Raw genomic sequence first — 144,179 nt, 5'->3', positions numbered from 1 at the left:
ATTCATTCAATTATGTATTGAGTTTAACCAACACAAATCTTGTATTTGTCACGAGCTGATAGTCATGAATTGAATAAAAACTTAACCTTATTATCAAAGAAAGAAAAGAAAAAAATAAAAAAAAAACTTAATCAAATGGCATAATAATGACATTAAAATCATGAAATATTGACTCAACCCTAGAAGCATCTTGGCCAAATTTTCAGGTATTAATCCACTACTTACATGATAATCATATCGTGGGACTTGCTAACTTTATTATGAAGCGATGGAAGGTTTTGGAAAGGTGGGATGTGATACAGGGGGTGAGAAAAGAGGAGATAAGCCGGGACACTTTTGGACCAAAAAGCTAGTACGTCCACTTATCATTTTATTGGCGGAACCAAGGCTGGGTGGGGAAATGATTTAATTTTGGGGTCAAAAGGATCAGGCAAGAGCAACCATTTTTATTATTATTTTTTTTCTTTATGTGGTTGTGGTTGTGGTTGTTCACAGTTCACCTAGCTGCTAGTGCGCCAGTCGGTACGATCAGATAGGAAGTATATGCTTAAGTTCCACAGGTACGATTGTCCACAATTTCATGGCTCTCTACTATCTAGGACTTGTTTTATGCCATTGACCGGTGTCTAGAAGGGCTGGATAGTGCGTAATACGCAATTACCCACCCACCCATCCACCACCCAACTCACAATCCAGCAACCTCTCTCTCTCTCTCTCTCTCTCTCTCTCAATAGAAAGAAGTAAACAAACATCCCACGTGAGGTTAGCCCAACCAACCACTAACTCAAAGAAAGAGTATATAGATCACTTTATCCGACGTAATTAATCAATACCCACAAAACGTGGGTTACAATCCATTGAATTGAAATAAAGGAAGAAAAAGAGAGCCCCATAAGCCTATCTACAGCAAAGACTACTTGGCTAAAGGAAGCCTCCTTCGTTATTTCTAACTTCCAATATTGATATATACTTGATATTTGTTTAATTTGTAGAGCTCCCATGTGGATAGATATATAAATAAATAGCATTTTCAATTTGTTTAACTAAATTACTTGCCTAATCAGCATTACTATGTAACCGAGGGTGTTGATTTTATTTATTAATTGGTGATTATTAATTGTCAAACGTAAATGTGTAACAAACACTACCATATGACTAACTAGTTATTGTCTGAAACCAAACCAAGAATAATAATGAAAGTTTGTCATCACATGCTTCTATCTATTCTAATCTGTCTACCATTTATCTGGATTCTGGACAACCACTTATGCATTTTGATATTTTGTTAAGAATGAAGAAGGCGTTAAAATGTTGTGCAATTAATATAGCTAAATGGGGGTGAAAATGTAGTCTGTTGTAATATTAAGAAAACGACGGTCATAATAATCATTGTTAGTAGTAATAATGCGAACAAGAGTAGGGTCTTATTAATATTAGTTTTCATCAGGCCCACGCAACAAACCAACCTAGGTCGTAGCTAGAGTATGGGCAAAAGCTAGCAATGTTACGTTGTGTCTCTTGGAGCAACGAAGCAACCCATTTGTCAATGTGGCCAATGGAGACACCCAACCATTAATGACTGAAAGCTGCTTAAATTTCAGGCTCCAGAGTTGAGAGTGAGACAAAACCTTCTTCGTCCTCTTATATTACTTTTTTTTTTCATTCAGAGCTTGAGCCAAATGTCCACTTTGTTTTATTATTCTAAAGATGCTCAACAAAAGTAGATGAGGACATTTGATGAGTAGTGCCATTAGGAATAAAATTGTCTATTGGCCACGCCACCAGCTATTCGGGGAAGCCAGAAAACAAATTAGTGTGGTCATCTTCAAGCAATAAGTAGTAGTAATAACGTCTTGTGGGAAAGGGTGATCAAAGTGGAGACTTCAAAAGTAGACTGGATTTATCTGACCCCATGCAGAGTGAATTCTTCTTCGTCTTCTTCTTCTTCCCACTTAGCCAACTCGACCATTTTTTTTGATTTCCCAACTGGTTTGGTTGACTGATAGTCAAGTTTATTACACGAATATATACATTAAAATTTAAAAGGCAAACCTATTAAACCATTAATCGAGATGTCTGGAGAAGTAATAACTACGGTTGGTTGGGAATTGGAACCGATGACAACGTACGAGATGATGTGGGCGGTGCTCTGTAATTGATCATCTCTAACTTCAACGGTTTAAATAGAAATGGGAGTAGCAATATCAGACGTACAAAGCAATGCCCGATCATTTTCAAAATTTCCACATATCGAGGTAATAAGTTGAAAGGATCCATTAAGTCAAACGAGTCCAACGTGACAATGAACCAACACAAAAAGAAGGCCCCATCAGCTACAGGCTACAGCTGAGCAAACAGCTCAATCGAACAGGCCGATACAGCAATGATGGTCCCGGCCCTAATTAATCTCCCTCTTCCAACTGTTTGAAAGAGTTATGGGTTGGGTCCACCGGGTTCGATATGATGCTAAATTGCTAATTAACTCACCTACCCAGGAGGAAGAATTCATGCATGCACACAGCGAGTTGAACAAAGCTAAGGAAGACGACATCATAAATATACATTCGACCAATGTTATTGGACTAGGATGCTGCCACGTGTCTTCTAGATTTTCTTCTTGGTAAGTGCAGTGCAGTGGATGATGGCGCACTCTCGTTTTACTAGAACTTTAGTGCAAACCCATTCCAGCAGCTAGCAAATAATCAAAGTTAAGGGACGACTGGGGGACGTCTGTATCAACCAACTGGAGACAGACTGGAAGCTGAGATCTTCCACCAAGTTGGGAACTTGCAGTGATGTGATGCTGATGAAGCAGAGAGCCAGAGACGAGACCTTAGCCCCCCACTCTTGCTCTTGCGTTGGCCGTTGGACTACACCATGGCTGAAATCTGAAGACGACATTTTTACTTTTTAGGTCACGCCAATCGATATGATGATTATTAATGTTTATGTCGTGGAAAAAGGGATGGGTTAGAGACTCTAGAGTTTGGGAACATAATTCACCAATATTTGCGCTCTGGTGGCCATAATTTGCCACCTGTCGCATGTTTTCTGCATAAGGACAATACACATTGGACAAGTTAATACGTGAAAATATCTGTGTGACTCCATGAATTTCTGCCCTCGCTTGTTCTCTCTACTTAAAAAGGACTTTTGTAGAGCACTTATATTTATTTTTTCCCACAACCAACTAGAAAACTACCTAAACAAAGAGCTGCAGTATCGGGCAGATTTTTGGCCCGTAGCCAATATAATCTCCGTCAAGGGGAATTAATATAAGTAGCTAGTAAATGATAATGGGAAAGTTATTGGAGCCCTGATGGGTTACTGATCCTGTATCCCCAGACCCACCAAATATTATCAACTTAGTTTATTTAATTTTTGTTCTATATATGTGGGAGCCAATGACTGAGAAACACAGTGGCCTTACTCGACGAGTGTGTGCTCAACTGTCCATTGAATCATTTATTGTACAAAAAGAAAAGAAAACAAAACAAAAAAGCAGAATATCTTCTCTATTTTCCTTTTTGTATTTCCTTTAGATGGGGGAATGTTCCGTGGCAATTCCCAACTCGCCAAGACAATTTTCCATTGTGAATATTGTTTTGCTTTTTGTTTTCAAAGAATCATTATCACTTGACTCAATTAGCTCAAACTCTCTTTTTTTTCTTTATTCAATCTATTTATCAAAACTCTAGTTCATGAGATTCTTAGTTGGCCGGCAATGGCTACTTATTATATATGGTATGTAAGGGAAAAAAAAAAACTGTTTCAACAAAATACCAGTCATGTTCAATGGATACTTTGCCGTGTCAACTGTCAACATTCTTTCTTCTTCGGCCTTTAAAAGTAATAACGATTCCGCTGCATCTTCTTCCACTACTTATTTAATGTCTTCCCTTGTTATACAGATTCCATCAAATGCCCATTATATTCTTTTGGGTAAAATATAAAAGCTCCACCTAAAATTTCTGACAATCATAGAAACTCCAGAGGTTTATTTTAACAAATACATCATCTATATCCATATCTATACTATCTATAAAACAGCGAATACCCCTTCTTTCTGCAATTTTCATTGTACATTTTCTATCCCCTTGTCTAAGCATACAATGGGCATAAAAATGACATATATGTCATTTATTCCCACTTATAACAGTTCATAAATTGCCCATAAATTATAAATAGTTTTGCCTTAAAGATGCTGCCACATGCAAATGCACGTACACGTTTATTAGTCCCTTACTATTTTTAAAAAACTTGCAGTAACCACCCTTTTATCTAGGGGTGTACATGGATCGAATCAAGCAATATCTTAATTCGAATCAGATTAAAAAATTCGATATCCAAATTTGATTTGATATCCGATCGATATTGAAAATTAATATTCAATTAAATATTTGAATATTTGATTCGATTGAAATTCGACCAATTAATTATTTTAGGTAATTAAAAAATATATAAAATAAATATTTTGTTTATATATAGTATATAAATATTATATACTTTAATTGTTATATATAAATTATATAAAATATTTATATATTTTACATATTATATATAAGAATTAAATAATTGGTCGAATTTGGATATTTATCCAATCAAATCAGGTCATATCTGAATTCGACTAATTAGATATTCAAATTATCTGATTTCGATTCGATTACGTCAAATTTTGAATTCTAAATTGGATTTTTGAATACTGTTGGCACCCCTACATTTATCATTGTCCTGGTAACGGATGCTGGAATGTTACAAAATTGTCCTTACTGTTTGTTAGGGCATCTTCCAACATATTTCCAAATACCAAATTTGCCCTTCTAAACTTCGCACAATCCTTATGAACTTATAAAATAAAATTACATTACTCTTTGCCGACCCCAGGAATTTTTAAGTTAAAAGTCAAAAATTCTTTTAGGGGTATTTTAGAAAATCTCTATCTGTTTTGATAGATACAAGGGTAAAATGGCTATTTTCAAAATTTAATGCATTGGGCCAACATTTTCCATTTGGACAATGACAGAGGGTAGTTCTTATGGTTGTATTTGGTTATCTAATTATATTTGTTTCGTAGGTGCGGTTGGGGCCTGGGGGAAGATTCACATCTCAAGGTTTAGTGGAGGAAGGAGAAGTAATGGCTGTATATAAAGGACTCCAGAAGGAGGTGCAACAGCAATGGCATGGCCTTTTAATATTTTTGGAGTCGCAAAATGTTATACAAGCTTTATAGTCCAAATTTTCTCTCCCGTGGCAATGCTTGCATTTACTTTACTAAGTCTCTTCTTCACCGCTATCTTTTTTGTTATGTAAATACAAGCTCCAATTATCCTGCACCTCTGAAGGCCCAGTCTTAGATTATGTATCTTTTTATGTGGTTAAATATAATGTCTTTATTTTGTAAAAAAAAAAGGGGGGGGGGGGGGGGGGGGGCTCATTTTTGGGTGCCAAATTAACCGAACTTCCTTGTAATGACCCAACTAACGGATATAAGTTGGGCCAGACAAGGAAAACCCAAGCCCAGATTAACTCAATTTTGGGCCTGGCCAGAAATCGGGCTGTATAGAGCATTGCCTTGGCCAACCCAGTCCATTGGTCAATACGTTCAAACCACAAACATACTATCGTAACCATCATGTTGAAATAAGCTATAAACAGTATGTCCAGTATTTAAACAACATTGTCTCCTCCACTGAAGAGGTTTTTGTATCCCAAAGAGGAATTAGTTGGGCTCTTTGTATTCAAAAATCAGAGCGGGTAAAACAAATACAATGCTTAATTTGGGACCGAAGAGTAGTTACAACATAAGAGTCCAAGTTATCTTAGCAATGTGGAATATGACGCATGTGATATGGGACTTGGAACTCCGAACCCCTTATATAACTTCCTTCTGTAACTTCAAATTAACCCAATTTCATTCAATAATTCATTCTTTAGAAGCATAACATGGCAAATTTTGCAATAATCTCAAGGCTGAACCAGGCAGCTTCAGATTATTTTCTTTGGCTTTTGGAGGGGGACTTCATTAAGTGTTGATTTTCCTTGAAAATGTTGATTCTCCGCTATGTTGCCTTGGAAAGAAAATAACGAAAAGGATTTAACAGATTAATTTATCTTTAAAAGCAACTAAGTAAAAAGGCTAGCATAATTTAGTTTGCCTTAAACTAAAACTTAAGAAAGTGGAAAATCCAGAGGGTCCGTTACCTTATACATGGTTTTGATTGCCCATGTACGGAAAAAAGTGCTGGCATAGTCAAGATTATGCCATTGTAGTTTATAGAAAGACTATTTATTACTTTAAACGTTTATTTGTATTATCCTAATTTAAACATTTCTTGTGATTTTGTTTTTGTTTATTTGTGCACACTTTAAACATTTATTACTTTTTACCTCAGATTAACACTCATAAAAGTATGTCACATCAGCATTTCGTTTCAATAAATGTTGGGGTGTTAGGGGAAACGAAATTTTGATATTTCCCCAAATGCCCCATGCACAAAAACCAAACATTTCAGTTTCTTAGTATTTATTTGATAAATGATGAAATCAAATCGTGGTTTCATATGCAATCAACACAAATGCCCATATGGCTTTGATGTAGCAGCATTTTTTCAATAAACGCTAACGGAACCAAACATCTCTTATATTTGATGCTTCTGATTAGCCCACCTCTTTCTTACCATTTACAGCCAATTGAAGTAGCCAAAGCCCAAATAAGAATAAACATGGTTTAAGAATTAAAAATTCTCAGTTATTATTATTTTATTTTTCTAAACAAAAGCAATTGCCAGAGTAGTAAAATCATATAGAGAAATGAATGAACTGATGTTAACTGAATTCCCTAAGGCTATGTTTGGTTTGAAAGAAAAGGTTAGAAGTAAAAGGTACGATACCTATACAAGGTTTGTACAGGTTTCTAAACCTTTTCTTTCAAACCAAACACAGCCTAAATTCATAACAATTAACTTCCCAACTATATAAGGCTGCAACTTGGGCCGGGTTGGCCCGAATCCAACCCGAAAACGTTGGGTTGGGTATGCTCGGGTTAGGGTTAGGGTTGAAATTCATAAACCCGACTTTACTTCAGGTTGGGTTAGGGTTAACCTCTCGGGCAACTCGACCTAATCCGAACCCGACTCTATAATACATGTCATATATATAATATATCATACATTGATTTCTTTAGATGCATGATAGTTATATAGCCCCACCACATAGTATCATGTATTGTATTTCTTTTAAGATAATCACTTCACTTAATCCTAATCGGAAAAAATAAAACCATAATAACATATTTTATGCTTTCTTTTGAGTATTTTATTCTTCATCTCTTCTTTGTTGTTTGTCACTCATAAAAGACCTATCATAGTTATAACTCATAATAAACTATAATCATTTCAAACACTTATTGTTCTGAATGTTGTATTAAAAAAATCAATAAAAACATCAACAAACAAATACTAATGAAACATCATATTAATATATGTAATGAAAGTTGAATTAACATTAGAAATTGAGAAATGCTATTAGATTTTAAGGGATGGAAAGAAGGTTGGATTGGGTCCAACCTGAGCCCAGCCCAACCCGAAGTTGACTTCGAGTTACATTGGGTTGGGTTAAGGTTAAAAGAATTTAGTTAGGGTTAAGGTTATGATTGGGTAGGTCGAGTTGAAGATCAGGTTAAATTAATATTATGATTGGGGATTTAGAACTTAAGATTGAATTAGGGTTGGCCTCAACTCGACCTAACCCAGCCTTACTTGCAGCCCTATAACTATATGCATAACATCCTTTTTGACTGTCTAGTTTAAAAGCCGTGGTGTCATCCTCCTACATGAAATGAAAAATCTTAGGTGTTGAGATGAATTAATTGATTTTTTATCTTAGGAGTTTCTTATAAAGGGTTTCTATGTACAAAAGTTTCATGGACCCTGTAATACCTATCAGTCCTGCAGCTGAAGCCACGGTCCATGTTGCCTATACCAAGACTGAAAATCTTTATTTATTTTCCATATGTGTTTGGGTTGACAAATAATGCTATCAACTACAGCCCAAAACATTCAGTATTGCCCTGTGAATAAATATGGGGCCATTCAGAACAAAGAAGATGCCAAACCAACTGGTGGGATCGTTACTTCATGCTCCGACAGCTCCGTACCCGATTCCTAAAATGAATCGCGTTAGTTTGTTAGCCCGTGGTATGTAGGGGAGCAAGTCGGGCAGGTTGGGTCCGTTTATAGCATAACCGAGATCCAATCCCTAAGAATTGGGCTTCAGGTCCGAGCCATCAAGTCAAACTATCCAATTCAAGCAAAGCCTGTATTAAGATTTGATGCAGTTGTGTTGGATCCGGGCGTGGGCTATACTTTGATTGATCAATCAGCCTATACTAAAAATTGGTAAATATATATATATATATATATATATATATATATATATATATATATATATATATGTATATGTATATATGTATTCATATATGTATGATTTATTAAAAATAATTATATATATATATATGTATGCATATAAATGTGTCTCTATATACATATATACATATATATAATCAGATAGAGGCATAAAGCTTGAGTGAGACAAGGTCAAGCTAGATTTGGGCAATCTAAAGGCTAGGTCTGGGCCCAACCCAAAAAACTAAAAAGCCTGAACTTTTGGATCCAGGCTCAGATAAGGATAAAAAAGTAAGCCCATCCCATATTAAATTGTGAGCTGGATTGGGCTTGGGTTGAGCCCACCCAAATTACAGCCCTAGTAGCATGGGTGTGAGGCTCTCCAGAGTTGGAGAGATCCGGAAATTGTGGTTGCTTCAATTGGTCTATGATCATCACCAGGACTCCGGGTTCCTGCCCACAATAACTCTGGATCTCCGTGCAGGAAATCCGGACTTCATCACCAGACGCCAGACCTCTGTCAAAATCCGTAAAATTATTCGTTCAATTATAGATACCCCTCTTTCCTCGAGTGTAGCAAATCTGCTACAACAAAATCTGTTTTCTATTACCATTTCCCATGCCTTTTGTACAGATGAGTTTTCTTTGTGGCAAGGTTCAAAGTGTTGACACATATCAGATCGTATTGACCGATACGTATTGTTCCAGCACCCCTCCGATATGCCCCTACAGTGGGTGTATCGAGGGTTTGACTGGTCTAGGGGATGGAGGAGACCTAAACTGGCCCCCCTGAACTGGTTGCAAAAAATAAATAAATAAACATATAGAAAAAGGGTATCGATTCACTTGATACGCCCATACTGGCATATCGGGCGTATCGATATTTTGAACCTTGCTCTGTGGTAGTTAAACATAGCATTTTCTGGCTCTTTTCCTCCAAACTTGAGGATTCTTCAATCAAATATAGCAATGATGGTTATAATTATTGTGTGTTACTTTGCACCATGCATATAAGGGTGTCAATGGATCAGTTTTGGATTGAACCCTGTCCCGTTCAAAATCAATTTGGACAGATTGGATGGACTGACAAGACATTTGGATTGGACCAATTTGTTCTAAAATATTTATTAGATTGGATTGGACCTGGTCCATCCATAATAAAAATATATTGGATTGGGTTGGATTAAGCCAATATCTGGTCCATTGATATAAGATAAGAATTATAGGTGTCAATAAACTGGGTTTGGGTTAAAATCAATCTAAATCAAAATGAATTAGAACAGATTGGATGATTCAGACATTGAATTGGATCAGTCCAAAATAATCCAAAATATTCATTGGATTGGATTAGACCTAATCCATTTATAATAGACTCACATTGGACTGGATCGGATTGGGCCAAATCCAGTCCAATGAACACCCCTACATGCATACAAAGTACAAGCAGATTAATTGATTAAATATGCTAGGAATATGTGAGTGAATATAGCACATACATATTTGAGAGAGCTCCATTCCCACTCATGTTTCTCTCGTAAGAAATATAATTTGCTTCTTAAATAATAACAAGCAACTGTGTAAATGGGCTAGTCCGGGTCCATGAGCCCAATAGTAAAGCTAAAGACTAAGTGTCATAAAAGTCTGAATATATTAAGAATTTTATAATTGCCTGAATTATTAACTACTAATAAGAACTAAAATGAAGGAAAATATAAAAAAAAACAAGAATAATAAAAATATACAACAATAGATGAATTGACAAATTAAAAGAGAGGAAGGAGCTTCTGAAAGAAACCTGGACAGAAATTTTTATAATCTCCTGGGGCCCAAGTATATTGATAAGATTTTCAGATTTTGGGTCACTTTAGATAATAGATTTCCGTGGGCCAAACTCAGGCGACAATCAATAAATCGGGCTTGACTTGTAAGTGAAACATACCTGTTGGGGCCTATAGGACTGGGAGCAGGTGTGGACTATCCATATCAAGGGAAGGAATTTCTGTATCGAAGAAGGTAAATATTAAAGGGTTCAGCTATGATATAGAAAATAAACTTCTTAGGCTTGGGTAAAATAAACTTCTTAGTCCTTTCAAACAAAAAATAAAAAATAAAAAAATGAACTTACTTAGTTAATACAATTTATAAGGAGCGATGGATTGTTATGTCAAATGTGTTTTCGCTTTTTTTTTTAATTTTGTCCCTTACTCCTTTTATATTCTGACTTGGCTTCTTGTAGGAGGTTATTTGATTCTCTCCCTCTTTTTTTTTTTTTTTTTTCTATCTCTCTCCCCATGCCCGACCGAGAATTGAACGTATGCCCGACCGACAATTCATCATTCACATGAGAATCAATATAGAAGGGTCTCCCTTAACTAGCTCCATTATTAGGAACTTTTCGACCCCCAAACCAATTATTTTCTGTGCTATCTTGAATTATTAAAGATCTGAAAATTTGGATGGAATTTCAGTTTTGGAGAGTTCTAACAGCATGTGCGGTGTACATATTTATATTTGTATTCTTCCCAAACTAAGGCCATTACCTCAATTGGGGAAGTGAGAATGTGGATGGGCATATGATATCATATCAGGAGCTTCTCCATCTGGGATGGTCTAGATCAGTCTTATTCACATTATTGTATATCTTTAGAGAAGAGGCATTAGTCCAAGCACATGGCTAGAGGCAAGTTTTTTTGAATGTGGGCTGAGCCCACCATAAATTTTACTTTGGATGCCCACGGAAGCCCAAACAATTAGCTCAGATACTTTGGATTCCCGGGTTGACTTGGCCTGTGCATCTCCGTCGCATGTTTCTGCAGCAGCTGATCCAATGTTTGGAAGAACGTCGTCCAAGTTCAAAAGACATTCCAAATACACATTCAATTTTTATGTAAATTGGAGATTCCAACTATCTCGCTCTCTAGGCCTATCTCATATTTGAACAGAAAGTAGTACAGATCGACGGAACAAGGATGAAAGTTGAACCCGTGTCTGTGTCCTACAAATAGAGTAAAAACTAAAGAGAGAGAGAGAGAGAGAGAGAGGTAAGTGAAAAAAAAAAAAAACTTAAGAGGAGGGAGGAGGTTGTTTTCAAGAGTTCAATCAGTCCTCAAATTAAGGGATTTCCCATATGACCTTTCTCCCGCAAGAAGACATGAGATTAGAACACCCCACATTGACGTGTCGACGAAATGAATTGATTTAACGATGGTCGATGGAGAAAGCACGGATAGCCACCTCTGTCTTTACTAATGAGTGGTAATTTCCCCTGTGCCTCGTCCCTACGAAAATGGCCCCATTGACATGACTCCAACATTGCTGTTTACTTGCTTTTATAAAGTGGGGGGGAAAAGTATTATGACACCTGAATCGCTTGATTTTGGAAGGTTAGTGCAACTGGGAACCATTCCCATTGGATCGGAGGTTGGGCCCCTGCCAACCAAGAGTTTCATGGTGAAATCTACCTGTCTCGTCGGTGCCTTGTCTTCTGAATCATTCGGAACGTTCCGATGTCAATACAAATTTAAGTATATCTCTGTACCTCGTAGGTCCAGTTGCGTAGTATTTAGCAGGCTTGCAGCGTGAGAAGGACCTCCTCTGTGTCGGTGTTGCGGAAAGTATTGTAATAACCATTTTCATGGCTCCCTACAGCTTAGTCTGTCGTACCCTCATCATTTTTGCTGGTCTTTGTGCTGTTGCTCAATGCAAGCTTTCATCTAATCACTACTCATCGACATGCCCAGAAGCTCTTTCCATTGTCAATAATGCTGTAATTGCAGCTATTAAGAAGGAGACGCGAATCGGTGCCTCTCTACTTCGATTACATTTTCACGACTGTTTCGTAAATGTAAGCATTGTTTTGACCCCCGTCCTATCATGCATCAATTTGTGTTTATGTTTAATGATTAGGTTAACTGACTGGTAGCTAATAATCGATCGATGCACTGTTTCTGATTATAAGGGCTGCGACGGATCCATACTTCTGGATGACACGGCGAGCTTCACTGGGGAGAAAACAGCAGTTCCCAACAATAACTCTGTTCGAGGGTTCGACGTTGTCGATGACATAAAATCACGCTTGGAGAAGAAGTGCCCTGGAGTTGTGTCGTGTGCTGATATTCTCGCTCTAGCAGCTCGTGATTCGGTTGTATATGTGAGGAAACCCGACCACATGAACATTGTCGATTTTTCTATAATGGCACTACTCTCTCTCTCTCTCTCTCTAGAAATGGACAGCTGGGTCAACGTTATTAGCTGTGTCGACTTCACTATTCAGCATTGAGTCGGCACGGATGAAAACTCAGGCCCTTCAACTTTGGTCGGCTAATCTTGTTGATATTTGATTACCTCTCTCGAGTCAGCTACTTGAGACTCCGAGTTAACTCTAGAATTTGCGACACTTCAATTAATGTTGGCAACTCCTGATCTGTCTCAAACCTGTCTTGTGTTTCAAGGCAACCCACCCAGTTAAAATTAGGATCAAAATTATATTATATATGATAATCCGATATTTTCAGTTAGGGTTGAGTACTGGTTGATAACGAGGTTTTGGTCTAAGGTAAGGTAATGAAACAGTTTGTTTTGCGTTTGCGCTGATTGAAGAAGAGTTCCAAAAGTGGAGTCGCAATGAGAATGAGATAGCTACTCTGGCACACTTTTGCTGTGATTTTGTGGAGAGAAATTTAGCCGATGGTCAGCCCGAACCGTTGAGCCGGGTCCGATGGTGAACAGCTGGTCAGCTGGGTGTGGGGGACACTGACACCCTATACTCCTAGAGAGAGAGAGAGAGAGAGAGGGTTATAGTTAATTTCTGGGAGATAGCTCTGGAAATCCAATATTAATTATCACCTAAAATTTGTATTTTGATGATTTTTAGATGAATTGAAATTGACGTGGAGTCTGGTCTGTATTTTTCAGCTGGGTGGGCCTTCATGGACAGTTGAACTAGGAAGAAGAGATTCTATTACAGCCAATTTAACAGCTGCAAACTCTGATATCCCAGCACCCACCTCAAATCTTAGCGTCCTTGAAACTAGATTTGCTGCGAAGGGGCTTTCTGTGAAAGACATGGTGGCTCTTTCAGGTACGTACGTTTAGGATGAAGATGAAATGAAGGTTGGCTCTTGGCTCATGAAATGAAACTCCTAATTAATTATTAACTTATTTTAAAGATATAACGGCACTGTTGTATATCCCCAATTAATTATATTTTGAAAAGTAGGTAGTAAAATTAAGAGTTGTTTAATTCAACTGGTTCACCCTGGCTGGTTATTGCAGGTTCACACACAATTGGGCTAGCCAGGTGCACAACGTTCCGTAGTCGGATCTACAACGACTCCAACATCGATGGCACCTTGGCAATGTCGTTGCAGCGCAAGTGCCCAAGAAGTGGCAACGATAACAAACTTGCAGGCCTCGATGCACAAACCCCAACATACTTCGATAACTATTATTATAAGAACTTGTTGAAGGGAAAGGGGCTTCTTCATACTGATCAGGAGCTATTTAATGGAAGCTCCTCCACTGATTCTCTGGTTAAGAAATATGTTGGCAACCCATCCAAGTTCTTTAAGGATTTCGCCAAAGCCATGGTTAAGATGGGTAACATTAGTCCTCTCACAGGTAGTGAAGGGGAGATCAGATTCAATTGTAGAGAGCTTAATTAATTACGGTCGATGCATTGGGCCTTGGAGTGGGTCACGCCATGCACATGCTCTCTTACTCACTCCTGCAGGATTTGGCTTTGACAGATTCTTGTGGAGATCGAGGGTCCCCCGCCAAGTGCGAAGCCTCCTACATATCTTATATTTTAATTATCTGTCTACCGTATAATACAATAACACTTTCATTAATATTTGTATACATTAGTTTATAATTAGCTTGTCTTTTTAATCAAAGGAAATTTATTTTCTGTATATTTTAGCTACTTAAGATCATTAATTAATACAGAATTACAAGGAACAACCTAACCTGTTCCTGTTAACAACTTAAGATAGGGCTAAGGTACCGACAAACGATCTTAATTATCACTTGCATGGTTAGATGGGAGATTTTAGATCTCTTCAAAATCCAATAAGGCTGCGTTTGATTTAAACCAAAAAGGCAGGGATAGCCAGCAAGGGTGCACTTATACTAGTGCAATTTTATTTGCACTAATATAAATGCATGCGAGTGCAAATAAAAAATGCAAATTCTAGTTTAATTTTTTTTGGGTTTTACTTTATTCTGTTTTATATCTTAACTTTTATTGCAATTAAACAAAATAAACTAAAATTTGAAAAAAAATAGGTCAGAAATTACACTCAAACTATTTGCACTGTCATAGTTTTGCATCAATATTACAAATTTATTTGCATTACAACTAAACACTGCCAAAAGAATAGATATTCCACTAGAAGAAAATTGTTGGGAAATGGGGTCACTGAAACTTTGGAGGAGAAGCTCTGAGGCGTGTTTAGAGACACTGTCTTTAGAACGTTATTTGTCCCCACTCAATTTCACTGAGTTTGCTGTTGGGTTTTAGGTAAATCCATTCCCAGGATATAACAGAGCCTTGGGCGAGAATCTGCAACCAACAAAGTTGAAGAGTCTCTGAAGAAACCTTCTATGAGACTGTAGCAGACCAGATTGAGACAGAGAGAGAGAGAGAGAAAGTGAATTTCGAAGTTGTATGTGAAATGCCTGATTTATGCTCTTTAAATAGTTTCTGAAGAGTTATGAAGAAAAGGTAGGTACTAGTTCAGAAAAGGCACATTGAATAGTCACATTTTCAAACATTGTGACTGTTTAAAAAGTAATTAACATTAATGATTGTTAATTTTGATTCTCATTAATGGTGATCAACGATCAACATCACACCAAAACCAAAACCGCCATTTGCGAGCCACGCGGGTGCACGCAAAGTGTGCCTCTAAAGCGCCTCATTGCGCCGCACAAACACGCGCGTTGCACAGTATCAAACCTCCATACTCTCATCTACTATTTCTAAGGAGTGTAAATCAACTCCTATTAAAAAACGCAAAACAAAACTTGCAAATATCCAATGTGGGACAAGTTCAAAACTAATTTTAATAAGAGAAAAGTTGTTTCCTAAAACAAGTGTGCAAGTGCAATTTTTCATGTAATTGACCAATCAAACCCATTGAATTTAATCTCTAATGAGATTAAAATCCAACAAAAATCTTCAATACTAGTCCATTTATTGCATCAATGTGAATAAATGCAAATAGATGTTTTTTCCTACGACCAAGTACGCTAATTAAAATTACAAGAGACAATCAGACACTAGCAGAAGTCATCAATATCTGTTTATTTTTACTGAACCATAACCATTAAAATCAAAACCAAATAAGTAAGATTATTACTTGATGATACTTGTATGTAGCAAAACCACAACTGAATGGTCCAGTACTAAAAGAAAACTGAAAACAACTAACAAGAGAGTTTTAATATTGCATAACTAACTAGCATATATAATTAATAATTAATATCCAGCTTAATTTCTTTAACATACATCTTTATCGAAACTAGTATGACATCTCTCCATCCGTGGTTTCTTCACAAATGAGAGATATGAAACTCTTATATATTTCATGCTTAACAAGATACGTTGATATGACCGAGTAAAGCAGATCGACCATGGGTTGCCTACATCTGTTTTCGATTCACTTTCCTACAATTATTAACCCGAACTTGTCCTTGATTTCCGGTCAATGTTCTTATATTTCCCATTTTAATCATAGACTTGGCGAAATCTATTGAGAAAGCGCCTGGGTTTAAGCTGTATGTCTTCACTAGAGCATCGGTAAAGTCATTAAACAAAGCTTGATATGTGGGAATAAAACCATTATTCTTCACCAATTTCTTTAAATATGTTACAGTTAATGTGCTAAAAAGTTAAATATTTTATATTTTATTTTGTTTTTTTAGAATATGTAAAAGATAATTTTAGTTGGGTCTTTTCTACCTTTTTTGTAAACTTGGTTAGTTGTAAAAGTGTACAGAAGAAGCTTCTATTCGGCTTGCTTAAAAAGCTATCTTTTGGTATTACTCTTTGTAAGAAATCAGAATACATATGAAGATTTTTTTTCAGCCCTTCTCTTGCGTTGTTTTTGCTTCAATTTATTGCATGTAAGTCCTCTCTTCAGAACATATTCTCCACTTTACATGCACCCATAGTTGGTTGAAACTACAGCCAAAATCTAACAAGTAGTACCAGACCTGCAAGGTTCGTTGGAACAAGTTTGGGTGCAAGAAAAGTTGAAAAAAAAATTGATTGTGAAAAACAAACAATAACCAACACTAATGTTGTTAATTTAAGCACAATCCAAGTTCCTATTTTTTATGGAGAAGACTGATTTCTGGTATGTTAAAATGAAAACTCTATTCTTGTCTTTGGATTTATGGGATATTGTTGTCCTTAGATATGCAAAACTAGAAAACGTAGTAAATCTCACAGTAGCTCAACAAAAAGAATTAAAGGACAAGAGAAGTAAAAATGCGGAAACACTTTCAATAATTCAAAGAGGAATTAATAGATCTATTTTTCCAATAATAATGAGTAATGAAAAGGCAAAAGAAGTTTGGAATACACTTTAGTAAGAGTTTCAATGAGATAAAAAGGTATGGGCTATTAAACTCCAATATCTTAGAAGAGATTTCGAAAATATGAAAATGAAGGAAAATGAAAATTTAGATGATTATTTCATTAGATTTATGGAGTTGATAAATTAGATGAAAGCACATGGTGAAAATTTTGATGATAAGAGGATTGTTGAGAAGATTTTAATTAGTTTATCTGAAAATTTTGATCATATTGTGGCTGTTATTGAGAGATCAAAGGATCTCAATGAATTAAGTGTTCAAGAGTTGTTGGCATCACTAAAATCATATGAGAAAAGATTGGCATGCCACTTCAAAACATCAATAGAGAGTGCATTCCAATCCAAGCTCAATGTTAGATCCAAAAGTCATGATAGAACATCCTCAACCCAGTGTTGATTACTTTGAAACATTTGCTCCCATAATACGATTGAATTTTGTTAGAGCTCTCATTGCACTTTCTGCCCACAAAAATTGGTTGTTATGGCAGCTTGATATTAAATCAGCTTTTTGAATGGAGAATTAAAAGATGTGTATGTAGAACAATGACACGGCATTGTAATTCAAGGTAAAGAAGAAAATGTGTATAAGTTGAAAATGCTCTATATGGGTTAAAACAAGCACCAAGGGCATGATATAGCCAAATTGATGCCTACTTTGTTGAGAAATGATTCATGAAAAGCAAGAAAGAGCCTACTTTGTATGTGAAGAAACAAGGTATGGATGATGTTCTCATTGTTGCTCTTTATGTTGATGATTTGGTTTTTACTGGAAACAATATGAAAATGATTGAAGATTTCAAAAATGAAATGGTGAAAAAATATGAAATGAGTGACATGTACATCACTTTTTTGGTATTGAAATTTATAAAGGTGATGATGGCGTATTCATTTATCAAAGTAAATATGCTGAAAAAGCTCTCAAAAAATTCAAAATGTTTGAATGCAAACTTGTAGCTATTCCACTGGTTGTCAATGAAAAATTAATGAAAGAAGATGATGGTAAAAAGATGGATGAAATCTTGTAAAAAAGCTTGGTTGAAAACTTATTTTATCTCACTATTACAAAACTGAACATCATGTTTGCTACAAGTTTACTGTCCAGATTTATGAACAGCCCCAATCACATTCATTTTGGAGCTGCAAAAAGTGCTAAGAATGTGCAAGGCACTATGGATTATGGAATTAAATATTACAGAGGAAATGAAGTAAGATTGATTGTTTTTTTTGACATTGATTGGGGAGAATGTGCTGATAACATGAAAAACACCTATAGTTATTGTTTTTCCTTGGTACTCAAAGAAACAAAAATCAATGGCTCAATCTTCAGTAGAAGCAGAGTATGTTTCAGCTTCAATGGCAACATCTCAAACAATTTGGCTTAGGAGAATTATGAAAGATATTAATGAGAAATAATAGAATGCTACCGTGATTCACTGTGACAACAAATCTGCCATTGCTATGTCAAATAACCCATGCTATCATAGCAGAACCAATCACATTGCTCTCAAACATCACTTCATTCGAGATGCCATTTGAGATGGAGAAATTGAACAAGTGTTTTGTAGGATTCAAGAGCAATTAGTTGATATTTTCACCAAATCATTGGCAAGAGAAAAGTTTGAAGAATTAAGAAAAGCATTAGGAGTCGAACAACATCACATTAAGGGGGAGAATGTTATAGTTAATGTGCTAAAAAGTTAAATATTTTATATTTTATTTTATCTTTTACTATAGCATGTAAAAGGTAACTTTAGTTGGGTCTTTTCTACCATTTTTTGTAAACTTGGGCTAGTTGTAAAAGTTATAGAAGAAGTTTATATTTGGCTTGCTTAAAAAATCTATCTTCTGGTATTACTCTTTGCAAGAAACCAAAATATGTATGAAAATTTTTTTCAGCCCTTCTCATGCTCTATTTTTGCTGTGTTTTACTTCAATTTATTACATATAAGTCCTCTGTTCTAGAGCATTTTCTCCGCTTTGCATGCACCTAGTTGAAACTATATTCAAAACCTAACAAAATATGTTGTGTCAAAGTGCGTAGGTGTGGGGTCTAAGGGTCCCAAAGTAACGCCACCGCTACGGCATGCAAATCCGATTGTATGACCGCCAGAGAGTGCCACCAAATCTCTCTTGCTAGCGTCAGTTGTTGTTTCTTGAAGTTAGTGATGAGGCTCGATGATGGTCCAGGGAGGTGTTGGATCTCATTCGTGTAAGCATGTAAAGATTTTCAAACCCAACAATGAGCTTCAACAATTATATATAGCAATAGTCTCCGGTGGAGAGTGTTTGTTATGTTGTAAAAGGTTGTGGTTTTGATGGTGGAGAGTGTTTGTTATGTTGTAAAAGGTTGTGGTTTTGATGGTGCACATTGCATAATGCATATATACGCACCGCCACAACAGAGTCCCCAGCCGCAACTGCGAGGATGTCAGCACATGACACTACGGGCCCCTGCAAACTTGGTGCACGGCAGATTTGGAGCCCGTTTGGCATGTCTTTAGGCTGTTTACAAGTTGGGAAGATAAAAAATTGGTCTATTTTCGTTTGGCATGCGGAAGATCTAGCGGTCAAAAGATGGAATGTCAAAAAGACATAAGTTTATTTTGGGTTGATTTCGTAAAGCTTCAAATGAAGCTTCCCGCGTCTTTTGCATTTTAATCTTGTGGAGAATGACTTGAAACAATATACAGAAAGACACGTGTCTGCCAAACGGTCTTCGAACTACCCAGATCTTATTTTAAAAGTTGAATGCATTTTTTTGACTGTCAAAGCTACAAGAAAATCTTCTCAAAAATACTTGCCAAACGAACCCTTGATTTGATCTAATGATTTCTTGAGTTCGCACCTGCACCCCACAAGGGTCTGCCCCACAATTTCTCACAGCGCATCCCCGCTGTGTATTGAGAACATCTCCCAATGATATATCAGACCCGATGATGAGATGTTCCCAATACAAGGCGGGAATGCGCTGTGGGACGTTGTTATTGGGTGGAGTAGTCTTCACCGTTGGAACAAGTGGAACAAATTATAATTAACTAATCTCATGATGATGATGATGATGAATCCATCGGATCGCGGAGAGACATGTAAAGAGATGATAATGTGGAGCAAATTAATTAACTAATCTCATGATCGATCATCGAGGGCATCGGGACACACTTGATCATAAAAAACTGGGGGACAGCGAGCAAGGGTAATGTTTTGAGTTTGAGGAAGCTTTGATTGCTAAAGCAACCATGATGAAGAAGAGGTGGTAATACATGAAGCTACGTAAAAGCATGCAGCCATATCTCTCTCTTGTAAAAGCCTAAGTGCCGGTGTTAGCTACTAAATACTAATGGTGTAATGGTGTAATGGTGCATGCACGTATTCATCCTACGTACGAGGGCGTCGTTGATATTTATATATAGACCCAAAACCCGATCATTACATTGACTTTTCCAAGCCTGAACAAATACTACCTACCCAACTTGTAATGCTAACTTAAGTGCTGGATGACCAAATCATCAAATTACTTGATTAATTTGATGGCTCTTAATGTTTTCTCTTATCCACAGATGCATAGAATTAATGAACATTCATGCATCAACGATCGTACGTCATTGTTATGTTGTCTAGCTACCATGCCAGCATTCCTCCCTGCTGGTCAGTAGCCCTTAATCTACAGAGTTCGTGGGTAGGGTGTTAATTGGACTGAATTTGGTCCAATCTGATCCAGTTCAATATGAATCTATTACAAATAGACTTGGTCCAATTCAGTTTAATGGATATTTTGAATTATTTTAGATCGATTTGGAGATTGTTCAATCTGTTCAAATTCTTATTAATTTAGATTGGTTTTAACTCAAACATGATTTATTGACACCTATGTTTTTATCTTCTATCAATGGACCAGATATTGGTTCAATCCAATATAAATTTATCATGGATGGACCAGGTCTAATCCAATATATTATATTGGTCCGTCTAGTCTATCCAAATTCAATATATCTTATTGGTCCGTCCAATCTGTCAAAATAGATTTTGATTTGGACGAAATCCAATTCAAAACCGATCCATTGACACCCCTTTTCCTGGGTTTGTGAAAGTTGCATGCAAAGTATTAATTAAAGCTTTTAGGTAATTCATGTCTGTAATGGCCACCAAGCTGCTGCTATAACATGCTGCTATAACACCTTTGAATAAGACAGCCAACCATCTCTGCAACTCCGTCATAATAGATGTGGGATCTTGCTGGTCGACTGTAGAGAGGCCGCTGTGTTTATTGCTACCTCAATCATCCTTATCAACTGCACAATATTTTATAGCTATGCGTCTAAATGCTGCGAATAGTGATAAGTTTTATAAAGAAATATAAATTGTGATAAAAATCTTTTTTTTTTTGTTGTTGTTGTTGTCTGTTATTATTATATACATTATAGTAGTCATTTCTTTGCCCAACACTGCCATGTTGCTGGAGGCGGAGGCAGCAGACGGCGGTGGCAAGTGGTGGCAGGCAGCGGCGGACTGCGGCACTGGTAAATAAATGACAAGAAGAAAATGATGAATAATGTTTTTGCCCTTTATTGATATTATTTTTAAAATGTTAATTTATTTTTAATTTTTTTTTAAATATTATTTTTATTGATATTAAACTCAAAAAATTGCCTTTATATGCTATTACTCCTTTTAAAAATCTTGAATGTCCGCAATTCAGAAAGTACGAAGAGTGAATACAGTAATTGAATGGATATCCAATTGGGTTGAGTTAATTATTAAGGACCCCGGGTCCACACCCTCCAATTGGCATGTAGCTTAGTAATAAGTGATACTATATATATCCACTATCCACTATTACTATACATTCTACCCCACTGTGTATTAATTATCAAAGCTTCCACAAAGTGATCATATTAGCTTATTTTATAACTGGTGTGGGCTTCATGTATTTTTAAGGTTTTTGGTTCCGCTTACATTTATGGGTGATTGTTTATTTATGTTCTTTTTACTTTAAACATTTATTCATATTTTTTATTTTAAAAGTTTTTTAGTTTAAACGTTTTCTGTTTTAATTTGTTGTTTGGTTGAGTTCCATTTTAAATGTATTTTATTCTCTATCTTATATTATGGTTGGTTTTTTATTCTCTACCTCATATTAATACTCATTAAAGTGTGATATATCAGCATTTGGTTTCAATAAATACTGGGATATTAAGGAAATAAGAATTTAGCGTTTTTCCAATTGTCTCATGCACAAAAATTAAAATATTTCAGTTTTTTAGTGTTTATTATAGTGTTGATATGACACTTTTTCAATAAATTAACGCCAACAGAATCAAACACATACTTTTTGAATGATGAAAAATATTATCATTGCTATGCTTAACATTTATTTATTGCATTAAGATAATTCTATCTAGTTCATTTGAGAGTTTAGCCACTTAGAATTTTGATGAATAATTTTCATTGGTGAGTGCATGCCTTGATACAAGTGCGCAAGTGCAGGAGACTAACGATCGATCTACCAAATGAAATGAAATTATATATTCTTAGAATCACAACTATTTTAGCTTAGTTAAATTGGCAAACAAAATTATGGTTTTACTGAAATAAGTATCTTGTGTGATCAAATGAGTGTGATTTATCATCAACATAATGACGAACCAAACGAGGCCTAAGAGTCGTCCTATCAATATTCTAGCTGAACATGGATTTTAATTTAAACAAATCTTTAATTACCCAATTACGTGACATGAATGACATAGCAGTTTGTACAGAAGAGGGTGAATGGATCTTCCTCTTGACCTTGCTGAGTAATGTGGGAGGGTAGTCTTAAGGGGTTTTAAAAACAACATGGTTGGTTTTGTTTTTAAAAACAATTATTACGGTTTTTAAAACTGGACCGGACCGGAAAAATTGGGAACTGGTCACCTGACCAATTCCGTTTTCCCTCAAAACTGTTTTTTTCCCTAAAATCATTGATTTTGGTTAGCAAACCACTGAATCGGCCAGTTAATTGTTCGAACTGTTTGAACAGTTTTGACTGTTTTCTAATTTTTTTTTTAAATTTTTTTGCCATAACGGGCCGGCCATTCGGGTCAAACAGTTGGACCATTTGACCGAGCTGTGAGGATAAAATTCCAATTCCAAGGGTTTTTTTTATTTTTTTTATTTTGAGAGGGGGGAAAGTTGGTCAATGGGATTTTGGTTCTCATTGACCAAGAATCCCATGTTCTTTTTTCAGATTAATGTGGTGAACAGGAAAAGTTTATTTTCTTAGATATACCCATCTCCTAGGTAGGTGATAAATAACTTTCCCACTTAAGAGGAAAGATTCCAACACTTAAATGGGACATAAATGTCACATTTAATAATGGATTTTTATAGTTAAAATGGTAATTTTCTTTTTTACTTGAAAAATAAAATAACATATATAAATACACTTAATTGGATAAGTATTTTCCAAAAAAGACATACCCAGGTAACAGCATTTAGCATTTACCTGGATAAATAACTTATGGAACAGCAAACGGGCCCAAGTGTAAAACATCAACCCGTTTAGTAAGAATCTGGCTTGGACTAGTGGGTTCTGCCATGCTCACTCCTTAGTGAACAGTGATGTTGTGCAGGATTTGGCTTAGCCCCAATTACTGGAGGATTCTTACTCAACAAGGCCCTCAAATATATTTTATATATCTATCTTACATATAAAAGTGATGTAAAAGATTCATTTATACTTAGTATGTTGGGTTTAGATTTACATGGTCAAATGTCAATTGCCAAGACAAAGCTGAATGATACTCGCCTCTTTTCTTATGCTGAACTAATGGAGTGAGTTTAATTAATATTAACTCATCGGCGTGCATATGTAAAATCTTGAACTATTAATCAGAACACAGAAAAATGAATAAAATTTTTTTAAGAGAAACTCTGTTGATACGAGCAAATTCCAGTGTTCGATTTCGAGGTTGAAACTTGCATCGCATGGAAAGGACGAGAAGGGAACCAAACTTGCATCGCATGAAACTTGCATCCAAGTCATCGAATGGATGACTTGTGCCAGCAACAAGTTTTTGTTAGATCAGTCAGCGTCGTAAAGTTAATATTTTTTTGTTTAATAAAACTAAAAATTTGAGCCGGGCCAACACGAAACTTCCTGGCGCAATTTTAACCCTACACGATTCTTCCTATTTATCTACTTCTTTTATTACTATTTAAACGCGATACTCCACTTCTATCAGAAAACCAGACCACTATATCTTAAAGTGGACCACTCTTTGGTATATTTGTAAATAAATGCTATTAATCGCTTTTTTTTTCTTATGATCAACTGCATAAAACTATCGCAATTGTAGGGAAACCTCCTCAATCTGATTGTACTGCTCGTCTGTTCGTTTATGTTGTTCGATTTCTTAATTATCATCATCAAGATGGAACCAATTAACAGGACCTTTTTTGCAAATATTGCATAACCATTATATTAATCAGCTTCTCAACAGCTTTATTTATTTATTTAATTTTTTCTAATATATTATTGCATAACGATTATATAACCAACTTCTTAACAGCTATATTATGAGATCAATATCTGCATCTTTCTCTTCACAGATGAGAGATGAATCTCTTATTTCATCCTTGATGAAAATGTATATATGTACGTAGCTAGTAAAGCAGATCGACCCACAGCGCGGTTGCTCTGGTTTTAGTTGCGCTTCCCACAATTAACACGAATTTGTCCATGCGTTCCGGTCAATGGCCTTATATTTCCCATTTTAATCATAGATCTGGCGAAATCTGCTGAGAAAGCGCCTGGGTTTAAGCTGTATATCTTCACCAGAGAATCGGTAGAGCTACCATTAAACAATGCTTGATCTGAGGGAAGAAAACCTTTGTTCTTCACCAAGCTCTTAAAATAAACTGTGTCAAAGTGTGTAGGTGTGGAGTCTAGAGGTCCCAAAGTTTGGCCACCTCTGCTGCAATCTGATTGCTCCGGTCGGGCAAAAATGCACCGTGCTAATCCAATTGTATGACCACCCGAGAGTGCCACCAAGTCTCTAGCATCCAGTCCTTGTTTCTTGAAGTTAGCGAGGAGTGTGGAGAGGCTTGATGCGGGTCCAGGGAGGTCGCTGGTCTCATCCGGGTAAGCATCCGTTGAGTCTCTCCTCCCTAATGGTACCTTCCATGTCGGTCCACCCAGCTGTAAACATATTCAACCCAACAACGTAATAATGGTCAGTAATTAAAGAGTATATAGCTTCAAGCCTCCAACATGTACAATTACAGCAATAGTGATCACTCATCATTGCAAAACCAGCTAAAAAGTAAACTTTGTTATGCATCAGATGAAGATTAATGAGCTTAATTTACAAGTTTAAAACATTTCTTCAACTTATTATATTATAGGATCAGTAGGATGCAGAGAATGGATGGGTACGCACTGCAACCACAGAGTCCCGAGCCGCGACAGTGACGATGTCAGCACAGGAAACCACGGGCCCCCGACAAACTTGGTCCACCTTAGATTTGATTTGGTCTATGACTTCATATCCTCTAACAGAGTTGTTATTGGGTGCAGTAGTCTTCTCCGTTCGAATACCCGGCGCCTCATCCAGCAGAATTGAAGCGTCACAGCCCTACAATAACAATGGCATTAACATTACATGATGTGGCATGTCAAGAATATGTGTAATAAAGTGATGATAAGGAAAATATAAATATGTGGCCAGTGGAAGCAAAACCAATTAATCTCATCAACATCTTACATGGACGAAGCAATCATGGAAATGAAGACGAAGCAAGGAGGCGCCCATTCGACGCTCCTTCTGCACTGCTGCTTGAACCATTTTCTTAATGGTGGGTAAGGCCTGGGGACACACTTTGTCATAGAAGGTAGGAGAGAGAGTAGCGTGAGAGGAAGCTATGATCGCTAAAGCAACCATGTTGCAGAGGTGGAAACAAAACAACCTATTTGAATAAGTCATTTCCACTCAAGCTTATTAAGGCCTAAGGGTATTAGTTCTAGTAACGACGTATCCGCGACTGTATTCGTCTAATTGATAGCCCGGCCAATGGAATGGATGATATTTATAGGCTCAAAACAAGAGATTAGAGTGTGTGTGTGTGATGTCCATGCGCTCTCGTGTCTGTGTTGGGTTCATTAATACTTTGAATTGTCAAAAGTCTAAGAGCATGGGCGGAGCTTCTCAAGCGGAAAAGTCTTAAGCCATTTACAAATACTACCAAATGGAACACAAATTGTAAAATAAGATTTTCAGGGTGAACTCACCCTGAATATTGGCTTAATTTTGTTCTGTTAGGTGCAGATAAATGGAATGAATATTCATCTTCGATCGCCATGCATTATTATGTTGTCTACCATGAAAGCATTTCTATCTAAGTAGCCTAAAATAATCTACATAGTCAGGGAAGATTACTCTTAATAGTTAGATAATTAGTGTCTGCAGATAGGGTTCCTTTAAAAACCTTCCTTAGTTTTTATATATATATATATGATTTGCCCATTTATCGTTAGAGTATATTTATAAATAAAAATAAATAGGATAAAAAAATCTTAATTGTTGTTACTGTATTTTGGTTACTTGATTTCTTGCGCAAAATTTTGATCGATGATCATTGTGAATTTAACAATATCTTGTGTCTGGCAATTTAGAGAGTGGAGAGTAAATACAGTAAGGTGGTTTGAATTATCTAACAACTGGGTTGAGTAGTTATTAAGCAGGTCTCTGCCCCACCTTTCCACAAACTGATGAATTAGTGATCCAATATTTCAAACTTCACTGGAAAAATGGACTTGTTTTTAACATTTAGCAACGGTGGGTCCATGGAGGAAGGACAGAAGAAGATATTGAGTTTATTTTTACTCCGCTTCACAGCACATTCCAAAATGTATTGTATTTGTATGATGACAATACAGAAGATGTTTTGGATGCATGCATGTACGCTGAGATATGCACATGGAGCGCATTTGCGGAGTTCACATCTCCGCCCCACAGCATATCTCTGCCTCTGTTGTATATCCAGAACATCTCTTAATGATATGATGCCATCATCCTTGCGAAGATATTTCCAATAATACATGGCGGGGATGTGCTGTGGCGCGGAGACGTAAACTCGCATTCCTTGTATTACTGTAGCCCCACTTCTAGCTACGTTACTTCACATTACATCAAAAGGCGGCTTTGATTTCCCAGTTATAGCGTGTTTACCGGGATACATGTCCTAAAGACTCCGCCACTATACATATGGGCTATTCTATCCACATCATCATCCTCGTAGTTATCATTGCCTATTGACTAGTACATCAGCCATGAGCCAACCCCATATCTGACTAAGGGTCCGTTTGGAAGGGTTTCAGCTTTTGATTGAACTGTTTTTACAACTTCACATTACTAAAATTTTGGAAAGTTGAGTTTTATTGGCTGAATGAAAGCGTAGGAAATTTGGATTTGGTCACATTGCAGCGTTGCATTGGGAACATCTTCATCTTCCCTTGAATAATAAAATTAAGTACGAGAAAGTTTGATTTCAAGCATAAGAGGCTTTTAGGTCATAAAAGTCAAATCCAAATACCATATATATGATTATATGGTTGGTTGTACTTAGTTACACAAGGATATATTACTATTCTTACACTAATGAAACTAAATTTTAAATTTTAAAGTGGTCATATATCAACCTCAACTTGGATTAAAGAAAATAGGGGACAATTACTATTTTACTCCACATTCCCAAGAAAGTTAGGCTCCCAACAGCCAAAGTTATTCGGAATAGTGATTGTATGCTTATTCAGTCGGATCACCCAACGTGACTACAACAGCCAAAACTGATCCATTGGCACTTATATTCTTATCTTTTATCAATAAGATTAGATATTAATTCAATCTGATCCAATCCAATATTAATCCATTGTGGATGAATCTGATGAGTAGTTAGTGATGCTGTGGAAGTTAGTGATGATGCTGAGTGGTCAGTAGTCCCACTCCGGCCGGTAAGCAGCCATGGAGTCTCTCCTCCCTAATTGCACCTTCCTTATTGGTCGATCCGCCTAGCTGCGTAATGGGTTTTACAGTTAAAAATATATAACCCAACAATTAATATTATCAGTAAATTAAGAGTTTGATCAGAAGCCATATATCTGGTATGGTATTTGTGCTAACTAATAATTAAATTGGAAAACCAGTTAGGTGGTAACATTAATATAAAATGAGTAGGCAAATGCACCAAAGCCACAGAATCGCGGGCTGCAACAACCAAGATGTCTGCAGATGACACGACTGGGTCCTGGCGGATTTAGTCAACGGAAGCCTTATTTTATGCTCTAACAGAGTTGTTAGTGGGTGGAGCGGTCTTCTCGATCTCGTCGGAGCTCCGTCTAGCAGAATTGAGGCATCACAATTCACAACCCTTGGAAAAAAAAAAAAGTAACCAAGATTGCGTCAATCCATGGAATGGCAGACGCCTCCCTACTACTGATCAATTACAGCACAAAGCAAATCAATTAATGTTAAATTACAAATGTAGAGTGTTATATATCTTTCCATATATATCTCTCACATGGACGAAGCAAGGAGGCGCCCATGCGACGCTCCTTCTGCACTGCCTCTTCCACCATTGGCAATGGCCCTGGGACAGACTTGATCATATAAGGTAGGAGAAAGAGAGCAAGAGGACACTGTTGCAGCAGCCATGAACAAGATGGAAATTAAGGTGGAAATAGAAAAATTTATGTTATTCGTGAACAAGCCATTTCTCATCGAGATCGGATCCATTCCTCACAAGATCATGTTCACACAGTCCTCACAGTCACTTGGAGCTGTGCATAAAAATATCTTTCTATCAATGAATTAAAATATGCAACTATATATGAAGATATTTTGGCCCTCACAGTCACTTGGAGTTGTGCATAAAAATATCTTTCTATCAATGAATTAAAATATGCAACTATATATGAAGATATTTTGGCCCTCACAGTCACTTGGAGTTGTGCATTAAAAATATCTTTCTATCAATGAATTAAAATATGCAACTATATATGAAGATATTTTTAATACAGCCTTGCAAGTGGCTGTGAAGAAGATGGTGTGAACTGAAGACCGTGTTACGTTGTGAGGATTGAATCCGACGAGTTCATTCTTATCTTAAGAGAGTATGTATACGGATATTTATGCAAGTTACGTAGAGCTTATCGTAACAAACTTACAATATACTCATTTTCTGTAACTCTGTTTGTATAACTCTTGCGCCCACTGATCGCTCTCCTGTAATGGGCTGAGCATTTATTGTTTGAACAATTGAAATTTAAAAGCACGGACCTTCTCCAATGGAAAAGTCAAGCCTAATTAACTCATTTATGTCGTCTCGTCTGTTGAGGAACCAGTGCTTAATTATGACTCTGCATCAATTATTCTTATCCTTATCCCATTATTTTCATTGTAATTCTTCATTCTCTTATTTTGGAATTGGGTTTGACTATGATATTAGAATTGGGTTTGATAGATGATATAATCTTGACATAAGTTTCGACTACCACACCGAAAGACATCGATGAGGGCCGATTTATTCCTCCAATGACATTGTAACACATGGTACCTCAGAACAATTAGGTGATATCCGAAATCATTCGGGTAACAATTTAAAAGTTGATGGTTTCCAACCTGGCAGCCTGGGCCAGGTGTTGACCTAGCACATGTGTCGATCTAGCAACCTGCGAGATGTGTTCGCCGACAAATTCGGCATGCATACCCCACGATCCTTGGAGGTTGGCCCTCGTTCCGGAAGATGGTTAACGTGCATGGCAATTACCTCCGAGGATCTCGGACCAGTTAGACACGACCTCCTGGAGATCTCGGGGGCGATACGTGAGTAAGGCCTATATAAAGGCACCAACCCCAATGACGGGGGGCAAGTGAGAAGCAAGCAAGTAAGCAAGTTTTAGCTCTCAGACTTTGTGATTTTTAGTTCGCAGTCTACTATGAGAGTACTGACTTAAGCATCGGAGAAACCTCGACGGGATAGCCACCCCGGGTCCTTTGACATTTGGTTCCTTGCAGGTCTCTAAAGAGCAACGAAGCTCATCAATTTAGCTCGCCACCTGGTCAGCCCGGCACCTCACAGTCAGCTTGGCACTTGGTCAGCCTGGCACCTCACAGGCAGCTCGACACCTCATAAATAGCTCAACACTATAGTCAGCTCGCCATCTAGCCTACCCAACTTGGTTAGCTCGGCAGCCAAAGTTCTCCATTTCAGCCTAAGTCATCGGCCACTTGGAAGTAGACCAAATGACGAGGTATTTAGCCAAAAAATTGATACTTAAACCAAAAATTGATCCATCAGACATTATATTCTAAAATCTTTTGACCGATCAAATGGTATTATAAACATGATAGCCAATCAGATATTATTTATTAAAATTCATGAGTGAGTCTTGATTGGTCAAAATTTTTTCCATATTATTATTATTTTTTTTCTTTTGACATATTGCTATCTAGATAATGCAAAATTAATAAACAATGGATGTTACAATTAACTATCTAAATGGGTAGAGGTTGTTATAAAGGACTCCTGCCCATACCCACCAATTTAATTATGTATATTAGTATGCTTTTATTATTTTGACTTCTACTACTTCCAAGTTCTACAAATATCTTATGTTATCCTAGTCCACATGGTCATGGTTTAACTAAAGTCTAATTAGCCGGTTTGGTCCATCTTTTTAAACATTGGTAGTGTATATATATATATAGAATAAATTATATACTTTTATTTTAATTTTTAAGCTTTTATAAATAAAAAAGATAAAAATTATATTTTAAGGCGAAAAAGGGGTGTTTTGGTAAAATGGATAAGCTAAGGTGCCTTCACCCCATGGAGTGCTTGGATCATGAAAATTTACCCCATAATTAAATAAAAAATATCACCCCAATCTGACCACCAAGCACAAGGTTATAGCTGTGAAAGTTTTCATATAAGTTAATTGTAATTTGTAGCTCAGAACCCTGATTAGGTAAAACTTATCAATAGTTCAATCATTTTGGTCAATAAGTTATGACTTGCTCTCGAGTTTCAAACCGTACTTTTATAGCTTAGGGTCATTTTAGTTGTGTTGAAATTAGTAGTGTTTTCAATTCGTCATTGACATGGTCGATTGAACCGCTCAAACTGCCACCTAGTCAAGATTCTGGGTCCGGTTTGAGTAAAACCCAAAAAAGGTCAAAAAAAATGTTGACTTGGTAAAAAACCATCTAACATGGATGGTTGAATCGTTGACCTGTTCAACCCGGTGACCGAATCATAGTATGTATGCAAACTTCAGGAGGTCATGACTTTGTAGTCCAATGTTCAATTGAGGGGATTTTTTTTTTTAATTTTGGGTAACTTTTTGAAATCTATGTGTCCCAAAGCCTTGCCTTTCTATTGTTTTGCAAAAAAAAAAAACCCTTTTGACCTCAAATTGCAATTTTTAATATTTTTATAATATATTATATATCATTTACTATTTATGATATAATATTATATAAATCCAAAATTGAAAAACCAATAGGACCAGTTCATTTTGCAAAAATTGTCCAAGGTTCGGTTAACCGAACAGTGAACACCCCTAGTCAAATGGTAAAAAGTAAAAGAAAAATCAAAGAGTCAAGAGTTTAGTCGACTAAATGTTGAGTTCCTGTTGGTAGTTGTACGGGCATTATAATTCCATATTTGTCCTTGATATGGTCTCCATATTAATTATTAAATTAATACTTAATTATTAATTCATTAATAGTATTTATTTATTTATTTTTCATAACTATTACTTTATTAATGACTTGTTTGTAAAATTAAATAATTTAGCTTAATTTTTCATATTTTTCAGAGTTGTGCGCTGAATGATGAGGACGGTAGGCATATATATCTTCCATTATCGTCAATTAAAACAGCATTTTATTTTTTTTATTGTTCCTAAGAAATAAAAATGGACATTAAAAAGACCGAGTTGCATTATTTCCGCATGCAAAAGTAAATAAATTAGGGATTCAGATAGATGTTGGATGCGCATGGGCATGGGCATGGGCGCCCATGCATGCATAAACCTTCTAAAATCGGCATTATCTGGCATGGCATTAAGTAGTTGCATGTTTAGAGGATCAGAGCACACAAAAATGAATCCGAATTCCGAAACCAAACATGAGCAAGAAATTACTTTTATTACTGTTTGGGAGATTGCCAAAAGACAAAAGTAAGCGAAAGCTTTTTCACGGGGCCGGGTAATTAACAGGAGCAAAAGTGCAAAACTATCACTTTCAAAAAAAAAAATATATATATATATATATATATATATATATATATATATATTATGTTTCTATGTGCAAAGTCAGAATGATCTCACTTCAATGGTAAAGTCCCTTTATTTATTAACGGACCATATCCGCTATATATGGATCTAAGCCATTTTACAAATGTACTCTGTTGCCAAATCAAATCAAATCAAAGTAAACTTTTCATCACAGCACAAAAAGAAGAATAAACAAACAAATTAATTTTAACCCATTCCAAATATCAGGTCGGAGTTCCATTAATAAGATAAAGTAGCAGAACCTCACACATCTTATCATCAATTCCAAATTTCCAATGACCAAAAAATATCAAACTGGGGATGACAGCCAGTTGACAAAAGGTGTCTGCAACTCCAGCCTGCATGCGCACCGACACACCTCCAACCAAACATCAACACCACAGGATTAACACGGCCGGATGACAAGTTTTCAGAGAGAGATTAACACGATGTATGTTCTCCCTCCATCCATCCCTTTAATTATTCACATACAATTTACGTCATTTTCAAAAGAAAAAAATTTGGACAATTAATTTACGTAAGAACCATAATCATACACCGCCTCCTACCATATAAAAATAGTACCATTAATTATTTATTCCTTCCATAATCCGATTAACATGCGGTGCAAGTGCATGTTTACCCCGGGCCTCGTACGTACGTACTCACTACTCACGACTCACGATGGAAACCATCAAACCATTTTGTGAATAAAAATGAATCAACTATTGACCTTCCTACAGTTTACTCGAACCTGCCCCTGTTTTCCGGTTAATGGCCTTATATTTCCCATTTTAATCATAGAGTTGGCAAAATCTGATGCGAAAGCTCCGAAATTTGAGCTGTAGGTTTTCACCAGCGAATTGGTGGTAGATCCAGCAGCACCATTAAACAATTCTTGATCCGAGTGGAGCAGACCCTTTCTCTTCAACAAGTTTTTAAAGTAGACAGTGTCGAAGAGTGAGGCTGTGTGGTCTAGCGGAGCTAAATTGTTATCTCCACCAGATTGGGGGCAAATTGCTTGCCTGTTACGGGCGAAGCTAGGGTGGATGTTGATATCATTGTAAATGTGGGATCTGAAGGTGGTGCACCGTGCTAACCCAATTGTGTGTCCTCCGGACAGCGCCACTAGGTCTCTAACGTTCAGCCCATGTTTGTTGAAGTTGGTGATGAGTGCCGAGAGGTTCGATGCTGGTCCTGGGAGGTCCGTGGTTTCATTTGCGTATGCACTGCTCGAGTCTCTTCTCCCCAATTGCACTTGCCATGTCGGTCCGCCTAGCTGTGTACAGTTACAGTACAGCTTTTAATTTTCACTTTTCAGTTGAAAACATACTCACAACCCAACAACCTTCACTACATCAAATTAACCGGTTAGTTTCTGTGTACTGGGTGGGTTAATTATTGGATTTTATTAGCTACTGAACCAAAGGAAGTCTTGGGGTTGAAAACGTAGAGAGATTGATTGACTAAAGGCAGTGGAACTGAGCGCTAGCTCCAGTGGAACTCGATCGTCTCCCTTTTTAATTAGTTATATATATATAGGAGCAATAGATGTATATATAGGGGGCGGGCAGCCACCAGTGAGGTGACGCCCCCCGGGAGCCGGGAGGACTGATCCGGCCGGGGATGATTTGAGAGAGAAGTTCGAGTTGGAGTTTTTCATATCATACATGGATGATGGATGTAAATATATATATGCGCAGATAGCTAGATGCATGCATGGTTAAGCCATACGCACCGCAACCACTGAGTCGCGAGCTGCAACCGCCAAGATGTCTGCACATGACACTACTGGACCCCCGCAGACCTTGTCCACTGCAGCCTTGATTTGATCTACGACTCCGTATCCTCTAACGGAGTTGTTATTGGGTGGAGTAGTCTTCTCCGTTTGAATTCCGGTGGCATTATCCAGAAGAATTGAAGCATCACATCCCTATTTAATTAAGAAAATTGTCAGTGTTACTATATATATATTGACATGCCAAGACTTAGGAGATGGATGCATGAAGATGAAAATATACTACAAGGAATTAATAATGGAATGGGTGTAATGTATATATATCATCAGTGATATGATCTTACATGGACGAAGCAATCGTGGAAATGAAGACGAAGCAAGGAAGCCCCCATACGACTCTCCTTCTTGACAGCCGCTTCCACTGTTTTCTTAATAGTGGGTAAGGCCTGAGGGCATACTTTGTCGTAGAAGGTTGGAGAGAGATTAGCGTGAGAAGAAGCTATGAACGCTAAAGCAACCATGTTGCAGAGGAGGAAACAAAACAACCTACGTGAATAATAAGCCATTTTTACTCAAGCTAGGTAGCTAAGGGTATTGGCTTTAGTAATGGTGCATCTATTTGTCCTAATAGCCCATGGATATTTATAGACTGAAAGATGCAGATTACAGTGTGCCATTGTGTTTGTTTGTTTGTTTTGTTTCGGACATTTAATACCTGTAACTGTATTTTATAAATTAAGCTTAAAAGCATGCAACACAGCCACACTGAAAGTTAAAGCCCTTTTAGGCTTTTACAAATTAAACACATTCAACTTGTAATATAGCATTGTAAAGTAAACCCTGGAAGAAATTGAATGGTTCTTGTTGTCTTGCGCAGATAAGAACCATCATCGCCATTGTTATGTTCTTAACCGCTGCTTTCTTAGTAGCCTAATGTAGAGAGAGAGAGAGAGAGAGAGGAAGGCAATTGATTAGCTAGATCAAATAAAGTCCAGCTGGATTTGAAAGTTACATGTCAACAAAGGGCCTATTAAAGCTTATAGTTAATTCCATGTGTGGTCGTTGTTGCCTTAATTGTTCTTATCATGTTCACAATATTAATATATATTTGGTAACAAAAGCCTTCCCAGTGATGGTGGATCAGTTGATACAGAGATCTGGGATCAAATTCCGCTGCCACTAACGTTACTAGGGTTTAATTAAGGGGATGGAGTAAAAAAAACTTCGCAACATGGTAATTACTCAGAAATTAATGTAGAGAATGAATGTATGTATGGGTACGTATGTTCATGGATATTTATCATAAAACTGCCATTTATTTGTTGCAATGCTTTTTTTTTTTGCTTCAATATGGTGCAATGCTATTCAAATTAGGAGTTGGCCAATTAGTATTTGCATTCGGTGGCCCCGAAAGCCGTGGAAAATGGCGCATCAATTATTGGAGGGCCGGCCAAATAATAATTTGGTTTTATCGTCCAACCCACATGGTTTTTCTTTGATAGGCCTCTAACCCTATTTGGTTAATATTCCTTGTTGCGTGCATTACCGAATGACCTGAGCCAACCATTATGCCACTGCGCCCTCCCTCTCTCTCTCTCTCTTAACAGGAAAAATCTCAAGAACTATGGTCAAAAGAATTAAACCTCCCTGCAAGTTTCTTTTAAATGATGAAATTTCCCCTCCCTTCCTCATCAGTCAGAATAATATATGTGGGAATCATTAATTAAAAACTCTCGTCTCTCTTTTGCCCATGTTAATTTTTTTAATTTTCAAAACAGTGGAATCATATCAATCAGAAAATACAGCCATACGGATCAATTGGGCTTCAAGCCGTTGAGTTCACATCAAAAGTGCTCTTTCAATTGATTTTGGCAATCTATTGATGGATCATGATGGTACAGCATTAACATTCTGATATTTGTTATTTTTTGTTCCTCTGAAACATTATAATCCTAGATTATGCAAATTGATCTTTACAAGGTTAAAGTTTTTTTTTTTTTTTTGGTGGGGGTGGAGGGTTGGTGTTTGGCATCAATGATGTTTTTCCGTAAAATGCCATATGTTTGGTTAGCCATTTTTCTGAAAAAATGTTTTTTCATACCATGTCTTGAAAATTGGGAAAGGTATAGTCAAAGAAAACACCCTTTTTGGTTTTTCCAAGGTTTTTAAAAATGGACCAAACAAGCAACCCGCTCTGACATAAAAAATAAAAAATAAAAAAACAAAAAATAGCCAAAAATCATTGTTTGGGTCGACAGTTCAACCATCTAGGTCAGCAGTTCACTGACCAAATCAATGGTTTAGGGCCAAATAGCAGTTTTGGGGTGACACAGACCGGTTCCCAATTTTTCCAGTCCGGTGCTTGAACCAGTCTTAATCGTAGGGAGACTGCGCGCCTAACTACTTTGTCTTCATAATTAATTATATATCATACATGTTGACATGTATGTATGACCCATCATCATCATCATCATCCATTTTATATGTAAATTCTGCACATTGATTGAGTATATATCGACCGTTTGGTGCATTAAGATCAGAACAGCCTGAAGCACGTTTGGTAGATGTACATCTTTCTGTGTCTTTTGGTACGAGAAAGACATGAAAATATTTATTTTGAAGCTTTCCAAAATTAGTTCAAAATGAATTTTTCGTGTCTTTTCATACTCCAACTTTTGATGAATAGATCTTCTATGAACTAAATGGAAAGAGACCAAAAATTAATATACCCAACTTATAAACGATCAAAAGACCGCAAGGAAAAATATGCCAAACGGACCTTAAGATTAGAGTCAGACTAGGTTTGGCTCTAAGGCTTATGGCTGATGAAATCCATCAGTACGACGTGGCTTCGTTACCGAACGCCTGAGTCTAAGGAAAAAGTGCCAGTTGAAAAAGGCCTTTTTAATTTATTTTTTACATTGAGTGATTGAGTTGAGATGGGGACTCGCAGCTGAACTGGACAATCTTTGAAGCAGACAGAAACCAAATCGTTGGAGTATTAATTAATGTGTGTGAGTAACTAATAATTAAGGCCGCCGCCTCAAAACCAGTATACGCACGCTAGTCGCTAGTTGGTGGTCATCAGTATTAATTCTAAATTCTAATCATGTTGTTTTTTTAGTAAAATAAGGAGTCGATCCGTACTCCGAAGTATCCATTAACCTTCCCATATGGCGAAATTTAAATATGTTTAATTAATTAGCGCTACCCAGGCAGTCCCCACCTAACAACGTTTCCTGGTTCAGATTGGCCATCATGATATATATTGCAGAAATAGCTAGATAGGACCATCGTCTGGTGCGATTCCATGGATTTATAATTACCTACATGGTCAATTACGTACTGTAATACTTTAAAATGAAATATTGTAGTATAGTGTGTCTCAAGGAATTGAATGAAGTAATTGTTAAGTTACTGTGATTAACATTGCAATTAAAAAACCAATTGAGTTGATAATTAAAAGTGTCGGTCCCTTTCATTGTCATTAGAAAATAAGTGAAAAAGGACTGTGGTCGTCGTAAATGCCCTCTCGAACAACATATTAACGGGAAGGGAATAGAGAAAGGAGAAGGTAGCAGAAGACAAAAACAGGGAGGAAAAGAGCATGTAGTAGGAAAGTTTTCGTTATCAGGGTGACGTGATTGCATTTATATATGTATAAAGAAATTTGGCGTTGTACTTTCTTGAGCTCAAAGGAATTAATGGAGAGAACCACGTTACCCTGCCGGCCGGCCCCTCTTTGCTACAGTCGAATGGCTGTTTTGGTTTTAAAGCCTAAAGCCTCTCTCTCTCTCATTTATCCTAGACTCCCACAAACTCCCAAAGATAAGATAGAAAAGCTGGAGCTTTCAAGTCGGCTGTGGCCTGTGGGTCAACTTTGCTTAATGCACTCAACGACCTTCAACTCTTTCTTTCTCTCCATCTCTCAATGCATGTTGGTCACATAAATGAATGAATAATGAGATTGATTGATCCTGTGGAATGCTTAGACGTGACAAACTGACTATGGCCTGGTATGGAGCCATGATGATCTGACCTAATCCAGATTATATATTCTTCTCCGATTGACAACATTACTGTATATTAAGTTAAATTCAAACTATATTTACTAGCAGCAAAGTTGAGTGAAAAAACAGCTTGAGTTGAGCTTGTTAATGGAATATGACCGACCGACAATCTCATAGAAAACCATCTTACTAGCTGATTTTTTATATTATGAGTGACGACGTATCTAAACAATCAGATCCTATATATTTACACCTGTCAAAACAACACAATCAGATCTTATTGGAGGCAATTCGATTATAATTGCACGTATATCTACTATCTAGCTAGCTCCAAAACGGTGGCTGCTACCTCACAAATAGGGAATATTCGTCCAAGAAGAAAGAAAATGCCACAAAACCTGCATCCACGCGCGCGTTGGCTAGTAGCTACACTTGGAGAGTTGAGACTGACAACACGATTAGATATGTGACCCCACGAAATAAACAGGTTTAAGGTGGTAGATATATCTGGTCAGATTAGAAAGAAACGCCAAGGTATGTTAATTGCATTATGTCTTGTAACCAAGAAAAATGAGAATTGGTCCACTGCATTAATAAATTAAGCAAACCGAGAATTGGACCCAATTAAGCTCCATGCATAATTTCTCAATCAACGATTGGTTTGAAAGTTCTCTGCTTTCCCCCCTTTTCTATTATTTATTATTTTATCAATCGAGATAGCATTGCTGCATAAAGAAGAAGAAGAAGAAGAGATAGAGATGGCGCCCCCTACTATTAACATCAAGATTCAAGCAGTAGACAATATTAAATAAGGTCAGCTAAGGAACCAAGGAAAATTGGGTAGCACAACCCCATCTACTCATCCATCCTGAAAACGATTGATTGAGATGTATTCGGAGGAGGAAGGACCACCACCCCAAGCCAAGATGGCCCAAAGAAAAGTCTTGTGGCTGCCCCCATGGCCCAAAGAAAAGTCTTTCAAAATTAAATTTTAACAAATTAGCTAGGGGCTGCCCCCATGACTGTTTCACAGAAAGGGACACTGAATAGACAAAACCAACTGATGGTTATTAATAGACGCGTGGGTTCTTGTGGCTGTGTTCTGATCTCTCCATACCCTCTATTTGTGGCCAAAATTTCAGTCCACAAGCTCCCATGCATCAATTGAAATATTTCGAATTTAGTATCTTTTTAAGTTTTCTTTTTTTTTTTTCTAAATTAATTAACCTGCCAATATCTGTATTCAATGTGTAGAAACCAACCCCGCATAAAAACGAAAGGAATATTTTTAGTGTTTAATTTTTAATCTAAAATTTCTTCCATGATGAACAGAGTTACAGATGAATTTGGTATGTTCATCTGACAACTCCAAACCACTTCATTCTACCATCTTAATTGCCTGGCAAATTGAATGGAAAGCAGGGGTTAGACCCATCTACATTTCCTCTTGATCCATTTGCACAAGTAGTGTAAGCCCATCGACAATGGACAAATCGGTGGCTGAGGTTCAGGTTCTCCCAGGGATTGAGGAGAGATGATTGAAACGAAATGGGAAGGATAGGAGAGCTGGAAACCTGGTATTAGTCATGATCGTTATTACTTGCTTGAATGTGTAATATTTGGTGTTCCACAAAGCTTGCGAGGACAATTATGTATGTACTATGTAGGAATCAGGATCAGAAAATGGGCCAAGGGCCCATTAAGGCATTTAATCACACCACGATATTCAATTAATTGGCAACTCACATTATTTTAAATCAAAAGAAAAAAAGAAAGGTCAACTAATATTTATTAGAACAGAATTTGTATGCTTTATGTCTGAGAACACCCCCATACCAGGCAGCTTATTTTGGGTTTTGACTGAATCTTATTGATACTCATCTGTCACAAAGCTGTGAATTATTTTAATTACACGTTCATATCATAATGGTTACAATAAAAGTTTGCTTGTCGTTGAACAAAATCACTTTTATTTATTTATTTACAAGATGTTAACATTGCAACAAAGGTGTTACATAGAAAACCATTGGGTTATTACTGACAAGACCAAGACATTAGTGACCCTTATATTTCATAAACCAATAACATTGAATTGGTTAAAATATATTATCAAACCGATGGTGATGGGAACAGGTGAGCTAAAGTTGTGTGATCCTTCTTCTATATAAACAACCCCCCCCCCCCCCCCCCCCCTCTCCCTTTCTCTCTCGCTCTCTTTTTCTTATCATCATCTCCATCATGAACCACCGCTAACATCCATGGAACCATGGCCGACCTTGTTACTGTTGTGATCCCCTCATGTTCAGCCCTGCGGCTCCCGACTTCTCATGAGGACTTGCAGACCATCAATGAAGATTGTTGAGCAGGCTGTTGAAAATAAGCCAAGCTTTAGAGCATCATTAATTGCTTCGTCTGCACTTCCATGGCTACCTTGTCAACGTAAGTTTAGTGAATTCTTACTCAGATATTGAGGGAAAAAGTCCACCTTCATCTATACAATGATTGGGGCAGTCGATGGGCCGGGTATAGATGAAGCTATAATTAGCCTATCCCTTTTCCACTGTACCAGAATTGAAGGGGTTTTGCTAATAATATATTTCAGACCAAGCCCATTAGATTAGTATAACTTTAATCCCAGAGCCATTCAGTAGTTGAAGTTTACCAGGTCGATATTAAGCTAGCCATGACTGAGACCAGCTTTACAAATTTCATCCATGTGCAGGTACTTTCTTGGGCCTATAAGCTCAGAGCCCAACAGATCATTGAAATCCTTGGCTTCTAACTCGCTATCAAGCCCACCCAGAAGGTCTCAAGCATCTTATGAATCATGAATGTCTTATGTTTATTTTACTTGCACAAAAACATGTTGCTGTAGTTGAAGCTTCCTCTTGAGAGATTGAAGGTGAAAGCTCTATCATGACAGACATTTGCTTCTCAATTGGTCGTGGTTAGACTCTCAGGGCTGTGATGGTTCAGTTCTTTTAGACAATACCCCTGACTTTACTGGGGAGAAGACGGTAAGTGCCAACAGAAATTCCATTAGAGGCTTCAAGGTAAATAGATGATCAAGGAGAATCCGGATTTACTTCTCATGTTCTCCATGCACAGCTAAAAGCGCTGTGAGGTTGGTGTGAGGCACGCTATGTGGTAGATCGTGATTCTGTTTCTGCTGTAAGTATCCATGGACCAAAAATACTTGTATATGAGACCTAGTAATTTCAATGGTGCAGTTGTGCAAGATCCGCAGGCTCCCATTCTCGGTCCAAAAGCCCCTAACCAGGCTGGGCGTGTTGGTTTACTCTACTTTTCTTCTTTGTTAATTTCAGGAGTGGCCATTCTTGATCCAGAAAAATACAGTAGTCCAGCAAAATTGCTTACTTCCTGATCCGGCTAGAGAGCTTTGTCTTTCTCCCTTTCTTTCTTTCTTTCTTTTGTTTTTTTTTTTTTATTTTTATTTTGGGATGGGGGGGTAAATGGGGTAGGGTAGCCCAACCCCAAACCCGGGTGAAAGTGGAACTCGATCCCAGATTCCCAGGTCTCTGCTACACTCAGAGAGACTTCACCAGAAGGCTAGTTGGCACCTTCGGGTAGAGAGCTAGCTAAAACTCCCTATCTTCACCGTTGCATTCACAAAATCGGAGTGGAACGTTGCTGAGTGACTGCTGTAGGTTATTACTAGAAAGTCATTGGAACCATTGATATTTGGGCTTTAATATAGGCCAGGTCCTAAAAACTTGGGGCTTGATCTTAACATGGGTTCAGACATTGGGTAGTTTTAGCCCGAACTTAAATGCATGGACCACCTAACCCGAGCCCAATGAACCTTTAACAATGTGTGTGTAGACATACATTTGTTTACATAAATTTAATAGTATCTTTCGTTAAATTTATACAATTGACTTAGGCCAACACTCATGCACAATAGACATATTATCCACTCCATGTCTATACATTTCTTTTTCTCAATGATATTTGCATGTTTTATTTTATTCTATTACACCAACTCAAATCCAACCAAAATAGCCTGAGCCCAGTCCGAATTGAATTGGATTTAGCTTGGGGCCTTGGGCTTGATTTCTTTTGGCAAATTCGGACTTAAATATCAGATTATTGGACCAGTCCCAAATTAAACCCCTAAACCTGGTCCAAACCAAACAAGGCTTTGTTTTTTTTTTCTTTTTTTTTTTATTTGTTTTTGGCTTCGCATGGGCACAACACAACTGGAGGTAGCCCGTCCCCCTTACCCATCAACCGAGTTAGCCAAATGTCAGGACTCATATACAGGTGCTGTCGGCATCTCGGCCGGAAAGCTAGGCTGAAGAGTGGCTCTCCCAAACGGAGAAGGATGGATATGAAATTTCTCCGTGTAAATCTCATCACGATTCAGTTCAGTTCAGTAACATATCAAGAAAGAGTCTGTAGCCAAAAGAACCAAGCTAGTAAAAGCAACTTTAAAAAGAACAACAGTACAATCTTATGAACACCACTGCCCGGCCATTAATATTAATACACCAAACCCAATTTATTTTCTTTCTTAATTAAGCTAGCTAAATCTGCGCTCCAAAGAAGCCAAGAGAAACTAAAAACTTAAAAGAATGAAGGAGGTACAACTCCGACAACACACAACAGTAGTGGTGATCTCTACTAGGCTTAGTTGGTTTTCCTGCAATTGGTCCTTACTTCACCACTACTGCCGGTAAGTGGGCTAAGGTTGCCCATCTTCACCATAGCGCTTGCGAAATCCGAAAAGAAAGTTGCAGAGTTGCTGCTGTAGGAGCTAACTTGAGAGTCCGTCGAGCCAGAATTGTAGAGCTGCTGATCCGAGTGTAAGAGGCCCTTGTTGTTCACCAAATTCGTGAAATAGGCATTATCAAAAGTTGTAGCGCTTGTAGCGTCAAGAGGAGAGAGGTTGTTGTCTCCACCTGCACTTGGGCACTTTGACTTCAACGATGTCGCAAATGAAGAATTGATGTTGGTCTCGTTGTAGATACGATCACGGAAGCTTGTGCACCTAGCTTGCCCAATGGTATGAGCTCCTATATATACAAGGAAACACAGAACAACATAGCATAGCAAGAATGAGAAGCTTTGGTCGGCTTTAATGCATGGGATATCGTCATTGGCTTTAGAAACCCACTACTTGAATTCAGAAAAGAAAAAGGCAGTACGTAGCTCATTCTCGTAAATTAATGTTTGTTTTACCTGAAAGAGCGACCATCTCTTTGGCAGTGAAACCTTTGTTTGAGAAGGCAGATATAAGGCCACTAAGATCCAAGGTTGGGGCAGGGATATCGCTGTTTGCAGCACTTAGACTTGCAGTGGTCGCATCTCTTCTGCCCAACTGTACAGTCCATGTAGGCCCACCCAACTGAAAACATCAAGAACAAAAATTAAGCTTTAACTAGCTTATCTAGAAGGGTTACAAACCATAATTGGAGCTCATGAGCCTAACGATATTGACAGGTGAGGTTTGGCTTACAGCAACAACGGAGTCCCGAGCTGCAACAGCGAGAATGTCTGCACAGGAAACAACTCCCGCGCAAACACTCTCTACTTGACTTTTAATGGTGTCGATAACATCAAACCCTCGCAATGAATTCGCGTTGGGTGTTGCCGTCTTCTCCCCTGTAAAGCTCGTGGTATCGTCCAGCAGAATAGAACCATCGCATCCCTGTCCAGAAACATACACACAGTTATCATCATCGTTCTTAAAAAGTATTATCTCTCTCTCTCTCTCTCTCTCGAAAGGGTCGGTTGCATGGATCGGGTTAGGGGGAAAAAAAGCATCAGTAGCCGGTTACAAGAAATAGCTGGTTCGTGTTGACACATGGCATATGTCACAAAGAAGTATAACGCGAACCCGATATGAGTATACGTATGAGCTCGTGTCGCAAACTCGGAAGAATTTTCTAACTGCCGTGTCGCAAACTCGGGACCATAGAAAATCCCGAGTGTTTTATTTCTGTACTGGGATTCACGTATGAGAGTAATCGAAGAAAATCTCACATTGGAAAAGTAGAATAAAGGTGCAAGGAAATGGCCTACAAGGAACTAATGCTTAAGCAATGAATGAGGCAATTTGGTCCATCATCTATATGCCACAACCAATCCTAAACTATGGGAAAACTGCCCAAGACTGCAGTTATCTGTAGCTGTAGTTGTAGCATTGCAAAGAAAGTACGTGCATGGGTTAACTCCAGTGTATCGGGATTTGCTGGCTCTCTACCTATTATATATGTGATTCATTGAATGAATGAACTTTCACGCGGCAATCTGTACTTCTGTAGGTGCATTCTTATGAACCAGCGGATGTAGAGTGAACAAGTAATTCTCAGCTATTTAGCTATTTGTATTCACCAAGGTTATATATATATATATATATATATAAGGTCTAATTAAACTAAATTGAGCCTGCAGACACCAACACACACAGAGTTGGAAAATTAACGAAATTAAAGGAAGGATTAGTAACAAGCAAGGGACTTGCATTGACGAAGCAATCGTGGAAATGGAGACGGAGCAAGGAGGCGCCCATGCGACGCTCTTTAGCTACAGCAGAGGTCACCGCAGATTTGATGGTGGATAGGGCTTCGGGGCATGAGGTGGAGTAGTAAGTAGAGGATAGCTGAGCAGACGCCGTCCCTGAGATCACCAGCAACATACACAAGGACCACAAGCTTATGGAGCTGGAGGAAGAGACAGATGCCATTGGCATGGACTTCTGAGAACAATAGCTAGCTACGATGACACACTATTCCTATTGAAAACAAAACAAGTAGACAGAAAGTCACAGAAGACAAGAGCTTTGCTGTTAGCTCTGTCTTGGCTCTCTGGGTTTGAGTGTTGGTCAGGCTCTCTGCACTCTCTATTTATAATAATTAATGCATGCATATATCTGGTTTATTTTGTGGGCGGTGCACTCGCAGCTCGCAGCTCGCAGCCTCGCAGGCGGTGTTATTTCCAATTCCAAACCACCAAGGTCAAAAAATGAATGAGAATCATCGGCCTACGCCATTTTGTTTAAGTGCGCGACTGCGCGTTATCTTTTTCAGTTGTGTTTACTTTGCACGAATGAATTCCCAAATGCCTCTTTTTGTCTTTTTCCATGTTTCGGTGGACGCGGATCCTCCCTCATCCACCCACGTCCAAATAATGATCGATAGCCCAGCCCTACTCGAAGCTTCGAAACAAAATGTTGGATCATAGACCCACCCACTAGGAAAACTTGACTATCCAACAAAATCGCCATCGCCATCGCCATCAGTGAAACACCCCAGAACATCAGCATTCCGTTATGTGTGTGTGAAATCAACGAAGATGATGGAATTTTTTTTTCTTTTTCTTTTTAGTCCGGTGAAAAGGTTCGAAAGTTGTAACTTGTAGACCAGGGCTACTACACAGCAAGTGTAGCATCTAGCATGTCCCACAAATTATGTTGATCAAACAATGTAGCATGTGGGTCCATGATCCATATCCTCTCAACATGCAACAAAATGCCCAGGGCCCGGATTCCTCCCTTTTCCAACAAAATATGTTAGGTGGGGGCCCATTGGTTTTCTCATCTCGACAAATACCTGGAGGCTTCCATGGCGTACCAACAACAACAACAAGGAAGCTCGATGACGCTTGAGTTATTCTGGGTATTTTATGGAGAGTACGTGTGAACGGAACCTCGAAAAGGGAATCTCAGTTTTGAGTGATTTGGTCAATGAAATCGTTAGCTAGACATACTTAGCTTCTAAGCGATCTAATTTAATTTGGAAGCTCCACAAACTCGGGTAACTTACAAGTCAAAACCTACCTAATGGTGGAAGTGGGTTGGGTAGGACGGGTCGGGCCACGAGTTATTAATCCATTTTATTATTGCTACCACAGTACCACTTACCCATTAATTCCATCATTAAATTGCTCAAAATTTTTGAAAAGAAACGAAAAAGAAAACGAATTAGAATAGATGACCATGCATTGAAAGAAGTCTTTATTTCATGGGCTTGTGATTTTTAAAGACCCCACACGCTTCCATGATGGGCTGGTTATGGTTAACCTTGTCAGGATCCATGGTATTTTCTGCTGTGAAATGTGGATGTGAGTGAGTTACTTCCTGGCTCCTGCTGCAACCATTCCTAAGTCTTTATCTTTTTACACAGTGTTTTTTTTTTTTAATTTATCTTTTATGAAGTTGTGGAGTGATTAATTAGTCTATGGATATGATCTACTTAGTACAGTATGTATTCCATGGTGCATAGAGAGTAAGGACATGTGTGAACTGTGGACACTCAGCAGGGCAATGACAAAAAGAAGACAGTGGATTCGAATGTGGTAGCTGAACCGCGTGATAGCTGCTGATGAATTGGTTACTTCTAGGAAAGCCGAAAGTACTCAAATCGATCATATATATTGTTTAGGTTGTATGAAAAGCTAAATCTGATAAAAAAAAAATCGGTCTAATTAGGATGTTGCTTTTATATAAATGCCCACTTAATTAAGCTACATATATAAAAAAAAATAAAGCTGGATGTCATTCCCTTTGACTCATGGAATTTTTAATTTGGTTTAATCATCCTTACATATATAAAAACATTAAAGCTGGTAGGCATTTAAGATTAATCTAATCAAAGCTTGGAGGAACCACGAAGCTAAAATTCAAAAGATGCATGCATGCCCCTCTCCTCTCTGCAGATTGGTTCCAATGCAATGCAAGCTCCCCTACCTCTAACCTTTCTTATTATTATTACTAAAATATGAATATACCAACAACCATTCCACTGAACAAGGAGTACTGGTGTTTTGTTTAGGCTTAATTTGAGAGGGCTTGTATTTTTTAGTATACAAAAAAAAAATGGGGGGTTTTCCACTAAGGATTAGGACGTGAGAACACTTTTGAGATTCAGACACGCCTCTGCCCTTTTCGTCTTTCTTCTTGACTTGTGTTCACCAACAAATTCCAAGGTTAAGGTTCTTCTTTGTCAACGTCGACCTCACAAGTCAATCTTACGCGGTAATGGTAAGATACTAAGTCAGAACCATAACTCCTCAACCGTTGTCATGGACTATTTGGTCTCGCATCCCACAATCGTAACATATGCAAATAATTAAGGGCCGGCTTGGTTTGTAGTTGGAATCACAATCAAAATCTTTCAGAATGTTTATTCGTTTAGACAGAAATTGGAATCAGCTGAAATTTGGAACGGGATTTCATTCTCATGGGAGGGCGAGAAAATGATCATTCCCTCAAATGGGAAATGTCATTATTCTGATTCTGTTTAATTAAACAGTTGGCATCGGAAATTCCAGTTCCCAGCCTTTATTTCTGTGAATCAAACCGACCTTAAATATTTTTTTTGGTAACAAATGCATTTTCACTCTCAAAGTGGAAAAAGTAAAAAAAAAAGAAACTTTTATCCCCAAACACACACATCCCTTAGACCCTTGATTGTTTGTTAATATGTACATATTTCCAAAGACAATGGAACCCCAAGTATTAAACTTTTATCGGTTACAGGCATGGATATCGATGAAGATCAAAATTGACCACAAGGGTGAGGATGTAAAGTTGCTGGAGTAGGGTGTCACCTCTCTTCTTGAGGGAGACCTCTAACCATAAGAAATGTCAGAGGCCCTGGGTGAGATGAGGCAAGAACTCGTATAGAGAGCTAAAGGGCTTGTGAGGAGAACTAGTGAATTCGAAAGGAGAGCTAGAGAGCTCGTATGGATGAGCTCAAGAACTCATAAGTGGAGCTGGAGAGCTCCATGAGATGAGCTGAAGAACTCGTAGGGGGAACTGAAGGGCTCCATGTGCTGAGCTAAAGAACTCGTATGGATGAGCTGAAGAGCTCGTAAGGGGAGCTAGAGAGCTCCATGAGATGAGCTAAAGAACTCATAAGGGGAGCCAAGGTTCAAAATATCGTACATATTGGCTGATACATATCATATCGAAGCCTTCACAATATGCCCCTGTAGGGGGTGTTTTGGGTCGGTTAGTGGTTCAGGGGGTAGACTAGCCCCTCTGAACCAAATTCAAAAAAAAATTAAAAAAAAAAATAGTACTAATACAAGCCGATACCCCCTATCAGGGTATCGCCCTGTATCGATATTTTGAACCTTGGGGGGAGCTAAAGGGCTCCATGTGCTAAGCTGAAGAGCTCGTATGGATGAGATGAAGAACTCGTAGGGGGAGCTAGAGAGCTCGCAGGGGAAGCTAGAGGGATCCATGTGCCAAGGTGTCGGGCGTGCTGTCTTGTTCATAGTAGCATATTACCATGTTCAGTTGTGTCCAAACGAATAGGAGATTCACCTATTTATAGGGGAGAGGCTTCATCCATGAACTAACATGTCTCTCACATGTGGTCGAAGCTTAGTCCACTTGACACACCCTCAGTTGACATGTTGTGTGCACATGGTAGGCATTGGTCTGCATGGAGTGTGCTAGCATTGATGTTCTAATCAACTCAGCCATGTATTGCTTGTACATGTTATGAGTTAGTGTCAGATCGACTCGCCAGGACCATGTCAGCTTGTAGCTCATCAGACTAAGTCAGCTCGTAGTTCGTCAGGACCAGGTTAGCTTGTAGCTCGTCAAGACCAGGTCATCTCATCAATTGACAAATTTTCCCCCCAGCATGTTGCCACTTGACAGTTTCTAACTTGTGGTCGGTTTCGACCTTATTAGACATCATTCGTCTTCTCACATGAAAAGTGTTCATTTTATCAAAATAGTAATAAAGAAAAAATCCAGACCATTGCTTAGCTTATGACTGGGATCTGTGGTTAGATCTCTAGTGCCCTTTTAGGTGGGCTTTCAAGTTGTAGTTTCTTTGTAAGGTTGTCCCCATGCGAAAAAGCCTAAAATTTATATTTGGTGAAAACCCGAAAATCCAAAATGCACTTTATTGAGCTAAATCTACTTTCTGTTAGTTGAAGTTAGTTTCAATGGTTTTTGGAAAAATTCTCGATTAGTATCCTGTACTTTGGGCCTAGTGTCACTTTGGTTCCTAAACTTTAAAACATGACAATTCAGTACCCTAACTTTCAAAACATGCCAATCCAGTACCTTCCATTAACCAACCATTATGTGGCATTTGAAAAGACACAAATGCTCTTCGAGTGTCATCTAATTTTCTTTATCAACCATCCAAACGTTGACAAAAAATGAACAGTCCCAAGTCCTTACTTCTTCTATTGAAGAAAGTTGAGGTCATGTCCCAGTGGACATTCTGGTAACCCCAACTTTGTTGAATAGAAGGAGAAAGAATTTGGGACTGTTTATCTTTTATCAACGTTTGAATGGTCGATAAAACGCATTTTATTGAATTGGCACATTTTAAAAATCGACACTGTTTATTTTTTATATCTTTTCAAATGCCACCTAATAACTGGTTAACGACATGTATGGAATTGGTACACTTTAAAAATTCATATACTGAATTGTTGCACTTTAAAATTCAAGAACCAAAATGGCACTAGGCCTAAAATACAGGGTACTACAGTTCAGTCAATGCTGAAACCCTCCCAACCAATCTCTAATTATTAAGATTCAGGGTCTATATTTACAAGTTAGAAGTCGCATTGCTTTTAGGAGTCTTGGTAATGTGTAACCAGCTGAAGATCCTGTCGTGTGGGGATGCGTGCCTTCAGTCCCCTAATCCCCTTTGTAATTTGTAAATTGAAGGGCGATTTGATAAACCGATAGCATTAATCAAACCCAGCCCTAGGCCAGAAGGTAGCAGTTAAGGAGGCCCGATTTATAATTTTAAACATAGCCAACATGATAGGTAAACATGAGCTGGGTTAATCTTAGGTCAAATCAAATCCAAACCTAGCCCGGAAGTAAGCAGGAAAGCATAAGCCTCGATGTCTCATAATAAGATTATCATGCTGGGAAAAATGGTAGGTGTCATAGTCATAGGCCCAATCTTCTCTCTCTCTCTCACTCACTCTTATGGACATAACCGAAATCAACATATACATAATCCTTTCCATTCGGTAGCCAAGCTTAAGTAGACAGGTTGAACTCATGGAAGGAGATCTGGAGTAGCAAAGAAGTAGATGAAGGCATTGCCAAGGGAGGGAATCCTTCTCTTGAAGAGCCCTCAATGCCGTTGGAGAATCCATGCAATTTTGAATTCCACTCCATTCATTACTAAGCGCAAAATGAAGACCTTTATAAACAGCCATGAGTTCAGACTGTTCAGCTTTCGCTGGTATATTTGAGGTTTGAAAATGTCCATCAATAGCCCCTACAAAAGAAAAGGGATTAGACAGCCAAATACCTCCATAATAACTTTTGGAATTTAAACATGTTCCACCATCAGAAAATTAGAATAGCTGAAATATTGAATGAAAAATGTATGGGAACCCTTTCAGATTGTTGATGAGAATGTGATAAGTCAAAACGTGGATTCTGAGAAAAGGGATGAAATAAATAAAGATGGAAAAAGAGAATTGACATATGATAGAATATTGCATTGAACAAACAAGAAAACTAGGGTTATAATTGGGCGGGCCCAATCTGAGCCTTCTTCAACCCAATTTGAGTTTTTCCATAGGTTGGGCCTGGGTTAGAAAATGCAGGCCTGTCCTAAATTTGAGTTGGGTTCCAGTTGAAGCCTCGAGTATTTTGAGTTTGACCCAATCTAAGCCTACTCGAATAAAATATTTTCAATCAGTTCTATTCTTAAATTTAATACCAAAAAAATTCATAATCTTAGATTAGGCCATAAAGCCCAATAAAAAATAACTATATAGAAATATGTTCATAAATTCTTTCAAAATTTTAGTGACCTCTCCATCCAAGATGCAGGATAGAAACCAAATTATAGGTCATCGTCCAAAGGCTTGTTGATGGAGGCCCATCACAAGGCTCACATCACCTTAGGGGCGGCAGCTCCTAGGATAAGGATAACTCAAGAGCTAAGAAAGAGATAAGAAAGGATTCAAGATAATCAAGAACTCAAGAATTCAAGATAATCAAGAACTCAAGAATTCAAGAATTCAAGATAATCAAGAATCCTAGAGATCAAGATAATCCAAGACTTCCAAGATTCATGGATTAGATCCAAGAAGATCCAACAGTGAAGATCCCGCCAGAGAGTTCGATCCTATCAAGACCAAGATCAAGAAGAGTTCGATCCAGCTATGTGTTTGAGATGTTTAGATCAACTACAGTTTTTCTTTCCTAGTTATTCTATAATTTCCAGATGTATTATAAATACTGTTATTTTCCAGTTAATACACACTTCAGAATTTCTTCAGATTTCCTCTTCAATTTTCGCCACCTTTTCTCTCTCCTAGAGAAATCATGTAGTTTCGCTAGCAACTAGTGTCCGCCCGGTGCTTGCATAGCCAGCTCCGGTTTTCCATTGCTTTCACGCTGCGTCAGGTGGTATCAGAGCAGGGAATTCGTCCAGTCAGATGGCCAACCCAGATGGTAGCAGTCGCAACCCACCCCGTGACGGAGATCAGGGGTTCCCAACTGTTTGGAGAGCAATCGAAGAGTAGCGCACGGCCACACGTAACATCGAACAACAGTTGGCAGAGATGGTTGAACAACTGCGAACCTTGTTACGGGAGGTTGTTCCACGGAACTGGAAAAATCCACATCAAATCGAAGGAGACGACCACGACAGACCACCCGTCAATACTGTGTTCAGGCGTCCAGTTCTTGACGACGATAGTGATGATGATTTAGAATTTGGTGGTGCTCCAGTTCTTCCCGGCAACGACAGAAACGGTAGAAATTGGCATAATCAAGGTAATTTCAATCCCCGTAGGAATAACGATGAATTTAAACTCAATGTAGATATTCCTACTTTTAGTGGAGATCTTGGCATAGAGGGACTTCTAGATTGGATCACAGAAGTCGATCGATTCTTTGAGTACATGGAGATACCAGAGGAACAAAGGGTAAAACTGGTAGCTTTCCGGTTAAAGGGAGGCGCATTTGTTTGGTGGGAACGCCTAAGAGAGACCCGGATTAGAGAAGGAAGGGGTCCTGTTCGAACCTAGAGGCGCATGAAACAGCTTATAAGAGGTAGATTTTTACCCCCAGATTATGAACAGTACATGTTTGAATCTTACCAACGGTGTGCGCAGGGTTCCCGTAGTGTTAATGAATATACATCTGAATTCTTGAGATTAGCTGAAAGAAATCAATTATCTGAAAGTGATAACCAGCAGGCAGCCCGTTATCTGAGCGGTTTGAGACCGTCCATCAGAGATAAATTGGTGTACAGATGGTTCTTAGTGTGCAGGAAGCAAGGAACCTAGCCTTGAAAGCAGAATTGATGTTCCAAGACAAGGCACGCAGCGATAATTATCGCCGGTACAACGGAAGCGACAACAGACCGGCAACTGTCGACAGGAACAAATCAGTCCCGACAGTACAACCTTCTCACCCGGCAAGTACAGCTAACGCCGGTAAGGTTATTATAGGAGGACATACTCGAGGTAACCCTTCCAACCCTCCTAAACCCAGTAATCCCTATGCAAAGCCTGCTCCTATTAAATGCTTTAAATGTAATGAGGTTGGACATAGGTCCAGTGACTGTCCCAGGAGGAAGGCAGTTAATATGGTAGAAAGGGAGGAGGAAGAAGATGTGGAGGATGAAGTATATTGTGGGCATGATGGGGAAGATGAGGAGGGTCCATACGAACATGAGGAGCATACTTGTGTTGTGAGAAAATTAATGTTGTCCCAGAAAAATCAAGATACCTCTCAAAGGCACAGGTTGTTCCGTACTAGATGTACTGTCAAGGGTAAATTATTCAATTTAATTATTGATAGTGGCAGTCAAGAAAGTATTATTTGCAGGGATGTAATACAAAGGCTACAACTACTTCCTGAAAAACATCCAAACCCATACACAATTGGGTGGATCAAGGAAGGAGGCGGCGTACGGGTGGAGGAACGCTGCAATGTACCTTTTTCTATTGGTAAGTACCATGGTGAAGTATATTGTGATATTGTAGATATGGATGCTTGCCATATTTTGTTAGGGAGGCCTTGGCAGTTTGATACAGATGCAAGGCACATGGGTATGAAGAATACCTACCAACTTGAAAAAGAGGGTATACGTTATACTTTGTTACCCATGGCTGAAAAGAATATTACAAAGGCCCCAAAAGCACATGAGAAAAATTTCCTTACCATTACCCATCATTATGCTGAATTTGTAAAAGAATGTAAGGATACTCGTGAGGTACATTTGTTAGTAGTAAAGGGAGAAAATGTTAATGATGAAAATAAAATTTCAGTGGAAGTGCAGGAACTACTTGATGAATTCCATGATGTAGTTCCTGAGGAATTACAAAATGAACTCCCTCCCATGAGAGATGTACAACATCATATTGACTTTGTTTCAGGTGCTAGTCTACCTAACCTCTCACATTACAGGATGAGTCCCAAGGAGAATGAAATTTTATGAGAGAAGGTAGAAGAATTGTTGAAAAAGGGACACATTCAAATCAGTATGAGTCCTTGCGTAGTACCAGCTTTGCTAACACCCAAGAAAGATGGCAGTTGGAGAATGTGTGTCGACAGCAGGGCTATCAACAAAATTACTATTGGATACAAATTCTCCATTCCTAGGCTGAATGACATGCTAGATCAGCTTAATGGAGCTGTGGTTTTCTCAAAAATCGATCTTAGGAGCGGATACCATCAGATCAGTATCCGTCCCGAAGATGAATGGAAGACAGCCTTCAAGACTAGAGATGGCCTGTTTGAATGGTTAGTCATGCCCTTTGGACTAACCAACGCACCCAGTACATTCATGAGGCTGATGAACCAGGTACTGCGTCCCTTTACTGGAAAATTTGTTGTATATTTTGATGATATTTTAATTTACAACAAATCTATCACTGAGCATATGGGACATATTAGGGAGGTCCTAAAAGCATTGAGGGAAAATAAATTATATGTTAATTTGAAGAAATGCACTTTCATGAATGATAATTTATTATTCTTGGGATTCATTGTGAGAAATGAAGGAATTAAAGTAGATGAAGAAAAAGTGAAAGCCATTAAGGAGTGGCCGACCCCATCAAATGTCACAGATGTGAGACGCTTCCATGGGTTAGCAACTTTCTACAGGCGATTTATTAAACACTTTAACAGTATTGTAGCCCCCATCACTGAATGTTTGAAAAAGGGAAAATTTCAATGGGGAGAAGAACAAGAGCAAAGTTTTGCTCTCATAAAAGAAAAATTATGTACTGCTCCTGTCCTTGCCTTGCCAAATTTTGATAAATTATTTGAAGTTGAATGTGATGTCAGTGGAGTTGGCATAGGGGTTGTATTGTCCCAAGAAAAGAGACCCATTGCTTTCTTCAGTTAAAAATTATGTGAAGCCAAGAGAAAGTGGTCTACTTATGACAAAGAGTTCTATGCTGTGGTAAGAGCCTTGAAAACATGGGAATACTATTTAATTGCAAAGGAATTTGTTCTTTTCACTGACCACCAGGCCCTAAAATATCTCAGTGGGCAGAAACAATTAAGGAGTGATTTGCATGCTAGGTGGTCTGCTTTCATTGACAAATTCCCATACAAAATTGTGTACAAGGCTGGACAACATAATAAAGTGGTTGATGCCCTTAGCAGAAGAGTAGCCCTCATCAAGACCCTCAGTATTGAGATTGTGGGGTTTTGAGTGCCTAAAAGACCTATACGCCCAGAATGAAGACTTCCAACAGGTGTGGGAGAAATGTGTGCATCGACAACCAGTAGATGATTTCTATATTCATGATGGATTCCTTATGAAAGGGGAATAGTTGTGCATCCCTTGCACCTCCCTCCGTGAAAAGATCATCAGGGATCTGCATGGGGGCGGATTAGTAGGACACCTGGGAAGGGACAAGACAATTGAAGCAGTTAAGGGGCATTATTATTGGCCAAAATTAAGAAGAGATGTGGCCACTATTGTGAGTAGATGTTATATTTGTCAAACAGCTAAGGGACAAACCCAAAATACTAGTCTCTACATACCTCTCCCCATTCCTACTGCTATTTGGGAAGACTTGTCCATGGATTTTGTGCTAGGCTTGCCAAAAACCCAAAGAAATATGGACTCCGTCTTCGTGGTGGTTGACGGGTTCTCTAAGATGGCTCACTTCCTCCCATGCAAGAAAATAGCAGATGCATCAGCAACAGCAAAATTATTTTTCAGGGAGATTGTCCGTTTACATGGGATACCCAAGACCATCACATCTGATCGTGACACAAGGTTCCTAAGCCACTTTTGGATGACCCTGTGGAGGTTATTTGCCTCGTCACTAAATTTCAGCAGCACAGCCCATCCGCAGACAGACGGATAGACAGAAGTGGTAAACCGGACCCTTGGTAATTTAATTCGTAGTATATGTCGGGAGAGGCCAAAACAGTGGGATTTCGCCATAGCCCAGGCTGAGTTTGCCTATAATAATATAGTGCACAGTTCTACAGGTAGATCTCCCTTCTCCATCGTGTACATGAAGGTTCCTAATCATGCATTGGATTTAGTGAAGCAACCCAGAATACCCAGTGCCAGTACCTCCGCATAATAGATGGCCGACCAGATCCAGTCCGTCCAAGAAGCTGTGAAGCAAAAGCTAGAGCAAACCAACGCCAAGTACAAGTTGGCAGCAGACAAGCACCGTCAGCCCCAAGTATTTGACGTCAGTGATGAAGTTATGGTCTTCTTGAGAAAGGAAAGGATTCCCATGGGAAAATACAACAAGTTGCAGCCTCGGAAGTACAGTCCGTACAAGATCATGAAGAAAATCAACGACAATGCCTATGCTGTGGACCTACCGGATCATATGGGTATCTCTAAGACCTTCAATGTTGCTGACATCCATCGCTACCTACCAGAAGTGACACTTGCCTATCCCAGTCACGACTCAGGGTCGAGTTCTTTCCAAGTGGGGGAGAATGATGAAGGCCCATCACAAGGCCCACATCACTTTAGGGGCGGCAGCTCCTAGGATAAGGATAACTCAAGAGCTAAGAAAGAGATAAGAAAGGATTCAAGATAATCAAGAATTCAAGAATTCAAGATAATCAAGAATTCAAGATAATCAAGAACTCAAGAATTCAAGAATTCAAGAATTCAAGATAATCAAGAATCCCAAAGATCAAGATAATCCAAGACTTCCAAGATTCATGGATTAGATCCAAGAAGATCCAACGGTGAAGATCCAGCCAAAGAGTTCGATCCTATCAAGACCAAGATCAAGAAGAGTTCGATCCAGCTATGTGTTTGAGATGTTTAGATCAACTACAGTTTTTCTTTCCTAGTTATTCTATAATTTCCAAATGTATTATAAATACTACTATTTTCCAGTTAATACACACTTCAGAATTTCTTCAGATTTCCTCTTCAATTTTCGCCACCTTTTCTCTCTCCTAGAGAAATCGTGTAGTTTCGCTAGCAACTAGTTTCCGCCCGGTGCTTGCATAGCCAGCTCCGGTTTTCCATTGCTTCCACGTTGCGTCACTTGTTAAGGACTGATGTAGAGCCTAATGATTGGGTAAAGAAAATTGACTAGAAACATCATAATGATAATTTAGACCTCTACGGAACCATCATTTTGATTTTTGAAGCATGCAAGTTTATATATATATATATATATATATATAGTAGAGATTCAACTTAGGATGCCCAAACAAAAGAAGCCTAGGTCCGGTAACCATTGTTCTTACCGCCCACAGCTTGACAGATTGAAAAATGACTAAGCTCCATATGCCCAAAATAGGATTCCACCCATGAGGCCATGACACAATCGAGGGAGCCAAACAGTTGAAATGAACCCGGCTAAGGTTTAAAAGTGCAGCTAACGAAAGGCAAACTTGCAGAAAAGGAGGAGAGAAAAAGGGGGGGGGGGGTCCTTTGTTTCGTTCTCTGGTTTTCTCTTAGTAGTTCTCTATTGCAGTTTTTTATCCGGTTGTTTTCTAGTTTTCTCTATTGTAGGCTTTAGCAGTTTGTTTTGAATCTTGCTCCAATTTTAGATTGTCATACTTCTCCTCTTGTTGTCTTATCCCTTCAGCTTTTTTACTGGTTTTGTGTTGAGTGTTTTCTCACAAATCTTTATGTAGGTTGGATCATGGGAATTAAAGGTAACAAAAGGAAACGCAAATCGTGTATCCAAAAATGTATTAAGGATCAATGCAATGTTTTCTACTCTAAGGAGTCTGAGGCTAAACCCATCAAAAAGAATGGTGAATTCCCTCTTCACAATTAGGATACCAAGTGCTTTGAAACCAAGATGATGGAAAAAGCCATTGTAGATCAAACATGTGCAAATTATAGAGATGTAAGAAGAGCTTCCATGAAATAGTTAAACGATACTTAAGGATATGAAACTGACAAGGAATCACAGAAGCAACATTGTGATCCTAGACTGAACAATGCAGATAGCATTTGCTTTCAGTTCAAGGGAAACTCTTCCTTGTCTAATTTCCCCCATGTTTGTGAGATGGCAAACGGGAATGTGGTCAAGGAATGTATTAAGCGAGCAAGCAAGCCTTATCTTAGAATCGCCTTATCCTCTGTAAACCTTATCCTTATCTCTTGTATGTTTTAGTTATTCTTGGTTTTGTTTTTCATTATTCTTTTAGGAGACTGTAATTACATTCCTAGTGGTGAGCCGAACTTTGCTCTGTATATAAATTCCCAGCAATCGTTTGCTGGAACAAGAATAGAAAGAAAGATCTTCCTTTGATTGTAGTTTCTCATCTCCCTTCGATTGTAGTTTCTCATGGTATCAGAGCCCGGAACATTCGACCGTCGCACAACTTCTGAGTTTGCAGATTTCGATCATTCCTGATCTCTGTTCGTGGAGCAGATCACAACATTCTGAGTTTGCAGATTTCGATCATTCCTGATCTCTGTTCGTGGAGCAGATCATAGCATTCTAAGTTTGTAGATTTCGATCATTCCTGACCTCTGTTCGTGGAACAGATCTCCAAGGATTGTGCAGAACTCTCTTTACTTCCATTTGTCAAAGCTGGTATCTGTTCTTCGCTAAAACCAAGAAGAAAACTGAGAAACCTTGCTTTGACTGATTGATCATGGTAGATAGAAGAGAGAAGTAGAATGAAGGTGAGGGCGGAAGCAGAAAGGTAGTATCACCATACTACTTGACTGCCAACGACAACCCGGGTAATATAATTACCCAAGTTCAATTGAAAGGAGATAACTACGAAGAATGGGCTCGAGCAATGCAAATGGCGCTCCGAGCCAAGAAGAAGATCGGATTTCTCAATGGGACTATATCTCAGCCCACAGATGATTCACCAGAATTGGAAGATTGGTGGACTGTAAACTCGATGCTGGTTTCCTGGATCCTCAACTCGATTCAGTAGGCAATGGACCAAGAGTTTAGCAACTCAAGGCAGATCTTGCGAACAGCAAACAGGACGGCCTCCCAATCGTGACATATTATGGCAAACTGAAACAAATCTGGGAAGAACTTGCTAATTACGAGTAAATTCCGACATGCGTCTGTGCAGGCTGCAACTGTAATATTGCTACAAAGCTGGAGAAGAGACGAGAAGAAGAAAGAGTTCATCAGTTTCTAATGGGCTTAGATGACACAGTATATGGAACAGTGCGTTCCATTATTCTGGGCACTGATCCGCTGCCAAACTTGAACAAAGCCTATGCCATGGTGATACAAGAGGAGCGGCTGAGAACCGTGACCCGCAGCAAAGAAGAAAAAAGAGAGGCGATGAGTTTTGCTGCATAAGCACAAGGTGGCACAAAAAGAATGGGACACGACACAAAAGAGAAATCTGGAGTGTGCACAAACTGCGGACGAACAGGACATGAGGCTGAGAGTTGCTTTCAACTCATTGGCTACCCGGAATGGTGGGGGGACCGGCCGAGATCTACTGGAAGTGGAAAAGCTCGAGGCCGAGGAACACAAGGCAAAACTGGTTGTGGACGTGGAGGCGTACAGAGAGCAAATGTTGCGCAAGCGGTAGGGCAAAATTCTAAACCAATCCACGCGACAGAAGAAGATCGTACAACATTCGGTGGATTGACTAATGAACAGTGGTCCACTTTTCTTAATCTCTTGAACTCTTGCAAACCCAGCACAAGTGAGAAGTTGACAGGTATGAATTGGATAATTGATACAGGAGCCTCACACCATATGACCGGGAACTTGAATCACTTGCATGATACTGAGACCGTGACTGGTTGTCAGGTTGGATTGCCCAATGGAAAGCATGTCATGGCAATAAAGAAAGGGACCGTCATTTTAAATAAACATATGAAGCTTACTAATGTGCTTTATGTTCCTCGTTTGAATTGTAACCTGATATCTGTGTCGCAATTATTAGAGGAATCGAATTGTAATATCCAATTCACTAATAAGTTTTGTGTTATACAGGACCGCACTTGGGTGAACTACGCGGAGGGCTCTACTGCTTCGAAAGTGCGTACTCAAGCAATGTTCATAAAGCAGAGGTCGAAGCTTCATACGAGTTATGGCACAAGAGAATGGGTCATCCCTCCGAGAAAGTAATTAAACTTCTTCCTAATTTGAACATTAGATGTGGTAGTGGAAATTGGATTTGTGGTGTTTGTTCAAAAGCCAAACAGACAAGAGGTACGTTTGATTCAAGTGAAAATAATGCTAAAGGGACTTTCGATTTGATTCATTATGATTTATGGGGTCCGTACTCTGTACGGGCGTCTTGTGGTGCCTCATATTTTTTGACTATTGTTGACGATTTCTCGCGAGCTGTTTGGATTTTCTTACTTAATGACAAAAGTGAAGTGGGCAAAACGCTACAGAACTTCTTCACTATGGTTAAACGCCAATATGAAAAATTGGTGAAGATAGTTAAAAGCGATAATGGTACTGAATTTACTTGCTTGAAGGAATATTTTTCTGAGCAAGGTATAATACATCGGACCTCATGTGTTGAAACACCGCAACAGAATGGACGTGTCGAGAGAAAGCATAGACATATACTGAATGCTGCTAGATCCCTTAGATTTTAGGCTAATCTCCCTATTGAGTTTTGGGGAGAGTGTGTTATGACGATCGGTTATCTGATCAACAGGACCCCTCCACTCTCCTTTTGGGAAAATCATCGTATGAGATGTTGTATGGGCAGAAACCAAGCTACAAACATATACGAACGTTTGGGTGTTTGTGTTATGCGAGAAGCCTAAATCATACCAGGGATAAGTTTGCCAGTAGAGCCAGACGTTGTGTCTTTGTGGGATACCCCTTTGGGAAGAAGGGGTGGAGAGTTTATGACTTAGAAACCAATGAATATTTTATTTCCAGGGATGTGGTGTTTTCAGAAACTGAGTTTCCCTATGCTATTGAAGAAAAACAAGTCGAACACGGGCACAATCTTGAATATAACCAGGTGGAGACTGAAGTGTATGACGAGGAAGATAGTGAAAAAGAGGGAGAACAAAGCGACAGGTGTGAAAATAATGAAGGGGAGTATGATGTAAGGGGGGGCTCTGTGGAAGAAACAAATGCAGGGAATGAGCAACTTGGACGAGACCATAGAATGAAGCATCCTTCCAGTCCTCTCAAGGACTACGTCATACACACCACATGGTGTTCCAACCACAGTCTGAGCCCCTCTGCCAGTTCATCTCGCCGATCTCACTCCTCAGGTACTCCCTATCCTATAACACAGTATGTGAATTGTGATAAATTTTCTTTGCGACACCACTCTTTCTTACCAGCTGTCACAGCTAGTCATGAGCCCCAGAGTTATTCAGAGGCTGTCAAGGACTCCCGTTGGAGAGAGGCAATGAGAAAGGAAATTGAAGCTTTAGAAAACAATAGAACTTGGACAGTGGTGGACTTGTCGCCAGGGAAGAAGGCTCTCGGAAGTAAATGGGTCTACAAGATAAAGTACAACTCAGATGGCACAATAGAGCGGTACAAGGCGCGTTTGGTGATCTTCGGAAACAAACAGGTTGAAGGGATTGACTACAATGAAACGTTTGCGCCTGTGGCAAAGATGGTTACAGTTCGGACATTCCTTGCAGTTGTTGCGGCTAGAAACTGGGAACTGCATCAGATGGACGTGCAGAACGCATTTCTCCATGGAGATCTGCAAGAAGAAGTGTATATGAAGATGCCTCCTGGATTTGCTTCAAGACTACATGGTAAGGTGTGCAAGCTGCACAAGTCGCTTATGGTTTGAAACAGGCCCCTTGTTGCTGGTTTGCTAAACTCACGACAGCCTTGAAACAGTATGACTTTACCCAGTCACAATCTGATTACTCATTGTTTACGCTTCGACGGGAGCACGAACAGTTAAATATTTTGGTTTACGTGGACGATCTTGTCATTTCTAGAAATAAGGGCAATGCCATTTTGAGATTCAAGAAGTATCTCAACCAATGCTTCCACATGAAGGACTTGGGAACTTTGAAATACTTTTTAGGAGTGGAGGTCGCCAGAAGCCAGAAAGGTATTTTTCTTTGTCAGCGGAAGTACGCGTTGGATATCATATCAGAAACTGGTTTGTTAGGCGCTAAGCCAGCTGGACTTCCCTTAGAACAAAATCATAAACTAGCTCTGGCAGATGGTCCTCTGATGATAAAGCCGAAGAGTTACAGGAGGCTAGTGGATCGTTTAATTTACTTGACCATTACCCGTCCTGAATTGTCCTATTGTGTGCATGTGCTCGCTCAATTTATGCAGAACCCCCGCGAAGAACACTAGGAGGCGGCTTTGTGTGTGGTGCGATATTTGAAAGGTGACCCAGGACAGGGAATTTTCCTTCCAGCTGACAGTGATCTTCGACTGTATGCCTACTGTGACTCTGACTGGGCCAGGTGTTCACTGACACGACGCTCTCTCACAGGATACTTTGTTTTATTGGGCCGAACACCTATATCGTGGAAGACAAAGAAGCAACTTACAGTGTCCAGATCATCAGCTGAGGCGGAAGACAGGTCTATGGCAACAACTGCATGTGAATTGAAATGGTTAAAGGGTTGTTGCATTCATTAGGAGTTGATCATCCTGACCCTATGCGGTTATACTGTGATAGTCAAGTAGCCTTGCATATCGCTGCGAATCCGATCTTCCATGAGAGGACTAAACACATTGAAGTAGACTGTCACTTTGTCCGCGGTGAGATCCAGAATGGGAAGATACGGCCTTCCTACGTCCGGACTTCAGAGCAACTTGCCGATATGTTTACAAAGGCCCTAGGCAGGCAACAATTCGAACATCTTCTTGCCAAGTTGGGCATTTTCCATTTACATGCTCCAACTTGAGGGGGGTATTAAGCGAGCAAGCGAGCCTTATCTTAGAATCGCCTTATCCTCTGTAAACCTTATCCTTATCTCTTATATGTTTTAGTTGTTCTTGGTTTTGTTTTTCATTATTCTTTTAGGAGACTGTAATTACATTCCTAGTGGTGAGCCGAACTCTGCTCTGTATATAAATTCCCAGCAATCGTTTGCTGGAACAAGAATAGTAAGAAAGATCTTTCGACTGTAGTTTCTCATCTCCCTTCGACTGTAGTTTCTTAGAATGTCCTGCTGGCGAAGTCCATTCAATGAAAGATGTTGAGATTTTTAATCGGGGGAATTTCTTAGTTAAGACTTGCAATTTTTTGAGCGTAAAGAATGGACAAATTCTGCTATGGGACCAAATTAAGAACAACCACAAGTTTTCACCATGGCGTGAAAGGATTAACATAAAGATTAAAATGGTTGAAGTTCAAATAAGAAGAAAGGATCAGTGTAATGAAGTGGGCAGTAATGAAAGCTTGCCGAATGTCCTTTCTTATGAAAGGGTGAGTCTTGAAACCCCCCCAATGGTAGGCATGTGCTTGCATGGGCTTAAGATAAGATTGGTGGTTCGATGACCCAAATGAACGGGATTGAGAAAATAACTGATGACGTTTTGGCTCCCCAAGTCAGACTTGAACGTTGATTCAAAGAAAAACATATTTTCCCATGCAAGGGTGATGGGTATGTCAAATAATATCTATTTTCACGTCCCAATATGCGTTGAGACTGAACCCGATGCTCGAGATCTTGGCATGAAGGAAATTGAATACAAATACCCCAGCTCTAGTAATGGCTCTTTGCCTTCTCTATCTCGAAGTGGGGAAACCTGCTCGGAATGTTAAATAAATGACAGTAGGGGGAAACCAATTCAAAGAATTAGAGATATTAAGTTCGAAAAGAATCAAAGGGACCTTGACATGGGAAGTCAACACGTTAACTCTTACCAAACAAATTAGGAAAACCAGCTATCAAAAAGCTCTTCTCTCGGTTACGTGCATGCACAAGGGTAAAAGAATTAATGATACATGCATGCATCAAAGAGAGGGTGACCATTATTTAAGCAATGAGAACTTAAAGGGGTGGCCAACCCAAATAGAAGTTCTCGAATACAGAAGTACAAACTACTACTCAGTGACCCAAATGGCTTCTAGGAAGGCTGAGTCAAGCAAGGTGAGAATGTCACTTTTCAAATGTGAAGCGGAGAGTTCTCATGCGAGAGGAAGTAGTGACAGATGATACTCAAACATTGCCCGTGTAAATCTCGATGAATTAAAGGTAAATTCAAAAATTGATGAGAGGTTGTTGAATAGCCTGTTTGCAAAAATATTTGGGGAGGAAGAACCCCTTGATGCGATCACGAAGAAAGCCAAGGAATGGAAGCTGGAGTTCAAGACGGATATTCAGAAACTAGGTAATGGCTTTTTTTTCTTAATTTCCTTCTCTTCGCATGAAAATTACAAGAAAGTGATCGTGGAGGGGCCTTAGTTGATAAAAGGTAAATACTTGGTCCTCGTCCCCTGGAAGTCGAGGTTTAACCCATTCAAGGCAAAGCTAGAAACAACGAATATATGGATCAGACTTCTGGGGTTACCTCTGGAGTGTTGGAATAAGGAGGACCTTGAAATTATTCTGAAAGAGGTAGGTATGAAACTTGATGATGACACAAAAAAAAAAAAATGAAAAGAACTATGTACCCGAGAGTCTGTGTTCGAGTTGATCTAGATGCACCGTTCATACTTAGGATTCCCAATACCTAAGGGGGGATCGAGATCCATTTGAAAGTTTTCTATGAAAATTTTTTTGACCTCTGCATCAACTATGGATGGAGAGGTCACAAGTATTTTGAGTGCTCAAAAAATAAGGGCAACAAACATGATGACGGGTGGACATTGGTTCAAAATAAAAGGAAGACGAATTTCTTCAAATTGAACGAAGAAACAAGGCAGCTAAATAGGAGGTCTGTGGCTAGAAGAAAGGAACGGACATGGAACGCAAGGAAAGATCAGTGGGCTCAAGCCAAAATGGTAAGAGTTGGGTTGGCTAAAGAGGCTCCCAAAACGAGATTTATCACTGCCAACCATGCAACGATTGAGCCATCCAAAAGCCAACCAGCCCATATGGTGCAGACAAAGTGGATTCAGAAAAACAAATTTTTGGATCCAAAACAAAATAAAAGGAATACCAACGGTAATTTCCAAGGTATGTTTGTGGATAATAATCCAGAAGATACCAACTTCTCTAGTCTACAGGGCTCTGAAGCAAATCATGAGTTTAAGTATTTCCTTGTTAAAGAGGACGGAGAGAACAATGAAGGAAAATAGAGGATGATGAAAGTGAAGATGAAGAGATGACAGAGGAGAACAAACAGAACGTGGAATACTCAATGAACATTAACGAGATTAACACTACATTCGCCAGGATTGAAGGGGACAACATGGGTCCAAGTTTTGAAATGGTTAACCATGCAGATTCTTAGTTGGAATGTGAAGGGCACAGGCAGGGCTTGCCTCCGACGTCAGATTTCAGATCTTATTAGGTCTCATAATTTACGAATTTGCTTTCTTATGGAAACTAGAGTTATGCCTGAACGGGCAAAGAAGGTTGTTAAATCTCTTAATTTTGAAAATTATTTTATCATTGATTTAGTTGGTTTTTCAGGGAGGTTGTGGATTTTATGGAGAAAAAACTTTTGTAACCTTCAAATCATCTCTTCTAATGAAAGATTAGTTCATGTTTGCATCAACGAAAAGAGCTCAAATGCTAGTTGGTTTTGTACTTTTCATTTATGCGCCTCCTTGTAAAACTAATCAAAAAATGGTATGGAATTGGGTTAGAGAAATTGCAAATAATACTAGGGGACCTTGGCTCGTCCTGGGTGACTTTAACAGTTTTCGGTCAAGAGAAGATAAAAAAGGGGGAGGGGAGGCTCCCCTTAGACATATAAGGGATTTCAATGAATTTATTAGTGACTGTGGGTTAATGGATCTTGAGATGAAGGGTAATCATTTTACTTGGAGAAATAAGAATACCGGGGAGAGAAAGGTTCCCAAATGCAATCCTTAAAAATTTGCTTATTTTGAATTCCAACCATACCCCTTTGATTCTTTTTACTAATTTGCACCAAAGTAATGGCTGAAACCCTTTAGATTCGAAGCAATGTGGTGCCTTCACCCATCCCTCAGGAAGTGGTTAACCAAGCATGGAAGATATTGAAACAAATGGCTCAAAGGTAGTGAAATTTATAGAAAAAAAAAGCAGATTCGTTCATTTAACATGAACCATAAGAAAGGCTAGAAACAGAATTACTTTCATTAAAAATGAGATGGGGGAAAGGTTGGAGGATCAAGTGGGATTAGCGATTTTATTAACATGGATGTTTGTGTCACTAATGATCAAAATGACCTTAAGGAAGTTTCTGATGTTGAGATCTTCAAGGCCCTTCAGTCTGTTGGAGATCTCAAAGCCCTTGGCCCGGATGGCCTAAATGCTTTACTTTTTAAAAAATTTTGGGACATTATTAAGGATTCCTTTTGTGATGTAATTAAAGCTTTCTTTCATTCTATTCTGGGAAATTGTGCCCCATCCTAAACAAAACTTTTATTGCCCTTATTCCAAAAATAGAAAACCCTGAAACTATTAATAACTTTCGACCCATAAGTTTGTGTAATGTCATTTACAAAGTGATTACAAAAATTCTAATAAATAGAGTAAAGCCTCGGTAGGACTTAATATCTCCATATCAAAGTGCCTTTGTCCGAAACAAACAAATTAATGATAATATCCTGATTGCACATAAAATGATGCATAGTATGAGAAAAAATAAAGGAAAAAAAGGGATGATGGCTTGTAAAATTGATATAGAAAAAGCCTATGATAGATTGGAATGGGACTTCATTGAGAAAGTCCTTAGGAAATTTGGTTTTCATGTAAAATGGATAGGCTGGGTGATGGAGTGTGTTAAGACTTAGTCTTTCTAAATTTTGGTTAATGGGTTTCCAACTAGGGAATTCCACCCATCCAGAGGTTTAAGGGATCCTCTCTCTCCCTATTTATTTGTTCTATGTGCAGAGGCTCTCTCCAAAAAACTTGAGAAGGAAGTTTTTATGTCAAAAAATTCCATTGGGTGCAAGACTACAAGAGAAAGTCCAAAAATTCCTATTCTGCAATTTGCAGATGACTGCCTTATTTTTGCAGAGCCTTACCTGCCTTACGATTAAAGAAATATTGGGAAACTTTGCAAGCACTTCAGGACAACTTCCAAATTTTAAGAAATCTTTCATTCTTTTTTCAAAAAATGTGCCAAAAAGATTCCAAAAAATTATAGCAAGGATTCTTAAAATTCCAATTGAAACATCCACAAATTTCTACCTAAGGGCACCTTTGATTAATTTCAGAGTTTTAAGCAGCTCCTTTAACTTTATCAAGGAAAGAGTGGAGAAAAAATTATCTAGTTGGAAAAGGAATTCTCTTTCTATGGCAGGAAGAATAACACAGCTCAAAGCATCTACAAGTATGATACCCCATTTCATCATGAGATCCTTTAGGCTTCCTAAAAATATCATTGAAGATATTGATAAAGCACAAAAAAACTTTTTGTGGACAAATTCTAGTCGCAAAAAACCTCTTCACCTTCTGAGTTGGCCTAATGCCTGTTGTCCAAAGATTTGGGGTGGTCTTGGCCTCTCAAATTTAAGATGGGTTAATGAGGCCAATCTAGAAAAGTTAGGATGGAAAATTCTTAATGAGAAAAATAATTTATGGGTTAAGGTTGTTAAGGGAAAATACCTTAGAAGAGAGGAATTCCTTAATGTTAGGTGCAAAAAGGATGTCTCGTGGGTGTGGGGAGGGATCCTTGCCTCAAGAGATATGTTGGTAAAAAGGTCTTGGCTGGGTCATAGGAAATGGTAAGTCCATTAGTTTTTGGGAAGATAGATGGGTTGGGAATGATTCCCTTGCGGATTGCTTTGAAGCCTCTTTTCAATAATTAGAAAATATGAATGTTGGGAAGGTAATTGACTAAGAAAGAAAGATTTAACTGGATAACAAAATTAAGTCCCAAGTGCCGCAAGGTGTTTGGGAAAAAAATTAAAACAATTTTCATTCCCATTGATGAAAAAGAGGATATTATTATTTGGAAAATGACTTTAGACGGAAAATTTTCTATAAAGTCGGCTTACAAAATCAAATGTAACATATTTCAAAATGGAAACGAAAACTTCAATTGGGGAACAATGGTGTAGAACATTAAATGCCAACCAAAAATTTAATTTTTTCTATGTTTGTTTCTCAAAGACAGACTTCCTACAAAGGGTTTCCTAAGAAATAGGGGTCTTAATATTGATGGGGGGTGTTGTTTTTTGTGGTGAGGAAGAGGATCTTGATCATATCTTTCGAAGTTGTGATTTAACAAGTGTCGTCGGTAGTGGATAACAACATTCTAAGCCCAACAACCAATCAGAATGGTGGGCTAAAATTCATAATGAGGACATTAAAAACAATATAAATATGAAAGAGAGATGTGCTCTTATTTTATGGAAGATTTGGAAGAATATAAATAATAAAATCTTTACTAGTATTTCGGTGCCCTCCCAAATGATTATTGATAGAGCGGTTTTGACTTGCAAGGAATTCAGAGAGTTGAGAAATGACCCAATTTCAATAATTGGAAGAATATTAAGTGGATCCCTCCTGAAGTTGGGTCGATTAAAATTAACTTTGATGTTTCTTGTCATACCAATGGTATGTGACTATGGTATGGTACTATTGGTGCGGTGGCTAGGAACCATAGGGGTGAGATTCTAGATTTCAAAGGCTACTCTCTTGGTGTTTCTACGATCAATAATGCAGAGGCTTGGGCTGGGTGGGAAGCTCACAACCTAAGGGCAAACTTCAGAGAGGCGGAGGTGGTGATTATTGAAGGGGACTCAAAGCTGGTTATCTCTTGTCTCAAGAGCTAGACCCATTCTCCTTGGAACCTAAGGAATAGCATTCAAGATTGTCTAAAGTTGAAGGATCGACTAGAGGGTTGAGTAAGTTATAGACATGTGTTTAGAGAGACGAATCAAGTGGCTGACTGGATTGCTAATGAAGCTCATTCTAGGTTAGGTTGCTTGCATCTTGATCTTTGTAATCTTTGAAGTGGTTTAGTAGCTATTTGTAAAGGAGACTTTTGGGGACGTGCTACCCCCAGGCTTGTGTAGCACATCCAGGTTTCTATGAAAAAAAAAAAAAAAACTCAGGATGCCCAAACTGATATTGGACTTGGGTTAGAGTTTGGATCCATTCAAAACTCATGTTGCACTTGCACCCCCTACTGCCTGGATAGTTCTCTTCTTTGATGGAAAGAGCCCCTTGAAACCAACCAATTCTCCTAGGTTTTTGGTTCACATGTATTGACAACAACCTCCAATAGAGGAAAACTCAAAGATGCGTGAGAATGGCATGGCACTTCATTCAAAGTTCAAACTGCAACCCAATAGTCACCCTATACTAAGGAATTGAGCAATTTTGTTTTTCCAAAATTACCACGCTGGTACATCTGGATATAATTTCTTAGCCAAATTCCCAACTACAAACATAGTACTTCAAAAAAATATTTTTCCCTACAAAATTAACAAAGATTGGTTAGATGAGTCTAGGGTGGCATTTGGTAGTGCGTCCATGATAAGATATGGTGTTATGCTATCTGTGGACGGGAACCGTCCACAAAATAACATGGACAGGGACGGGCCACACCCCAATTTATCGTTCGCAGTATTTTTCTTATTAATGGTCCACACTATGGTGTGGATAGTTTGTGGGAAGGTTTCAGTGTAATGCACCTGCGTCACATTGGTCCAATTAGTCTCATTTTATTTAATCTTTTAATAATTTTTAAAATTTAAAATTTTAATATTTTATCAATAAAATAATAACTTTTAATGTTAATTCTAGCACTGGTCTGATGGTTCTCCTTCTCAATTCTTTTTTCATTATTTAAATATTAAATTTTTAATATTTTTATCAATAAAAATATTTTTTTAATAATTAAAACAATATTTTTAATTATTAAAAAATGCAATTGTTGTCTACGTATTGATGTTTTTTTTCAATTTATTTACCATATAAAATGCAAAAATTAGACATTCATGATCGACTATGTAGATCTCTCATAAAATGTATATGAGATACATGGAATAAAAAAGCATGGTCCACACCACACCTACAGAATGCCACCGTGGGTGTGGATTGATCCGATTTACACAATCTATCCATAGTTCAGAACAACTATGGACTATGGTGTGGTGTACATTGATCCCTATCACAGGGTGTTGTGTTGACCAATCCACACCCACAAATTTTTCATCCACATTACAGAATACCCCCTAGATCATCTGGCAACAAAATAGGTTCCAACACTCTCTCAACATCATTTGATACCATACATCTTATACATGATAGATCCACTTTTATGATAAGTCCCAACAAAATTTTCTCACCTCCCAATCTCACCGTGAGATATGTGGTGTTAGATCATATCGGGAGGGTCTTGGAACATATTTTGTTGGTAGATGACCCCCAATTCTGATTAAGTTAGGTGTGGTGTCAGATCATATTGAGAGGGTCTTGGAACGTGTTTTGTTGGCAGATGATCCCAACTCTGATCAGGTTACGTTGTGAAATCTGCTGCCTTGATTGGCTTAAAAAATTAGAATTAGGCATATAAAAGCCCAATTGGACATATTAATGCTTCTAGTGGCCTGGCCTTCTGGGCTTTTTGAAGTTAAAATTTAAAACCTTAAACCCTACCAAAATAAAACCGCATAAAACTTAAACCTCTTAGCTGCTGCTAGGGTTTTTGGTCTGAAAACTGTGACGACCTTCCTCCCTAAGTCCCTAAATCTCATTATTTTTAGTCTGCAAAGAAACATAACATAACCCTCTCTCCTCGATCGCTTCTAGTCACCCATTTTCTTTCTACTATGGCGGACTGGAACGAGCACTCTGATCGCAAAACCCGTGTCTACCATCCTTACCAAGACCTCAATGTCCCGATCCAAAACCTCTATAACCTCCCAACTTCCCCTGAATATCTCTTTGACGAAGAGGCTGTCGTTCAACGCCGTACTTGGGGCCAGAATCTGACGTACTACTCCGGTTGTGGTTACCTCGCCGGCGCCGTTGCTGGTGCCGCCAAAGGATCCGTTGAAGGCCTCAAAGCTGCCGAGCCCGGTGATACTATGAAGCTGCGGATCAATAGAGTTTTGAATTCTGGTGGCCATATTGGAAGAAGGTACGGGAATTCGTTTGGTATTGTGGGTTTGATCTTCGCCGGATTGGAAAGCGGGATTGTATACATGAGAGACAAGGATGATTCATTGAGCAGCGTTTTGGCTGGGCTGGGCACTGGAGCTCTCTACAGGGCTGCCTCTGGGCCGCGCTCTGCTGCCATTGCCGGCGCAATCGGAGGATTGGCTGCAGGTCTTGCGGTTGGGAGCAAGCATGTGTTCAAAAGATACGTTCCGATATAGAACCTGTCCTTTACTTTCCGTTTCTTCTTCTGGGTTCAATCTTCTTGAGTCTAGGCCTCACAGAGATTATTTTATAGTTTTATGGGTTTACCTCATTTCTTGTTACAATTGATGGGATTGGTATATTACTGCTAGATGTACATCAATCCGTCGACTTGCCTAGTTGCCTTTAGGTTTTAGTGCTGATCCGATCCTCTCTGCAGGGTATTTTGATATAGAGATTGTAACCTCATTTTTAATCAATCAATTCAGAAGTTTAATGTTATGGGTTTTGATTTTTCTGTGATGTGACCATCGCCGTTGTTAAATGTAAATTGTTGAATATGGATCATGGGTTCCTTACTTTGTAGATGGGCATTTTGATGTTTATGCAATGAGCATACTAGTTTATTATATTTTATATGGAATTGTCTGTATTTAAGCGGGGTAAGTTGGTACCATTTTCATTGATAATTTCTGTAGCTTCCGGTCATGGGGGGACACACCATATATGGAAGAGATTGTCATACTTGTTAGGAAGTAGGTTAATTGCTGTTGTAAAAGGTTGGATATAACTTTGTAAGTACGATTCAATGTATGGAAAGTAATAAAAACAAAAAAGTGAGGGAAGTGATTGTGAGGTATGGCGGCCTTTCTGATGCAATAATTTTATCTTTGGTTGGATGGAGCCTGTTGTTATTGTTTGGCTTCCTTCATTCTTTTCTTCCTCCCCCCCACCACCATTTTAGAGTAAGAAAATCACTTGTGAGATATGGCTTGCAAGGATGTTCTAAATATATCGAAGGCAGTGTTGAATTTGGTCAGACACCTTGTAGGCTTGTTGCTTAAATATTGGGAGTATGCTTGAGTTTTAATCCTCTTACAATTGAATGTTGTAACTGGGCTAAGATAAGTATGGTGGCAATCAAGCATTAAATTTTGGACGATTATATCCTTGAAACTGAGATGGGATTTGGAATGATAATCAGAGGTATTGAGGGAATGTTGCGTGTTATTCTTTGTGCTTTAGAGCATAAGAGAATGTGTGGTATGGAGGTGTGGGAGGCATTGAGTCATTGTCATAAATATTGCTTGTTTAGTGGTTGCTAGATAATGATGGTTTCATGGTTATGTTGATTATCCCTGTTGTGTTTAGGGTATCTCTGGAAGCCTTGCAGCTACTTTGCAAGTCCCTAGTGAGAAAAAAGTTCTGCCATATTTGTTTACAAGATAGTTAAGCTGCTAACATTTTTGGTATCAAGAACCACTTGAAATGATCTGTATATATATATTTCTTTTGCATAATTTCTTGCCTTCCCTAAACGATTGGCCTGTTAATGGTTTGGGGATTTTGTGGAATATTTCCACTACCCTATTGAGTGTGTTTACTGATTTTCTGAACTAATGAGATGCTTAAGCACTTGGCTATGATTGGGATTTGGGAAGAGGCTCAGCCTATTACTTTTCCGCATCTGAATAGTATTCCTGTACCATAGTTTTGTTGCATGACCATTTGCAGCTAAGACATTCATCTAGTAGTTTTTCAAGACACTTTTAACTGTCTACCCCATGAAAATTTCCCAACTGAAGTATTCCAACTAATACTTATACCTCCAAAAGCTTTGTTTTTAAACCCCTTCTAACTTCTAATTTGTAAAGGGGCAAAAAATATAACTCAAATGTTTCAGCATGAAACTTTTTTCCAGCCATTTTACATTGGAACAACCCAACAAATGGACTCTAAGATTCTATTCTACGAGGTAACCATCCCTGTCACACTGTCACAAAATATATAAGCGACAAATACATACATGCATTACTCACTATCTCATGAGTTTGGATCTGCTGACCACACTCATTCAGCCGCAAGTTGAGAATTTTGGTGACCGCAACACATCCTATGTTCCATATCTGTGGCTGGGTGAACGTGGCCAGCAATGTGTTATCGACAGTAAGGTTTAAAGTATGGGTCGATACGTATCGTTTCAGGACCCTTCTGTACGCCCTTACTCCAATGCATATTGATATTTTGAACTTTGATCGTCAGCAGATCCGAATCCCTCGAATCCATGCTCTGTTGTGAGACTGGAGACATGATCGCTATTCAGTAATCATCCCTCTGCAGTCTGTAATATCAACAGTCCCGTCTGAGATATTTTCCATATAATTTAGAATGCCCCGCTGTATCACAATTTCGGTTCTTTGCGTGGATTCCAAACTGTCTTAACAAGTTAACAGAGTAAAGAGGTATTTTAACAGCTCGTCATCTCGCAAGGGTCGCAAGTCGCAACAACAAACTATGGCTGTAATCAAATGCATGGTTTTGTTTTTGAAAACTAAGAAAATGTTACATAAGCAAAATCATTTGCCTCTAAAGAAAATTGTCTGTGTTCAACTGCCTGTATCGATTGGGAGAGCTCGTCAACACTCAACAGCACAGGCTGTTGAACGTGGAGCTGTTATCAAAACTCAACCAATACAATTGGATAATTTAACTGCGGAAACTCAATTACAACTCCAGAAGAGTAAGCCATTTGGATCAGAAAATATGCATTATGTAATGATAGAGAGCTCACAGTTTCATCACTTTCTGATTAAACTCTTATTATAGTAATTTTGATTTTGATTAAAGAACATAGGCGTCAGGTAACTATGGCTCCCTGCATTGGTTAGAAGTTAGAACTACATTGGTCCAATTACATTGCGTAAACAGGCTCTTTTGGCAAGTTCTCAATTGCACTTTCTTTTAACCAAATCTTTACACCGACTATCTATCATACAACAAACCAAAAATATTAGCTATTTCCTACTTTGTCTCTTCGTCTATTCTGATTCGCTAGTTGCAACCTCCTCTGGCAGTTCAAACGCATCAACCTCTGCGAAGTATGCTCTTTGTTGGTCGATAAAATTTTGAGGTAAGGCATACTTGTTGCTACCTTTTCCAGGCACCGGAAAGCACTCCTGTAGAGAAAAATGGTAGGTTGAGAAGTTAATGTAAACGGTGCCCTTTTTTTTTTGATCAATAATGTAAACGGTGCCCTTATCAAAAGAAAAGTGTAAATTATGAATGTAGAAAACCATATTACAAATTGGGTACCTAAAGAACTGACACGAAAAAGCAATGACATTCAATAATCAAAACTGACACGTATTTTTCAGTTGATACCTAAAGAACTAACAAATCGGCAACTAAGTGAGTTAGTAAAAAAAAAAGGCTGCTTCAAAGTCCTAGTCTGAATACATTATATTAACATTGGAGACCTTAAAGAATGGGAAACCAATACTAAAGAAAATAAAGCATAAGAGGTCCAAAGCAGCCAATGTTGAGTCTTATACCTTAAAATCCTTCCAGGAAAATCAGAATTTATGAGTAGATAGAGGGTTCAAACTTCAGACCTTTTTTCTTTTTGAACGGGGAACCCTGCATGTCTTAGAGAAGCCAAATTTCTTATGTTCTTCATTGGTTTTATCCCTATTTGAATAACAAAAGCAGACAAAAAATGTTAGATTATACATAAATGGTTAATAATATACCCTAAACATTTTCAATATCTTAGAAATGATACTCTCATTAGAAGAAATTCAAGATCTTAAGGTAAGAAAAATATGAGAAAGAGAAGGGAAGGGGGTGGGATCAAAAGTTGCAGACACAAAGGAAAACAATTACCTTAAGGATAACAAAAGTCTGAAGAGAAGGGCATTCATGAAGAGGAATCAGTCATTGAAAGTTGTTAGATTCTTTCTGCTCAAGGAAAAGCAGAAAGAATCTAACTCTATAGGCCTAGTCTCCAATAGATGTACTGACATAACACAGTTTTCATCATTGATTTTTGATGGGCTTTTATTTTTATTTTTGATCAATTTGATGGGCTTTTATTTATTTATTTATTTTGTGTATGCCCAGCATAAAAGCTAACAGCATATAGATAACCTATTGACGGCTATTTAAGGTAAAACACACTGATAATTCCTATATAGTAATTTAATCAAGGATGCTAGAAAGCTTTGATTTCTTATTCTCTAGATGCTTGTTCTGGCTTTTCCTCTGCCAGTTAGGAATGGCAACCAGGTGGGTTCAGGGAGGGTTTTGTAAATTCTATACCCTATCCGCTTCCCTATACCTTCCAATCCATACTTTCCCTAAAACCCATAACAGGTTGGATTTAAAATCCAAACACTTCCTATACATGAAAACGCAAAATCCTCGCCGACTTTACCCTCTCTACATTTGAGGGTGGGGTGGGTTGGATTGGCAGGTCGGATTCAGAACCCACATCTAATTTCCTATTATTTTTTGTTATATATAAGCAATATACAAATTAAATAGCATGAACAAACATCAAAGTTTCCATTTATTTGATTAAAAGATATAAAAACACAAACTATCAATTAACTTTACATACAATTCAAAATATTATTACACAAAATGCCAAATATATAAGTTCATATGCCTTCTAACAATGGATTGGAGAGAGACCCATCTTCACCCCACCCCAAAATCTGTTTTCAAGCAAAAAAACCGCCCTGGGTAGGGTAGAAATTGCATCTCTACTATGCTAAAACAGTTCTTGCAGAAAGTGAACATACAAGACAGCACAATTTGTTTATATTATTTTCTATAAAGCAAAGAAAAAAATCAGGTGGAAAGGATAAATACATGACTCCGTTTATTCCCTAAGACTGCGTCTGTTTGCAGTGTAAATTGGTATCAATGTAAAATTCCACTGCTGGTTCATTTTTGTCTGCGTTTGTTTTCCAGTGTAAGTCAAGATTAATGTAAAACTCCACTTCTGGATCATATTTGTCGGCATTTGGATGGAGTGGAGTTTTACATTGTAAATCAATGTTAGAATGGAGTTTTACATCAATAATCGACGTAAATACTATATTGATAAAATCGATGTAATTACATCAATTATCACGTTTTTCAAAGCACAACGGTTCATAGATTTTAAACTATGTGTTGAATTCTATCGATAGACTTTTAGATCAAATAGAGTTTTACACCGCTTCCAAACGCAGCCCAAGTGATGACAAAACCGTGATATAAGCATTGCATCACTTAAAACAACTGAGGCAAACTCCAGTTCCATTATGCAATAAACTGGAGACATTCAGTTCAATTAGGAAGGATAATTTTGTTGAGTATACTGTTAGAAAATATGCAAAAGCCATTTCTATCTTAATGGTTAGCCTATTCATAATTCAGAATGCGGCGAACACAGATCCTCAACTCACCAAAACTAAAGAATAACAAATAAAGAAAAGGGCAAATTTCTTGAAGTATCCTTATGGTTTAGCTAATTGACTAACTATACCCCTATTGTTCCCCGAAGTTTTCTGACAATTGACTAATCCTTCTTTGTCATTAACTGGCACCAACGGATATATGAAAAAGACTATTTTACCCTCCACTTTTCTTTAAATTTTCAAAAATACACCCATCTTCATCTACTGTGTCGACATCCCTAGTGTCAACAATGTTACTCGACCAACCAAGACTGGTCACCCATCTTCATTGTTGACGGATCCACTGATCTGAAGCTCGATAGAAGTCATTCGCTTGAAGCAATCTGAAGCCAAAAAACAATTTCTCCCCATTTTCGCTCTTTGCCATTCACACCCATAAAAATAGTTTCTCTTCTCATTAGAGCGGAGGGACAGGAAGCTGAAACTGTTGGAACTGCAGATCAGACAACAGTAATCTCAAATCTATCACCAGATGGGAAAAGCATATCAGAAGAAACAGGAAGCCAAAACCTCCTGAACTGCCGGAACTGTAGATCGGACAATAGTAAGACTCCTCCAGTTATGGTCGGAACCACCGTAACTGTAGATCGGACAACATAAGACTCCTCCAGTTACGGCCAGAACAGTAGATCTCTGAGATCTCTCTCCCTCTCCCTCTCGTTCTCTTCTCTGGAACCGCTGGAACTGCAGAGGTCAGATGCTATAGGGGAATCGCAGACTCGCAGTTACGGCCTTTCCCCCTCTTCCCTCTTGCTTCTCCCTCTCTGGTGCCATAGGGGAGCCGCTGGAACTGCAGAGTTTCAAGATAAAGAAGTGATGGCACAAAGATCACCGACGAAACTGCAATAACAATTGCCAGTCAGGTCCATTCTTCTCTTGGTTTCCAACGAAACTCACACTCAAACAACTGTCTCTACCACCTCTGCACTGATTTGTAAGATTCCTCCAGTCCACTTTCACTTTCTCCTTGAACCCAGGAAGGTCAGCTTTGAATACATGGGCTTTTGGGGTCCCCTTCCAATCGATGCAAGCATTGGCTAATGCTGCTGCGTCAATTGAGAATTGAGGTGTGGTAAGCGCAGAGGTGAAAGGAAAATCCTGAAAAGGATCCCAAATGTCTAGAGAGAAGGGATAAAAAACATTGCTTCGTTGGCCACCGAAGATGCTTGGGATGATCAACATCTCTGCGAAGTAAGAGATAACTGAAACGCTTGCTAGCTACGTGCAGAAGCCTTTGAGTTTGAGAATGCTGGAATAATGAGGAAGAAAGCCTCTGGACGAGACTGAGACGGAGATGGAGAGGTTTTTAGGATGGTATTTAGGGTAATTTTAGGAATGGAGATGAAAAGGGTATTTTAGGAATATTTGACAAATATATCAGTCATGTGATGTAACAGAGTTAAATGATGCTAGTCAATTGTCAGAAACGATAGGAATAGCATTCGGTATGAATTAAGTAAAGTATAAGGGTAGTTTAAGAAATTTAAACTAAAGAAAACTAATAATTTTGTTTTAATGCAAGCAAAAACAGAATACAACCATGCCCAAACGAACCATCGGAGAGATGTGAAGAACGTGGTTAGATGGGCAATTGGGCATTCAGGAGAGACGGAGATGGACATACCCAATGCGCGTGATCCTTCGCACAGGAGGGCAACTGGATGCTTTTCCCACTGCAACCGCCTTTCCTTCATTCTTTCTTTTCTCCTCACTCCGTGTTCGACTATAGACCTTAAGAATCGCGGAATTATTACCATGTATAGCTTCTACAAAGACCAAAACAAAGATCCGTGGACTTCAGAATTCAAAACCTCTTGTTGCAATTAAAACATAAATAATCCACGATTTGGTTGAGAAAACCAGCAAATGATTCACTAAACGACGTCAAAACCCTAGAAATTTCACGTAAACGAATGAGCATTAATACTGATTTTGGGGAGCAAGAGGGCCAACTTACGGGCCAAAGGTTCCATATTCTAGATCAGAATAACAACTAATCAACTTGAACTGAAGTCAAATCCGAGCAAGAAATTTGAAGAAGAACGGGAAGATGTTGCGAAAATTACCAGAACTAACAGATCTTGTTTGTTGAGGAGGAGGAGTAGAAGGTGAAATTGAAATTCCAGGGTTTTCGGCGGCATTGGATCCGGTGCTGGTATCATACTTGAGGGAATTGTTGTCGGCTGCTTTTGTAGAGCGAGAGTGCTTTCTGGGTTTAGCGTGAGAATGTGAGGAGATCCGAGAGCTGACGGTGTTGGTGCAGTCGGAAAGGGGTTTCCTCTTCTTCACCCTTCTCTCATCTTCCATGACTTCCCTCCCATTCACCATTCTGCTCATACGAAGTTGAGTGAAGCTTCCAAGCTTGTCCAAGAGGCTATCTTATATCTATAATTCCATTTCAGAGAAGGATAGATGGCGGGAAGCTTGTTGAGATTAAAGGACGGGTGATATTAACCGTCAGAGGTCGAGGACTTGTCAGTTTCCACAGACGATGAGATCTCTATCCCACTCGATAGTTCGTTCCTTTCAAGTTCCAAATGGACGAAGAAATTTTATTATGATTTCGACCTTATCGTGACAAATGTATGGTCGCATCGTGAGCACTTAGATATTTTTTCTATTTCTTCTGATTCTTTATTCATTTGATACTGGATTCCTACCCGACCTATCAAACGGATATTATTGACCCGGTTTACTGAATTGCCAAAAAGGGGCAATTTGCCCGCTCCGCCGCTCGGGTCTTCTTTATCCATACTCACTTAACTGTAAACTGTCTTGGGAGGGGTTTCTCTTCGCAACGTTTACATGGCCGTCTCTTCTCTGCGGCTACCGCTCTCGCCGTGGATAAGGAAGCCGAGTTCAAGTCTCCTGCTATCGAAGCCTAAGTCCTTGAGGATTTTTTGTTGTTATTGTTGTTCTTCTTCTTTCTCGATCTCTTCCCAAACCCTAGAACTACCATCGTCTTCGGAGCAGCCGGTCGAGGCTGTCGGACATAAATGGGAGCCCTTTCGGAAGAAAAAAGTCGTAATGCGTGTCGGATATGTTGGAACCGACTACAGGGGTAAGCCTTCGAAGTTCGTTGATGAAAGAAAGAAGATATGATATGTTTAGTTTACTTTGCCTCTGATTTCTTATCTGATTATTTTACAGGTTTGCAAATGCAACGAGATAGCTCATTATCGAGTAAGCTTCTGGACCCCTCCCCCCCAAATAAATAAATAAATAAATCCTAGTCTCTTTACTTATTCTGATTTTTTTGCTTTTTTACTTCTGATACATGTGAACCTCACATTAGGTTTCCATTTCATTTTCTAACTAAGGAAAACCCCTGAAACTAAGGCTATGTTTGGTTTGAAGGAAAATGTAGGGAAAGGAAGGGAAAGGTAAGGAAACCTTTACAACCCTTGTATTGATTTCCCTGTCTTTCCCTTCCTTTCCCTACCTTTTCCTTCAAACCAAACATAGCCTAAGTTTCCCATGATTCTGTATTAAGAAAATCTTTGAGTGGAAACCTTTTGGTTGTGACGCTTGCATTCTGAATTTAGATTTTATTCTTTGTATGTGTCTTTAATCTTTATGCTTCTCAACTGGTTGACTAACCAAACACACTTTGTATCTTGAATAAAAGCTCTTTACCATAGAAAAATGCGCCAAATATGGATTCAAGACCTTTACAGGATTGAGCCTGAAGCTTCATTTGGCCCCTTTTCTTAACTAATTGAAATACATTCACCATTAATAGATATTTATAATTCTAGCGTTACAAGAGAGGTAAGGCAATGTTGAGACTATGATTCTGCCGTGTTAATTTGCATAAGAAATGAATGATCTTTATTCATCAGTTCTTTTGATGAAGACCCTTCTTTTCTTTGCTTGTTTATTGTTTCTTTAGTCAACAAATGTATCGATTGCACTACACATTTCATCAGCCTAGCTACCGTGGATGGGGTTTTGATAAAGCATTACAATCTTGCCATGTAGCCATTGAAGCAGAATTGGAAACTGCCATCTTTAGAGCTGGTGGAATTCGAGATAGTAATTTTAGAGATCTGCATAAGATTGGGTGGGCAAGAAGTAGCAGAACCGATAAAGGAGTAAGTATATTTATGATGCGTCCCTCCTCCCTATAATTGCAATAGAGAGAAAACAAACAATCGTGCATATACAAGTTGTAGCCTTATAATGTTTTCTTGTTCCAACTGGCTTCTCATCTGGAATCATCTCCTCTATGAGATTCTACACTTATCATTAATATTTCCCCTCCTTTCCACTTTAAAACTCTTAATTTATCCCCAATTGCTTGTATATTCAGCAATTCCATTGCTCAGTATACCCATTTTCGTACTTATTTGCCTACTTCGTAACATGTGGTGTTCTAATCAATTTGCAATTGTTTCTCTGATTGGTTTTCTAGGTCCATTCCTTGTCAACTATGATATCTTTGAAAATGGAGATCCCAGAAAATGCATGGAAAAATGACCCCAATGGCATTGCTCTTGCAAACTATGTTAATTCTAATCTTCCTGCTAATGTCAAAGTTTTCAGCATTTTACCTTCCCAAAGGTGAGAAAAGGAAACACCCCTTCCTTTTTTCTATTAAATTCTTACTTCTACTTTTCTTTTAATAAATTGATTTTTGTTGTTGATCAAAAAAGAAAAATCTTTGGACTTCTAGCCAATAGTAAATTAGATGTAGTCTACTAATGAAGGGTAAAAAGGCACAGAGTTAGGCCCTGTTTCTTTTTCAGTAAATGGAGGGGAGGGGTTGGTCAACAGGAAGGTGGTTCCCGGTGACCAACAATCCCTTGTTCGCCTTTCAGTAAGTTGTGGGTCTCACAGTAAATTGCTTTTCCTTGGGATCACTTAACTGGCTAAGTGATACCCATCTCCCAGGTGGGCAAGTAACTTTCCCACCTGGGGGAAAGTTGCCAAAACATTATGGGACAAAATTACCCCATCTAATAATTGCATTTTTTGGGTAAAAGTGGTCAAAAGAACAGTTACCTGGGAAACACTTTTGATCAAAGAACATGGGTAAATGCACTTACCTGGGTAAGTCTTTACCCAGGTAAATGGCTTACCAGAAAATGAACAGGGCCTTAGTGTCAATGTTTCAAAGGTTATAATGATAGATGAGTAACTGCAATTATTCCTCAAATGATTGATCGAAAAAATTATTCCTGAAATGATCTAAATGGGCTTTTAAGGCATGAGCTCTAAACAAACAGGGGGAAGTTGGGGGAATTAATATATCGGTATATCCTTGAAATGATTTGAAGCACATCTTCTGCAGCCTTTGCAATATGATCACTCTGAGATTCCTAGTAATCACACCAAAATATCATTAGTTGACTGTAACAGTTCTTGCACATATATTTAATTTCACACATGTAGGTCACAATAGTTAACTGGATGTAGTAACTGAACTTCTCCTGCTTAAAAAAAGGTGAGAAATGAACTTGAACAACTCCTAGCTTACTGGCTGGATGACAATTAAAAATAAATCATTACTCATCAATTTCTAATGGCCAGATTGCACAGTAAATTTATTAAAATACAAAGATACCCCTGAAATCTCCAAAAATAACATGATGACCTAACCAATCTGCACAACTCTCAGCCATGTCAAAGCATAATTGATTGACCTTCTTCCTTCTAGTATATGTCCTTGAAGGCTTAGGACCCCCATTTCTCATTATACACTTCATAAATACATACAAATAGGGTAAACAGAAGTCCTGTCTTCTCAAGAAGATCCTGTGTTGAGAAGAAGTGGATAGACTTGCAATAAAACTCTCTACCCTTGCAACTATTCCAATATATGTGTGGCTAAGGACTGCTCTCTCCAACTACTATTCTATTCAATGGTCCTAAAACCAAATTATACAATAAAGGCATGATTTGGTTATTATATTTCTAAAAGCATATTTTTGTATAGTTATCGACCGGGGTTCCCATTTTCTAAAAGCATTTATTTTTAACATTTTCTCTCTTATTAGGAGCTTTGATGCTAGAAGGGAATGCAATGTACGGATGTACTCTTACTTACTTCCAGCTGAAATTATTGGGATCAAGGGTGGCCTCAGCCCAGAGGAAGTGGATCAGCATTTGTTAGAGTTCAATGATATATTGAAGGCTTTTGAGGTATGAGCTTTCTAATGCTTTTCTTTTCCTTTTTTGGTCATTAAACTGGTCCAATGAAGGAAAAATAATGCAACCAGGACCATGAGACTAAAAGGTTTATATCCATAGACCCCTTCTTATGAGCTTCCCAACATGGTTTTCAAGGAGCTAGGTCAAGGATGGGCAACAGTAGAATGCCTTGTTAGTTGCCACAGGTGACTGTCTGCCTGTCTAGCATCACCTAGGTGATTTTTTACATTAAAAGTCAATTGCTCTGGTACTAAATAATGTAGGACCATCTATTTTGGTACCAGTTATTGTAAGACTGATATGATCCAAGATTGGATTGGTGGAAATTTTGAGGAAAAACTGAAATGGAACTGATATTTTAGAAGGTCTAGGTCTAAGGCTTGGGTTTGTGGAGCTAGGGGCAGATCCATGGAATATGGATGAGGGTTTACATAGGATTATAGGATTGTTTGATAATATCATAAAAACTATTGTGGGACTAATTTTTTGCAATATGCAGAAATACCTAGAGAAAGGAAAGAGGAAAAAAAATTAAATATATCGAGATTGTAATCATAGTTGTCAAGGCAACGCCTAGGCGGGCGCCTAGGCAACAAGGCACCCTTGAAGGCTCGCCTCGCCTAATCACCATGCAGTTTTCTATAGTGTGTTATAAAAAGCTTTTATATTCTTAATTTTTTAGGTTATAATTATAAAATACATTTTTAAACTAAAATATTCATTTTCTGTGTTTATATACTAATTTCTTTTTATTATTTTCTTATTTCTTAGGGTTTAGTCAACACAAACATTGCTAAATGCTGTGTTAAACCCTCAAAGACTTCAAAACCGAAACCAATTTTGTGTGTTTATATACTAATTTCTTCTTCTTCTTTTTCTTCTTCTTCTTCTTCTTCTTCTTCTTCTTCTTCCACCTTTTCTTTTCTTCTTTTCCTATAACAGAAATAGGGGTTCAACCCCTATATTTTTTTAATTTTCTTTTCTTTCTTCTTTTTCTTATGAATATGTTGATTTTCTGTACTTCAACATGAAGCTTATACTTTTCTTATGAAAACTATGGATATTAAGGAAATATGATTATGAAACCTAGGGAACGACCCTTGGATACATGTTTTTACTTAAAAAAACCATCGCCTAGGTGATGCCTAGGCGACAAGGCACCTCATCAAACTCTTGTCGCCTAGCCTCGCCTTGGCGCCTTGAAAACTATGATTGTAATTTGATTAGAAAAAAAAGAAAAGCTTCGAACTGACCCGCCATAGGGGTTTCTTTGAGGGAAGGTATCCACCAAGATGGATACCTCTCTATTCTTAATCTTGCCTTCAATCCTCATCATCTAAGGACCCATAAGCGCCTGCAAACAGATTTATAGAACTTCCTCTGGTCTGATTTCATTGTTACATTCCTCTCCTAATGTATCTTGGAGATCAATCTCATCAAACTCTTCTGTTTGCAATAGAAACAACTGTTGTTGCTTACATTTATGTTCGGGTGCAAATTTCTCGTTGAAATTGTATCAGAGCCCACACTTGCAATGAAATTGCATCTCAAACCAACTATGCTTGTGAAGAGGTCTAGTAGTTCTATTGCCATTTGTTTTAGTGAAACCGGATTCAGGACAAGATGGTGGTGGTGTTTTAAGAATAGGACCTAGTCCCTTTTTGACTCTCCTCAATCTATTCAATCTGTCTTCATAGGGTCAAGCTAGGCTAGCAGCTGCCGTGATAGTAATAGGTTGCATAGATTTTATCTTTAAGTGTATATCTTCTCTCAGCCCACCTACAAAGCAGCCAACTAAGGCTCTTTTAGGCCAGCCATACTCGAGAAGCTAGCTTCTGAAATTCATTTTGTTAATCCCTTGTAGTTCCAATTTATTGCTTCTCAAATTCATTTTGTTAATCCCTTACAGCTCCAGTTTGTTGAAGTTTAGACAAGGATTCATCAAAATTCTTACATCCAGAAGGGCCAAATCTGTTAGACTGGCACATAAGGCCTCTGTGAAGTCCGGCCATGTCAGGTGTAGGGCTGTCAATGGGTCGGGTCTGATCCAATGGACCCAAACTGATTGGGCCGGTACTGGTTCCAAGATCTGGTACTGATGGGTTGGTTCCAGTTCCTAATCTATTGTCCTAATCATTATCGGTTTGGAACCGGTCCTACCCAGTCCCGAACTGACTCAGTCCGAACCCGAGCCATATATAATATTTTCAGAAGTTTCATTATAACCGGATCCATTGGATCCGACCCTATTATCCCAAGAAACAATCGGTTCGGTTCTCGGTCTAAAACTACAGACCCTATAGGATCTGGTTTGGTTCCGGTTCCTTAATATTTCTTCTTGGGTCGGTTCCAGTTCTACCCAGGCCCAACCCATTGACAGCTGTAGTAAGGTGTGGGTGGGATCATCTATACCACTGATATCACATAATTGCCTCCACTTCCATGTGAACCAAAGCCACAGACACTTTCTGGTGTCCAGGGACCTCATTGAATTCAAAAATTCATTCAGCTTGAAAGATCCAGGAGATCAGATCATCACCTAAAAATGGTGGGAAATCGAGCTTTGGCTGTTTGAGCAGAATCCTCCAGATCGACGAACACTTCCCTAGCTGGAGCTTTTTCCTTCACTATCTCGATTACTTGCCTAAATCAGTCATTGACACTATGTGGCCACTGTTGACAGGGTATCCCTAATCTCTTTAAGATCACCAACAAATTTGTGCAATTCTAGCTCAATCTTTTCAATTCTCTCCTCCATCATCACAAATCTCATTATTGGCATCCTCTGTTCTACAGATCAAGGCTTTGATACCAAAATTGATGGGATACTGGCATACTGCCCAATGCAATGGTTTCTTCGAGGGAACCCTTGCCTCTTTAAAGAATTCAGGGAAGAGAAGAGAAAAAGAGAAGAGAAAAGGAGAGGGAAAGCTTCAAACTAGCCATCTCTTATTCAAACTTCTATTTTTTTGATGAATATTCAAACTTCTATTTATAGGATTGTTACATCAGCAGGCACGTGTTAGAGCATGTGAGAGTCTGTGGTCATGAGCTTTGGCCAATGTCAGATCATCTTGGGCTAAAGCTAATAGTGGATTGGGTCTTATCCATAGTTGTCAAGGTGACGCCTAGGTGACAAGGCGCCCTTGGAGTCTCGCCTCACCTAATCGCCAAGTAGTTTTCTATCGTGTGTTAGACAAAATTTTATATTCTTAATTTTTTGAGGTTATAATTTTAAAATAGACATTTTTAAACTAAAATATTCATTTTGTGTGTTTATATTACTAATTTCTTTTTATTATTTTCTTATTTGTTAGGTTTTGATCAACACAAACATTGCTAAATGCTGTATTGAACCCTGAAAGATTTCAAAACCTGAACCAATAAGTAAGGTAGAACTTAAAATGTTGTCTAACCAACACATTTACTTCTTTTTCTTTACTAATTTTGTGTGTCTATACTATATACCAATTTTCTTCTTCCACCTTTTCTTTTCTTCTTTTCCTATAACAGAAATAGTTTTTTTTTTTTTTTTTTTTTTTTTATGAATAACGGAGATAGGGGTTCAGCCCTTATATTTTTTGAAATTTCTTTTCTTTCTTCTTTTTTCTCATGATTATGTTGGAATATGTTGATTTTCTATACTTTTAACATGAAGTTTATACTTTTCACATGAAAATTATGGATAATTATTAAGGAAATATGATTATAGAACCTAGGGAACTACCCTAGGATACATATTTTTACTTGAAAAAATCCATTACCTAGGTGGCTAGTCAACAAGGCGCCCCCTTGTCACCTAGCCTCGCCTTGGCGCCTTGAAAGCTATGGTCTTATCACACCCCCCATGTGGAAACACCAAGATGAAGCACAGGTGGATGATCCAGTAAAATACCCTATCACCTAGGCATCACCTTGACAACCATGCTTCCCCGATTGACCTACAAACCAGGTCACTCCTAGCAAAGGGCTCACAAGATTCTTACAACAGATCTGTTGTATTTCTTTTCTTTTCTATTTCTATATTGGTAGCATTTTTTTTAAACTATAATTTGTTATCCTTAAAAAGAAGCTTAACTTCTTTTTTTTTTTTTTTGAAAGAAGGTAAAGTATGATTGTTTTAATATAATGTCCTGTGTACAAAGAGAAGCTGTACAAAGTGAAGGACCTCAATAAAGGCTGTCCTCAAAAAAGTATAATCAGATATACTATCTCTAAAATCATTATGTATAGACAGACATCCAACTTCTCAAAACCTCTATTGCCAAGTTAATGACCTCAGCTTCAGTAGTAGATTTTTTCTCAAAAATCCTGTTGTTCCTTTCTGACCACACAGCCCACATAACTGCAGGAGGGATGGAAATCCAGCATAACTTTCCTTTCTTCGACAGCCCCTGAATATGCCACTCTTCTAGCAGAGCTCTTACTGAGGCTGGCATGCACCAGCTTAGATTCAGGGATTTGAAGAAGTGTGACCATACTGCAGAACTAAACTTGCAATGAAGGAAGAGATGCCCAGAAGATTCCATTTGCATATTGCAAAAACAGCACCTCCAATCTGGAAGATTAAGACCTTTATTCAGCAACATTTCTTTGGACAGACACCTCTCCAGAGCTGCCACCCAAACAAAAAAACTTGATTTTTGGAGGAGCCAAGTTCCTCCAAATGGCCTTCCTGGGAAAGGGGGCTTCAGACCTTCCCACCAGAAAATTGTAGAAGGATTTGACTGCGAATTCTCTAGATTTTGACCATTTCCAAACTGTTGAATCTTGCTCCTGAAAACTTAGCTGTTGGTGTTGTAACAGATTAAGAATATCTGCCATCTGCTGAATTTCCCAGTCATTGAAACTTCTCCTAAAGAGAGGAACCCAGCATAGCCTGCCTTCCTGGAAACACAGAGAATCAGCCACTAAGGCTTCCTTATCTATAGCCACATTGTACAGGGCCTGGGGCAGCTCTCTTGGGGTGTTGTCACCAGCCCACTGGTCTAACCAGAACCTGGTTTTTCTTCCATCTCCCACTTTAAATTTAACACCACTGCTGAACTGCCTGTAAAAAAAGCCTTACAAATTCCTTTCCACACCCCATAACCATAGGTACCAGAGGGAATACCAGCGTCCCATCCATTGTTCCTTAAGCCATATTTCTCCTCAATCACCTTCCTCCAGAGTTTGTTTGGTTCTGATGAAAACCTCCACAGCCAACTTCCCAATAGGGCAAGGTTGAAAAGCTTAAGGTTTCTTATTCCAAGCCCGCCTTGTGACTGGGGTTTGCAGATTTGCTCCCAGCTCACTAAATGGTACTTGTGAGTCTTTCCAGCCTTTCCAAAGAAAATTTCCCATATTTTTTTCCATTTCCTTTGCTACCTCTGAGGGAATGGGGTATAGGCTCATAAAGTAGGTTGGAAGCAAGGTTCAAAATATCAATATGCCCAATACGCAGGTAGGGGCGTATCGGGCGTTTCGATACTTGTTTTTTTACTTTTTTTTGTTTTTTTTTCAAAACTGGTTCAGGGAATCCGGTCTAGGACCCCTCCATCCCCTGAACCGGTCAGACCCCGGATACACCCACTGTAGGGGCATATCGGAAGGGTCCCGGAATGATACGTATCAGCCGATACGGGCCGATGCGTAACGATACTTTGAACCATAGTTGGAAGGCTGGATAACACACTTTTGATGAGTTTGACCTTGCCACCTTTAGAGAGATACCTTGCCTTCCAAGAAGTCAATTTTTGGTCCATGAGTCCATCCTTTCTAGGACTGGAGTCCAAATTGCTTTGGAGATACATTTGGCTCCAAGGGGTAGACATAAATAAGTTGTAGGCAGACTACCCACTTTACATCCCAATATATCAACCAAATTTTGAATGTTAGGGCACCTCTCCCACAGCTAATAGTTCACTCTTTGTAAGTTCATCTTCAGTCCTGAAATTATCTCAAACCAAAACAGTAGATACTTCAGATTAAGGATTTGGTCCTTTGAAGTACTGCAGAAAAGGGGAGTGTCATCTGCATATTGTAGGTTGGGGATTTTTGTTCCATTAGGACTTCAAAACCCTCTAGAAGATTCAGTTCTGAGGCCCTGTCCACCAACTTGCTAAGACCTTCCATCACTAAAAGGAAGAACAATGGCGATAGAGGGTCTCCTTGTCTCAGCCCTCTTGAGCTTTTTAAATTTCCTTTTGCTGACCCGTTTAGCAAGATTGAGAACCTTGGAGTAGAAACACAGACTTTTATCCAATTTCTCCACTTTGGTCCAAAGTGCATTCTTTCCATCATATAGTCTAAAGCACAGTTTACATGATCATAGGCTTTTTCTAAGTCTAATTTGCAAACCATCCCTACTCTTCCACTTCTCTTCCTTGAGTCAATTAACTCATTGGCTATAAGAACTCTATCATGGATTTGTTTGTTGTGGACAAAGGCACCTTGGAAGCTAGAAACCAAAGAGTCCATTACTCCTCTTAGTCTAGTTGCAAGAATTTTGGCTAGTATTTTGTAGATACTACCAATTAGATTTGTTGGCTGAAATCTTTCAACTCTTTAGCTCCTGTTTTCTTAGGTATTAGAGATAAGAAAGTGGCATTTAAACTTCTCTCCAGAGCTGCTGACTCATGAAAACCTTCTAATACCTTTAGCATATCTGATTTAATTAAATTCCAAAACTTTTTAAAAAAGAAGCTTAAACTTCTCTATAAGAACCATATGCTCTTCATTCTAAATTAATGAAAGTGCCTTCAACTTTTCTTTGTTTGTTCTTAAGAGAAGATCCTTTTACAATGATGAGGTTCTGACATTCGTTCTCTTTATTCATGCAACTCTAGGTCTCCAAGCAAAGGATTGGAGTCAATACAATGGGACTATTTATTTCCTTCTCATTTTCTCTCCTATTTCTGTTAAAAAACCAAATGCAGTTCTATCCTTCTACTCTACAATTCCTTAAAAACAAAACCAGTTTTATGAACTTCAGAACTCTTTTGATATGCCAGCGAACTCTATCACATAGTCGTGGCCCTAAGAAAATAATGAAGATCCCATGAATATGCCTTGTGCAGAAGAATGAAGATTGATTGGTCTTTCCCAACTAGGGGTCAAGGTCAGGTGCGGTGGGTTAGTAAGGCAGCTAGGGGCAGTGCAGGAGGTTTATTGACCTTGTGGGACAGGTCTAAATGCAAGTTCATTTCTTCTCATGTTGGTGAATTTACAGTCTCAGTAGTGTTGGAAGTGGAGGGGGTGTTTCAAGGTATGTTCACTAATGTATATGGTCTGACGGATAGTGGGGAGAAGGAGAAGCTGTGGGAGGAGCTGTTAGTAGCTAGAGGTAGCTCAAACCTACCTTGGGAGCTTGAGGGACAGAAGAAAATTTGCTGATTTTGTTAATAATGCCAATCTTTTAGATCTGCCTTTGATGGGGGCTCAATACACCTGGACAAATAACCAAGAATCCCTGATTCTGGTTAAACTTGACAGATTTTTAATCTCCTCGAGTTGGGAAGATGCATCCCAGTAATTGAAACAAGTTGCTCTTCCTAGACCTTTATCGCATCACTCTCCAATTCAATTACTATGTGGGAAGTTGGAGAATTAGGTGAGAAGTAAACATTCTTTCAAGATGGAAAATGCTTGGTTCGAAGAAAAGGAGTTGGTTCCTCTGCTTACATCGAAATGGGTGGATTTTAAAGTGAAGGGTACCGACTCTTACATCTTGGCAAATAAGATCAAAGGGCTCAAAGAGGTGCTGAAATCTTGGAAAGTGGATCTTCAAGGAAAAACGGAAGCAGAAAAAAGAAAGTGCCTAGAGGTAATTAAAGAACTGGATTCTGCTGAAGAAGTGGGTCCCCTTAGAGAGGAAGATAGAAGGAAGAGACTGCTAGCCAAAGTGACTCTAGATTCATTAGCCTACAAGGAGGAGTTAAAGTGGAGGCAAAGAGCCAAAGTTAAATGGCTTAAAGTGGGAGATAAAAACTCCAGTTTCTTTCACAAGATGGTAAAATCAAGGAAAAGAGTAAATCAAATTGAGAAACTTGAATGGGGAGAGCAAGTGGGTGAAAACTGGACAGAAATGAAACACATTGTCACGGGTTTTTTCTTGGAGTTGTTTAAAAGAAAACTGGGCAAGAAGGCCCTTTCCAGAAGAGCTTACACTCAAAAGTCTTTCGGTGGATCAGCAGAGGGAGTTATGGCAGGTAATTAAAAATCTGGGGACTGAAAAATCCCCAGGGCCGGATGGTTTGACAAATACTTTCTATAAACGGTGCTGGGATGGGGTGAAAGGGGATCTATTGAAGGTGTTCCATGACTTTCACCAAAATGAATCATTGGTTAGAAGTCTGAACAGCACTTTCATCTCCTTATTCCTAAGGTGGAAGGTGCAACAAACATTAAAGACTTCAGGCCAATTAGTCTACTAAACAGTTTTTATAAAATTCTATCCAAAGTCCTTGCAGAAAGAATGAAGAAGGTTCTTAGTGTGATCATCGAGGAGAATCAGTTTGCGTTCGTGCCGGGTAGGCAGCTGTTGGATAGTGTGTTGGTGGAAAATGAGTTGATTGACTCAAGAATAAGAGAAGGTAAACCAGGGCTGATTTGTAAGCTGGATTTGGAAAAGGCATATGATCATGTAAATTGGAAGTGTTTGGATTTGGTGCTAGAGAAATGAAGTTCGGACAGAAGTGGAGAAATTGGATTAAGGTATGTATTTCCTCTCCAAAATTCTCAGTTTTGCTTAATGGGCACTCCATGGGATTCTTCAAAAGTTCTAGAGGATTAAGACAAGGGGGTCGCCTTTCCCCTCTTCTGTTTATATGCATAATGGAAGTTCTAACTCTATTTGTGCAGAAGGTGGGGGCTGAGGGTCTATGGAAGGGTTTTGAGGTCTCTCTGGGTGGGGAAAGTGTTCATATGCTATAGTTCGCCGATGATACGTTGTGTTTCATTGATGCAGATGTTGATCAGCTGAAGATTCTCTTGGGGGTGCTTAGTTGGTTTGAAGTGGTTTCGGGGTTGAGAGTAAATTGGACCAAAAGTAGATTGATTCCGATGGGTAAAGTGGAGAATCTCGAAGAGCTCACGGAGATTTTACCTGGTCAGATTGGATACTTGCCGATTTCCTATCTTGGCCTCCCTCTTGGAGCTAAATGTACCTCTGCGGTGGTGTGGGATCCGATGGTTGAGGGAGTGAAGAGGAAGCTTATGTCTTGGAAATCCAAGTATCTGTCGCTGGGGGGCAGAATCACATTACTAAAAAGCTCGCTATCTAATCTTCCGGCCTACTTTTTATCTCTTTTCCCAATTCCAGTCAAAGTTGCCCAATGAATTGAGAAAATCCAAAGAGATTTTCTTTGGAGGGGCTGGGAGGAGGAAAAGAAATGTCACCTGGTTAACTGGGACCAGGTATGTAGCCCTAAGGAGAAAGGGGGGTTGGGAATCAGGAAGCTTAAGTTGTTTAATACAGCTCTCTTGGGAAAATGAATTTGGAGATTTGAGAAAGAAAAAGACAGATGGAGGAAATTAATTGCAGCAAAATATGATATTGACAGTGGGGACTGGGTAACCACTAATCAATTGAATTCTTTAGGTTGCTCCCTGTGGAAAAAAGTCATGAAGTTCTCCCTTGGATGAGTAGTGGTCTAATTCCAAAAGTGGGGAATGGGAATAGGTTGTGTGTTTCTGGAAGGATACTTGGTGTGAAAGTACATCCCTGGTTGAAGTATTCCCTTAGCTGTTTCAGATCGCGGAAAATCAGAATGGATCGGTGGCTAGTCAATTTGAAGTGAGTGGGAGCACTATTATTTGGATCCCTTCTTTTAGAAGGTCTTTTCAGGACTCGGAAATTGGGAAAGTTGCTGATCTCTTGGGGTTGCTGTACAGGCACTCCATATATATATATATTTTTTTATCAATAACACCAGCTTCATTAAATTAAAAGAAAAGAGGGAATATGGATACAAAAGGGGAGATAAAATATCTTAGCTCCCCAAAAACAGAAAACAAAGGGAGTGCAAAGAGAAAAGATTAAAAACTAGCCCAAAAAACAGACTCCCTATTCACTCCTTGCTTGGCCAACCCATCCGCAAATGAGTTGGCACTCCTCTTCACCCAGCTGTAATCTCAATGTCCCTACCCAGCCATAAGAATTGTTTTTTTCATTGTTAAAGTTCCACAAACCACTGTCCTTTGTCTTCAACCAACTAACCACCACCTTCGAATCATCTTCCAGGATCAAACGACTAATATTTAATTCCTTTGCTCTTCGAATTCCTTCAAGCGCTGCAAGGATCTCAGCCCTAAGAGAGTCACCTTCTCCAATAGGGTCAGAGAATAAAGCAATAACAATCCTTTTCTCATTCCTAAAGACTCCTCCAATCCCAGAGGGCCATGGATTCCTTATACTACTGCCATCAAAATTCAGCTTTATAAAGCCCGAGGGGGGAGGGGACCAAAATGGACAAAGAGTCCTCTTGCATCTAGCATTGGAAGCAATCTCTTTCTAGTTTCTTAGCAAGTCATCCACAGGAAAATTTGAAAACAACTCCAAAGATTTTAGCCAGTGGACAACCCTTAAAAGGATTTGATCTAACAATTCTTCCAATGTTCTTTCCTTGTTGGAAAAAATGCGCGAGTTTCTTTCTTCCCACAATGACCAGCATACCGCTGCCCTAATACACCTCCACATAGTCCTTCCCTCGCTTCCTAGGCCAATTGAAAAAAGGAGAAAACAAACCTTGGACAGTCTCCGGAGGATATCAAAAACACCCAAAACGGGAGAAAACCCACTCCCAAACAGTTTTAGCAGCCTTACAAGAGACCATGAGGTGGTAGCCAGATTCCCCATCAACTTTACAAAGAGCACATCTATTAGGAAGTAGACATTAGTTGGGTCTCTTTCTCTGAAGTAAGTCTAAAGTGTTGATTCTTTCCAGGAAAATTTCCCAACAAAAAAAATCAACTCGAGGAGGAATAGGCCTGCTCTAAATTTCCTTAACCGGAAAGGACAACCCAAAGGGGATAGGAGGTTGAGTTAAGGTTTCAAAGAATGAAGCACAAGAAAAGGTACTAGAGCTAGAAGGGGTCCAAAATCTGGTGTCTTCCTTAGTAGGGTTTAGGAAGACAATCTCAAGGGAGGCTAGCAAAGTTACCAAGCTATCCATGTCTGTATCCCTAATTGCCCTACCATGCCTAGGTTCCATCCAAAGCCAGAAGTGGAGGCTGAAGGGACTAAGAAAGAAGATATGGGTTCATTTTTCAAGTCTGATAGAGCATACAAGGAAGGAAACTGGTACTTCAGAGGAGAATCGTCGACACAAAGTTGTTCCCAGAATTTTATTCGGTTACTAGAGTTTAGACCATACCTGACCCAAGGGGAGAAAACTGGAAGCAGATTGTGAATGGATTTCCAAGGAGAAGCAGTTGAAGCCCTTGCCAAGATTCTGGAATCCCAGCCATTGTCTTCCAATGAAAACCTCCACAACCACTTCCCTAGTAGAGCCATATTCCTTTTCTTGAAATTACCAATCCCGAGACCTAGTTTTTTACACCTAGTGACCACCTCCCAACTCACCCTATGATCTTTCTTTTCTCCAGGCTCCCACAGAAAATTCCTTATTAATTTTTCCAAAAGATTGGAAACCTTTGAGGGGATCTTAAACACTGAAAGATAGTACTGTACAGGCAATCCATTGACTTGTCGTCTGAGGACTCTTGGAACTGGAAGTTTAGTGTGGATGGTAGTTTCTCGGTTAGCTCTTTCGAGGAGGTTCTAAATGAAGTTGTGCATCCAAAAATTCCAGCAGTGAAGATTTGGAACCCTTCTATGCCTTCAAAAGTCAATGCATTGGTTTGGGCTGCATCTCTCAATAGATGCCTTATGAAAGACTCCCTGGTTAGAAAGGGGTGTTCAAATTCAGGACCAGCTATGTGTTCTGTGTAGAGATATGGAAGAGGATGGCAGGCACCCATTCATTCACTGTTCAGTTATAGCTGCAATATGGAATCACTTTTTATCAGGGGTGGGCCTGCAATGGTGTATGCCTTATTCAGTTTTGGATAAGATATGGAGTTAGAAGCTGAAGGGTGGTTCAAAATTGGCAAAGTGCATTTGGAGTGTCATGCCTGCAGCCATCTTATGCATAGTCTGGATGGAAAGAAACAGAAGGATCTTTCAAAATAAGGCCTCTAATGGCCTAGGCTCCTTTGTACTGGTTCTTATTTTAATAAATCACCTTACCTTTTCAAAAAAAAAAAAGATAGTTTCCTGAGTGGCGGCGGCGAAGGACATTCAGGCTTCAGTCCTCTATTCTCAGCTGAGATCTAGGATTTTTCTTGAGTTATGATGTACTGTAGTTGTTAGATTCGGTTCTTTGTCTTAGGGGCCTGGGTTGTAATCTGCCACTTTTGGCTACTTGAATAAAATTTTACCTTATCCTTTTTCAAAAAAAATGGTCTTTCCCAACTAATTAGCATAACTCTTTTTATTGGTTAGACAAATATGGTTACCAAACAAAAACGGAGAAATTTATGTTCCTCTATTTATTTAGGGCCATTGATTATATAGGAGACAATTCTAGTGGCTTGGTGGGTCCTGTTTGTAGAACTTGGTTATAATTAGGGGTGTCAACGGTATTTGAAAATCCGATTTCGAATTTGAGATTCAACTCAATCGAATCGAATTCGAATAATTCGATTATAATAAATGGTTGAATTCAAATACTTTATTTATACCGTTTAAGTTATCGAATCGAATTCGGAGTTGAAGTGGTTCGATTCGATAAATATCCGATTCGTTTATATATATATATAGTGATATGAAAGAACTATATGATGATTTTGGATAAAAAAATTTTTAATATTATTGTATTATAAAAAAGTAATGAAAAGTACTATATCAGAAGTAATGATTACTTTTTATAATGAAAAAAATAAAAATAATCTGTCGATCTGAGCTATCACTTCTCTCCCTACCCCTCTTTCCGAATTCTTCATCTTCTTCCCATTGTAGTTCCAACCAAGTTCTAGCCAAGTTTTTTGCAGTTGTAGCATCTTCCATATCTTATATGTCAACCATGAAGATAGAAATATGTTGATGATCTAGTATGCAAGCTTTGGAATTTTTTTCATCTTGTAGCGCAAATCCACAACTCATTTGGATTTTTTTGGTAGGCGAAGCAGATAAGTGCAACTATGCGCCCATGACTCTGAAATCATCAGATCAAGTTAGTAGTCGATCAAGACAACAATGAGTCTTGAATTCAAAAGTCAAAGAAAAGATTTTAGAAGAAGAAAAGAGGAAGAAAAGAAGAAGAGAGGGAGAAAAGCAGAAGCACACGAAGGGTTTTAGAAAAGAGACAGAGGGTCGATCTTAATGATCTACCGACCCACTCTTAATATTTATATATGTTGACTAATTGTAAAAGGGCTGAATTGCCCTTATTGCTTACATGGCAAATAAACTAATAGTAAAGCTGAAATAACAAGCTATAACAACAAATTGAAATAACTACCAACTAACAATGACATAACTAACAAAAAATATATGCTATGCTGCCATACGAACACAGTGGGGACCACAACAGTGGGGTCCACATCAGTGTTCTCTAACTCCCTCTCAAGTTGGGAGTAGATATTTGTCATTCCCAACTTGCATAGGTCTGCCTCTAATTTCTTCCTTGGAACAGCCTTGGTGAGAAGATCTGCGAGTTGCATGCTGGAGGTGATATACGGGAGATTATCACAATACAACATTAAGGGCTTCTCATAATCAATACCCAACTCTTCAAATAATGACTTCAGCCATAAGATTTCAGCCACACCATTAGCCATAGATCTATGTTCAGCTTCAGCACTAGAACGAGAAACACTCCTCCAGGAAACAAGGTTACCTCCTACAAAGGCACAATATCCAGAGGTAGACCTTCTGTCATCAGCACTCCCAGCCCAATCAGCATCTGTATAGACCTCTATCTTCATGTGATCATTATTCTTGAATAATATACCTCTACCTGGACATCTCTTCAAGTATGCTAATATTCTCTCAACTGCAAGGAGGTGAGTAGTTCTCGGAGAGTGCATATATTGACTGACAACGCTGACTGCATAACTGATGTCCGGTCGCGTGAGACAAAGATAGAGGAGTTTTCCAACCAACCGTTGGAACATAGCTTTGTCTTCAAGAGGCTCTCCACCCTCTGCACTGATCTTGTGATTCTGTTCAATAAGTGTATCTACAGGCTTAACACCAAACTTTCCAGTTTCTGCTAATAGACTAGAACATACTTCCTTTGAGAAATAAAAATCCCGTGTTTAGATCTAGCAACCTCAATACCCAAAAAGTATCGTAGATCTCCCAGATCTTTCACCTCAAACTCTTGATGAAGGAGTTGTTTAAGAGACTCAATCTCACTGTTATCATTCCCTGTCACCACAATATCATCCACATATACAACAAGCAAGGTCAAGGAAGAGTCCACTATTTTAATGAACAATGTATGGTCTGACTGGGCCTGTACATAGCCGAATTTTTCAAGGGCTTGTCTGAATCTATCAAACCAAGCTCTGGGGGACTGCTTTAGTCCATACAAGGCTTTATTCAGTCGGCAAACTTTCTTACCTGTCTCTGCATCATAAAATCCATGAGGTACTGCATGTGGACTTCTTCCTGTAAGTCTCCATTGAGGAAGGCATTTTTAACATCCATCTGGAACAAGGGCCAAAAATAACTGGCTGCAAGGGATAGCAGAACTCGAATAGTGGTCATCTTTGCCACTGGAGCAAAAGTCTCCAAGTAGTCTATACCATAAGTCTGAGTAAATCCCTTTGCAACTAACCGGGCCTTATACCTTTTAATGGAACCATTAGCATTATGTTTCACAGTAAATACCCATCTACATCCAACCGGTTTCTTTCCTTTAGGCTGGTCAACTAGCTCCCAAGTATTATTCCTCAGAAGGGCATCCATTTCAACCTTCATTGCATCTTTCCACTCAAGAACTGACAAGGCTTCCTACACTGTTCTGGGAATAGGAATATCAACAATGGATGTGAGAAAGGACCTGTAAGAGGGAGACAAGCGATCATAGGACAGAAACTGGGAAATGCAGTGAGCTGTGGATGTGGTGCAACGCCATTTGCCTTTACGGACTGCAACAGTGGAAGGTATCTCAGGGGAACCTGGATCTGATAAAGGGACTGTGGTACCTGGATCTGGATCCGCAGAAGGAACTGGGGCTGGCCTAGATTGTTGATGACCGAAATCAACCTGCCTCCACCGCCTATGATAGACTCTCAAATCCTGACACCTCTGACAACCCTCCCATTACATCCCCCATCACTCAATGGAATAGGTAAAGGAACTTCTGATGAGTTAACCCCACTTTCACTACTCTCCCCCTGAGGAGAAACGCTAGGGTAATAGGGTACCTCCTCAAAGAAAGTAACATCCATCGAGACGAATCTCCTCTCGGAAGTAGGTTCATAGCAGCAATAACCCTTTTGAGTTTGTGCATAACCGAGAAAAATGCATTTGGAGGCCTTAGGATCAAATTTGGAACGATGAGGACCAAGAATCTGAACAAAGCAAGTGCAACCAAAGGTTTTAAGATGAACAATAAATAATTCTTTATCGGGGTATAGAAGGGTAAAGAGAGGCTTCATGTCAAGAACCCGTGAAGGAACTCGATTAATGAGATACACTGCTGTAAGAATAGCATCACCCCAGAAACGGATAGGCACATTGGAGTTAAACATAATGCTTCTAGCCACCTCCAATATGTGCCTATTCTTCCTCTCGGCAACCCCATTCTGCTGTGGTGTATAAGGACAAGTACTCTGGTGAATAATCCCATGATCAAGTAGATAAGAGGCCAGTGGCTTGGTAAAGTATTCTTTCACATTATCGGATCTGAAGATTTTGATTTTGACCCCAAAATGGGTTAAAATCATCTGATGAAAGATCTAGGTCAAAGCAGGAACCTCATCTCGAGAATGCATAAGGTAAACCCAAGAAAAACGGGTATGGTCATCAACAAACAACAAGAAATATCTGTACCCCCCATAGAAGGAATGTGATACGGGCCCCAAACATCGGTGTGCACAACATCAAAAGAATTACTACTTCTTTTATTACTCAAGGAATAAGATGTTCTACAATGCTTTGCAAGCTCACAACTCTCACATCTCAAATTTGACATCTGAACAGACTCAAACAAATTAGGAAACAAACTCTTCAAAGACCGAAAGGATAAATGACCTAACCGATTATGCCAAAGCATAACCGGACTAACAGACTGAGAAACAAAAGATTTCCTATCTTCGTGATCTTTCCAATGAGAACTCTCTCCAAGCAGATAAATCCCATTCGTCTCACGGCCAATCCCAATCACCTTCCTTGTTTCAAAGTCCTGAAAAATACATCGGTCAGGGAATAAGGTTACTGAACAATTCTGATGTTTTGTAATACTACTGACTGAAAGCAAGTTAGTATCAAGCTTAGGAACATGCAAAACTAAAGATAAGGAAATTGTATTAGACAACTTGATGTCTCCCTTGCCAGAAATGGGAACAAGGGAACCATCAACAATGGACACTTTATCTCTACCAGAAGATAAGTAATAGGTAGTGAACAGTGATGGTAAGCTAGTCATATGGTCAAATGCACCTGAGTCTATTACCCAACAATGTTCAGTGTTACCTGGAGCTGAAGCATGGTAAGCTAAGGCCCGAGTACCTGAATGAGCAAAGGCTGATGTGGAAGGAGCTGATGATGATTGAGATGATTGAGCTGAATTCCCAACTTCTTTTTCCAACTGTGTTAGGGCAGCCCGAACAGCAGCTGAGGTGTCTAGAGGTGTGTCTTTTGTGCCCGATGAGGATGCAGAATCGGTATTAACAGCCATATAGGCATTACCCCTTTTGTTCCTCAGTTTTGCTGGGACTAGATGAGGGTGTAGCTTCCAACATGTGTCTTTAGTATGCTTAGGTTTCTTGTAATGTTCACACACTAGATCTCGCTTATCTTCCTTCTTTATATCCCTTTCTGTATCACCCCCAGACTTAGGTTTAACTGCTGGTAAGGTTGGTGGGAAGGGCTGATGCTGCATCATTACCTTTCTCTTAGTCTCTTCACTATGCACCAATGAGTAGGCTTGAGATAAGGTCACAATGTCCCTTGTTAGTAGTTGTTGTCTCACAATATCATAGTCAGGATTCATACCAGCTAGGAATTCAAAAACCCTATTAGTTTCAACTTGCTTTCTATGAGTCTACACATCCTTCTGACTTTCCCACTCAAGTGTTTCTAAGTGGTCAATTTCATGCCACAAAGATTTCAAAGTAGAGAAGTAAACGAAGACTGGTTTCTCTCCTTGCTTAAGGTTATTAACCTCACACTTCAATTCATAGGCCCTAGCAACATTAAGGGGTTGGGAGTAGGTCTCTTTCATAGCATCCTAGATTTCCTTGGCTGTTTTTGCCCACAAATAGTTTCGGCTGATATGTGGCTGCATAGAGTTGCACAGTCATGTCATAACCAAATAGTTCTCGTGAACCCATTTGGTATACATTTGGTCCTCCTTAGATGGTTCTTTCACATCTCCCAACAGGTAGCTAAGTTTTCTTCTACCCCCAATAGCCATCATGGCCGATTGGGCTTATTCTAAGTAGTTGGATCCATCAAACTTCACAGTTGTAATCTTAATTGTATTCTCAGACATGTTACCAGAATTGCTAGTCCCAAAAGCACCTTCCCCCTAATTCTTGAACTCCATTCTTGGTTAAGAATTAGCAATAAAAACTTTTGAAGCTACTGTAATAGAAAACAGCACCTAAACAACTGATAACGTCCAGCCTAGGTCTTCCACAAACAAGGGAAAAACAGAATTCTGTATGAACCCAGTTCAGATCTGATCTGAAGCCAACGACAGTTCTGCAATTTAGGGTTTTCTCTCAAAACCCTAAAGAGAAAAAAAAAGGTTTTCTAGCCGCACCTCTCAGAATAGACCAAGATGGTTCTTTCAAGGTTATTCTCAAGCAAAAACTTACTTTATGAAAGAAAATCTCTGGCCGCCACCTTTTGTCTGATGCAGAACCCTAATCTTGAGGATCCGAAGCCTTTTCTAATTCTTCCTGACTACTGGAACTCTCCCAGCCTTATACAATCTTCTTAGTAGTAGCCGCACACTACCAGTAGCCTCCAAGAATCAGCCGGTCCTCCTTCTTAGTCTTCCAGCCCTAGGCAACTCTCATGTGGTTGGCTGGACCAGACTCACATGAGAAACACTAAACTTGGCTCTGATACCAAGTAGTCGATCATGACTACAATCAGTCTTGAATTCGAAAGTCAAAGAAAAGATTTCAGAAGAAGAAAAGAGGAAGAAAAGAAGAAGAGAGGGAAAAAAGCAGAAGCACACAAAGGGTTTTAGAAAAGAGACAGAGGGTCGATCTTAATGATCTGCCGACCCACTCTTAATATTTATATATGTTGACTAATTGTAAAAGGGCTGAATTGCCCTTATTGCTTACATGGCAAATAAACTAATAATAAAACTGAAATAACAAGTTGTAACAACAAACCGAAATAACTACCAACTAACACTGACATAACTAACAAAAAATATATGCTATGCTGCCATACAAACACAGTGGGGACCACAGCAGTGGGGTCCACATCAGTGTTCTCTACAAAGTTCAGAGCAAAGGTTCCCCAAAAATGATACATGGTCGGAAGGCCAGAGGGTTTTATGACCGATGATGTTTAAGTATTTGGTATCTGTATAATAGATTAAAAAATCTACGGGATTGTTTTTTGGGCTTTGCTTTAGTTTTTGAACATGTTGCCTTTTTTATAGGTAATTTTTAACAGATCTTTGCATAGAGCGGTGACATTTCCAATTACTCATTCCGTAATTGTTGTTTTTCATTTTTTTTGTTTTGAGGTAAGAATGCATTGTATCGATCGAATTCGACTAGAACCGAATATTCGATTTTCTAATCCAATTCGAATTCAGTTTTTATTTTTAAATATCCGTCAAGATTTGAATCAAATTCAAATCATCATACCTCTAATTGAAATCGAATTTGAATATTGAATGATTCGCTTCGAATTCAATCCGTTTACACCCCTAGTTATAATCTGTGCTAGTCTCACCTTAACCCTTGTGCACTTGCTTGCAGGGTGAACATCCTTTCCATAACTATACTGCAAGATCCAAGTACAGAAAACGGCTTACTGGGAAAAACTACATTGATAGAAGGGCACAGACAACTAACAAATCATCATTATTGTCTGAGTCTGAGGAAAGTGATCGATCTGAAGATGAATCTGAAAAAAGTGGATCTGATTTAGCAGCTACAGTTGATAGTGTTGGCAGTGATCTGAATTCTTCATACTCCTGTGGCTTTGATATGCAAACAGATGAACAGGATGGAAATGACTTGAAGAATCAAGATTCCCTTTTAACAGTACGTGCCAGATGGTTACACATGCCTGATGAGACAGACAGACTTAGTGCATCTCATTTTAGAAAGATCTTTCTCTGTTCCTGTGGGAAGCTGCAAAAGTCACTGGATATAGACTACATTGAAGTCACTATCCATGGCGAGTCCTTCATGTTGCATCAAGTAAGTGAAATGAAAATTCTTATAATTATGAAGAAAAATGTGTCACTTTGCTTCCTTCTATCCAGTTCTTGGACTATTATCTCATTGAAATAGAATCAATGGAATTTAGGCACAGAAGAGGTACACTGGTGTCCATTGTGGTGACAAGATGCAACCACCATTCAGTTATATGTAACATAGTAGAAAATCAGCTGCTATTTTATTTTATTGAAAATTCTTAATGGAACCATCATTGTTTGATTTACCTATCAGAATTTGTCATGCATATAGAATCTTTTTCATGATCGGTAAACATGTATTTTATTAAAATTCAGATTGTAAGCAGTTTATACAACTTGGTGATGGGACTGTTGATCCCCTTTAATCACTCTATTCTATCCCTCATTACAGTGCAGCCCAAAATAATTGTTGTCTCAATGCCCCCTGTTTTGCTAAACCATCAGCTAGCCCATTTGCACTTCTTCAGATCCATTTAAATTCAGCCTCAACCTCCTTTGCAATATTCTCCACTTCCCTAATCACATGTTTAAACGTCCATGGGGTATGGCTGCTGTTTGCTGCCCATGAAATTACTACTTTTGAGTCCCCTTCCACTTCAACATGCCTGCATCCTAGTTGTTTGGCTAGCTTTAACCCTTGTAGTAATGCCAATAGTTCAACCTTTAGCGAGTTTCCAGTGCCAATTGGTCCTGAGAACATACCCAATATCCTCCTTTCAAAGTTTCTTAATACTCCCCCTATTCCTGAGATGCCCAGATTTCCAAAGGAGCACCCATCAAAATTCAACTTTACTTTATTGCCTTCTGGTGGTTTCCACTCCAGCCTTACTTTATCTCTTACTCTCGAAGACTGTGCTACTTCGGACCATGTTCTTAGAATGTCGGTGACTGAGAAGACTTGAAAGCTATCCAAGGGTTTTACCCAATGGGCTGCTTTCACCTTGATACTATCAACCACTTCCTCTATTGTTCTACTTTTTTCCAAGAAAATTTTGTTGTTCCTCTCTTCCCATATTACCCAGCAAATTGCTGCCTTTGTTGCTCTCCACATTACCATCCTTCTTTTCTTTCACTGTCTCAAGAATTCATGATTAAAGAGTCCTGCCACATCTTGAGGGGGAACCCACTTGCAACTAAAGAGAGTACAAAAGAATTCCCAAATTCGATGCACAAAAGAACCCGATATCATTAAATGAGAAAGGGTCTCACCACTTTCCTTACATAATGAACACACATGAGGAGAAAGGCAAATATATGACATTTTTTTTTCTGCAGCATATCACAAGTGTTTACCTTGCCAAGGAATATTTCCTAGTAGAAGGCTTGGATCTTCGGGGGAATAGGCTTGCACCAATTTTCTTTCATAGGGAAAACCCCACCTAGAAGGTTGGGGGAAGCAAGTACTTTGAAGAAAGAGGACCAAGAAAAGAGGCCGTCTGGAGAGCCTACCCAAATTCTAGAGTCTTCCAATGAAGGGTCCAAGTGGATTTGCCATAGGAGGCCCAACAATCGGATTAAAAACTCACTCATTTTCCCTTAGTCCCCTTCTAAAGCCCAAATTTAGTTCACACCGTTTGGACACAGTGTTCCCAACAAGGATATAGCTTCCCCCTTGAGGTTAGATAGTGCAAAGAGATCAAGAAATTGGTCTTTTAGTGGGGTTTCCCCTACCTATAGATCTTCCCAAAACAAAATTTTATTACCTTGTCCCACATTGAACCAGATGGAATTGAGGAAAGTAAGGTAGATTTCATGAATTGCTTTCCAAGGAGAAGCTGAAGAACTGTGAGGGGAAACTTTTGCATCCTAGCCATTTCCAACCACCCCATGAATGCTCTCAATCACTTTGTTCCATAATCTGTCGCCCTCAAAGGGAAACCCCCAAAGCCACTTACCTGGTAGAGCTGTGTTCCTTAAAAGGATGTTCCCAATTCCTAAACCCCATTGTTTCTTAGGTTTGCTAACCTTCTCCCACTTGATCAAGTGGTCCTTCCTTTCCTCTCTTGGGTCCCAAAGGAAATCTCGCATATACTTCTCTAAGCACCTTGCTACCTTAGAAGGGATTCTAAAGGTTGAAAAGAAGTAGGTGGGGAGGTTTGCCAGAGTGGCTCTAATCAAGGTTATTCTTCCACCCAAAGAAATATAATTCCTCCTCCGACTCCCTAATGATATGAATATCTGAAATTTCAATACCTTAATTTATAAAGCTCCAAAACAAGGGGCTTATTCTGGCCACATGCAATAGGGTCTAAGCTGAAATCTGCCTCTTGAGTAGAGTTTGCAACTGCCAATGATCCAGTAACTGAGGTGGTCACTCAGAGTGGCTCCAGAAAAATGGAGGTGTGGGATCAAATTCATGGAACTGCAGGGTTTATAATATATATAGTGTTGGGGGGGGGGGGGGGTAACCCTCCCCCAGATCCTGGTGAAGGTGGGATTCTATCCCAACTCTCCACTACAACCAGCCAGAAAACCTTACCAGCAAACTATCTGTGACCTTCAAAACATGGTTAGGTTTTCCATCCAGAAAAGGGGCTTAATAAATTTTAACTCAAAGTCGTGTTGTTTCCTGGTTGGAGTTAATAAGTTATGTCCTTATTTTTCCATTGGTAAGTTACATCTTTTAGTCATAAATCAACTCTAATTTAGTTTCCTAACTCAAACGGAAACACAAAGGTTGTTTAATATTACAAATTAAAACTAATTTAATATCTTAAATGAAATAACAAACCATCCTAAATGCATTAAGAGTTATCATGTGAGTAATAGGTCCCAAACAAAATCCTTGTATATAGTTCCCATACTCAGCACAGGGTCATTAGCTAGTTATATTATATTATATATATATTCTTGACAGTGTAGCTGGCCAGAGATAAGAGGAAGAGGAGAGCAGAGAAGAGAAGAGAAGAGAGGAGAGAAGAGAGAAGGTTTGCAATGTAACAGTACTGGCGACGCCAGTGTTTATTTTACTATATATAGGGCGACAGAAATAACAAGGGAAAAGACCCTTGTGCCCCTGAGTACAATAACAGACATAACAGAAATAAAAAAACACTTTAATTAGCCAAACAGGCCCTAACATCTGCAACTAAGTTATTTTAACATTATTCTAACACTCCCCCTCAAGTTGGAGCATAGATATCAATCATGCCCAACTTGTCACACAAATCTTTGTGCCGCACATGATGAAGACTTTTGGTGAAGATATTTGCAAGTTGCTCTTCCGAGCTGACATATGGTGTGCACACTTCTCCACTTTCAAGTTTCTCTCTGATAAAATGCTTGTCCACTTCAATGTGTTTCGTTCTATCATGCAGAATTGGATTAGCAGCAATATTGATGGCAGCTTTATTGTCACAGTAGAGTGACGTAGGATTGCTTACTGCGAAACCCAGTTCACCTAACAGATTTCTTATCCACATGATTTCCGCAACCCCATGAGCCATCGCTCTATACTCTGCTTCAGCACTGGATCTAGCCACCACACTTTGTTTTTTGCTTCTCCATGTGACAAGGTTTCCTCCTACAAAGGCACAATAACCACTGGTAGACTTTCGGTCATTGACTGCTCCTGCCCAATCTGCACTAGTATATACTTCCACTTTTAAGTGACTGTGTTTATGGAACAACAAACCAGCTCCAAGAAACTTCTTGAGATATCTCAAGATCCTCTCTGCAGCCTCAAAGTGAGTTGTCCTCGGGTTGTGCATGAATTGACTAAGGACACCCACTGCATAGGCAATACCAGGCCTAGTCATAGACAAATACAGAAGTCTCCCCACGAGTCTCTGGAACATCTTTACATCTTTCAAAAACTCTCCCTGACTATCTCTTAGATGGTGATTAGGTTCAATAGGTGAATCAGATGGTTTTACCCCCAACTTGCCTGTATCTTCTAGTAGATCTATTTCATACTTCCGTTGGGAAATAAAGATGCCCTTGTGAGAGCGGACAACTTCAATTCCAAGAAAGTATTGTAAGGGGCCTAGATCCTTCACCTCAAATTTAGTGGCTAAAAATTTTTTTAGTCTCTGGATTTCAGCCTCCCAATCTCCTATGATCACTATGTCATCCACATACACAATAAGAGCTGCAATTTTACCTTCACCTCTTTTTACAAACAGGGTATGATCTGACTGGCATTGTTTGAATCCCATCTGTTGGACTGCTAAATGGAACTTACTAAACCAAGCCCGAGGTGATTGTTTCAACCCATATAGGGACTTTTTTAACCTACACACCTTTTGTTCACTGCCTTTGGCACAGAACCCTGGGGGTTGGGTCATGTACACTTCCTCTTCCAAGTCACCATTCAAGAAGGCATTCTTGATGTCCAATTGGTGAAGATCCCAGTCAAGATTTGCTGCCAAGGAAAGGAGAATCCGGATAGAGTTCATCTTCGCTACTGGAGCAAACGTCTCTGCATAGTCCACTCCATATACCTGTGTGAAGCCTCTTGCTACCAGTCTAGCCTTGTACCTTTCAACAGTTCCATCAGCTTTGTGTTTCACTGTGAACACCCACTTGCACTCCACTAGTTCCTTCCCCTCAGGAAGATCTACCAACTCCCACGTATCATTTTTGTGTAAGGCATCAATTTCTTCCTGCATTGCATCTGTCCATTTAGGTTTTGACAAAGCTTCTGCCACGGTCTTAGGGATGGGGACACTATCCACAGAAGAGAGAAAGGATGATTAGTGGTACAAGATCTAACACCCTTTCTCTTAGCAATAGGAATATTAAGATCATTGGGGACAGGTGAATCAACATTTAAAGGAGCAATTGGAGCAAGTGTACCTGGCTGATGAGACGGATCTGCCTCGGGTGAATCCGATGATGTTGGTTGCATAGTGTCCGGCTCCACGGCTCTTGAACTCTGTTGGCTCTTATGGCGACAATGAAAAACCCAGAACGGAGGAGGATCGGGTAAAGGAGGTAGTTGAATATGAGTCGTCGCCTGTTTCTCCTCAACCCTACTCTCCCCCTGAGGAGAAACCGAGAAGAACGGTTGACTCTCAAAGAATGAGACATCAATGGAAACATAGTACTTGCAGGCAATGGGATCATAGCAACGATACCCCTTTTGAGATGAAGGGTAACCAAGAAAAACACAAGGAATAGCCCGATGGTCAAGTTTACCACGAGTAGGTGACAGGTTGTGGACAAAACAACGACACCCAAAAACACGCATCGGAATGGTGGACAGCGGGGCTGTAGGGAACAAGAGCTAATGTGGGGCCTTATACTCTAGTAGCCGAGAGGGCATGCGATTGATGATATATGTCGCACACAATACTGCATCCATCCAGAACTGTTTTGGCACATTCATATGAATCAGCAAGCCACGAGCAACTTCGAGAAGGTGACGGTTTTTTCGTTCAGCCACACCATTTTGTTGGGGTGTCCTGGCACAAGAGCTTCGCTGAAGTGACCCACTTGAAGCAAAGAACTTCGTGAGATCACTATGGAAATATTCCTTTGCATTGTCCGACTGGAAGATATGAAGTTCCGTTTGGAACTGAGTGAACACCATGCGTTGAAAATCTTTCACAATTTGTGGCACTTCATCTCGAGATCGCATAGGGTAAACCCAAGTGTATCGAGAATAATCATCAATCAAAGTAACAAAATACTTATAGCCAGCCGCAGTAGGTAGAGTAACAAGGCCCCAAACATCAGAATAAACAATATGAAATGGAAATTCATATCTTTTATTTCGTAAAGGTAAAGAACTTCTACAATGCTTACTCAACTGACAAGTTTGACACTGTAACTAACTCACTGACAAGGACTCAAACAACTTTGGGAACATAACTTTTAACGGCTCAAAAGAAAGATGACCTAAACAACTATGCCATAAATAGGCCCGACTCTCACTCGACGAACTTGTGGACTCAGTCGCCACTAGACCAGCATTATTCTCCAACACGTAGAGACCATCCACTATGCTTCCTCTACCAATCGTCTTCCCCGAGGTCAAATCCTGAAACACACATAAAGACGGAAAAAAGGTGACTGAGCAGTTCAAAGAGTGAGTAAGACTACTAATGGATAGCAAATTAATAGGTAATTTCGGAACATGCAGGACATTAGGAAGAGTAAGGCCAAGTGGGAGAGATATGGTGCCTCGTTCAGCTATGGTAGAAAAAGAACCATCAGCCAGTCTTACCTTATCTCTCTGGAGTCAATAATCCAAGGTGAATCAGTAGTATGAGATGACACATGGAAGGCTGTGGCATTACCTGATGTAGACGCAAATGAGGTAGGAGTAGGCCTAGAATCCACCTGGCGGAGAGTCCTACCATACAATTCCAAATGTTCACGGAAGGAGTTGATAATATCTTCCTTAGGGTCAGAACCGGGATGTCTCTCCTGAGTTACGGAAGGACTAGTCTCTGTCGATGCCATATTAGCTGAGTTATACCTTTTTTGATTCTACTTGCCTGGTTTCTTGCCCTGATCCGGTGCTGACTTCTTACCCAAATCCTGTGCCCATTTAGGTTTTCCATGGAGATCCCGGCATGTATCTTTCGTGTGTCGTGTCTTCTGGCAATGAGTGCACCAAAGCTTGCTTTTATCTTCTGATTTTTTCTGAGTGTCACCCCTTTTAAAGCCACCTCCGACATTTGTATCTGAATTTCCCCGGACCGCTAGGGCAACTGACTCCCCTTCTACACCATTCATCACACTTCTTTTGCTTTCTTCTGACTGCACCAAGGCATACACCTCCTGGACTGATGGCAAGTCTTTACTACCCAAGATCTGTACCCTGATGGACTCATATGACGGATTCAGCCCTAGGAGGAAGGCAAACACTCGTTGCTGTGATACAAGTGACTTGTAGGCCTTTGCATCTTCATCACACTTCCAATTCACATTCTGATAGTGATCAAGTTCTTTCCATATTGATGTCAAATCAGAATAGTACATCAAGAGACTCCTCTCCCCCTGCTTGCAAGTAGAAGATTCAGCTTGTAGTTGATATACCTTGGCATAGTGTCTCTGTTCTGAATAAGTGGATTTTGCTTGTTCCCATATCTCACAAGCCGTTTCAGCCCACATAAAAGTTTTCCTTACTTGTGGCAGCATTGAAACCAAGAGCCAAGACATCACCATACTGTTCTCTTGGTTCCACCTATCATGCTCAGCACTTCCATACTTCGGTTCCTTTACTCTCCCATTGATGTATCCTATTCGCCCCCTAGCAGTGATGTAGAGTTTTATCCCCTTAGACCACTCAAGGTAATTCAGACCATCAAAGGGAACGACAACCATGGGAAAGCTCATATCCATTCCCCCACTCACTCCATTGTGGCTCCCTGAGATCTTTGAAGTAGCAGAATTCTCAGTTGACATGATCAAGCAGTTAATCAGTCCCAAACACCGGACTTAGGACCCCTCCTTACTCCACAAAACAATGCTCCACTCAGTTCACACCCACACACTCGAGTTTACCAACCAGATTGAGCACAAACAGTACCAAATTCCGGACAAAAACTGAGGTAATATTCAGCAGATTTCAGACCTGTATAGTTTTAACAGTCCCCACCTACCAGAATTCCAGAATGTCTAACAGCCACTAATCAGCAGGAGAGATCCTTCTTACTTATAGTCAACTCAAACCATTGAGAAGACGGGTCATCCTTGACCTACAGTTGTCTTAACACATGAACAGGATCACACGATCCAAGAAAACTAGGGTTACACAGGTTCGACAGCATTCAGCCGCCCCAGATTCATAGGGTTTTCACTCGGCACATGACCAAGGAGAGTAAAGAAGAGAAAAATAGGGAGAACTGTACCAGTTGTAGCTATTCTGTAGTCCAGAATCAGATTTCTGTTCTGCTAGTCTGTTCAATCTGTTCTTTGGGTTGATCGATCTTCTCTTGACAGTAGGGTTGATCGATCTGCTCTCTTTTAATCAGCATTCCCGCTCTGATACCATCTTGACAGTGTTAGCCGGCCAGAGATAAGAGGAAGAGCAGAGAAGAGAAGAGAAGAAGAAGAGAAGAGAGAAGGTTTGCAATGTAACAGTACTGGCGGCGCCAGTGTTTATTTTACTATATATAGGGCGACAGAAATAACAAGGGAAAAGACCCTTGTGCCCCTGAGTACAATAACAGACATAACAGAAATAAAAAAACGAAATAAAAAAACACTTTAATTAGCCAAACAGGCCCTAACATCTGCAACTAAGTTATTTTAACATTATTCTAACATATATATATATATATGTCATTTATGCTTTGTTTTGAGGTCGTACTATTGAAATATAAAGGATCCATGAGTTTTAAGAAGTGAAAGGAAAGAACAGATGCTCCGCCTCCTGTTCTTTTTCTCTTTCCCCTATGTCCTGTCTTAAACTTTATTACTATAAAATTATAACCTTCTTTAGTTGCTAATCTGATATAAAATTACTCTATTAAATACTTGTCATGGTATAATTTTTTTTAAATATTTGATAGGTTTAAAATCTATTTCTTTTAGAAATGATGATTTTCTATGTTTCAAGAGGAAATTTAATGTTACTAATAAGGATAATTGCTATTTTTTCAATTTATATGCATGTTGATTGGCTTTTAAACAAGGGAACTATTGTAGATTTAGATTTTTATTGTATAAAATTCTATCACGTAGGCACCTTCCTGGGCAACTAGATGTTCCACTGTCACCTAGAATTGTGTTTACACTTTAAAACTATGGTTACATGGAAATCTGTTATTAAAAAAAAAAAATAGATTACACGGAAGATTTCTGGGTTGTTTAGACTCCTTTTCTAAACAACCAACTAGCAGGCACTTTTCTGTCATCCACAATAATCTGCATTTTGTTAAAATTATAACCCCAGATAAGAAGCCTCACGCTTCAATGTTTCCTGAAATGAAGTACAAACAACCAAAGGTTGAAATGCAGACTACAAATTGAACAAACCAAATCACCTAGGCATGTGTGCTCATAAAAACCAAATCACCTAGGCATGCATCCGCTAGGTGATTTGGTTTATCTTTTATCACATGATAGCAAGTAGTTCATGTATCTCTTGGAGTAACAATAAGAAGCATGCACTCATTAGGTAATTTCTTCTTTTATTTGATCATTTGATTGATAGAATGTATATGTTTTATTAGAGGGTTGCAAAAAGTGTTGTGACCATGTGGACTAATCAAAACTAAATCACCTAGGCATGCACTTACAAGATGATTTGATTTGATTATTAGCATATTCTTGACTTATTTAAGGGTTACAAGAAAGTATTGTGACCATGTGAACTCATTGAAATCAAATCACCCAGGCATGAACTCACTAGGGGATTTGGTTTTTCTTTTGATTGATAGCATGTCAGTGTTTTATTGACAAGAAAGTATTGTGACCATGTGAACACATCACAATACATTTTAGGCTACCTTGGAATTTCTTTGTTTTTTTTAGCAAGGTAGTAGACTTTACTTTTTCATATATATATAGTGCTTAAAAGTAAGTGCTCATTGAATAAGTCCAACATTCCAGCTTTTTTTAAGTGCTTATACAATAAGCACTTATTCAATTTTTTTCTCCCAGAATTGTCCCCAGTCAATTTTTAAAATATCTGTTATACCCTTTCAATGTAAGAAACGTTGGGCACGACCAATTGAGGTAGCAGGTGAGACTGAGAGTTTCGACGGAGGCAAAGACGAGGAAGGAGTAGTCGTTCTGCCGCCACTCTTGGCTACAGATGACACAACTAGTGGCACTTCCGGTGACTTCCTGGACCGGAGTGACGACATGCTGCTCAACAAATCGTCCAGTGACCCTATTCTTCCGTGAGTATGGATTCTGATTCCAGCAAGTGCCAAAACCTAATTTTTTGTGTTTGACAGAGGTAAGAAGAAGAAATCTGACATAAAAGAATATTTACAAATTTTTTCAGGAGCAAAGCACTGTGTACCTTCTTCAAAACATTAGCCGAGGTTGTCCCAATGCTTAGACTCCTCAATTGATGGTAACGAGGTGAAAGGCTCTGCTTCTGAAGGATCCATTGTATCAGATTCATAATTTTCCTCTTTTTGTGACCTAGCACAGGGTGTCTCTGCAGACGAGTCTTCAGGCGAGTCAACACGAACCAAAACTCAGTTTTCCCGGCCTCGTTTGCCGAATTCAAACAGTTCCAGATTGTTCAAAGACACATTTTTTCTCAAAAAAATGGCGGCAATATAGAGAGTGAGAGTGAGAGTCAAGGACAAAAGAGTCACAAGTGCTTATTGGAGAAACAGACCACCAAACACCCAATATGAAATAAGTGCTTGAAAAAGCTAGGTGCCAAATGCAAATAAGTGCTTATTCAAATAAGCACTTATTTTTAACACAAAAGCTCCCAAACATGGCCTTAGTGTATTTAGTATATAATTGGGCTTCTAAACAAGGCAGCTTTATGTTGGGCCTAGAGTAAATCCATTGGAATCGGATGAAATCCAAAATCTGAAAAATCCAACCAGAATTGAACTCATGCATTGTTCATACATCCATTCGGATTTCAGATCGGATTTGGATGCCTTTAATTCTTTATCAGATTGAACTCAGATTTTTCTGAACCCAATCTGATTACAGGCCTACTCATGTTGGACTTCTTGGATGATGGTTGTGGTCTATCTTTATTTTCTCCTTCTCAGTCGCATAGATGCGAGAAGATGGATAACAATAAAACTGAAGTAACAGTGGTGCAGACTTCATCAGAGGACAAGGATGGATTTGCATGGTGCACAAATTCATACATTTACAAGAAGAAAGAATGGAAAGAAGGGTAAGTCGAAAACAAACGTTGGAGGTTCCAGATTGTGTACTCTCAGCACTGTAGATTGAGAAAAGAGAAATTAATGGATCTTCCAATCATGCAGGTTGCAAAGAAGCAAATTAATGAATTTAAGGGTTCTTCCTGGGACGCACAGAATGTCTCGATGATTCGTGTTGATCCTAAGATTGGGAAAATGGAATAGAGGCATATGTGATTCAACAAGGGGAGATGGTTTCTGAAGTTGGAATATATGTGTGAAATAATTTGTGATGTCAACATGGGGGAAACGAATGAAATCAGGTTGGATAAGAGAGAAGATGATTTAAGAGACCAAATGGTTGAAGAGGGAAGGGAGGTCGGGACAGTTTGTGATGTGGTGGAGCTGTCAGGTTCAAAAGTGTACAAGAGAAACAAGAAGCATGGAACTTTCTCTGTTAGACAAAGAAGAGGGGGTAGGATTGAAACCAGAGGTTGAACCTTCAGAAATGGAAGATGAAATTGTTTTGGAATTGCAAAGGAAATGGACTTGGAGGCAGTGGTTAACAAAGAAGTAAAAGTAAGTAAAATTTTGGGTTTATTTTTTTCTTGGAAGTCAGGAATTTGCAAGGAAGATGTTTAGAGAGTTGGAAGAAGAATCTTGTAGGAAATCACAGAGCAGAGAAGAAGCTAATACAAAACCAGATAAAGGGGGTTTCACAAGTAAGTTGATGGAAAAGAAAGAAGAATCGAGGAATCCTGACATTGAAGTTGATGCCTATGAAGATGTTGGAGAGTGGGAGGAAGCTCAATGTTTTGAGAAAAATGCAGTCTTTTAATTAGAAAGACTAAATGACGGTAGCAAGGGGATTGGAGTTGATGAGCAGATACCTAATGCAGTAAGAAGGTTTAGAAATAAGAAGCAACTTCGAAATGTTCAAGTGTCAACAGCTTTTAGAAGATTGAAGATGGGACTTATGGGGGTGGTCCTATCAAGAAAATTAAGAAATCTAGGAAGCAGAAAGTGTTTTTTTTTTTTTTTTTTTTTTTTGATTTCTTGTGAAAGGGCTACACAACAGGGGGTAGCCCATCCCCCAATCCAGGTGCAGGCGGGATTCGATCCCAAGTCTCCGCTACGACCAGCAGGAGACCTTACCAAGCAGCTGGTTGGCACCTTGTGCAGAAAATGTAATATTTCAATCAACAAGGGGGCTTTTAGTGGTTTTTTTTGTAGGGGTTTGGTTTGGATTGTGGAGTTTCTTTTTCTGGGTAATGTTCTAGGAATTGGGGTGGATCTTACTTCAGGGTTGTGGTTTGCTGGGGTTTATTTTTTTATTTGATTAGCTCTTTCATTTTTTTTAGTTGAAGGGGATTGTTTTGATTGATCGGGCCTGGATATTTAGGCATTGTATTTTGGTTTTGAATGGAAAGGTTCTTGGCGGGTTGCTTGGTTTGGATCAGGTGTTTCTTTTGTTGTTGGGTAATGCCTTGTCACCTTTTTGTAAATCCTTCTCTTCTTAATAAATTTTATTTTTTATTTATATTCAAAAAATGTCTGTTTTATTCGAGGGTCGCAAGTAAGTGTTGTGATCATGTGAACACATTGAAACCAAAATCACGCAGGCAAGCACTCTTTGGGTGATTTAGTTTTTCATTTGGTTGATACATGATAGCATGTCATATTTTATGGAGAATCAAAAGAAAGTGTTGTGACCATATGAACTCATTGCACCATATATCTCTGTATTTTTAAACTGTCAAAGTAAGGCAGTGGACCCTAGAGGCATAGTTTTCAAGGCATTGAGGCAAGGCTTTTGAATAAAGCCCACCTTTCACTATTAATTGCCGCCTAGTCACATAGGTTTTTTTTTTAATAAAAAACATGAATCCTTGGGTAATTCCTTAAGTTCCATAGCAAGCATCCACCATCTTTCGCTATTAATTGTCTATAATCTTCATAAAAATGTATAAACTTCATTTGAAACATAGAAAATCAACATATTCATGAAAAAATGGAAGAGAAAAGAAATTTCAGAAAATAGAAGGGCTGAGCCTCTATTTTGGTCCTATGAAAAGAGAAAAAAAAGGGAGAAAGAATCAATATGGTGATGAAAATAATCAATATGTATTAACTGGATAACATTTTGAGTTCTTCCATGCTTATCATTCCAAGTTTTGATGCCTTCCAAGGTTCAAGACATTACACATGTTGATTGAACCCTAACAAATGGAAAAAATAATAAAAAGAAACTTGTATTTTAACTTAAATTGAATAATTTAATTTAGTAATGTCTATCTTATTTATTATAAAAGTTGAGAATATAAAAGAATCTAAGAGCACCGTGTAAAAAACGTCTTGGCGATTAAGCAAGGCAACCCTTCATGAATGCCTTAATGGCCTAGGCACTGTCTTGACAACTGAGTGTGATGGTAAAGTCTCGGGATGAAAATCCAGCACATTGGTTTGGCTATATGATTGATGTTTCGTTGACAAATAGTGATTCTGTTCCATGTATGTCCACTACCTGTATTATTTGTGCTTTCACTAGACCTAACTTGCAGATCTGTCTACAAGACACAAAAACATATACCATCCTTTTCATTTGTATCTTACGGTGACAATTCTCACCTGGTGTTTGCATGTGGTGGCAAATATATTAATGGAAAACTTGTAAAAATAACTGCAGACCAAATTTTATTATTAACAAGCTTTACTTGCTTTGGTAATGTGTTTATCAATTTGGTTGACCTGTATCTTCTACTTGTTTCAGATCCGCAAAATGGTGGGTACTGCAATAGCAGTAAAGCGGAAGTTGCTACCACGAGATATCATTGAATTGTCTTTGTCCAAGTTTTCACGCATTGTACTACCCCTTGCCCCTTCTGAAGTCCTGATTCTGAGGGGAAACCAGTTTTCACTGAGAAACAGACCTGGCAATATTACTAGGCCCGAAATGCTGACATTGGTTGAATCAGAAGAAATTATCAAGGCTGTTGATGAGTTCTTCACATCTGTGCTTTGGTCTCAACTGTCAAAATTCTTGGAGCCTTCAGAATCTCCATGGAAAGATTGGGTGGAAAAATTGGATGCAAACACGAGTATTCCTGATGAAGAGTTGGAGGAAGTAAGGAAAGCTTGGAGGTTGTGGAAAAACTTTTGGAGGAAAACCGATGATATACTATCTATGGGAAGATAGATCAGGGATGAGCCGATGAGGGATGGTGTATACTACTGTCGGTTTTGTTCTCAATCTCATGGTAATTTATTAACGGTTCAGTTGTTGTCACTTTGTTACATACATGAGAAATATTTGGTAGTTGTCATGAAGTAATGGTATTTTTAAAAAGAAAAAGGAAAGAAATCAGATTGATTGGGATTGGTTTCTCAAACAGGTCAAACAGACCTCCCCAAAGTTATGGAGAGCAATCAGATGGGCTTTCTTGCCCAGATGGTACTAAGGGACTCGGTCGATCACCATCACAAAACCCTTTTAGATGAGAAGTGAATAGACTCTTGGGAAAAAGAATTTAAGGTGGTCTAGGTCTAAAACATGTAAGATCAATGCCTACTGAAAAGAAACGGGCATGCATCTTTTCTACATGCTTTGCCAGTTCAAACAGACCTACTCAGAGAAACTGCAAACAGGTTGCAGGAGTTTCAGACCTGAATGGAATCTTGGTTTAACCTTATGCTATGGTACGCCAGATAGGCAAGGTTCAAAGTATCGACCCGTATTAGCCGATACGTATTGTTCCAGGACCCCTCCGATACGCTCCTACAGTGGGTGTATCGGGGGTCTGACTGGTTCAGGGGGTGGAGCCTTAAACCGGCCCCTCTGAACCGGTTGTGAAAAAAAATAATAAAAGGCATCAAAAGCTGTATTGATTTGCCTGATACTAGGGTTGCAAGTCAGGCCGGATTAGGTCGGGTTGAGGCCAATCCTATCCCAACCCTATGTTTCAAACCCCCAACCCTAACCCTAACTAATTCCTTCAACCCTAACTCAGCCCGACCCAACCTGATGTCAACTTTGGGTTGGGTTGGGCTCGGGTTGGGCCCAACCCAACCTTCCCATCTCTTAAAATCTAGTAGAAAAATAAGTATTTGTTTATTGTGAGTTATGATTTATGATAATTTTTTTCTCAAAAATATAAATTTATGAAATCAACAATAATGAAACACAAAAATTATGGAAATAAAATCACTAATAACAACTCATAGGATCAAACAAATAATTTGAATATATTAAATAGATCACACATAAAAATTACAAGACAAAAGGAAAATACAAGTAGTCAAGTACCTATGAATAACTTAAAGAAAGGGGGCTATACAAATCTCATGCATCTAAACATATCAATGTATGTTATATATATATATATAATTATATATGACATGTAGTAGAGTTGTAGACTAGTAGACTAGTAGTCTAGTACTATAGGGGGCCGGGTTCAGGTTGGGTTGGTTTGCCTGAGGGGTCAACCCTAACTCAACCCAAACTAAGGTCGGGTTCAAGAATTTCAACCCTAACCCTAACCCGATCATCAACCCAGCCCAACCCAACCCAATTTTTTCGGGTTGGATTTGGGCCAATCCGGCCCAAGTTGCAGCCCTACCTGGTATTCTCAAATCGGCGCATCGGGTGTATCGATATTTTGAACCTTACAGATAGGTTACATATCTATTGTCTTGTATAACAAAGACACTCCCACGCTCCTTGGACTTCTATGGTATGGTCTCTGTATAAGGTGCGGTGTGTTTGAATCCACTGGCCCTCATTGTGGTTTGCTTGAAATCACATGCTTTGGACCACACCACACTCCATAACTTGTTTCACACTGTGATATGGATGTACTGTTGGTAAAATTTTAAATAAATTATCAGTCATTTATTACATCACATATGATAATCAGACTGGTGTGGATTATTCCATGAAGGCCTAATGGGTGTGGTGTACTTCAAACCAATGAAATTCACAGAATATTCACAGTACAGAACCCTCATTAGTTGACACTCCAACTATGGGAGATATTATGAGTAATGGCTTGCTGGTACTATGTTGGCAGTGTGCATACAGAGACGTTTTGAAAATTAGAAAGACGGACAGACGAGTAAATTGCCTTCCTGGGAGTTCTACATTTTAATGCAACATTTGCAACCTGCGGTCTAATAGACTGGTTGGATTGGTTGTCCTATCATCCAGGATCCAGCCAGAATTTTGGGTGCACTTCATCATCGAACTGTTGGCTTGTAAAATATTAAAAATAAACATTGATCCCATCAATAACCCTGAGATCAAGACAGAGAATCATTAAACTATTTAACCCACCCGATCAGTGAGTCACAGGTATCGATTCTTTTTTTTTTTTTTACTTTTTGTATTTTTAGATATTTTTATAATTATATATAATATTACAGATATATCCAATTTATCTACAAATTTAATATAATTTTCTATTTTTTTGTATTTTTTACCTTTTTATATTTTTATTGTTTAATTATGATTTTACAAGTTTAACTTTTTCTCAAAATGATTGAACCACTAACACAAAATTGTATTTCATTTTCATGGTAATATGCATTAAATATTCATAAGCACTAAGTCTAAACTGAAATAAATAATTTTAATTTAACAATAGTAAAATAAAATAAATAAAATTGTACTCTAATAATTAATAAATACTTGAAAATATGTACAAATTTTATTTAAAAATGTACATATACATATTTTATACATATATATATATATAATTAGAAAAAATATTTTTTTATAAATATAATGCATGCATATATGTATGTGTGTGTGTATGTATGTATGTATGTATGTATGTATGTATATCCTATTCATACCGAATAGTTAATCGGATTCAAATTCGGATATGACCTGATTCGATTCGATAAATATCCGAATTCGATCGATTATTTAATTCTTATATATAATATATAAAATTTTTAAGTATTTTATATAATTTATATATATAATAATTAAATTATATATATACTTTATATAAATAAAATATTTATTTTATATAGTTATTAATTATCTAAAATAATTAATTAGTCAAATTCAAATCGAATCGAATATCCGAATATTTATCGGATTCGAATTCGAATATTAGTTTTTAATATCCATCGGATATCGAATTTTTTAATCGGATTCAAATTCGGATATTATCTGTTCCGATTCGAATTCAATCCGTTTACACCCCTATACGTATGTATGTATTTATTTGGGTAGGCACAGGTTAGACCAGAAGAAGTTTAGATCAATCTTAGGCTACCTAAGGCCTCAACCCAAACCTAACCCACAACCCAAAAACTTAGACCCAACCCGTGCAAAAACAGAACCGGTTGCCTAGAGGATTTCTGGGTCAAATGGTTTGACCATCTAGGTCTACAATTGTTCGAAAACCATTATTTTGAACTTTGATGAATATTAGTTGACTGGTTACCACTTTTATTATATTGATTGGTTATCAACTTTGTAGGTAGTATTACTATCATAGTCAAACTTAAGGGTGTCCATGAAAAACCGAAAAACCAAACTGAACCGAGAAAATTGGACTGATAGGTTCAGTTTCAGTTTGGTATTTTTGAAAAACTGAATGACTGGTTCAGCTTTCGGTTAACCTACAAAAAAACCAATGGTTAATCGAACCGACCGGTATATATATTTATATATATTATACATTTTAATATATCTCACATATTTTTTATATATTATATATAAATGTATGTTCATTATATGTACATACATTATATTTATAATAATCTTTTTACAATATATTATATATCATTTATTATTTATAATATAATATTATACATATATTTATATAATATATATTATAAATACAAAAACTGAAAAACTAAAGAACCGAACCAATCAAAAATTGAAACCGGCAAACCGGTTAACCAATTGTACCAATTCGGTTTGCAAAAAATGCCCGTGGTTCGGTTAACCGAATTATAGACACCCCTAGTCAAACTCATAAAATACAAAGTGACACAAAATTTATGGGTCAAACGACAATAGATATGTCAATGGGCCAGATATTGATCCATCTAACCCAACCTGATGAATCCATTACTGGTGGACCAGGTCCAATCCAATCTAATGAATATTTTGGATTATTCTGGGCTGGCCCAATTTAATATTTGGACCACCTAATCTGTTTAAATTGATTTTAATTTAGATTTTGGTCCAATCCAAGCCCGGTACAATGACACGCATACTCTTATCTTCTATCAATGGATTGAATATTAGGGTATGTTTGGTTGGTAGTGGGAATCAGAATCCGAATGGTCTATTTCCATAGTTTGTTTGTTTCAAACATGAATGAAAATGGAAATTAAAATAAGCAGGAATGAGATTTTATTCTCAAAGGAAAAGCAGAGAATGACCATTCCCTCAAATGGGGAAATGTCATTCCAGCAAGAATGAAAATGGAGTTTTGATTCTGTTCAGCCAAACATTGGAATTGGAATAACCCATTCTGAATCCGATTCTAAACCCTTTTCCTATAAACCAAACGGACCCTTAATTCAATCCAATCGGATAGATACCTTGGACCATTAAGGCTGGGCTGGTTTAATTTAATATATCTTGGTCCGTACAACCCATTCAAATTGATTTTGATTCGAACGACATTCAATTCAAACCGGGTCGATTAACACCCCTAGTCATAGATAATGTATAAATATAATATAAAATTAATAAATTTTGTAATTTGTAATATATTATTTAATATAATTTTATATTTGAGTTGCGGCAATAAATAGAATAGTACACGTGGCATGTGCTAGTAAAGGATGACTGTGTGATCAAATAGTTGCAAAGGATGAAAGGAGATTGGGTGAGAAGGGTTGAGTGGGTGGCCTGACTGGAACACACAAGTCAAACAGAGTTACTGAAATCAACCGCATGATTAGAAAAAGAGGGTGGCGTTTGGAGTGATCACAGTGAAATTGCAGTTGTTTCAACTTTCAAGCACTCTCAATGAATGAAATATTCTTTAAGTCAGGGGTGTCCACAACAAACCGTAGGGTTTTTTTTAGGACCGAATCAGTACTATCGGTTTTTATAAAACTGGTAATTGAAATTGACTGAAACCAATCGGTTAATCGATTGACTGATTTGATTAACGGTCGATTTACTTCCTTGGTTTTTTGGTTTTCAATTTTTATAATATATAAATATATATAATATTATATTTTAATTACTAAATAATATATCATATATTATAAATATATATATATATAATATATATTTATTAATTTATTATATATAATATATATTTATTCAGTTAACCACCGATTTTTTATATTATTCAACTAGAACCAAACCACTACTTTCGATTTTTTTAAAAATACCAGATCGATCAATTCGATTAATCGATTTTTTCCATCGATTTGATTTTTCGGTTTTTTTTCTCACCCCTACTTTAAGCCTTAAAAAAAACTTTCAACCACTCTCGACGAAGGGATGAAGTCGGGATAAGTGACAACTGACAAGGCTGAGACAGTTGCACGAGGTATCCCTAGATTTCTGTAGCCTCACTCAGTTCAAAATAATGCTGACGGAGACCGACCGACAGTTGAAAGTTGAAACTTGGAACTTGGAAGCTTCAATTTATTAAGGACACAAATAATAGGAAAAAAGGAAGGCCACGTTGCATAGGGCTGTTGGAGATGGAAATCGAGGTAATTCTGCTTCTGCTACATGAGATATTTCCCCGTTCGTTATTAGGGCTGGGGGTGGGGGTGGGGGTGGGGGTGGGGGTGGGGGTAGGGGTAGGGTTGGTGGTTGTTCAGTCGTTCTGATGTATCTCAAACAAAGGAAACAAGGGAACTTTCAGATTTTAATAATTTTTAGGATAAATAAATTGTACTACCTTCATAAATCTGAAATTACAGCCACCTTTTAATCTAGCAGTAGCCCTCTATAAACCACATTTTGAATGTAGATTTGGCATCAATCCACTGTTAAGACTCAATTCATTCTACCCTTAAATTTTTAGGAATAGACTGAACAGTTAAAACCCTTAATTTTTAAAGACTTTAATTGAATAAAGCAACTGCCAAGTGGGGGTAGGAGATTCCAAGTGTATGCTACGGAGAGACATTTCCCCTCTTTGCTCTTTCCCCATTGAAAAGAAATATTTGGGCCTACCCATTACCCCATTACCCATCCAATCATTTCAGTCCATTAATAATAAAATATATATATGGTGAGAGTGGTGAGTGATCACACAGATTTGTAAAAAAATACATTATGCCATACTACATAATTTTGAATTCCATAACAATCTTATATAATTCAAAATGACAAATATCCTATCACTACCCGTCATCAATTCGGAACAGGCACTTGTATATCCCAACTATACTGTGGGGTTAAAAATTGTTAGGATGTACCGCTCTTTCTCCCCGCAAAAGATAAATACCACCCTAACCCATGCCAATCCCGAAACTAGGAGTCCGTCCGTGCAAGTCCCCTGTAGTTCCACTCCACTAGTCCGTCCTCCTCCTCCTCCTGTTGTACACATGACATGGTTTCGCTTGCCCACCGTTGCCCGTCGTATTCCCGGATTAGATTTTAGAGTGGGAGTCCCTCCTTTCTTTCTCGTCTTTCGTCTACTCCCACTACCTGCTACTGCCAGCTAGGACTGGCCCACTCACTCGTAATCGTGGGGCCGTCAGCCCCGTGTGTTTACCTTTCATCCGTCCCCTATATTATGATTCATTGTCTAATTTAAGGATGATGACAATGACGGCCTATCAAATTGTTGGATGTTGTGGGCGGTGGCCTCCTGGAAGGAAGATACATGAATTATGAGTTTGGATGGACGGATAGGATTATCCATCAGCATGAATAGGAGGAGGATATGGATTGGCATTTGGCCAGATGCAAGAGGGTGAGGATGAGTTGAGCCTTGAGGCCTTGAGGGTCCCAACTCCCAAACCCATTCCCCCATTTGATAAGAATGGTAGCTTCTTCTTGCCCGGTTGTCCTTTGCAAAATTACAAATTCGGTACCCCCTCTTTTCTCTTTTACATTATGGGTTTCTTAATATTAATAATCAGACGTCTGACACCTGTTCTGCAAACTCAGCAAAACCACTTTTTTCCACGAGATCCGACGGTTCTAATTGCTTCGTCGACGCCGATGCTGCAGCCTGCAGGCAGTGTTAGCAGATCCCCAAGTTGTTTCGTCGTCTAGTGTGTACTCTCTATTCTGTTTCTCAATAACCCTTAACACTGAGTTTGGGTATCTGCTGTGCTGCCGTTGGTTTTCTTTTCCCAAGTCTACTAGTTAAAAAAGTTACAGCTTCCCCAGGTTTTGAGAAGCAGAGAGAGAGAAAGAAAAAGGAAGCGCAAACCAGGGGCTACGCAAACAAAAATGTAGCCGGCGAGCGCGAGATGTCCTATAAGTAGGACTCCATCCCTCTCTTCTTCCACCTTCAATCTTCCACTCACGACCATTCAATCAAATACCCAACCTTCATCCGATCTGCCTGTCATTCAGACTTGTCTGCTATTTTCTTTCCCACTCAATTGTAATTAACAAGATGGATTCCTTGAAGTCTTGGGTTTCCGAGCACAAACTCACCAGCATTAGTAAGTTCATTTTACCATCTCCTTCCATTATTTGCTTCTCTCTCTCTCTCTCTCTCTCTTGAAAACATCTTTACAAGACTAACTAAGATGAAGGTTTGTCTGGTGGTACATATCAGGCGCTCTGTGGGCATCTGCAATTGGGGCATCACTAGCGTATACGCGTTCGAGAACCCCACTTAAGACAAGCTTGAGGCTCATCCATGCTCGGTAAGCCCGCCCCCTTGCTGCATCCAGAGTTCGTATCCCCAACTTCTTGTTCACTCCTAACATTCCCCCTCCTACTCTTCAACAATCTATCTAGAATATAAAGAGCAGTGTTAATCTAACAAATTAATTTGATGGTACAGGATGCATGCACAAGCTCTTACCTTGGCGGTGCTCTCCACTGCGGCCGTCGTCCATTACTATGAAACCGACCATCCTGCCGATCAAGTCCAGAATTCCAAAATACCCCTCAACTAATTAAGTTCACTCTTTGCTCTATTTCTTTCGTATTAACGGAGGAGAGCTGGTTATCTTTAGCAAGTAGATGGTGTTTGTGAGATGATTGGGAGAATGAGAGCGAGAGGCGTTCTCTCAACTCTAGTTATTCTTAATGCTCTGTTAGATGATGACGAAAAGGAAAAACAAGTTTTACCTTGTAGTTGTAGGGAAGCTACGAATTCTATTTCTATGTACAAACAACTACATGAATCAATAAAATTTGTATTTCTCTCTTGGTTGATGTTTTAATTCAGTTGTAGGTGAATAATAGATTATTGTTTTCCCATCAGCCGGAAAACAGGGCAAAAACATCCAATTCTTACTTCATTACCAAGTTTTATGTTATAATTTCTCACTTGGATAGACTCTAGTTGGTCGGTTCCACCTTGGATTTCCTAAATTGTTGTCGTGCACTTTGTGCCCTTGAATTTTGAAAGACTACCCCTACCTACTGCCTGCTGCCTGCTGCCTGCTGCCTGCTGATACAATTGGATGTATTCCCCACGCCACACCAGTTAAAAATCAGTCATAAGGAACTCGATCAGAATATGTACAAAATGCAATAACCAGCTACAATTACAATGAATGCGTTAAAATCTTGGGTGCTGAATATGCATGAGATTTAGGGAATGCATCCGATAATTCAGCTTTATTTAACGGTGTAACGTATGTTGATAATATTGGGACGGAATTAGACTAGAATGCAGATGATGACTTGATTAGGATTACCGTATCTACGTGCATGTCATAGACCCATAGCCAGTTTTTTATTTTCTTTTTCCGGTATTAATCATAATATTATAGTCAATTATAAGCACATATATTAATTTATTTTTTCATCAGTTCCTACTAGCTATATTTGCATTACAGTGAACTTGTATATCCAGCTCCAACTTCGATTTACACATAATTATTTTGTCAGATGTCCTGAATATGGCGTAATGCACTAATGATAATAGTGATAAATGAGTCCGAAGAACTTACAAATCTCTTGTACCAACAGCAATCAAGTGATCAACATATCCAAATTCTTTTCAAGCATCTGATCTTTATGAAAATTAGCAGATGCTGTAAATGAATAATCGAGATCATTGAGTAAATCCTTTTTTTATTAATACTCCTCCCCCCCTCCCCTTTTTTTGTGTGTGTAGACAGATGATTTGATTAGTGGGACTCGTGTATCGGCACGAGCAGAAGATTTACGGGCAGAAGGCCTACATGATTTAGCAAATCTGGGTGGGCATGCCGTTTTAATTTCTTCCCTTCCGGTTTGGATTAGCTGCTGTTATTGATTGTGCCTTCGACGGATTCGTATTGGGATTTTGTCAAAACTTGAATGGATCCGGTCTGAAAAACCGGCCGGATGCTGTCTGAAATTTCAAATCGAGTATTTGACTTAGCACCCCCTAAATATAACATAATCCCAGAGATTCTCACGATCAGGATAGTAATTGCACGGTAATTCTCACGATCAGGATAGTTATTTTAGAAATTTCTATTCAAAAGCAAGAATTTTATTTTTTATTCTGTAGGAGTAATAGATATATTTGATAAATTATTTTTCGAGAACGAATTTTTATTCTACAAGAACAAAAATAGCGCTTGGATAATAAAATTATTTCTTAACATTAGTTTTGCAAATCCACTCACATTGAACCTAAAATTAACTATAAAAAACATATATCATTGTTATAATGATGTCTTTGTATTGTCACCACCTAATCTTTGATCACTTGAGGATTAAAACAAAACATACAGACAATAAAACAAAAGCCTAACATGTTATGGTGCAACAACACCCACAAGCAGTAATTGCTACAAAACCGATTTCAGATGAATCTGACCAAAGAAAATATGAGTTTAAAACAGAGCACATGATATAAAACCACCAAGTATAATGACGAAACAATATACTTGTTGACATGTTCTGGCCGGGAATGTCACCAATACTTTTTACCGTTCGCTCGTCGTCCAGTTGGAATCAAGGGAATCTCTCTTTTTTTTCTGAAATTTATAGCCACAAGTTGGAAAAATTTACTATCAAACGAAAATGTTTGATAGGATTTTTTTTTCTATTATTTAATGTAAAATACTCAAAATACCCCTTCTTTTATATGAGAGTTGTTAACACACATTGGTTAATAAGAGTTAACATCATGGGAACCACGTAAGCATGATTTTTCACTCCCCAAATGTTGTTTTCACGCGAGAACCTTATTATTTTTTTTTATTTTTTTACCAAACATATCTTTTATTCTCCATAAAAACACTGAGAACGCGAAAAACGTTCATCGACAACGAGGACCTAAGTAGTCGAATATAAAATGTTAATAAGTCCAAGAGGAAACCATCAAATCATTAATAATGATCAATGATCAGAAAATTTCTAAAACACCTGGCAGTCTTAAAAAAACTTAGCAGTTGAGCTTCCCCCCTAACTTCATTAGAATAAGATTGCTTTACATGGTTTCAATTTTCTACTGTCTCATATTATGGGCCGCTTTGAATATTTTCAAGCGGATTTGAATTTTGGAATGGTTCTACTACTACTCGATTCCCCCTACCGAATCAAAGCCAGACCTCCTACCCATTAACCCAATTACTCTGCCCCTTGACTCCGTTTATAAGTTTATTCCTTATTATTAGTAACCAGATAAAGAGTGAATTCTGAGATGATGTGAAATTGCGAATTATTTGTCTCGTCAGCTTGGAATCTTCAATTCTTCACCAGACTACTACCATTCACTTGTGTTTTTATTTGTAGTTTAGCTATCAGGCTGTTTGAAATATTCTTCATTTGTTACTCTTGAGTAGAACCCATGTGATAGGAGAGTGCTCTACCAAGATACGACGACTTAGATAAAATGGTTAATTTGGGGTATCCGTGGTCCATCTGTTGACACTTGACAGTGTTGTATTGTACCAATATTCCCGCCCGTTTCGTATAGTCAGGCAGATCCGGGGGTAAGAATTTCGTAGAACTTGGGTCATTTTTTTATATATTTTGGTAAACTCCAGTCTTAAATTAATATCTTATTATCAATCAATCCAAAAGAAAGTGGTGAAGACGTGAAAGTAAACTAGGCATTAGAAAAAAAGTTTTAACCAACGCCGATAAAACCCACGAAATCTACGTGGATGAATCACAGTTCTCTGCAGAAACCGAACGGTTCAGATTCTCTTGAAAACATAAGAGAAATAAAGGAATAATGTAAAAAGCAGTGAGCAGCGGATTCGATGTGGATAATGTTCAAGAAATAAAAAATAAATAAAAAAGAAAGCTAGGAAAACAGTGAAAGCAGACACGTTTTTCCTGAAGGGCTTGGAAAAGCTGAGTAACCCATTACCAATTGGTGGGAGTCCAACGGGTCAGAAGCGGCACTCAACTATGACCACATTTTTGAATTTTGATTTAAAAAAGAAAAAATCTGAAAGCGTTCAAAGAAAAAGACACCGTAACCTCAGACAGATGATGAGTGTTTTACCAAAATATTAAGAAAAAAAGACAGATGATGAGTGGAAATGGAATTCATGGAATGAAAGAGTAGTAAAACTAAACCTAGTAAAAGAGGGGGAGGATGGGCCACTAGTTTTTATCCAAAGCTTCCCAAGGTTTAATAAGGAAACCAGGGGCCCCAAACAGAAAACCCCCCAAACAAATGTTATAAATGCTACCCTATCCAAAGCTTCATCTCTTACCTGAGCCTCTCCTATTCTGAGCTTTGAGCTCTGTCTGTTTGTCTGCCATTATATCCTTCTATTCTCCTCTCATTTCCTCTTTCTCTCTTTTATCCGTGTCCACATTTTCTTCTCAATAATTTGTCCTTAGAAAATTTTTGAAGAATGGGGCCATTACAGTCTTGGATTTCGGAACATAAGCTCGCCAGCATAGGTAATTAATATCCGGAGGGCACATGCATGCATGATTCTTATTAAGTTCTTGTCTGTGAATAGTCATTAATTAATTAACTAATAAATATTATTTTGGTTAATTTGGTTTTGGGTGATGGTGGCGGGGACAGGCGCAGTGTGGGCATCGGCCATAGGAGCATCCCTAGTAGCTTATACACGAGCTAAGTCACCCCTCAAACCAAGCCTTAGGCTTATACATGCTAGGTTGGTTCTTATCCATCTAATTTGTATTTGTAAGCTTAGCTAGTGATGATGGATTGATGTGCCATGTACTCGTGTGTGTGTGTGTTGAGACATTGTCTTTCCTCTGTTTTTGCAGAATGCATGCTCAGGCCTTGACCCTGGCGGTGCTATCCGGAGCTGCGGTCATGCATTACTACGACAAGAACCGGGCCGCCGAGGAATCAGCGGAGGATGCTCCTAAGATGAAAAATGCTTAAATAAGAGGAGATGATGATGATGAAGATGAATAACTAGGACTAGCCAGTAAACATAAGAACAGAGTGGCCATCAAGGATGTTTTTTCCTAAATCGTGAAAAAAAAAAGAAACAAGGATATAAATGGCAATTTCACATCATATTATGCCAATGTAGACTGTAATAGCTAGTTAGATAGCTATCATGTATTTGTTTATTCAAAGAAATACGGATACATCCGATGCAGAATTCTGAATTCCAGTCCTCTATTATTAGCTCTCCCCCTTATAAATCACATCCTGTCCGTGAATTTAACATCAATTCGCAATTCGCGGTTAGGATGCATTCCCCTGTACTTTGTCTGAGGTGATTGGTCACTCTTACAATAACTTCGGTTTGAATACCAATTAATCTTGTCCTGTATACTCAGTTTACAGATACCAGACGTGCGGGCTTGATGCCGGAAAAACTTACAACTAATCCACGGTATAATAAAAGTGACAAATCAGCTGGTTTTCATCAAAATTCACAGCAGGTGGAAAATAGGGAGAGTTATAATCTGCTTTACTAATTATGTAAAAATTAAAGGATAAATTACTTAAACCTCTGCTGTGGTTTCTGGCATAGTTCTTGTAACAAAGACAAGTATGTTGACATGATTAGTTTTTAATGATTTTCTTTTACACGTCAATTCATTCATTTCCACCAATTACAATGAAAGAGTTTTAATCACCTCCTATTAATTGCTAATTGTATTTCATTCTTCACCGCCAAATAGAAGACAAATCGGGCTTTTCACGAACTATTCGACTTATGAAAAGTGTGATTTAGATTGATCAAAATCAAGTTTTGAGCCATGTTTGAGAGGTTCATTTGTTAATTGAGCCGAATTCGTGTTTAATAAAGTTTGGCTTATGAGTTCCTTATGACAGATTTTTGTGTATACTCTTATTCTGAATTTTCTTGTGACAGCTTTTTGTGCATATTCTTAATTTTTTATATGTATAACTTTCTTTTTTTATTTTTATAAGAAGTTTAGATCACAATCTAACTTGAGCTGAACCATTCAAACTAATCAACTTTTTGAGTCAAACTGAATTTGAACTCAAATCTTTAACTCGAATCGAATTAGAGCCCCTATCATGAATATCGCCAAATTGCAAGCTAAAGTGGATTGAGTCAACGTTTCAGACATGTAAAGAACAATCAAGGGATAAATAAATATTTTCATAAATTTCATTTATCTTTATCAGTCGGGTATTTTGTCGGGAGAATGATGGTTCAGCCCAGGGTTGGAATTTTTAGGCTCAAAGTATAATTGGGGTGGCTGTCAATTCGGATTTTGAAATTTGATGTTTACAGCGGGTATTGATGTATAGAGTGGAGATTTTTGACATTTTGAATGTTTATCGCTCTGCAGTGGAATTCAGAAATCTGCATTGAGCATGTCCATACTTTTCCGATATTTTGTCAGGGGTACTACCATACTATTAGTCATTTTAGAAAAATAAAAGGTATATTTTAGTATTTCAGTACTTATTAGGTAAGAAAGAGGTGGTTTAAATATTTAAGCCAGGATTTATATTATAGGGAAAAAATATTTACCCCAAGATAAAAAGATATTTATATTCTAAAAAAAATTGTCTATATATATAATTAACATATTAAGGATTAAAATATTTGAGAAATTACCTTTTATTTCAAAAAAGAAGGAAAAATTCTCAATTAGTATCCTATACTTTGGGCCTAGTGTCACTTTGGCCCCCAAACTTTAAAATGCAACAATTCAGTACTTGAACTTTCAAAACATGTCGATTTAGTACCTATCGTTAATCAGTTGTTAAGTGGCATTTGAAAATGACACAAATGCTCTTCAAGTGTCATCTAATTTTCTTTATCAACCATCCAAATGTTGGCGAAAGATTAACAATTCCAAATCCTTGCTTCTTCTATTCAAGAAAGTTGGGGTCACGTCTCAATGGGCATTATAGACCCCAACTTTCTTGAATAGAAGAGGTAAGAATTTAGGATTGTTAATTTTTTGTCAATGTTTAGATGGTTGATAAAGAAAATTAGATGACACTCGAATGACATTTGTGTCTTTTTTAAAGGCATTTAACGGTTGGTTAACGGTAGGTATTGGATTGACACATTTTGAGAGTTTTGGGTACTGAATTATCGTATTTTAAAGTTTGGGGACCAAAGTGGCACCAAGTCCAAAGTATAGGATACTAATCGAAAAAGCCTGACCCAAGCTCGAGCCTAGCTTGATACTATATATTAAATAATAAAAATATATTTTATTTAATAAAATTTATATATATATACAATATTTTTTTCTTTGCTCTTCTTTTCTTTTTTTCCAAATAATAGTGAGATGTTTATTATTTTTGAGTTTTGAAGGTTTTTAATATAAATAAAACACTTTTTTTATTGAATAAAAAAGAAAAAATTCTATTTTCAAATTTCTGGTCAGGCTCAAGCTCAAGTCTGAATATATTCTATTGATACATATACAAAATCCGGCCTGGCCTATGAACAGGTCTAACTAGAAGGTGACAATGAAGTTTGCCTGTCCTTAGTTCCGCTCTAGTTAAAAAATATAAAAAAAAATCCAAATAATACTAGGGAATAAGAACAAAAGTAAGAAACTGAAAAACACTTTGACTATTTAAGGTACTGTATAACCAATGATAAGATTCGATGATAGTAATAAATTTATGGCCCCACTATAAAAAGTGCGGACCCATGTATTTTGTTCCTCGAACATATCGGGACCAAAAACATTGATCCATAAAAGTTTACTATATTCATGTTGTTTTCTAGCGTGGTTGAAATCCACAAAACGAACACATCTTCCCGAAGATGGAAAATGTACTGTCAAGTAGGATGCAATTTGGTGGGTTTAATCGAGCTCACTTTCGCTCATTCAAGGACGGAGCATTCGTCCCAAGATTTTTATTGGGCCAGCCGATTTATTAATCCACGTCAGAGTTACTTGTCCCAACGTTTTAATGAGAAACTATTGGTTACGGTATTTATCTAACGACGTCAGATTTAATTTGAATAATACCAACTATTTTCAATTTTTATGGCTTGCATCTATTAGGGTTTGAGCTTTTTTTTTTTTCCCCAAAATAAAAAAGCAAAGAAAAAGAGGGAGACCGACCTTACTTACTCCTCCCAATCACCATTGCAGAACACATGAAAAGCACAACCATTTTATTTTTTTATTGTCTATTTTTTCATTCTGATTTCTGTTACGCCAATAACTCTGTCTCACCATTCTGAAGCCTATATAATATCAACTAACCAGTTCGTATTATGGAAATGGTTGTGCTTTTCATATGCTCTGCAACGGTGATGGGGAGGAGTAAGTTCGGCCTCCCTCTTCTCTTTGCTTTTTGATTTTGGGAAAAAAACTCAAACCCAAATAGATGTAAACTATAAAAGATGAAAATAGTTGGAGTTATTCAAATTAGATCTAACTTGACGTCGTTAGACAAACGCCGTAACCAATCGTTTCTCATTTAAACTTATTGGGAAAAGCAATTCTAACGTGAATTAATAGATCCAGCTGGCCCAATAAAAATCTTGGGACGGATGCTTTCGTCCGTCCTTGAATGAGTGAAAGTGAAGTCGGTTTAATCTGAGTCCAGACTGATCTAGAACGTAATTGTGCATCGGTTGGGCTTATATTTTCAATTCACATGTTGGGTCTCTGTGCCCAAAATCCCGGATTTTTTTATTTTTTAGACCGGGTCCAGGTCTAATATTTAGGTGGCCCAAACCTATGTTACGATTATTTATTTAATAGATTCACATCTGTAAGATAAATATAAATCCCCATGCTTTGGTATGTTATCTAAATAGATAAAATCCTTTTCACCTAAAAAATTAAGAAGTTTCCGCTAAATCTGAATTAGACGGTTCAGAGTCCAGATTCGTAACTTATAAGCCCTATTCGCGTTAGGGTTGGGCCTGGGTTGACTTTTAACCCAATCCGATTTGCCCAACTTGCACCTACTGTCAGCTATCAACTGCCCCAAGGCTTTCCATGCATTCTTAATTTACTTTATAGTTTACACACGTCATGTTGGCTGTAGCTTTACATGCTACCACCCGTATCTTCCCTATTTTGTGCTAAAAACTAGGACGTACACTAAAACAAAATTTAACTTAAAATCTGTCGTCTCTTTTTTATCTCTTTTTTTATTGTACAATTTCCTTTTTTTTTATCTGTTTAACCTTTTTAACTTTCGTTGCACGAGAGGTATGCATAGCAAGTAGCTTTATGCTAATAAAAAACTGTAATGAATCTCCTATATATATATATATATATATATATATATATATATTTGTTGCCCACCATTAATACTTCGGCATGTGCCAACCTTTAAAAATGCTCCGCTGCTCCCTGAACATCTAAAGGAATTGGCCTTCTTTACGTTTTTGGCCCATTATAAATATGAACTTTTTTTTTATTCATTTATAAATATTAACTTTCACATGCATATCCCCATTTTGTGTAATAAAAAGAGTCTTACCATGGTTATGTAAACCGGATAAAAAATTGAACTATTTTGGGTCAAATGATTTGACCATCTGGTCTTAACCTGGATTAAACAGTTTTGGGATCCAAAACCGGACCCAGATCCATAACTGTTTCCCGGGTCAACCAGTCCGACTTTCTAGTCCGATCCAGTTTTTAAAATCATGAGTCTTATCTCTCTCATACCTTTTATTTTTTGACAGTCACAGGTGCATGCCCCCGTCATGTATTTTTGTATTCTCATATAGTCATATGCATGCATGCATGAGTAGTATATTAGACACATGATGACACAAGTGTACATCGGTCACAAACTGAACCCAAGTGCAAGAAAAAAATAAAGAGATTAGAAGGCGCGAAAGAAGGAAAGATTCAAGCTAGCAAATGTAATTAATGCACCAGGCATCTCACTAAGGTGCTTTGCACGTTCATCTATGTATCGTTAATTACCATGCAAGACTAATGCAGAAATCACATAATATTTGTGATCAACCTTGTAAATACACTGACAGCATGCATCTGAAGGACCGAGTAGATGCAGATATAGACGGCTGAGATTTTGGCGTATCAAATCTGTATACAGGAGAAAAAGAGTAACGCATAATATAAGATCCGAGACACTAGCTCATGGAAGCAAAGTGCAACCTAGAACTACTTAATCCGAATTGAGCTAACTGGGAGGCTCTATGCTCTTACTTCACTTAGATGCATTTTTCATGTGCTTTATAAACAAGCTAAGTGCCCTTTTATAACAACGTCCTACTGTGTGCAATAAATGCTAATAGGAACATTGAAGTATAACCGTTTGGTTGATTGAGTCAAACCCCTCCAGATTGAGACAAGCGTCTCATATTGACCAAGAATCTAGCCACATGGTCATCCAGTCTAGACTGGGTCAAATGGATATCTATTGACTCAATAAGAACCGAAATTTGGTCCATTTTTGAAAGACTGGGTCAAATGGACAACCACTTGTTCATTTTTGAAAAATACATTTTCTTCCATTTTTGCTTATGTTTTGTGTTTATTGATCTTTGAATTTTTCTATCAATTTCTGTTTTTCACATATGTAATATACATTCCCTTGATCAAGTTTGTGCATTTACTTTCACGATTCAATAATTTTTGTATTTCCTATTTGAGTGTTCTTCAATAATTTCCAATATTTTTATAATTTCTGTTGTTTTTTGCAATTTCTATGTGTTTTTCTATAATTTTTGTTGTTTTCTCTACAATTTCTGTTTTTTTCTGTTTTATATTTTTTTACAATTCATTTTACATTTTTTCTGAATTTTTATATAATTTATTACAAATTTCTGTATTTTTTTGTCGCAATATATAATTCTATACTTTATGCAATTAGGACATAGATTTTTTTTTTTTTAAATAGAGGGTCAAGTGAGTGGGTGGTGGTCATGGTCAAAGTGGTTGTAACCCACTCTGACGTAACATGGGTGACAAATGGGTTAGTGGGTCGGTATGGGTGGGTTAGTACTCAGCACTCACCCAACCCAACCCAACTCGCTCATTTGCCACCCCTAGGTGTAAGATACACCTAGAGAAAAGGCCATTAGTATAAGTGTATGATATATACCGGTAGTCCTTGTCCATCATATAGATGAGATATGACAATACTTCCGTCACTATATAGGTTTTATAGTTCTTTACTATTTTCCTTTCTTATAACCAAGGTTTAAAAGGCTAAAGACATAGTCAAGGTTCAAAGTATCGACATAGGCTAATATGCAAGGCTAAAGGCATAGTCAAGGTTTAAAGTATCGACACAGGCCGATATGCCAATAGGGTGTGTATCGGCCTATACCAGTACTTTTTTTAGGTTTTATTTATTTTTTTCGAAATCAATTTAGAGGGGTCAGTTTAAGGCCCGACTACCCTCTGAACCATAGTCAGACCCAATACAACCTCTGGAGGGGCGTATTAGGAAGCCATCAGCACGATACGTATCGGCCGATACGTATCGATACTTTGAACCTTGGGCGTAATTTAGGCAAATGGCCCAAAAAGATGAGACATAAGCCTCAAGGCGTTGTGAGTGTAATCCTCAAAGCTTAAGAATAAAATAAATAAAATTTTATAAATTGATGAAATAACATATATATACCAAGATAAAATGATAGAAAGTATAAATATCCATAGAACAAAAATTTATAAGGAATATGTTTCATTGTTTAATCATTAAATAAAACAATAACTAATCAACTAACAACAATAAACATTCTACATTTCATGGTTCAAAGTGCAAGTTTCTCAAATAATTCAAATGATCAATTTAGAAGAACAACAAACATATGAAGAATCATCCATATAATTGGGTATTAGATTTATGGCAATGGTTTAGAAGAGAGAAAACAACTTAGTTAATTTGATCTATGAAAAAATAATAATAAAATAAATAAATCCATTAGGAAAAGAAATGAAAAAAACAACAAACTTGGGTATAATAATAATAATAATGATGATAATAATAATAATAATAATAATAATAATCTCACTTGATATATCCAAGAGAAACTAATAGAACTTACCCCCCCCCCCCCATTTTATTTCTTCGCTACATCCATTTTATTTGTATTGATTCCGATCAATCAATCGAATGTCAATTTTTACTCTTAGGTTCTAATTCCCAGGTTTCTGATTATTTCCAATAGGGATCCCGGGATCCCTCAAAAGAATAAAATAAATGGAGGAAGAATAGTAATATTAATATATTCTATAAAAAGAAAAAAACCAAGTAATCCATCTCTTTTTTAGCATTCCAAAGCCAAAGAAAGAATTGATTGAGCCCCTATTGGTTTTCCATTTTTTTACTTTTTTATTTATTTGGCCCATAATTTTTGAAGTGCTGCATTGACAAATTGCAAAGTTGGGTTAGTGTTGCATTGACAAATTTACCTTCTTACCAAACATACTTTTAGCTATAATGGATGCAAACATGAATTCCAATAAAGCATATGTCTTTTTTTTTATCAAAAGTCCACTTGAATACAAATTTACTTCTTTTTTATTGATGTAATTTTACAACTTATTATCAATGTACATATGCATTGGAAAATGTGTTTTCTGTCATTTGTCAATGCATAAATGTAATGTTGCCAAACACAGGCAAAAGTGAATCAGAGTGCAAATTACCCTGAACCGAGATTTACACTCCATTTGCATCGTTTTCAAACACAGCCTTAAGAACAAAGACAAGCAAAATCTGTGCATCTTGCCTCAAGGTATACTCATACCTCAAGGCTTAAGCCTTTTAAATTAATGCATATAATTACAATGTTAGAAAAATTAAAGATTTAATATATACAACACTTGCACATTATTTTACAAAAAGAACATACCATTAACATTCTAAACACTCGATCATGAAAAAATAGTACTACGAGAGAAATTTATGGAGAGAGAGAGATGACCATATCATTAGGGCTGTCAACAGGTAGGGTTAGGGTCTGGGTAGAGGCCAATTAGAGTCAGAACTGACCTGACATGAAATATTGAAGACTTGAAACTGAACCGGAACCTGATAGGGCCTGTAATTTTTAGCCCCAGAACTGAACTGATCAGTTGTCTAGACAATCGGATTTGACCAATGGACCCAATTATAATATATATGTATATATTTAATCTATATTAGACATTATATACTATATATTATATATTTTATATATATGTATATAGCTCGAGTCGGGTTTGAATCAGTTTGGGACTGAATGAAATCAATTCAAAACTGACAATAAACAAGACACAATATTAGGACCCGAAACCGACCCATCAGTCCAATTACTGGAACCAGAACTGGCCCAATCAATTCGGGTCCGTTGTATGGGACCCAACCCATTAAAAGCCCTACATATCATCAAGTAGCCTGCTTTTCCAAAAGATAGGTCTTCTAGAAAAAGTTACATCCCACTTAACTGCTAGCTTGTTTTGGTAACTATATCTATCTTCACCTGCATACAAATTTTAATGAATAATAAAAAAAAATATAACACTTAAAATAAAATTCTACAAATAAATAAAATAAAATAATAATTTTGTTAATGAAAGTGATGATTCAAATCGGAAGAGTTCCACTAAAGACCTAAAGCAACCATTTCATAGAAGAAAAAGACAATCCAAATATTAGAACTTGGAAATAATCATTGTAGTAAGTGCTAAAAATAGGTCATTGGGAGAGTTTATTTCTTCTTCTCATAAAAGTAAATAAATTATAAATAGAGCAAAATTAATGATTTTTTAATCCTTTTTCTAAACAATACTACAATGTTAAAAACCGCCCTCCCCTTTTCTTTTGACTTACTCAAATCAATCAATACATATTATTCCAACAAGAAATAACCTCCTGAGTTCAAAGATATTAGATTATATTACTCAAGGAAAACGCAAATTTGCACCCAACCACAAACTTCGCAAAAGGATGAATACACACACCAATTGTCTCCAAAAGCATCAAATAAGCCCAAAAATTACATATGTAAGATAAATAAGTGAACGTATACTCATACATATGGCAACACCCACGAGAAGATATAATTGGCCTTGGTGAGTTGGTACCTAAAAAATTGATTGGGCAACAAATCTCTGGAATAAACAAAAAGTCTATATCTAATCCACTAAAACTGAAAATAAAATAAAATTCATTAGACTTGTTTAATTCATTCACCATGTAGATTGAAAGCAGGCAACTAAGATCAGAAAGTTGTGTTCCCTAATTCAGATGAGTCCTGATTTGGTTTGAATTATAAGATATGTTTGTTAATTAATTAACCTGTTTTTATTTAATTTATGCATGACTATGTTGGAAAAACTATTTTCTTGGTGCAAAAGAGGTTTACATGTCAAAGTCCTATGGAACCACCTGCTTTAGATCTAGAGTAGGAACAAAACCTGTGTGTTCAAACCAAACATGAAAACTAAACTGCTCTTTAATCCGTGTGGTGGGTACATATAGTTCAATATATGGGTTAAATAAGTTAATCAATGGTTTGAAAATAATAAAAAATTAGATACATCTATAAAATTGTATATTTATTAAACAAAAACAAGTATGATAATTATAAAGAATTTTATTAATGATAAAAGTAAAATACAAAATTTAAAACTAACCCAAAAACAAAACCCTTTTCCTATTTAAGCGACGGTTCAATGATTGAACCTTTTAAATCAACCCATCAATTTATATTACCATAATTAAATAATAAACTTAAAAAAGATAAAAGACAAATTATTAGAAATTTTACATTGCTTTAGTTTTGACAACAGTTTAAGTGGAAAACACCAACCGTACCGAACACAACGTTGATCACAAATAATGTGTATGTTTGGATAAGAAATGAAGAAACGATGCAACTGATAACTTGTTTTTTTATCATCTAACAATCCTCATTGTCGATAAATTTTTTTTTTATTTTTTTTGTTCCAATTTTGCGTACAAAATGGAACCACTCTCCATGCCAAACGATATATATGAACAATTCTTGACCTCTACATCATTCAGATCAACCCATCAATGAAAAAAATTAAGAAGAAAAAAAAAAGAAAAAAGACTTGGTTCAAAATCACCGACTCTCATTGTCGGCTACCCTATATCCTAACCCAACCTAATCCAAACCATCTCATCAAGAACAGAAAAATATGGTAAATTGTGCTTTGGGTCAAGCAGAGGCATCAGAGTCTGAGGATGCGAAAAATTAATTCATCAATAAAAAAAAAAAAAAAAAACAAAAAACTCAACACACAGAAGATAGAAGATAGAAGAGGGTCCTCCAAGCTCCAACTACCATATTCTAATCACAATAATGATGATGAGGATGCATCATCCTCCAAACAAACAATGCTTAGAAAAAGGTTCCTCTTCCTTAACGTATCACATTATTCAACTAGACGAGGAGACGCTCTTAACGCCTAAGCCTAGCCAACATTACAGAATAGGACCACTTTTTTATGCATTATTTATTAATTTATTTATACTAAGTTACTAAGAAAGGTGATAAACGAAAACAGTGGTGGTTGTGCCTTGTACATATTTGCTGGTCTCTTCAGTCTTAAGAGTTGGAAAGTCGTTTTCTTCTCCTACCTTTTGGTGCGGTTGTTAAGTAACCAAACTCCATTATTTATTATTATCAGCTTTAATTTCCCTTCAAACATGTCTATTCTCTTATTCTCTTGAGCAGCAGCAGCACCTAGCTAGCGCATTTCCAAAGTTGCCCCCCGCTCTCAGCACTTTAGCAGGAAACATGCCACTTAACCACGGTGGGCAGTTTTGTAAAATTAATGTATCATTGGCAAAGTTGTGGAAAGATGGCATTCCATAATTATGCAAAGATATAAACAAATATTAAGAAGGCATGTGCATGTGGTGGCGTAATTGCAAGGTGGAAGGAAGATTATTATCTTTTGTTTACTTTTCTGTTTCCACTTTCCATCCCCTCCCATTCTCATTTGTCCTCCTCCTCCTCCTCCTCCTCCTCGTCATTCTGCTCTCTGAAGATGGACTGCTCTGTCTGCAGTCCGGTGCCGATAATCTTAAGGCCTCACAGGAATACAATATGCCCGGCTTGCTATGAAGGAGTAAGAAGCATTATGTCCTTCTTAAACAAGCTAGAACTCGATAAATGCATCGATAATAAATCCAACGCTGCTGCCCCTCCAGCCCAGTCCAATTCTTCCAAGGCAAGAACTGCTTTCATCCTTTCCTTTCTCGTTTCATTGTTGTTTTCTTTCTATTTTTCCTTTCTCGTATTTGATTGTTGTGGGTAAAATTGATGGCTGGTGTGAACTTAATTAATTTTCGACTTGTCTTTCTTTTCCCAATTCCCAGTAGAGTAGACTATGTGTTGCTTTGATCGGCCAAATAGCATAGCAAATCCTCATTTCTGGTCCGTTCAAATACAGTTTTTATCGTACGTACCTTATATCTCAATTATCTATGAGTCTACAAGGAACTTCAAGTACCATCCGTCCCATCTACTCATACCTCAAAATTTCCCCTGCCGTCGTGTCTTCGAAGACCCAAATGACCGGTCAGATACCACAATTTCATAGGTTGAATCCGCTAGCCTATATGAGTCTGAGCTACCATCGCTCTTGGGCGTCGGAGTTCGCTTTCGCTCCTTCCACGACGCTCAGGGAAATCAGATTTCCTCCTCACGGATGTTTCCAACTTGCGGCTGAGGTGGGTGCGAGGACCAATTCTGTGAGAGGAAATCCGACCTTACGCTCTCTGGGATTGACACGTTTTGAGGCCTTTGTGAGCTTATGATTATTGTCCGTTGAAACGAGGATTTTCTCCGATTGTGCATTTAAAACAACTTTATATTCGTATGTTTTTATTTATTTAGGGGAAGATATTCCATTGCTCAGCTGCAGATTGTTTAGGCTCAGTTTAATTAGAAAGAGTACGAATACAAATATGTATATTATAAACACATATAGAATAATACAAAATACAAGATTTTATATTTTATGTATTTGTATTTATATTCTATTTAGAACGAATATAAATACAAATATGTATATATATATATATTGTATTTGTACTCCTTCCAAATTTAGCCTAATCTTTATGTAGAGTGCAAAATCTTATATTTTATATTATTTTGTATATATTTATACTTATATATTTGTATTTGTATTCCTTTCAAGGCCCAGTTTGAAAAAAGTACAAATGCAAATATATATAATGTAAATACATATAAAATAATAACAAAATATAAAGTTTTACACTCTTTATTTGCATTTGTACTCCTAAACTGAGCCTAAATAAATACTGAAAGATCAAAAAATAAATTCCTGAGATGGCTACCAACAGCCCAAACCATGAAATCAAAGCCTTCGATGAAGAGTTAAAATCAGAGTGCCCCCCACAAGAATGTGCCCTACAACATTTCAAAGCACATCCTCGCCGTGTATTAAGAACATCTCCAAATGATAACATTATCATTTCTGAAATTACCATTAGAAGATATTTTTAATACACCGCAGAGATGTGCTCTGGAACGTTGTGGGGCTGATTTGATGTCTTCGATGAATTGTTGTGGCCCCCCTTGAACTAGACAAAATAACGTCATGGTAGAACCACAGCGATAAGTCCAACAATCGCAGTTTTAGCACCTCCCACCTGCGTTCATGCTAAGTCCTAACTACCGACTCTATGACTGGTTAATCCAATTATTCATGTTCAAAATTAAAATCATCAAAAGAATAGAATATAAAAGGAAAAAAAAAAAACTGACAAATATCATCTAACTGCAGTGTTAAAGTAACACTGGGACCGATCAGTGTTTCATGCATATGAAGATCCACACTTTATATGTGCAAAATACTGATGTATTCACTTTTGGTGTTTGGCTTTGGTTAGTGAAAGCCCGTGCTCATACCGTTCCAATCTTGTATCTGAAATATCTCTCCATAAAATAAAATATATAAATATGAAAATATTTCGAATACAAGGCTATAAAAGCTGTTCGAATCGGCGTTACATAGACTGAAACCGAACTCTCAGAGTTTTAATGGATTCCCTAGCCTAGTGTGCACAACTTTGACTTTTCACATATACATGGGTTACATGGACAATCTACAATGGATGTTACGTTTTATCGTTTTGTGATTTAGGGGTGCAACTGAAAAATTCGGTTGGATTGGGTTAAAGGTCGTTCTAGTACTAGGGTTGAGGCCTTGAGCGACCAACCAACCCAAACCAACATTTTTTATTAACTTTTTCGTGTGTTCGTGTATTTATGACTTATTAGTATATTAAATAGATCATAAAAAATTGGATTTTTTTTTAAGGCAGGAAAGGTGTTGATCAATTTATGATATTGGATCTTGGCATATAGTGGCATATTGTATGAGATGACCAATTTAACTGGTTTTCTCTAGTTAGATGTAGAGATCATATGCCCTTCATTGACTAGGGATATTAAGCTTCCAATTCCAAAGCTTTTTTTTTTTTTCAATTTTCCTATCTGAAAAATTTTGCATTCTACCAATTTATCACATGGGATATTCTTAATTTGTTATAGACTTCACTCTGGATTTGCAAAATCGTCTATCAGGAGTTTTTAACCATACGATACTCTTTTGTCCTTAATTTTTTTAGTTTGAAAAATGATAGGTATGTAGGGAAGATATTAATGCTTAAACCAACTAAAAAGTTGTAAGTTCCATTATTTAGGGTTTCAGAGACCCTACTTTGCACCTTGTAAGACTTCTTTCTGCAAAACCAGGAAGTCCGTTTCTTACTACGATCAGATTGGTTGTTGGTGTAAATTTGTCAACTGGGCTGGAATCAGCCCTAACGCAATAGCCCAGTCAGCCCAATACGGAAAAATTACGACCCACCCAACAAAATATTCGGACTGGACACTGGACAGTTGGTAATTGCTATCAGGTTGGCCCAACATGTTACAATCATAGCACTGCGAAATAACAGAAGTGACTACATCGCTGTCGTTGTGATTTTTATGTATATTAAATGTATCCTTGTGGGAATAATCAATCTTTTAATAATTTTACAAGCGGTTGGAGAAAAGAATCACGATTAGAGCTACGTTTGATGGCTGTGTTAGGGGCTGTTTAACCAATAATAACGCCCCACGTAGCAAAAACTTTATACATAATCCAGTCACATATTGGCAACATCTTCCCATGAATTTAGCACACAGGTATGGGAGATGTTCTTAATGAGAAGAATTTTTGCTTACAACAAATCCGAGTTCCTAAAAAAGAGCCACTTTAGATAATACATGAAAGGTTGATGATTTATAATTATGGGACTTTGTTTTAATTTTTCATGGCAAATGAAGTTGGATTTTTTATTTTTAGGGAATTGCAAATGCGTTGAAGTGGATGAAAGAGATGAAGGAGATTGAAGAAGGGTTGAATGAGAAACTGGCTTTCCTTAGTGAGTTAGTTGTTGCGTTTAGAGATGGAGTCCACACTGATATTCAAGTGAAGCCAGGCAATGGACCTGCTATACCGGCCCATCGAGCTTTGCTGGTGAGTTCTTTTCTATAAGCTGTAAATTAATTCTTTATGAGTTATGACAATGCCAAAGTAAGGGAAGGTTGATTGTCATTTTGGGTTGGCAGAGTATCTGTTTTAGTTTCTCACAGCCATTTCAAATCCTGTACTTCTTTATGAAGGTGCATTATTAGCCACCCAAAAGAAAGCCATCTCTCAGATTGCTACTTGCTAGTAGGGGTGATCATGGACCGGGCCGGGCCTGATTTCAGGCCTATAGATATATTATGTATTATAGGTGTAACATATAAATATATGAGGACTGGGCCTGAGACAAAACCTAGGCTCAATCACAAAATTCTGGGCCGGGCTGAAGATGATCACCACTAATTGCTAGTTCTTTATACAGAGTTATTTTATAGAAAAAAAAAAAAAAAAAAACACTGGGCTGGGCTGGGATGACAGTATCAGGCCTGACTAACATTCCCAAGTGTGGACCAAACACTTGATTATGTGCCATTGTTTCAGAAAAAAAAAAAATGATGATGAATGTTGAGTTTTGATGATGAGTTGATTCAAATGTTGCAGGCATCAAAATCCAACATTTTTAAGAACATGCTCGAGTCTGATGGGTGCAAAGCTCCACCAAATGATACAATCTGCCTGCCAGAATTGAACCACGAGGAGCTTGAGTCCCTCTTGGAGTTCCTTTACAGCGGAAGCTTGCCAATAGAGAAGATAGACAAGCATGTCTATTCCTTGTCGATGGCAGCTGACAAATACGAAATCCCGTTCCTGCAGAAGTTTTGCGAGCAGCGAATGCTTGAGTCCCTGGATTCGTCTAATGTACTTGATGTTCTAGAGATCTCAGAAGTTTGTTCCAACCAATTACTCAAGGAGACTGCCTTGAACTTGGTAGTAAAACACATGGAAGATGTAATATTTTCAACTAGATACGATGCTTTTGCATTCAAGAACCCTCATTTAAGTGTACAAATCACAAGGGCTCTGCTGATTGAGATGAAGAACAGAAAAAGTGTTGATTGATTGAGAGAGAGAGAGAGAGAGAGAGAGAGTATACCAATTAAAATGGCACCAAGCGATTAATTTTTTGAATCTTTTATTTTGAGAGTTGATGTTCCCAACCAATGTCCTCTCATGTAAAAGAGATTAATATAGATATGACTTTATACTGTCTAAGATATGCTCCCGACATGAAAATCATCACATATGTCCCACTTGAAATTCCATCTTGATCATACTAGTAAACTGTAGATGGATAGATCATTGATAGCTCATCTAAGATAGTTAATTAGTGATACAGTTTTACTAGTTAAAATAATACATTTCTACGTGAGGTGTCGTTGGCTTGAAGACTTAAAAAGTTCAACCTTAGTATCATTTAAAGATGGTGTACAGTAATTCCAAGCTCAACAGACATTCCATGTTTTCTGGGAAATACTACCAAATCCCAATTAGTTCCTTTACATACATACAAGGTTCTCTCATGGTTCTACCTAGCTTCTACTTGATTCTTTAAATCCTGATGTACAATAATGCTCTAACGCAAATATGATAGTCTCGATACGTATGTGTTTAGTGGCCGACCAGCCTCTCTGCTCCACATGCGTACAGATGTAG

At 38.2% G+C, this 144,179-nt stretch overlaps 7 protein-coding genes, 2 long non-coding RNA genes and 1 pseudogene across 13 annotated transcripts; 6 read left to right on the top strand and 4 right to left on the bottom strand.

Annotated features, from left to right (window-relative positions):
• The first annotated feature begins 11,761 nt into the window (after window positions 1-11,761).
• LOC104597207 (peroxidase 4-like) lies at window positions 11,762-14,314 on the top strand. The gene is made up of 4 exons (XM_010258649.3): window positions 11,762-12,246; window positions 12,361-12,552; window positions 13,317-13,482; window positions 13,677-14,314. Exons 1-4 carry the CDS (start codon window positions 12,037-12,039, stop codon window positions 14,063-14,065), a joined length of 957 nt encoding a protein of 318 aa, XP_010256951.1. The 5' UTR covers window positions 11,762-12,036; the 3' UTR covers window positions 14,066-14,314.
• A 10,142-nt stretch (window positions 14,315-24,456) lies between these two features.
• On the bottom strand, window positions 24,457-26,055 carry LOC104597208 (peroxidase 4-like). The gene is made up of 3 exons (XM_010258650.2): window positions 25,744-26,055; window positions 25,420-25,614; window positions 24,457-25,178 (listed from the first exon to the last, which is right to left on the bottom strand). The coding sequence occupies exons 1-3, from the start codon at window positions 25,960-25,962 to the stop codon at window positions 24,684-24,686; spliced, it is 909 nt and encodes a 302-aa protein (XP_010256952.1). The 5' UTR covers window positions 25,963-26,055; the 3' UTR covers window positions 24,457-24,683.
• Window positions 26,056-32,363: 6,308 nt separating this feature from the next.
• Window positions 32,364-34,950, bottom strand: LOC104597209 (peroxidase RIP1-like). Its single transcript, XM_010258651.3, has 3 exons — window positions 34,398-34,950; window positions 34,054-34,248; window positions 32,364-33,594 (listed from the first exon to the last, which is right to left on the bottom strand). The coding sequence occupies exons 1-3, from the start codon at window positions 34,617-34,619 to the stop codon at window positions 33,037-33,039; spliced, it is 975 nt and encodes a 324-aa protein (XP_010256953.1). The 5' UTR covers window positions 34,620-34,950; the 3' UTR covers window positions 32,364-33,036.
• A 7,533-nt stretch (window positions 34,951-42,483) lies between these two features.
• Window positions 42,484-44,916, bottom strand: LOC104597211 (cationic peroxidase 1-like). Its single transcript, XM_010258652.3, has 4 exons — window positions 44,551-44,916; window positions 43,543-43,734; window positions 43,266-43,431; window positions 42,484-43,099 (listed from the first exon to the last, which is right to left on the bottom strand). The coding sequence occupies exons 1-4, from the start codon at window positions 44,776-44,778 to the stop codon at window positions 42,714-42,716; spliced, it is 972 nt and encodes a 323-aa protein (XP_010256954.1). The 5' UTR covers window positions 44,779-44,916; the 3' UTR covers window positions 42,484-42,713.
• Window positions 44,917-70,088: 25,172 nt separating this feature from the next.
• LOC104597212 (mitochondrial import inner membrane translocase subunit TIM23-1 pseudogene) lies at window positions 70,089-71,181 on the top strand (annotated as a pseudogene).
• Window positions 71,182-73,460: 2,279 nt separating this feature from the next.
• LOC104597213 (uncharacterized) lies at window positions 73,461-78,601 on the bottom strand. Of its 2 annotated transcripts, XM_010258654.3 has the most exons (4): window positions 78,135-78,601; window positions 77,693-77,834; window positions 74,215-74,290; window positions 73,461-73,779 (listed from the first exon to the last, which is right to left on the bottom strand). In XM_010258654.3, exons 1-4 carry the CDS (start codon window positions 78,403-78,405, stop codon window positions 73,642-73,644), a joined length of 627 nt encoding a protein of 208 aa, XP_010256956.1. In that variant the 5' UTR covers window positions 78,406-78,601; the 3' UTR covers window positions 73,461-73,641. The 2 variants fall into 2 exon arrangements, with proteins under 2 accessions (XP_010256956.1, XP_088754614.1); XM_088898488.1 differs by lacking the exon at window positions 77,693-77,834.
• A 152-nt stretch (window positions 78,602-78,753) lies between these two features.
• Window positions 78,754-115,931, top strand: LOC104597215 (Pseudouridine synthase family protein). Of its 4 annotated transcripts, none has more exons than XR_016082634.1 (9): window positions 78,754-79,129; window positions 79,219-79,251; window positions 80,050-80,162; window positions 80,483-80,631; window positions 82,068-82,212; window positions 101,389-101,835; window positions 111,444-111,634; window positions 111,742-111,918; window positions 115,350-115,470. XR_016082634.1 is itself a non-coding variant. In XM_010258656.3 (9 exons), exons 1-8 carry the CDS (start codon window positions 78,874-78,876, stop codon window positions 111,809-111,811), a joined length of 1,404 nt encoding a protein of 467 aa, XP_010256958.1. In that variant the 5' UTR covers window positions 78,755-78,873; the 3' UTR covers window positions 111,812-111,821; window positions 115,350-115,458. The 4 variants fall into 4 exon arrangements, 3 of the variants coding, with proteins under 3 accessions (XP_010256958.1, XP_010256957.1, XP_088754613.1); XM_010258656.3 differs by having other exon boundaries at window positions 78,755-79,129; window positions 111,742-111,821; window positions 115,350-115,458; XM_010258655.3 differs by lacking the exons at window positions 111,444-111,634; window positions 111,742-111,918 and having other exon boundaries at window positions 78,775-79,129; window positions 115,350-115,931.
• A 6,884-nt stretch (window positions 115,932-122,815) lies between these two features.
• Window positions 122,816-123,913, top strand: LOC148801929 (uncharacterized). Its single transcript, XR_016082171.1, has 3 exons — window positions 122,816-123,196; window positions 123,313-123,403; window positions 123,544-123,913. It is a non-coding gene; the product is annotated as an uncharacterized LOC148801929 (long non-coding RNA).
• A 3,447-nt stretch (window positions 123,914-127,360) lies between these two features.
• Window positions 127,361-128,269, top strand: LOC104597216 (uncharacterized). The gene is made up of 3 exons (XR_735182.3): window positions 127,361-127,571; window positions 127,702-127,795; window positions 127,911-128,269. It is a non-coding gene; the product is annotated as an uncharacterized LOC104597216 (long non-coding RNA).
• A 10,498-nt stretch (window positions 128,270-138,767) lies between these two features.
• Window positions 138,768-143,751, top strand: LOC104597217 (BTB/POZ domain-containing protein). Its single transcript, XM_010258658.3, has 3 exons — window positions 138,768-139,247; window positions 142,401-142,574; window positions 143,127-143,751. The coding sequence occupies exons 1-3, from the start codon at window positions 139,065-139,067 to the stop codon at window positions 143,583-143,585; spliced, it is 816 nt and encodes a 271-aa protein (XP_010256960.1). The 5' UTR covers window positions 138,768-139,064; the 3' UTR covers window positions 143,586-143,751.
• The last annotated feature ends 428 nt before the right edge of the window (window positions 143,752-144,179 follow it).

The sequence above is a fragment of the Nelumbo nucifera genome, chromosome 2 (genome assembly GCF_055504915.1).
Source record: "Nelumbo nucifera cultivar China Antique chromosome 2, China Antique-T2T, whole genome shotgun sequence".
NCBI classification, from domain to species: Eukaryota; Viridiplantae; Streptophyta; class Magnoliopsida; order Proteales; family Nelumbonaceae; genus Nelumbo; species Nelumbo nucifera.
Note: the sequence above shows the minus strand (reverse complement) of the source record. Positions and strands in the feature narration are given on the sequence as shown.

Excerpts from the sequence above, each read along its gene's own strand:
- LOC104597213 (XM_010258654.3), bottom strand. The coding sequence starts at position 78,405 with ATGAGCAGAATGGTGAATGGGAGGGAAGTCATGGAAGATGAGAGAAGG. Across the intron at positions 77,835-78,134 it reads AACAAGATCTGTTAGTTCTG|AAGCTATACATGGTAATAAT; the intron begins GTAATTTTCGCA and ends TGGTCTTTGTAG. Across the intron at positions 73,780-74,214 it reads CCCGTTCAAAAAGAAAAAAG|GAGTGCTTTCCGGTGCCTGG; the intron begins GTCTGAAGTTTG and ends TTTTCTCTACAG.
- LOC104597217 (XM_010258658.3), top strand. The coding sequence starts at position 139,065 with ATGGACTGCTCTGTCTGCAGTCCGGTGCCGATAATCTTAAGGCCTCAC. Across the intron at positions 139,248-142,400 it reads CCCAGTCCAATTCTTCCAAG|GGAATTGCAAATGCGTTGAA; the intron begins GCAAGAACTGCT and ends TTTTATTTTTAG. Across the intron at positions 142,575-143,126 it reads CGGCCCATCGAGCTTTGCTG|GCATCAAAATCCAACATTTT; the intron begins GTGAGTTCTTTT and ends CAAATGTTGCAG.
- LOC104597207 (XM_010258649.3), top strand. The coding sequence starts at position 12,037 with ATGGCTCCCTACAGCTTAGTCTGTCGTACCCTCATCATTTTTGCTGGT. Across the intron at positions 12,247-12,360 it reads TTCACGACTGTTTCGTAAAT|GGCTGCGACGGATCCATACT; the intron begins GTAAGCATTGTT and ends TCTGATTATAAG. Across the intron at positions 13,483-13,676 it reads AGACATGGTGGCTCTTTCAG|GTTCACACACAATTGGGCTA; the intron begins GTACGTACGTTT and ends TGGTTATTGCAG.
- LOC104597209 (XM_010258651.3), bottom strand. The coding sequence starts at position 34,619 with ATGGCTTATTATTCACGTAGGTTGTTTTGTTTCCTCCTCTGCAACATG. Across the intron at positions 34,249-34,397 it reads TCCACGATTGCTTCGTCCAT|GGATGTGATGCTTCAATTCT; the intron begins GTAAGATCATAT and ends TTAATTAAATAG. Across the intron at positions 33,595-34,053 it reads CTCGCGACTCAGTGGTTGCG|CTAGGCGGACCGACATGGCA; the intron begins GTGCGTATGGCT and ends AACTGTACACAG.
- LOC104597208 (XM_010258650.2), bottom strand. The coding sequence starts at position 25,962 with ATGACTTATTCAAATAGGTTGTTTTGTTTCCACCTCTGCAACATGGTT. Across the intron at positions 25,615-25,743 it reads TCCATGATTGCTTCGTCCAT|GGCTGTGACGCTTCAATTCT; the intron begins GTAAGATGTTGA and ends TTGTTATTGTAG. Across the intron at positions 25,179-25,419 it reads CTCGGGACTCTGTGGTTGCA|CTGGGTGGACCGACATGGAA; the intron begins GTGCGTACCCAT and ends ATATGTTTACAG.
- LOC104597215 (XM_010258655.3), top strand. The coding sequence starts at position 78,874 with ATGGCCGTCTCTTCTCTGCGGCTACCGCTCTCGCCGTGGATAAGGAAG. Across the intron at positions 79,252-80,049 it reads ACGAGATAGCTCATTATCGA|CCATTGAAGCAGAATTGGAA; the intron begins GTAAGCTTCTGG and ends CTTGCCATGTAG. Across the intron at positions 80,632-82,067 it reads AGCATTTTACCTTCCCAAAG|GAGCTTTGATGCTAGAAGGG; the intron begins GTGAGAAAAGGA and ends CTCTCTTATTAG.
- LOC104597211 (XM_010258652.3), bottom strand. The coding sequence starts at position 44,778 with ATGCCAATGGCATCTGTCTCTTCCTCCAGCTCCATAAGCTTGTGGTCC. Across the intron at positions 43,735-44,550 it reads TCCACGATTGCTTCGTCAAT|GGATGCGATGGTTCTATTCT; the intron begins GCAAGTCCCTTG and ends GTTTCTGGACAG. Across the intron at positions 43,100-43,265 it reads AGAGATGGTCGCTCTTTCAG|GAGCTCATACCATTGGGCAA; the intron begins GTAAAACAAACA and ends TTGTATATATAG.